This window comes from Bos mutus, chromosome 3 (genome assembly GCF_027580195.1).
Source record: "Bos mutus isolate GX-2022 chromosome 3, NWIPB_WYAK_1.1, whole genome shotgun sequence".
Taxonomy (NCBI): Eukaryota; Metazoa; Chordata; class Mammalia; order Artiodactyla; family Bovidae; genus Bos; species Bos mutus.
In genome coordinates, this window is record NC_091619.1 from 45,146,453 (window position 1) to 45,290,631 (window position 144,179).

Below are 144,179 nucleotides of genomic sequence, written 5' to 3' on the forward strand. Positions count from 1 at the left end.
CCAACATCTGTTGGATCATACAAAAAGCAAGAGAATTCCAGAAGAACATCTACTTCTGCTTTATTGACTACCTTAAAGCCTTTGACTGTGTGGATCACAGCAAACTGTGGAAAATTCTTAGACATGGGAATACCAGACCATCTTACCTCCTCCTGAGAAATCTGTATGCAGGTCAAGAAGCAACAGTTAGAACTGGACATGGAAAAACAGACTGGTTCCAAATTGGGAAAGGAGTATGTCAAGGCTGTATCTTGTCACCCTGCTTATTTAATTTATATGTAGAGTACATCATGCAAAATGCTGGGCTGGATGAAGCACAAGCTGGAATCAAGAATGCAGGGAGAAATATCAATAACCTCAGATATGCAGATGACACCACCCTTATGGCAGAAAGCAAAGAGCAAAGAGCCTCTTGTGAAAGTGAAAGAAGAGAGTGAAAAAGCTGGCTTAAAACTCAACATTCAAAAATCTAAGATCATGGCTTCCGGTCCTATCACTTTATGGCAAGTAGATATGAAAACAGTGACAGACTTTATTTTTCTGGGCTCCAAAATCACTGCAGATGGTGATTGCAGCCATGAAATTAAAAGATGCTTGCTCCTTGGTAGAAAAGCTATGACCAACCTAGACAGCATATGAAAAAGCAGAGACATTACTTTGCTGACAAAGGTCCAACTAGTCAAAGCTATGGTTTTTCCAGTTGTCGTGTATGGATGTGAGACTTGGACCATAAAGAAAGCTGAAGTGAAGTGAAGTGAAGTGGCTCAGTTGTGTCCGACTCTTGGCAACCCCATGGAATGTAGCCTACCAGGCTCCTCTGTCCATGGGATTTTCCAGGCAATAGTAATGGAGTGGATTGCCACTTCCCTTCTCCAGGGGATCTTCTTGACCCAGGGATCGAACCCGGGTCTCCCGCATTGTAGACAGATGCTTTACCGTCTGAACCACCAGGGAAAGAAAGCTGAACACTGAAGAATTGATGCTTTGAAAAAAGTGATGTTGGAGAAGACTCTTGAGAGTCCCTTGGTCTGCAAGGATATCAAACCAGTCAATCCTAAAGGAAATCAGTCCTGAACATTCATTGGAAGGACTGATGCTGAAGTTGAAAGTCCAGTACTTTGGCTACCTGCTGTGAAGAGCTGACTCATTGGAAAAGACCCTATGCTTGGAAAGATTGAAGGCAGGAGGAGAAGGGGAAGACAGAGGATGAGATGGTTGGATGGTATCACCAACTTGATTGACATGAGTTTGAGCAAGCTCCAGGAGTTAGTGATGGACAGGGAAGCCTTGAGTGCTGCAGTCCGTGGAGTCACAAAGAGTGGGACATGACTGAGTGACTGAGCTGACTGACTGACTGGTATAGTGCATAGGCCTATTTGTATGTTATATCCTTTCTGATTAGCATATATTTAAACTTCAGAGGAGAACAATAGAAGTAATAATACATCATTAGCATTACTTTCCAAAAAAATAATAACTTTTATATATTTTTGAAAAGTCTCTAAAGTGAAAGTGTGCCTAGAGATATATGGTAAGTTCTACCATTGAATAAGAACATTGAAATTTTTCCCTATAGTGGTATTTCATAATTTTATCTTCCTTGCCATAACTTACTTTCCAAATTACTCTCTGTGCTGAATTATACAGAGAGCATAAGCAAAGCTAAGTGTTTTAGAGATAAAAAAGCAAGGAGGGGGGAAAATGTTCTTTTAGCAAATACTCATTCCTCTTGGAAAGTATCATTTTCTTGTGCTGGGTTCTTAGAAGTATCTGAAATTTGAATCAATCCTAGCCCTCAAAGAGCACACAATTTATTTGGGCAAAGTGGATTGATAGAATACGAAATAGATAAAAATAATCTTCGGTAGTGGTTTAGTCACTAAGTCGAGTCTGACTCTTGTGACCCCAAGTCTGTAGCCTGCCAAGCTGCTCTGTCCATGGGATTTCCCAGGCAAGAATACTGGAATGGGTTGCCATTTCCTTTTCCAGGGGATCTTCCCAGCCGATGGGTAGAACTTGGTCTCCTGTATCACAGATATCTCTACCCACTCTCTATAGATGATCTGACCCACTCCTACTGCTTAAACTATGATCTATATGTTATGGCCAAAATACTCCCTAGATATTATCTCCACTCCCATCTCTCTTACAACCTGATCAAGTGCTCTGACAGTCCTTTAAACTGATGCTCTAAAAACTAAATTGCAAGAACTACTTTTTTTTTTCCTACCTTAAGAAGTTCATACAACTCAATATCAGAAAAACAAACAGCCCAATCAAAAAATGGGCAGAAGACCTAAACAGTCATTTCTCCAAAGACATACAGATGGCCAATAAACACATGAAAAGATGCTCAACATCACTAATTATCAGAGAAATGCAAATCAAAACTACAATGAGGTACTACTTCACATCAGTCAGAATGGCCATCATCAAAAAATCTACAAACAATAAACGCTGGAGAGGATGTGGAGAAAAGGGAACCCTCCTGAACTGTTGGTGAGAATGTAAACTGATAGAGCCATTATGGAAAACAGTATGGAGATTCCTTTAAAAACTAGGAATAAAAAAATAAATAAATAAAAATAAAAACTAGGAATAAAGCTACCATATGACCCAGTAAGCCCACTATTGGGCATATATACTGAGAAAAACACAATTCTAAAAGACACATACCCCAGTGTTTATTGCAGCAATATTTACAATAGCCAGGACATGGAAGCAACCTAGATGTCCTTCAGTGGATGAACTTTGGATAAAGAAGATGTGGTGCATACATACAGTAGAATATTACACAGCCATAAAAGGAACGAATGAGTCAGTTGTAGTGAGGTGGATGCACCTAGATACAGAGTAAAATAAATCAGAAAGAGAAAGACAAGTATTATATATTAATGCATATATATGGAATCTAGAAAAATAGTACTGATGAACCTAGTAGAGAATGAATGGACTTGTGGACACAGCGAGGGAAGGTGAGGATGGGATGAACTGAGGAAGTAACATTAACATAAATACTCAATCCTGTACAAAATAGTTAGTGGAAAGTTGCTATATAACACAGGGAGCCCAGCCTGGTGCTCTGTGATGACCTAGAGGAGTGGGATGGGAATAAGTAAGAAACAGCAGGGAGGGGAGGGAAGCTCACAAGGGAGGAGATATATATATATATACTTACACATCGGAGAAGGCAATGGCACCCCACTCCAGTACTCTTGCCTGGAAAATCCCATGGATGGAGGAGCCTGGAAGGCTGTAGTCCATGGGGCCACTAAGAGTTGGACACTACTGAGCGACTTCACTTTCACTTTTCACTTTCATGCATTGGAGAAGGAAATGGCAACCCACTCCAGTGTTCTTGCCTGGAGAATCCCAGGGACGGGGGAGCCTGGTAGGCCGCCGTCTATGGGGTCGCACAGAGTCGGACACGACTGAAACGACTTAGCAGCAGCAGCAGCAGTGTACATACACATAACTATGACTGATTCACATTGTTGTATGGCAGAAACCAATACAACATTGTAAAGCAATTTTCCACCAATTAAAAAATTGAAATAATAGTGTAACCTTCTGGTCATTAATTCTTCCTTTTCCTTCACATCCTCTCATTGAATTAATTCCCCAGTCTGTCTCTGAAAAAGTCATTAAATTCTCTTTCTTTCTATTGCCTGAGTTCATATCATTATTTTTGGCTTGCACCGTTTCCAAGAGTTATTTCAGGGTCTCTTCACACAATCCATCCTCATCTTTCCTACTAGTTATCTAATATAAATCTGATTATATAGAGCCCTTATTTAAATACTCACAATTTCTATCTATAAGAAGACTAAACTCCTCAGCATAACAGACAAGACTTACCTTGTCTAGTCTTACCTCTCCCCACTCCCATACTATATTCCATCAATATTGAACTATTCATATGAGTGGAAAATAAAGGAAAGTCTTTTCCATTACTCTGTGCCTCTGCACACATATCTTTTATTGCATTAAGATGCCTTCCTTATCCCATTATTCCTTCTGGCAAATGCTTACTTACTTTTAGTACTCTAGTCAAATGTCACTTCCTTTGTAGCATTAAGTTTATCCTTCCCACATGCTCTCACAGCACAGTTATAGATACATCTCAATTAGAACCATGGCAATATGGTTGGTCTATGTTTTCTTTGCTAGACTGTGGGTCCTATTTGCAATTTTTGTTTGAGTTGAACAGATTTGGCAAATGCAGTGACTCAGATAAACAGTTTGTTAGGAGACAATTTACCAAGTCTAGGCTGAGAAATCAGGGAAGGATTCCAGTAACACAGTTCAGTCTCAAGAATAAGTAAAAACCAGCAGGCCAGGAAAGAGAAGTAAGAACATTATAGGCAGAAGGACAAACATGCACAAAAAGCAATGTTACGTACATTGATCCCTAAGTACTATTTGCTAGTGGTAAAGTTGGAAATATGTATATATAGGCTAAGGGAAATACAAAAAAGGATTTCTTTAAAAATACAAAAAGGGATTTAAAAAAAATTATTTTAAAATGTTGCAAAGTACTTGGATGAGCTGAGCTATCTGTGAGGATGTATTAAGATTTTGTTCAACTGTGCTTAGTAATTATAGCAAAAAAAATACTGATCTGAGTTGGAATTTGCTGGTCAGATATGGCATAAGTAGACAGGTAAAAGGGAGGTGAATCTGAGTGAGAGTGGTTCAGATGACAGTTCTTAGTTCCAGACTATGTAGAAGAACTAGCAAGAATCAAGGATCATAGGCTCTGTTTTCAGAAAACCACATAAACTGAGATTGAAAAATTGAAAGTAGTAATTTGTGGAATGACTAATCTTCATTAAGCACTTCAATTCTGTTCACTCACTCAGTTGTATCCGACTCTTTGCAGCCCCATGGACTGCAGCACGCCAGGCTTCCCCACCTGTCCATCACCAACTCTCAGAGCTTACTTAAACTCATGTCCATTGAATTGGTGATGTTATCCAACCATCTCATCCTCTGTTGTCCCCTTCTCCTCCTTCCCCCAATCCCTCCAAGCATCAGGGTTTTTCCCCCAATGAATCAGTTCTTCACATCAGGTGGCCAAAGTAATGGAGCTTCAGCTTCAGCATCAGCCTTTCCAATGAATATTCAGGAATGATTTCCTTCAGAATGGACTGATTTGATTTCCTTGCAGTCCAAGGGACTCTCAAGAGTCTTCTCCAACACCACAGTTTTCAAAGCATCAATTCTTCCGTGTTCAGCTTTCTTTATGGTCCAAGTCTCACATCCATACACGACAACTGGAAAAACCATAGCTTTGACTAGTTGGACCTTTGTCAGCAAAGTAATGTCTCTGCTTTTTCATATGCTGTCTAGGTTGGTCATAGCTTTTCTACCAAGGAGCAAGCATCTTTTAATTTCATGGCTGCAATCACCATCTGCAGTGATTTTGGAGCCCAGAAAAATAAAGTCTGACACTGTTTTCACTCTACTTGCCATAAACTGATGGGACCAGAAGCCATGATCTTAGATTTTTGAATGTTGAGTTTTAAGCCAGCTTTTTCACTCTCTTCTTTCATTTTCACAAAAGGCTCTTTGCTCTTTGCTTTCTGCCATAAGGGTGGTGTCGTCTGCATATCTGAGGTTATTGATATTCTCCCTGCATTCTTGATTCCAGCTTGTGCTTCATCCAGCCCAGCATTTTGCATGATGTACTCTACATATAAATTAGATAAGCAGGGTGACAAGATACAGCCTTGACATACTCCTTTCCCAATTTGGAACCAGTCTGTTTTTCCATGTCCAGTTCTAACTGTTGCTTCTTGACCTGCATACAGATTTCTCAGGAGGAGGTAAGATGGTCTGGTATTCCCATGTCTAAGAATTTTCCACAGTTTGCTGTGATCCACACCGTCAAAGGCTTTAAGGTAGTCAATAAAGCAGAAGTAGATGTTCTTCTGGAATTCTCTTGCTTTTTGTATGATCCAACAGATGTTGGCAATTTGATCTCTGGTTCCTCTGCCTTTTCTAAATCCAGCTTGAACATCTGGAAGTTCACGGTTCAGGTACTGTTGAAGCCTAGCCTGGAGAATTTTGAACATTACTTTGCTTGCATGTGAAATGAGTACAGTTGTACAGTAGTTTGAACATTCTTTGGCATTGCCTCTCTTTGGGATTGGAATGAAAACTGACCTTTTCCAGTCCTGTGGCCACTGCCAAGTTTTCCATATTTGCTGGCTATTGAGTGCAGCACTTCAACAGCATCATCTTTTAGGATTTGAAATAGCTCAACTGAAATTCCATCACCTCCACTAGCTTTGTTCGTGGTGAGGCTTCGTAAGGCCCACTTGACTTCACATTCCAGGATGTCTGGCTCTAGGTGAGTGATCACACCATCATGGTTATCTGGGTCTTGAAGATCTTTTTTGTATGGTTCTTCTGTGTATTCTTGGCACCTCTTAATATCTTCTGCTTCTGTTAGATCCATACCATTTGTGTCCTTTATTGTGCCCATCTTTGCATGAAATGTTCCCTTGGTATCTCTGATTTTCTTGACGAGATCTCTAGTCTTTTCTATTCTATTGTTTTCCTCTATTTCTTTGTATTGATCACTAATGAAGCCTTTCTTATCTCTCCTTGTTATTCTTTGGAGCTCTGCGTTCAGATGGGTATATCTTTCCTTTTCTCCTTTGCCTTTAACTTCTCTTCTTTTGGAACTTCTCTTCATTAAGCACTTGCTATGTGCCAGATACTGTCTTAAGCACTCAGGATACAGCAGAAAAAGAAAAAAAAAAAAAGACAAAAAATCCCCATGATGTTTGTTGAAGTTCAAATTTTCAGAGGTAAAAGAAAGCGCGTATGTTGCCATGGGTATGGGTGACTAAAGTATTGTGAAGGTATGGGAGTTTAGGATACCATGAAACTGTAAGGAGAATGTATTCCTCAAGTCATAAACATGGGTAGGCAATTAGTCAAGGCATTTGTTAGTGCTTGGGTGGTAAGACAAAAAGCCAGGTGCAAGTCTTCAATCAATGTGAAGGAGTAAACAGGAGGTTGCTATGTTGTAGAGATGAAAATGGGCAAAGGAAGGTGGGGTCAGATGCAAACGTTTCACTAGAGTAGGAATGTTTAACTTAAAAGGAGGTGGAGAGAAGCTGTAGCTGAGAGGGAAAAAAAAAGCATGCCCTACCTTCTACCCCAGTGGTATATACATAAAATGAGAAGCATTAGGTTTTAGTTAAGGTAGTGGGAAAGGTGTTATATGAACGCATTAAGGACTGTGTTTATCATGGAGTGAGTGTTCCACAATCCTGGTAAAAAGGGCAAACAGAAAGATTATCAGTTGGAAGTTGGTTCAGAAAAGAAAAAGCACAGAAAATTATGAGGATGAATATATGGTAGATGATAAATGATTTGAGGAAATTACATTTTGGGCAGCAATCAAGAAATGGAGTTGGCTGACTCGAATGTTACAAAAAAGTATACGTGCATCATGTTGAGTCCAGATTCTAGAGAGGACTCCTAAGTTAGAGGCTCTACGACTTTGGAATTTATATAAATTACTTCATGTAGAGCTTGCACGTACCAGTTCTTAGTTATAAGCTGAGAGTCCCTTGGACTGCAAGGAGATCAAACCAGTCCATCCTAAAGGAACTCAGTCCTGAATATTCTTGGAAAGACTGATGCTGAAGCTGAAACTCCAATACTTTGGCCACCTGATGTGGAGCTGACTCATTTGAAAAGACCCTGATGCTGGGGAAGATTGAGGGCAGGAGGAGAAGGGATGACAGAGGATGAGATGGTTGGATGGCATCACCAACTCAATGGACATGGGTTTGGGTGGACTCCGGGAGTTGGTGATGGACAGAGAGGCCTGGCGTGCTGCGGTTCATGGGGTCGCAAAGGCTTGGACATGACTGAGTGACTGAACTGAACTGAAAGTCCAGGGGAGTGCTGCCAAGTTGAATGGAGCCAGTTACCAATTATAGGCTGATATCCTGGGAGGTCTAATCTGTGGATATTGAAGCCAGGGCAAGAGTAGGTCCCTGGTGGAAATGGAGGCCAGTGTACTGAGAAAGTCAGAGTAGATTGAGGTCTCAGTGCATTAATGTCAATAAAAACAGAAATGCCCAACTTAAAAGACTCAATAGCAAAGAATACCCTCACCTGCTGTCTGATAACACACCCCCACCAGAAAGTGAGGCTGGTTTTGTTTGTCTCATCACTTGGCTCTAAAGCCTAGAGGTTGGGGTAGGCAGGAAGAACAGATAAAGAACATTCCAGTCAAAAGAAAACTATGCATTTTTATGGAGGTATCTGATAAAATGTTATCTCTAAAGGTCTGTAGGCTGAAATGATAGTGGGATTAGTTTTTAAAGCATGGACTCAGGCTTTGCTGTGTACCATGCAACTTTGGTAGTAACACCTCCTGAGCCTCGTTCTCTAGTATGGAAATAATGTGTGCCTCACAAATAAAATGCCTAGCACATTTTGTTGCTAGGCTTCCCGGGCAGTGCTAGTGATGAACAACCCGCCTACCAACTCAGGAGACATAAAAGACACGGTTTGATCCCTGGTTCAGGAAGGTCCCCTGGAGGAGAGCATGGCAATCTACTCCAGTATTCTTGCCTGGAGAATTCCATGGACAGAGGAGCCTGGCAGGCTGTGGTCCATAAGGTCACAAAGAGTTGGACACAACTGAAGTGACCGAGTCTGCACATACTCTGTTGCCACAGGAATTAAGTATGTAACTGTATACAAGATTCAGCATTGTGTTACTATCAAATGCTCTTCAAGTTCTAGCTATTATAATACATAATACAGGACCACAACTGTAAATCCAGACCCATAGGACATGAGATTTGTGTTTCCTGTTGTCACTGCTCCAACATGTGTCATTTCCTAAAGCTTTATTAAACCCACACACCCCCACCCCACCCCCACTATATGAAAAAGGAGACAAGATGTTTTCATGATCATCCTTCCTGTAGGAGAAAGATGGAATACAGCAGAAAGCTCTGGCTTTCCTGTGCAGAAATGCACTAAAAAGATATGATCAAAATGTACAAGATTTACATCGAAAGGACAGAAGAAATGTTACATATGTAAAATTTTCAGGGATAAAAGGTATATAGAGAAGCAACCAGGACCAAGAATAAAAAAAAGAATTATATTCATCTTCCTTTGACTGAAGGGCATGGATAGTTTGCTTTTAGTACTGGTTGCATAGACAAATTAAAGTGTCTCCTTCAAGCATTACAAATCTAACAAAGCTAGATTAGGTCCCTGATTGATTTTGATCATGTCTTTATCTGTCAAAAAGCATTTAACAGGAGGCTTCCTGTGTGCTGTTTTGGATCTGTCAGGAATCCTCTGTTCCTTACTAATTCCTGAATATTCAGGAATTAAGAGGAGAGGCAAGCCTCTCCCAGGGCTGAGGAATCCAGGCATTTCCTTCCTTAGTTTTTCAATACCATAAGTACCCTCTTCCTTCTTGTGAACCATACAGTAAAAGTGATTGTTTACAACTCTCTCTCTCTTTAATATGGCTCACCTATGTTTTTTAAGTCTGGAATTTTAATCTTTATTTTTGCTGAGAATAACTACCTTGTAATGGTCAACATGGGAAATAGATGGGGAAACAGTGGAAACAGTGTCAGACTTTATTTTTGGGGGCTCCAAAATCACTGCAGATGGTGACTGCAGCCATGAAATTAAAAGACACTTACTCCTTGGAAACAAAGTTATGACCAACCTAGATAGCATATTCAAAAGCAGAGACATTACTTTGCCAACAAAGGTCCATCTAGTCAAGGCTGTGGTTTTTCCAGTGGTCATGTATGGATGTGAGATACACGCTTTTGAAGAATTGATGCTTTTGAACTGTGGTGTTGGAAAAGACTCTTGAGAGTCCCTTGGACTGCAAGGACATCCAACCAGTCCATCCTAAAGGAAATCAGCCCTGGGTGTTCTTTAGAAGGACTGATGCTAAAGCTGAAACTCCAATACTTTGGCCACCTCATGCAAAGAGTTGACTCATTGGAAAAGACTCTGATGCTGGGAGGGACTGGGGACAGGAGGAGAAGGGGACAACAGAGGATGAGATGGCTGGATGGCATCCCCAACTCGATGGATGTGAATTTGAGTGAACTCCGGGAGTTGGTGATGGACAGGGAGGCCTGGCGTGTTGCAATTCATGGGGTCACAGAGTTGGACACGACTGAGCGACTGAACTGACCTGAAGACAGTATATATGCCCATAGCATGTTGATTAAAACACCTTTGCTCCATCAGAGCTTTGGTCCCCGTGTCTTGTCTCTCCCACTCTTTCTTTCTCTCTCTCTCAGGCTATTTCTTTGGAGTGCAGAGGCCCTCTGGGTTCACTTTCCTGCCTGGGCTTCTAAGACCCTCTTGAGAAGGTGCTCTATGCCTTCACCCCATCGAGAGGGCACCTGAGGCCTTCATGAACAGAGCAAGCTCCGTGTCAAGTTTATTGGTTTTCTGCGTAAACCAAGGAATATCAGCCTCTTTCTCTCTTCTTTACTTTCTTATTGTCCACTCCGGACCACCAGGTTCTGGTCCATTAAAGGACCTCAACATTTATTATAGCAAATAAAACTATAAATTTAGGTTCTTAGAGAACACATAATACTTTCCCCCTGCTCAGACAGGGAAAGAAAGGGTACACTGTGACTCCAGACCTCTATATTCAAAAATGGTGTAGAGTATAAATACAAAGAAGAAAAGGACGCATCTAACCTCGCGTTCTTTCAAAAATCCTGTTACAATATTGTATGACTGCTGCTTTCTGTGTCTTGTTCAAATCTTCTGAATTGTCTCTTATCTCTTGCTTCAACAAATCTACAAAGAACCACATACTTAAGCTCTCCTTCCCTAACAGAAAAAAAACTCTTTTTTACTGGTATACCAGTACCTGTGTATACATGTTCAGATTAAGAATTCATTAAAAATAGACAGCAAATGAAAACAAAATTTGGATTAACTTTGCCAAGTATTTTGCATTTATTACACTATGAGTTAGACCAAGATGGTATGGAATTTATGAAATAAATATATTAAATATAGACCAATGAATCCTTTGATCTCCTTAGGCCAAACACTATTAAACTAATTAAAACTTGTCAAAAAATTGACAGCCTTTAGAATTTTTAAAGTGGGTTTTGACCTAAAAACAAATACAAGACACAGAAAATATAGAGGGAGACAATATATTGGTAAGGAATTTCTAGAGTTCTAGTGATTTAGTGATCAGACAGAAAGCAAATGCCCATAAATATTGTTGGCAATTCTATTTATTATAAAAACTCAATATTCCCAAAGCCATCTTATTTGACTTCAAGTGTAATTCTCATTAAACTCAAATATATTTGGCTTTTGTGTACAGAATGATAAGCTGAGGTAAAGAGCAAATTTAGAATCTCAGATGGTGAAGAAAACTATGTTGAATTTTCAGTCAAGCTGGTTATGAGTGTGATTGTAAACTCAAGAATACATTGCATGTGTGATTCTGCTTGAATCAAACTAAAAATATGGTTGATATATTTATTTGGCAAGTAATATTTAAACTTATGGTGGGACTTGAAACTATTTTTAAAGGTTAAAACATTTTTATGGAGGGGGTCTTTCCTCTTTTACATTAATCCTTTTGACTCAACAAAATAATTATTTCAGATTTAAAATTTCCGTGTTATGTAAAAACAGTGATTCTATTGTAGAATTCTCAAGCCAAAAGAGTACCATGAACAGCTTAGGAGGGTGAACCAATATTCCTAGGGAAATCTGAGGCAGTCCAAAATGGTCCTAAAAGTACAGTGACTAAAATGGGTCTGAAATTTCATTTTAAATTGTTTGTTGTAATCGCTTTGTTTCCCATTCTTCCCATGTCTATGTTTTAGTGGGAAATATTCTTAAATTACTATATAAAAAGACAATCCAAAATCATGTATCATGTTTGTTTCATGAATTTCTCTAATCCTTTTCATATAATTAGAATAGGATGACCATGGCATTTAAATCATCCAAGGATAATGCAGCCTTAGAGTAAGGGTCTTCCTTTTAATGGCACCCAACAGGGTATTTTTAGAAGTCTTAATTTTATGTTTGTTAAAATAATTTAAAATCAAGTTTTATTTGAGTTTCTTGTAACAACAGGTTTAAATAAATTTAATACTTGATATTTTACAACTAGGAACAAAGAGCTTTACATTTAAGAGAGAGATTTTAATAAGCAGGATAAGTTGATCGTTTTGTCACTCCAACTCATACCCTTCTCTTAAAGGGTCATTTTACTCATAATTGTTTGAGAACACTGATCTTGAGTCCAGATGCTTTAGCAGGGCCCATAATTTGAACTTTTCATACCAAAATACATTTCTCTGCCACTTCCTTGTCATCTCTGTATGACCTAGCAATGCTGAACTTTTAGTTTCTCCAGGGTGCCATAATCTTGACTCAGTACTATTTTTTTTTTTTTTTTTAAACAAACTATTCAGTCTTCAACACTTCCCTTCCTCACCCCTCCCTCTAACCCAGCTTTCAACTATAACTAGTTTACCTTTGGACAACACAGGTTTGGTCTACACGGGTCCACTTAAACATGGGTTTTTTTAATAAATTCATATTATAGTACTACAGGATCCTCAGTTGAATCCCCACATGCAGAACCAAGGGTACAGAGGAAGGACTATAAAACTTTATAAGCACCTGACTCCCACGTTGTTCAAGTTTCAAATGTACCTGCAGGAATCCTAACAGATAAAAGTTGCATATATTCTAATAGCACCCTACTGTTGTTTAACTGTTGTATCCAACTCCTTTGCAATCCCATAGACTGTAGCCCACCAGGCTCCTCTGGCCACGATGTCCCAGGCCAAGAATACTGGAGTAGGTTGCCATCTCTCAGGGGATCTTCCCTACCCAGGGATCGAACCCAGGTCTCCTGCAGTGGCTGTCAGATTCTTTATCACAGAGCCACCTGGGAAGCCAATAGCACCCAGTCATTTCTCCATAAAACTTATTCAACTGTACAACTGCTATTATTTCACACCAGACTGAAAGCCCCTTGATAAGAAGGAACTGTGTTTCATGCTTATTCACAGCATCTAGTTAGCATGTAATAGTAATAGTATTTGTTCAAGCAGATATTAACGGGTCAGTATGCTTTATGTTTCTGGTTAGAAATTCAGGTTTAGAAGTTAGTGGTTCATCCATAATACTGGATGTTTTATACTGACAATCTTTTAAAACTGAAATCTACTTCTTCAGGTGCTCTCCTGTAATTTTATAAATGTGGACAAATAATTAAACTCAATTACTATCTAACAAAAAAAGAAAAGGAAAAAACTAGCAATAAATAATCTATATCACTGTGGTGGACAGAGAAAACAGCCATGGACTTTGAGGTAAAAAAAACCTCCATTTGTTCAGAAAAATATTACAACCATCTCACCCTAAAATTGATTCAAAAGGTGATTTTTAAAAATATTATTAGATATTTCCAAAGCTGTGTTTCTACAGAAGTTGATATTTTAAAAAGTGCTTGTATGAATTATTGTTTAAAACTAAAAATAATCCTTTTTATTTTGAAAATATTTTAACATTGGCCATGTTTTATTGCTGGTGCTGTTAATCTATATATTGATTTAGCAATAAATACACCACTGTTACATAGAGTGTAATATTTTTAGTATTCATGACTGGTTGAAATTAATGCTGCTATTATTTCAAGAAAGATAAATACCATGCCAAAATTCGAAACTAATGCTCAAAAGAGTAAGATTAACAAAAACTATAAACTATTGGGCATTATCTTTTTAAGCATGATTCCTTTGAAACTCCATGGACGGTAGTCTGCCAAGGCTCCACTGCCCCTGGGATTTCCCAGATAAGAATACTGGAGTGGGTTGCCATTTCCTTTTCCAGGGGATCTTTCTATAATGAGGTAGATATTATCTCTATTTTACAGATGAGAAAATCAAGGCTTCGAAAGGTCTCATAACTACTGGGTAGCAAAGTAAGGTCTTTGAATAGTCTAATGTCAACGCCTATGCTTTTTCCAGAAAAAAAAAGTTGTAATTTAATGCGTTTATAATTATAAAACGCCAAACTTAGGCAAGAGACAACTACTGCAATGTAACTATGCTCTTCATGGGGCCGTTTTACTCATATCTTTGAGAAACAACAGTAATTATTCCTTTGAACATATGCATTTTTAACTTCTATGAATTGTGATTGAATGAATTGGAACCACCATTTAGAACTTTACAAGTGTACTTATAGGGAGCTCTTTAACCCCAATTCTTTGACAAATTCTCCTCCACTAGAACTGAACACACTAGTGATAAATACATTAATATTTGAGATTTCCAGATATTTTGGTGGTTTCTACCACCTGGAATTGTTATAATACCACAAGTTAAAAAACAAAATTTTTAAAAAGGATTTTAAGCTGAACTAGACAAAAACAGAACATTTGAATATTACATGCAATGCATTATCATTTATCAGTTCATTAACCAGTTGAAAAGACTTTAATTGGTTATGGTTATAAAAATATAAGTCACAGGAGCAAGAAATTAGCTGCAAGGAAGGAAGAAACAGATGAAAGTTGAAGAGAAAGATAAATATAAGTGACAGCTAAAGTGGTAGCAAGGTTTAGAGAGCAATGGGAGTGGTTAAGCAGGAAATACTCAGCAAGACAATAGAGAAAACTGTTCATCACAAGAACATGAAAAATTATGTTAAGGGTGTGGGTAATAGCCCCTGAAGGCATAGTATGGCACAGCTGAATCTATATATCACAGCTCTAACTCAGAGTTATCAGCAGCATCACTCAATAAAGCTTAGGTATTTCAACTATAGAACTGTGCTATTCATTGGAGTGGAGAAAGGAACTGAAGCAGTACTCAATGAATCCAGGGAAGCCCAATGAATAGGCAAGCTGTCAATTTACCAAAATGACTCGAGTCATTTTATTATACCATATGATGTAACAGATAGAATCAAGATAGCTGGGAGAATTATCAATGACCTCAGATATGCAGATGACACCACCCTTATGGCAGAAAGTAAAGAACTAAAGAGTCTCTTGATGAGTGAGTAAAAAAGTTGGCTTAAAGCTCAACATTCAGAAAATTAAGATCATGGCATCCAGTCCCATCACTTCATATCAAAGATGGGGAAACAATGGCTGACTTTATTTTTCTGGGCTCCAAAATCACTGCAGATGGAGACTGCAGCCATGAAATTAAAAGACGCTTACTCGTTCAAAGGAAACTTATGACCTAGACAGCATATTCAAAAGCAGAGACATTACTTTGCCAACAAAGGTCCGTCTAGTCAAGGCTATGGTTTTTCCAGTGGTCATGTATGGATGTGAGATACATGCTTTTGAAGAATTGATGCTTTTGAACTTGTGGTATTGGAGAAGACTCTTGAGTCCCTTGGACTCCAATGAGATCCAACCAGTCCACCCCAAAGGAGATCAGTCCTGGGTGTTCATTGGAAGGACTGATGTTGAAGTTGAAACTCCAATACTTTGGTTACCTGCTGCGAAGAACTGACTCATTTGAAAAGACCCTGATGCTGGGAAAGATTGATGGCAGGAGGAGAAGGGGACAACAGAGAATGAGATGGTTGGATGGCATCACTGACTCAATGGACATGGGTTTAGTTAGACTCCAGCAGTTGGTGATGGACAGGGAGGCCTGGCGTGCTGCAATTCATGGGGTCGCAAAAAGTTGGACATGACTGAGTGACTGAACTGAACTGAATGATGTAATAGGGGCTTTCAATGTGGCTCAGTGGTAAAGAATCCACTGGCCCATGCAGGAGAGAGAGAAGACTCAGCTTCGATCCCTGGGTCAGGAAGATCCCCTGGAGAAGGAAATGGCAACCAACTCCAGTATTTTTGCCTGGGAAATCCCATGGACAGAGAAGCCTGGCAGGCTGCAGTCCACGGGGTCACACAGAGTCGGACACGACTGAGGGAGCACACACATATGCAAGCATGATGTAATACAGACAGGGCTGAAGAGTGTTAATTTCAAATCATTCAACAAAATCAATTCATGTGGAAGATCTTTCATGAACTTGGTATTTATTACTAAATAAAATTGATTACTATTAGCTATTTACCTATTAACTTGCACACTGAATTCCAGTAGTTTTAATTTATGAATAACAGCAGGTCTCTATTTGCTTTACACATTATAGGTCTGAACTGGAAACCCAGGGACCTGTATTCTAATTACAGATAAGTCAATACAAACGTGTTGCTAAACTATTCCTTTGACCTACCTCAACTACAGGTTAAAACCATATACCTAGGGTCCTTTTCAGCTCTAGTTATTCCTTAGTGTTATTAACAGTACAGATCTTTCAAATAACTTGTTACATTTTCTTGGTAATTTTTTCACAAGAAGGAAAAAAGCTGGTTTTCACTGAACTGAAAAGAATGTTCTACTAGCATAGAACTTTAATGTCCAGATGGGTCACACCTGCCAATCTTGTAAAAATGAAGATTCAGTAAGTCACAGACAAGGCTGGAGCATTTGAGGTTCTAATAAGCTCCCAGGTGATACTAATTGCCCTCAGTACAGGGACAACATTTTGAGTAGCAAAGTTCTAAGATCTGAAGAAATTGTAATGCGGACAAGCTTGGCTAGCCCTGATATTCTTATACAATTGCAACTATGAGCAGGAGTAAAACATGACATGGAAAATATCCCAGAAAGTCTGATGATGTAATATGTCTGGGATTTGTGCTAATATGGGCAGTAAGTAGACAGAAGAACAAGTTGGTAACCGAAGCTGAATGATGGAGCACTAACTAAGCACTAACACCAATTAAGGGGAATATTCTTTCTGTTCATTGAAATGAGAGGGAGGCATTAAGTTGCACCAAGGGTGGCTATAATCTAAAGCTAGAAAGGGTTATGTCTGTATTTGAGGATCTCACACACAAAAATTTCTCATTTACAAATTTTTCACAACTTTGCCTTAGAAGAAACTTGAGACTCAAAAAACAATATTCACTGAAAAGGAATTGATTTAAAAACCTTAAAACTGGTTAAATGTCATGAGATTTAGTAAGAAGCCATTAATGTTCAGACACCCTAATCTTCAAACAATTATAAAGTGTGTTGAACAAAATATTCTACCATTTAAACATAAATTTTGCAGTATTTTTTTAAAGCCATAGACTATAGCACAAATTCCCTTTGAAAAACCACTGAGTTTAAAACATACTAAATTCAAGGCAATGATTACCTGTAGAAGGGGTATACAGGGGTTCAGATCAGGGCGAGTACAAAAATGTCAGTTCAATCTGTTTTAAGTCATACATTAAAATTACACAAAGTATGGAAAGTATTAGGCAGTGAGAGTAAATGTGTACAGGTGTTTATTATATGCTCTTCAAATTTTTCTGCATATTTGAATACTTCATTTTGTCTTTAATGTGGGGCAATCTCTTTTTGTCTTTAACATTTATACTTCATTTGTAAAATAAAAAAAAAAGATGAAGGGAATAAGTGTATTTAGGAAAATAAAGAATAACTCCAAAATTAAAGGTTTTGATAACTGGTACACATACTCTTATCCTGTGGCTTAAAATTGAAATTTTTCTCCTGAATATGTCTTGAAACAGATATTTAGCCAAAATAGAAACCCATGTATGTTCAATTTCCCTAACAGTTCCATATCCTTTTCTCCTGAATGAAAAACATGTTTTCAGATTTATGCTATTTAAAAATATTAAGGCAGTGAGGAAATCTTGACGTCCCAGGCTGTTCATGAGACAATCTTTTCTTTTCATAGCATTCCAGGACTTTAAATGTTAGAATTATCTCCAAGTTGCACAGCAACCTTTAAAGGTATGTACATATAAAATTAATTTTTAATGAAGTTCATAATTATGTATCTATGTTTTATTACTGGGCTATCAAATAATTCAAACAGAAAATCTAAGGCTAAATCCAGTCTTTCATTTGGCTTTGGGATGCATTATAGACTTGCTTTCTACATCTTTTTGCTTTACCAGATGCAACACTTTTTAAAAACATGAAAAGAAAATATTCCTCTGTAGCAAAAAGACATGAGGGTGTTATTTATTGCTGATAACTAAGATCTGGCAGACATGAAACTGGCATTGCAACTTTTCCTCCTACACAGCAATTTATCAATTGCATAGCATTTCTTCATTCGTACTATTTGAGCTTCACAGTACCTTGTGAGGTGGAAGAGCAGAATTTATTGCTTACATTTTGTATACATACATAAGGGATACTGAGGCTTAGAAAAGTTAACGTGTCCTTTCCCTTCAAACTGTACGGTGAACCAAAATAGAACTAATGAACCAATTAACCACCACATAATTAATAAAGTAAGGTTAATATTAAAATTATATTTTGAAGTTAAAATACCTCTAAAGTATTAACATATCTCTAATGTTAACTAAATATAGTGATTCCTTATTATCCCTTGTTAAGCTAGGGTGTTCTTAGCTGCTTTCAAATACTGAATTAGATTTCTAACATTAAGTATACATGAATCCATTTCTTAGGTAGGTACTTTAAAAAATCTTGATGTCAAAAAAATCAGTTTTTCTCTGTTGAAGAAAAAAAAATCAAGTTATCTCTTAATATTCAAGGTAAGGCCTCTACAAACAAGCAACTAGTTCACTCCTCTTATCTTAGAGATATCTAAGAGATAAGACAGAGGCATCTAAGTGGTAATAATGACAAGGACAAAGCTGTTTTCACATTAACACTTAAAACAATTTACTATATGCTGAAGGACTGAGTAAATGTATGAAAATATTCTAGAATGTCAAAACTCCCACTTCATGGGCTTGAACTTTGGAAGGAAGGTTGCACTGGAGTGCACTGTAGAAAAGTGAAGAATCTGTTACTCCTAGGCAGGAAAAACTTGGGTTTCTGGTCACTCCCCCAACAGAGACACTGGGAACTCTTCCCAGCTCAGTAACGAAGCAACCTCAGTTCCCACACATATTTCAGGACCTCTGTTTTCTTCTTACAAGCCAATCCCCGCTGTAAGGGACTATCTGAAAAGGGATAGCACCTACTTGATTCCTGGTGGTTCAGATGCTAAAGAATCTGTCTGCAATGCAAGAGACCAGGGTTCGATCCCTAGGTTGGGAGGATTCCCTAGAGAAGGGAATGGCAGCCCACTCCAGTATTTTTGCCTGGAAAATTCCATGGACAGAGGAGTCTGGAGGGGTACAGTCCAGGGGGTTGCAAAGAGTCGGACACAACAGATCGACTTTCGCTTCACTTCAGATATTTCAACTACCCCCCAATCATCCTGAGAAAAACTTCACTTGAAGAAACTGCTCAATTACTAGTCATTCATGGTACAGTTTTTTTTTTTTTTTTTAACAGATATTAGGCACATCTGCTGTTGCTGGAGTTCTTCTGTACTACAGTGATACTTGAAAAAAAAATTGAGATTACTTACCTTTAAAATCACCCTCATGTTAACTCAAACGTACAGAATTATTTTTATTTACTAGACTCTTTCTTTTCTGGAGATTACTAATTATTGCATTAATACAGCACACTGAAAGGTACTGCATACTCCTTCGTTTGTTTTTAATTTCCCTAATGTTTGAGTTCTGCAGACTTGTCAGTTATAACAGAACTTCAGGAACAGGAGTAACTGCAAAGTTATCTGACACCAATATGCCTAACTGCTGACAAAAGTGAACCCCCTCCAAAAAAATGTTTTAATACAAACAGTACTCGAACTGAAACCATTTAAAAAGTGAAAACTGTAATCACCCGTAAGTTTTTAAATACCCTAATGTGCATCTGCCCTCCCACCCAAAGCAAAAGCAGATGGTGTGATTCTGTTTCTTCCCAGTAACATCAAGTACCCTTTGTTAAAATTCACAAAGTAGGAAATCTTTAGCAGACACAAAAGATGAAAGATGAAACTGCAGCAAGAGAGCATGGCAAATCCAAAAGATCTATTAGTGCAGAAGTCTACTGGAAAAAAAACAACAACAACAAAAGAGATAGAAAGAATTAACAAGATACAATAAAAGTTATGTCTTTAAAGCAGTAGATTGTAACAGGGTGGGAAATGTTTAATATGTGTCCTCCTGAAAAGCAGTTACCATCTTTCAAATTAAAAAAAAAAAAAAAAAAAAAAACAGCTGGTGTATTTTCACAGCATCTAGATTTATTTATGGTATAAAGTCATAGAATTGTATTATTATTATTCCTTTCCCACCCTGGCAGAGAATAAACATGAATTCAGAAGCACAGTGGAGTGAAAACAAAGGAGAGAGAGAAAAGGCAGCAGAGAAAGACAGAAAAGGTGAATACAGAGCTACAGAAGTGTTTATTGAGCATGCTACAGAGGTAAGCAGAGTACACACAAAAGGAAATTAAACAACCATCAAACCTCCCAACTTTGTTAGAAAATTAATTTTTAATTGTGCCGCTTTCAAACTATACTGAATTTTACATTTCTAAAGATGTAAAAACTCAACTAATAGAAAATATACATGACCATTCTGTCTACATAGATAACAGAATCTATGAATCTTGAAACTAAGTACATCAATTTCAAAAAAGTATTGGTCATTTAAACAGAATCAACAATTCAGATTGACAAGAACTGTTCAAATTAATTTGACCTGTAGATTCTGAGCCATGTTTTTATTAAAGTCAGATCTATTCCTAAATACAAAATATTTTGAAGATTTATTAAAACTGAATATTACAATGCAAGGTAAATTAAGACTAAAGGCACATAAACTTTGGTCCCACCTGGTTGTCAGTTTTAGAAAACTGCCACAAAATTAATCTTCCTGCAAATTTTCGCAGTACACTTTCTTTTATCTTTGAAAAATACATGCACCAGTTCCTGAACTAGCTAGACCGGTCTGCACATGCTCAGAAATCCACAACCATATTCCAAATCTTAATTACAAACTAAGGATGGCAATATATATTTAAATGCACATAAGTCATGTCAACTTCAAAACATCTACGAAAAATATTCAGCCACAAACAAGACATTACTTAGTGCTGACATTTATATGATACGTCCCACAAGAGTGTGTACAAAAAGGTTAAGATTCCACAATGCTTTTCCACATAGGGCTCAAACTTACAGAAATCACTTTGTTGTCTTAAGAAAGTAATACTCTGCATCTTGTTAATTTTAACTAATGCCTACATTCATAACTGAATCTAGACCAGAATTGTGAGATACAAAAGGCCAATGTTTTTTTTAAAGCAATAAAGCCTAAGGTAGTAAAAACTGAAAAGAAAAAAAAAAAAGCTGCTTTATTCTTTCCGTATCATGTATCTTATTTGATTAAATAAAAAAATATGACAAGCCGATAATTCAAAATAAGTTCCAAGCAGGAGGAAAAAAAAACTTAACCTTTTTACACACCCCTGCCTAAACATATTGTTAATTCCCATTTAACAATGTGCCCTAGACAACCAATTCCTTTTTTCTAGTAAATGCACAATAGCAACACTAGTTTCCTTTTTAAGGCACGTATGTCAACTAAGTTGAAAAAGGAAAGTAAAATTCAACTAAAATTTCAAACAGACAAAAATGGCTTTCCTACAGAACAGATGAAAGAGAGCAGTTAATAACTCTGCCTTTACATACGCCATTTCATTTTATAACCAAGGAATGATAACAGCATGGAAAAAAAAAAAACAAAAACAAAAAATCAAACTCTGGTCCCCACTTTTCTGAACAGTCAATAGGTGATGACACCAAACAATGTGATTCACCCTCAATCTTCATCTCCCCCCTTTTTTAAATTGTTGACTTGGAGAAAGACACTCTCAGATGATGGTTTTCACCAAGGTTATAATTATGAAGATCAATCAAGGCCTGAATAGCTTCTTCCACTGTCGCCATCTGAAGAAGGGCCATTTTGTGATCTCTTCTGAAACAAAATTATGAAATTAGATACTTCATAAAAATCAGAATGGCTTAAATACTTTTGCTCATTTCAGGATCAAAAGATATCTAGAAACGAAAACAACTACTTGGAGAAAACTTTTACTTCTATCAAGTCACTAATTTAAAGACAAGAAAGCTTGCTTACTGAAAAAACTTAAATGCTTTCACAGTGCCCCCAGTGTTAGCAAACAGTGTTCGGAGATCTTCTTCTGCTACTGAAGGACTGGGAAATTAGATGGAAAAAAAAGAGTAAAAACATTATTAAAATTTTTTTTATTTTATTCCTAAAATGTATATCCTTAATAAACTACTCCATCTTTAATACTTACGGGATATTGGATAGGTGAAGGGTTGCAGAAGGAGGGAAAATATTCTGAAAATTTTTGGATCCAGGTTTCTTAAAACGATGCAATGGGGAATTACCAAAATCTTTTGTTAGCCCTTGATCATCAAGTCCCTCTCGAGGTAGTTGTACAGTCTGATGTTTAGACAGAGTAACACGAATAATTTTTCCATACATCTTCTGTCCATTAAGATGATTCATGGCTATAAAGAGGAAGAATGCCTGTTAATAAACAATATCAACATCCAAAGCAAAAATATTACAATAATTCTTAGAATAGTTGAAATACCTAATTTTGCTATGGTTTTAAAATAAATCACGAATTTACAATAGCCACTGGTGACAAAACAAATTCATTTGCACTCAACAAGGCACTGAGGCAAAGAAGCCAGCTTCTTTCATAGAATGAAAACCCAGAATGAGTTTCTTGACAGTCCTGCTGATAATGCCCAAGGAACTTTAACTTTTTCTCCCTTCTGCTCCATATCCTAATTACCAAGTCCTATGTAACCCTTTCTAATTATCCCTCAAATTCATCTATTTCTACACTTTTCACTGCCATTACTTTTTATCTGTATAACTCAAATCAGTTTCCCAATTCATCTTGCTAGATTTTTCTCTATGTTCCTCCATTCTATACAAATCTATGTCACTACCTGCTTAAAATCCTTAAGGATGAAGCCTCAACTTATTCAACATGTCTTCTACATTTCTCAGTCTGACCCTAACATCTTTCTCAAGCCTCCCTGAATAAATATTTTATTGATGATTTATAATACTAGTAACTTTGTTAGTGTTGAGAATCAAATGGTAATATAAAAACCATCCTGACCCTCATGGAACTTACAGTATCTTAGTACTATCCTCCTTGTACTTAAGTTTTCAGGTGTACAAAACATTTTTTTTTTAAACAAATGCTAGTATTTCACCTTTAGCCTGGTGCATGCTTTTCTATTTATAATAATTTCCTATCTCCTTCACAATCTTTCCTAAGCTATTTGTCAGTGTTATTTCCTAAAGAGGACCCTTTCTGCACTCTTCAGAAAAGGTTCAGAACCTTAGTAGATAGTCCCCATACAGTTCTATTTCTTTTTATAAATTCATCACATTTTAATTATCATCCTCCTTCAGACTGTAAAATACATGAAAGCAGGAACCAGTGTCTCTACCCCAGCACACAGCACAGTGCTTAAACACAGAACATCACATGCCTACTTCTTGAGGCAGCAGTTGGGTTACTTTTGAACTAAATGAACTGGTCTGAGATTAGAGAACAGTTATACGTTTTATGTTTTATTCAAGTAGTCACAACTGAAGAAAACCATGTCATAAGTCATATAGTTTAGCTAAACTGAACGTCTATTTGACTACTCAAATCAAAGTATTAGAGTATTAACAACAGAGAGGTAAAGACAATATGGAAGAGCAGGGAACTGAGAACAAAATCCCTACTCTCAAATGTTTTTAATTTGATTAGTACACTACAGTACACAGTCTGACACAGGAGATACCCAGAACTTGTTAAATCCATGCATCTTGTCATACTTACTTGTATAGAACAAACCAGTTAAATATAAAACAGGTCTGAAAAGGAAAATGCTATAAAAGTATAAGGTACCATTCTGAAAAATCTTTTTCATTTATACTTCCCTAATTTGTAAAATCAAATTTACTCTTCCAGTTATAAGATAAAGAGGTACTAAGGATGTAATGTACAACATGACAAATATATTTAACACTGCTGCATTTTATAAATACTCCCTCTACAGCACATTTTGCTAGAGAGTAGGTAAAGATCTATTATGAAAAACTATACTTTTAAGATGGCAGCTACATATGAACTAAAAACAGTTGAGGCTCTTTTGTAAGTAGTTCTTGAAAATACGAATTGGAGAAATAAGATAATTACTTTAACAAAGAACTACTTTTTGGTACTTCCTGAGAATTCATTTAATCGCTGAAGATCAGTACACTATTTCAAACATAATTTACAAATTCTGTTATTCCTAAACTACCTAATTTAAGAAAATTCTAGTATATTAATTAAATAGGCTATAGTAGAAATGGAAACATCTTTAATGTCTGCAAATTTAAAAATTCTGGTCTAAAATGATTTAACATGGCCTCTAAGATTTGCAATAATTCCATTCACACTTGACTACTACTGACTATACCTTGCCATTTATTTCTCCCATACTACTTTTTGAACATAAAAATATTTGCTTATAAAACAACTATTTCCCAAATAGAGTCCCATGAAAACCAAAAAGAACAGAGTCCATAAACAAAGTATATTAAAAAAAGTTTCACTTATTTTTTTCAATAGCACATCCTAGTTTTGCATAGGATTTGTGTGTGTTTTAAAGGCATTAATGGTGTGAGTCCACATTTTTATGGAAATATACTTCAAGAAAGCAAAATCTAACCTATCAGCAATGAGAAATTTGCCACTACATATAGTCCAAAAACTACGTCATGGTACGTAAGCAAAGCTTTAGTGAAAAGATAAAAATTTTATCTTTTTAATTTATAAAAATTAGGGATAAAACATTTTAAAATGTAAATAAATACTGTTAGGCAGTGAATTGCATTATCCCAAACTTCATATACTGAAGCTTTAACCCCTCAATGTGACTATTTGGAGGCAGGGCCTTTACGGACGGAATATAGGTTAAAAGAGGTCATAAGGGTGAGGCCCTAATCCAGTAAGACTGATGTCCTTGTAAGTACACGAAAAGATATCAGCACCTTAGAGGCTGAGGAAGGCTCCCAGGAAAGGCAGTGTGAGGACATATGGAGAAGGGAGCTGGTCTGCAAGCTAGGAAGAAAGTCCTCTCTAGAAACCAAATCTGTTGTCACCTAATTACTAGTCTCCAGAACTTAAGAAAATAAATTTTTGTTGTTTTAGTCACTCAGTTTGTTGTATTTTGCTATGGCAGCCCAAGCAGACTAAAACAAGTATAGTAAAAATTAAAGCATCATTTATTTAAACAGTCCATATATAAGAAACCAAAGAGCATCCAGAAGAATTTGATTGAACAGGTACTTTCAACCATAATGACTGTGTATCCCTTATTTATAAGGGTAATGTGGAGAGACTGAAAGCAAAAGGAGAAGGGGGTGACAGAGGATGAGATCATTAGCATCACTGATTTAAAGGACGTGAATTTGAGCAAACTCTGGTAGATAGTGGAAGACAGAGGAGCCTGGCATGCAGAGAATTGAACACGACTTAGCGACTGAACAACAGACACCACCCACAGTTCACACAATGAGAAAAAAGAAATCAAACATTTGAGAATGCTTTGTCAACTATGAAACACTGTAAAAGGCTTCTTATAAAGTACATAAAAATAATGACAATGACTATCCCTAACCAGAGTACAGAAGTGTACATAAGCAGAAAAAGAAGAAAAGAATAATGAGCATCTATGACATAATCAAGGAGCTTCCCTGGTGGCTCAGATGGTAAAAAATCTGCCTGCAATGCAGGAGGAGACCTGCCTTTGATCCCCGGGTCAGAAATATCCCTGGAGAAGGGAATGGCAACCCACTCTAGTATTCTTGCCTGGAACATTTCAGGGACAGAGGAGCCTGGTATAGTCCATGGAGTTGCAAAGAGTCATATAGGACTGAATGACTAACACACACACACACACACAATGACACAATCAGCACTTTTATAGAACTTCCACTAAAGATAGACATCTCCATTTTTTAAAATGGAAAGCCAGATATATAAAATTTTATACATTGCCTGATGCTGCTAAGTCCCTTCAGTTGTGTCTGACTCTGTGTGACCCCACAGACGGCAGCCCACCAGGCTCCTCCATCCCTGGGTTTCTCCAGGCAAGAACACTGGAGTAGGTTGCCATTTCCTTCTACAATGCATGAAAGTGAAAAGTGAAAGGGAAGTCGCTCAGTCGTGTCTGACTCTTAGCAACACCATGGACCAGAGCCTACCAGGTTCCTCCTTCCATGGGATTTCCCAGGCAAGAGTACTGGTGTGGGTTGCCGACAATTCATTGCCTGGGCTACCCTAATAGCTGGTAAGAAACTGAATTTCAAACTTCTATCTGATGCCAAAGGCTAAAAGGTCTGGTTTATCATATTGTTAGTCTGTGAATCTCACTGGATATAATAGCACAAATACACTAGTTTTTACACCAAAAATGGCAAATTTCAAAATTAATGATGTGAGTACACACAGTCTGAGGTACCATCATCCCCAAATCTTAATGAACAGAATTATAAGCTAACATTATACTGACATTTACAGTCAATCACACTGTGAATATGCAACTACCTTCTGGATTTATGTGATTTGACTTTATGCATGAAGTTGAATGAGATGCTAATTAAGTGATCAATTATTTATCTAATAATGTAAGTGCAACTTGTTGAAGTACATTTTAAGGTTCCAAAAAGGATTAAAGTGAGGAATTTAGTTTTTCATTTTATAGTAACCTGCTATCTCTAAAATACATTCATGTAACTCTTTACTAAGTTCAAATACTTTCAAATGACTTTAGAAGAATTAAATTAACATGGCGTTAATCAGGATCCCATGGACTATATGAACAGTTAACTTCAATTATAGGGAGTAACCAGAAATGAAAAATGCTAAGAATCTTTTAATATATATATCATAATTCTTAGGTGAAACTGTTATTTCAATCTTGAAGCCAAAACCTTTTTCCATTAAACTCCGAGCAAGAAATGGTAAGAGAATAGCACAAAAATACAAGTATGTTCATCATGTACAACTATACATATTAAAATATGAAAATTAACAAGACACTGTGAACCCTGGCTATTAATAAACAGCTTCTTACTGATATAAAGGAGTTTGTTTTTATTCACAGGTTTACATTATACATTTGAAATCAGATTGAAGCCGTATAGATGACACATAGTTTATTCTTACCCAGTTGTGATTGGTTTCCATCAGCCATCTGTATTAGAGCACTGTCTTTCTTATTGTACAAAATCTTCACACGCTGCACATCTCCATAAACACCTTTTTTGGAGCCACAGAGAGGTAATCCAAAAATGGAATTAATTTTTATGTGCAAGTCAGCTAAAGATTATCTTTCTGACATATTAATGAAACATTCAGACATCAACATGATCACTCATTCAAACTCATCATTCTCACAAATGAATAAAGAAGATCAAGATTTTGAACAGTGAATTTTGAAAAGAATAATTTCTGATAAACCCTCAAAGCTATGTGAATGATATTAAATTAAAGACCATGCAAAATAAATCAGCATGCATTAAAACAAATTTTGTGTCTATGGAAAGTTTTAAATAGCAAAGAAAAATAGCAAAAGATTTACTATTCAACTTTAAGCCAAAGTGCTAGCTACAAATAAGAATTAAGGTGAAACAAAAATCAAATCAATAATAAAAGTATAGTGCTAACAATAACATACCGAAGAGGGTAAACAGACTTTGGGGCGTAACCATCTTTAGAAGGAGAGAAGAGCAAGCAGCGTAAGACAAGAAGAGAGAAGAGTCGAGGAAGAGCGGAGATGAACAGATCATCCATAACGAAGGGTGGTTCCCGCAGAATGGTGAGGTGGTCATGGATCATGGTTCAAGGCGGTTAATTGGGGCAAGTTGGTCCGAGGAACATTTGTTCAAGCACAGAAGCATGAACATAGGGAATGGAGACAGGGAATGAAGACAAGGACAAGGAAAATAAAGGATAAGACAGGGAAGGGAATGGGCATTTGGGAAAAGACAAGGAAAGGGAAGGTGAACACACAGGGAAAAGGATGAAATGGGGAAGGGAAACAGCAATGCAGAAGAAAAAAATAAGGAATCGGGGAACAAAAAAAAAAATAAAATATAGGTCAGTACATAGGAAATGCAGGATTTGGTCAGAAAATGGTTGGTTTATGTACTGTACAAGAAAAACTGAGTAAAATGTAGTCATCCAAGACAAATATGGGTAAAGTACATCTATATCAAAGAGTAAATTACAGCATTTCATCTCAACATAGGGAAGGAAAGCATGCATAGGAATTTTAAACTTTGAACTTTTAACTGCATAAGCATGGCTGGTTATGAAATGCAGGCAAAATTCTTAAAAGAAAAACAAAGGCACTCTGATTCAAACATTTTAGCATGCACAACTGTGAATGACTATAGTATTAAATGATAAAATAACTTAATGTTCGTATTAACAGAGGCCAATTAAAAATGAAATATTCAAATTAGACATCATAAACTGATACATTGAGCTTCCCACATTTCATACCAGCTTCCATAGCAATCAAAATAAAATATACCAGACATAAAATGTACAACTAAAGAAAATAACTCAGCAATAAATTTTATTTAACAGGGTGGGAGGGGTTTGGGGAGAGGTAAAGTTGAAAAATATTTTTAGAAGACAATGACTAATAACTGCAAAGAAAAAATTACTAAGAAAGACTGGAAGAGTGCCTCGTCAAGATCTTTGGAAGAACCTTCAAAGAAAAATGTATTAGAGTAGTTCACATAAAATAAGATTTAAAAAAATGCAATGACACATAAGCATGAAATGAACAAGCAAATAATTAGAAAAGGCAAAGAGCAAAATTGTTTTACAGTTACATCTGCAAATTAGATATTTGCCTTTGAGAACAACAAAAAGATAAAAAGCCAAACTATAGTACTTCACCATATTTTTCTTAGGAAAAATAGGTAGTTAGGTTAAAAATATATATATATATATTAAAAGAGATATGACTAGCTACAGAAATAAAGTATTACCTAAACAAGTACATAGATTTTATTTGGAAGTAGAAACACACAGAAAATACTTTGACTAATGAATGTACATAAAAAGAAAGGCAAGTGCAAAATGAAATAAACATGAAAAACTTTCACAAATGAAATGGAGTTAAAAAATAGACATTAGAAAATTATTTTACTAACCTCTTCATTTAAATTGCTAACCAACAGGACTGTATTGCCACCAGCTGAGACTCCAGGCATACCCACTCGGCCAGCAGCAGCTGCAGCAGCTGCTGCAGCAGCATTTGGAATAGCCAAAGGACTCAGAGCTCCTGGAACAGCTGCAACAGGAAGCCCTAATTTTAAAATAAAGCATATTTTACGAAACACACACAAGTCGTTTACAAAACCAATTTAAGCACGATGGCTGATGGCTTGGGGCTGACCGTTCCAAATGGTTCCTGAAAGTTAATTTTTGTAACATTTAGAAAAATTGTTTAAGTAGCAGAGAAAATTCACTGGTTTCAATGAAATCATTAAGTATTAGAACCAAGGTACATACCTGTATTATGTCACAAATTAAATATATAACATTCCATTTCCTATGGAAAAGCAAACAAAGCAAAAAGAATGTACTTCCAAGTCAGAGACTTATAAAATTCACTTCCATGGTTCACATAGTGAGGAGTCAAATCTAAAAAAAATAACAAGTGCTATCTTCTTCATAAACTTACTTGAAATCAGACAATTATAGCTCACAAAACATATATAGCAAATTCTTCATTCTTAGAAACAAATCACCTTGAACATACATTATATAATGTATTCAACTGACCTAAAGAAAATCTTACCAAAATTTGTTTTCCTTAATTCCATACTCAGGTAGGTGTAATATAAGTCTTTCAAACACAACATTTGCCCCACAGAAAGAATAAGAGAAAGTCAATATAGCACACCAGTATTTTCCTATCCTTTACCTACCAGTTTGAACATTTCCTTCTTATTTCTACTGTTCTACTTTCCAGTCTTACTATTGCTCTGTCATCTTCAGGATTCTTCATTTATTCCACAGAATTCCCTTTGTCTCAGCATCTTTAATCTACTTTTCAACAATTAATAAACTTTGATTCCTTTCATTCCTTATATTCTTACATACTAACTTATTTCTTAATAAATATTAGTTCACTAAAAAAAAACAAATTACATGTTTTTTTTTTTCTTTCCATGATAAAGGAGATAAACATTCAACCTACATAAAATTAATTCATGACATACCTGGGTAGAACTGGCCCTTAGTACTGTTGTCCCATAAATTCATGTTTTATTTCTTCTTTTCAGCTTTCTTGTACATGTCATAAGGATGTACTGTTAACTCTGGTGTCAGATCTTACTCTTTTAGCCACGTTTATGTTTTTACTTTACAGAAACTACTATGACCTTTTATTGGCAGGCTGAAGCTTCTTCAGGATTGACAATTCTTAACCTCTTTAGTTTTCGACTTGTAAAAATTTTCCCTCAGATTTCCTTTGATCTTTACTGAGTACCTTTCATCAGTGGAATGGTGTTTCTCATATATGTTCAAGCTCTGGGTGAGTTTACAGGTTTTTCTCCCCCAATACAATATTTTGGGAGTCCCCCCTTTTTATTATTTCTTCACTTTTATTTTTTAGATTTTTCACTCTTTGTTTTGGAAAATTTCCAACATATACACAAGTACAGAGACTAGAATAATGAGCCCCATGTATCCATCATAACTGTTTAACAATTACTAACTCAAGGCCAATCTTGTTTCATCTATTCATCAATTTCATTTTTAAAGTAAATGCAGAAATAAGGATCTAATTTTAACACAGAAACTCCTCATGTCTAATCATTATTATACATACTAAGTAATCTTTAGCACCTTTTAGGATCTACCACTTTATTCTATGGTATTACTAACTTCCCCATGTTAAATACCATAGATCCCGTTATACTTCATAGGTTGTTTCCATTTAACATTCAATGGCTATCTTAAAATGCTGCCAATGTAAAGATACATTCCTAATTCCTAGGTATGTACTCACAGTCATTTTGTTCCTGCATATTCTGAGATATGTAGGTTCCCAAATTATAGTTCTAAGTAGTTTATCATTTTTCTTTGTTGCTAATTCAAGAAAAACTAGTAATTCATGAAACACGTATAAAACATCAATACATTTGCTATATCAGTCTACACACAACAGCCTAGGTAAACAAACGCTTCATTTCTATAGAAAATGGTTTCTTCTAAAATACATCTCTACCATGCCAATACACAATTAAACAATCATAAAACTTCACCAAAATATTCAAAGATGATGGAAATTTTGTTCAAAGAAACTTTAAGTCTAGGATTTATAATGGAGATACCTTGGTAGTACAATATTACTTAAATCATCAAGCCTTATCATGGAAAAACAATCAGAGAATTAAAAGTAAAATTAATTTAAAATAGTAATTAAGAATTAAAGTCTAGGCTAAAGCCCCCTTTTAAGTGTGAAAAAACCTGACTTAAGGCCAGATTTTAATAAACATTACACTTTAGTAAAAACGAGACTAATAATTTTCTCATGAAATTTTGTGACTCAAAGCAAATACAATTTACCTCCTCCTAGTAAAGCAGCAATGGAAAGCTTAGCAAAAAGTGGAATGTAAGCTGTGACGTCCCCAATGTAGTTGCTACTGCCCAAATGCTACTTCACGGTCTCCATATTTCTCCATTTATTCTTACCATGCTGGATCACTTGGTACTAAGACAAATGATCTATCATCTTGCCAAATGATCTTCCTTCATTTTAGGCAGTCCAGAGCATGGTGAAAAATACTGTCAGAGATGGAGTCACTGTCCTTAGTGCCACTAGCGTGTACTTCTCCTTCACTATTCCTTCTCCCAAGCTGGTAACTTAGAAAAACTATTTCAGTCATCTTTTGCAGTTCTCAGTCACTAGAATAGTCTTGCAGTTTTTACTGGACCTTTAAAAGCCTCTGAAGATAGATCCCACAATTTCTTTCAGTATATTCTTCTCTAAAAATTCTGTCAACCAGGTAAATCTCAACGTCTGCTACATAAAAACAAAAACCTACGAAGTATTTCATGATGCACTATTTATACTGTAATAATAAACTCTGGAAAGAAATTCTGTATTGTATTTTTCATAGTAATGTTAACTTTTAGCCATGAGAGAAAACAATACATTCACTATCTTCTCTTTGTAAAAAAACATATAGAACATGGTATACACATTGCCTCTAATGAACTACTTTTAGCTGTGAAAACAATTTGAATGATTAACATCTTTAAGGTAGCAAATATGCTGTAAAAAACACTATCTATGCATACTGATGACGGGGGATAAAAACACCTGTTTTACTTCTAGAACCGCTATTGTTGTAAGAATCAAGTAACATCAAAGAGCTTCATATACTACCAGATGCTAAAGAAAAGGAAGATGTGACAGGGATCCTTTCTATGTGAAATGATCTTCATTAGCTGGGCCACCCAGCATTTTGAGTGATTCAGCCATTTTATAAATTTCCTGTAATAGTTCTGACACATTACTAGCCACTCCCCCACTGAAACTGATGGCAACACTGCCACATATCTATCTGATAGAGACTCAAAGTCCATGGGGATAAAGTGATTTTAAGTTATACATCTATCCCTCTATCCCCTCAGGTCACATTCTGCTGAGGCACACAGACATTCCTTGTCCATCACAACAGAACAAAGAATTAAACTGTTTTTGATAACTTCTCTTAAACCACTTGCCAATTTTATCTGTAATTTTTAATAAGCTTATTTTAGAACAGTTTTAGATTTGTAGAAAAATTAAACATTCTCCAAAGTTCCCATAACCTGGGCACCCCTGTCCCCCCATTATTAACATCTTGCAGTAGTATGATATACTTGCTATAATTCATCAGCCAGTATTAATATGTTATTATTAAAGTCCATAAAGTATTCAGACTTCCTTAATTTGCATCTAATGTCCTCTTTTCTTGGCTTCCCAGGTAGCGCAGTGGTAAAGAATCTGCCTGCCAAAGCAGGAGACACGGGTTCGATCTCTGGGTTGGGAAGATCCCCTGGAGAAGGAAATGGCAAACCCTCTCCAGTATTCTTGCCTGGAAAATTCCATGGAGAGAGGAGCCTGGTGGGCTACAGTCCATGGGGTTGCAAAGAGTCGGACATGACTGAGCACAGAATGTATTCATGTTTTTTATTTCAGGATGCTATTATTAAATTTAGTCATGTCTCCTTAAGGCTCCTCTTGACTATGGCAGTTTTGTCTATGCTTTTTAAAGATGCATAACTTGTTTTATCCTTTCATTTCCTATTCTAAAACTTCCATCCAATGTCAATTATACCATTATCTTTTCATCTTATACTTCTTTTCCCTGTTCAAGACATCTATCTATTGACTGTTATTCTCACATATGACTCAACAGAGGATTTGGTGGTGGGACTTTTGAGGTTTATCCTAATTCATGTAGTATAGGGTCCTGGGTGGGGAGGGCAGTTTTTACAATATATTTCCTGATTTGAAAATAAAAATTTTACTTTTGACAAGAATGACAACTGCTATTCTTTCCTGAAACAACCCATTCCTCCTCTCCCACCAACTTTCCCTTCAATTTCTATTTTAGCCTCTAGAACCCATTTTTCTTTTGTCATTAACAATTTCACTTTTATTCAATGTGTTCCTTAGAGAAAACGTTTAACTAAAAGCTTGCTTGATCCTAATGAAACTTCTCTTATAACCCTCATTTTTATCTCCCTAAACTCTTCCCCAAAGGGAAATAAGGGATGCATTATTCATCCTACTATCCCACCATCCAATGTTACTTTCCAACTGCTGTTCTTCTATCACCAGTTAGAATGCCTTTGAGGTTAATATCATGTAAACATCTCTCATCAAAACAGTCAGTCACTGGGACATTGTCTCTCACGACATAAAGACTTTCACACCTTATTTCCTTTTCCTTGCTCAGCTCTTGTCATCCTGCAATCTGTCCGACATGGTGGTCTCATGATTCCTTAACTTCTACCTTGATTTTACTATATCAATCTATTTTATCAACTTCTTCTGCTACATCTTTGACTTTCTTCTTTCACCATTCATTGCTAATATTTAAATCCTCTTTCCTGACTCCATTCTTCCATCTTCTTGATTCTACTTCTATACCAACCACTTAAGCCATTTTTAGACTATATGACAAATCCACTTCCCTTTCTATTCTCCCTTGATTAGACTTTACTATGTAGCTGGAGCATTTTGGCTTGCTCGCTACTCATCTGTTAATGCTCTACTGTGCCAGGCTTGGATAAATTAAATCTTATATTGTGGACATGTCTTCATCTGGGTTTGTAAAATATTAAAGTGAAAACACACACACACACTCAAAAAGCATATGAGTCCACATTTTGTTATTCAACATTAGCTGATTTACTAGTTTGTTTTCAAGAATTCCCTAAAAATCTACTAGACTCCTATACCCGACCCTCATTCTTATGTTCAGCAAATATCTTGGAAGACTGAGATGAGAATTCCCTTAAAATGTTCAACCAACTTCAAAAGTTCTCCCTTCTTTCATCTGTTCCCCTTTCTTTATGAAGATACAAATGGTGAGAAGAAAGAATACAGACTGTAAAAAACTGACAACTTCAGTTCTGGCTCCAACTCTGCTCCTAAATTTCTATGTGAGCTTGACAGAAGTTCCTTTTAGTTCTCACAATGGTCCTAAAAATTTTCTATATATTTTGCCTCAACACTTCCATTATTCTCAATCCAATTCACTACAATCAATTCTAGGATTTAAGCTAGCCTTCAAAACAAATACTAGCTAATATGAAATTTCCACTCATTATATGTCAGGCATTGTGAAAAGTTCTCTGTGTGCATTAACATATTCAATCCTCACAACACTAGCTTTAGAACATGGGGATTACTATCATATCCATGACAAATGTGAAATCTAAGACAGCAAAGCTGAGCCAGATTTTGAATTGAGGATGTCTGGATTTTGAGCCTACACTCAAAATGATTATGCATACTTCCTTGCTTTTCAACTACCATCCCATTTTTCCTTCCTTCCAAGAGTGCATTACTTCAAAGAGGAGTAAATATTTTATCATATTTATATTCCTAATTCTTTATAATTTGATTTATACCCATTCTTATGAATAAGAATAAACTTTATGGTCACTACTAAACTGAAAAAGCACTTCTAATTTTAATCTTATTTTATCCCTTGATCTCTTGCTTCTTTTCCCACAACATAAATGTACACTGCTTAAAGTTTCAAGACTTTAGCCCTCCTGCTCTTTTACAGTTGGGAATCTTAAAGTTTTTTTTCTTTCAGTTTTATTGAGAGATAATGTACATACAGCACTGTATAAATTTAAGGTGTACAGACAGCATAATGATTTGACTCATACACCATGAGATGATCACCACAGTTAAGTATAGTGAACATCCATCACCTCACAGATAACAAGAAGAAACAGGAAAAAAATTTTTCTCCTGTAATGAGAACTCTTAGAATTTACTCTTTCATATATAACATACAGCAGTATAAATCATATTTATCACATAATACTTTATAACCCTAGTACTATTTATTCTATAACCGGACGTTTGTATTTTTTTGTCCACCTTTATCCCATTTCTCCCCATCCACAAGCCCTCTGTCTGATCTGATCTCTTTAAACCAAAGTTTTAGGTATCAATCCTCTGGTCTTTCAAATTCTCAACCCCAAAGAACTCTTTCCTAAGTCCTAGGAATGAATATCCTACTGTCTAGGTCGACTTCTCAAGTTTAATTCCTCATGAGTCATCATATCATCAATTCCAAGTCTTACTACTTTTATGTTTAATTTTCCTCATGTTTCTTTCTTTCCACTCTCATTTCTATCCCTAGTGTAGATTCACAATTTTATCTTACTTAGACTAATAGTCTCCAGTATACTCCTTAGGATAGCATCCATTCTAAGATCCTGACCCAAACTTAATTCTTTTTCTCCTCACTGCCTTTCATGTTTTCCTATGCCCCTATGCCTCATTCACAACTGAATACTTGTCAACTTCCTAAATATGCAAGATACATTTTCCTTCACATCTGCTCATGCAATGTTTTCAAAATCCTTTCTTCTGGACTTCCCTGGTGGTCCAGTGGTTACAAATCTGCCTGTCAATACAGGGGACATGGGTTCAATCTCTGGTCCAGGAAGATCCCACACGCTGCAGAGCAACTAAGTCCGTGAACCCCAACTATTGAGCCTGAACTCTAGAGCCCATGCTCCACAACAGAGAAGCCACCACAAGGAGAAGTCGCACACTCCGATGAAGAGTAGCCCTCGCTCACTGCAAACTGGAGAAAGCCCTCACACAGCAATGAAGACTCGACATAGCTAAAAACAAAACAAAAAGTAAGTAAAAATAAATAAATCCTGTCTTTTTATCCCAATCAAATGGCTTTTGGCCTACAATGCCCTTCAACTTTCTCTTTTGGATGATAAAGTGCCCGTTTAATTATGCTCTAATACTATAATAACTATTACATATTTCAGTTTGCCTCATAATAGATATATACTCAGATGCTTGCTGCCAGATTATAAGCACAGAAATTGTGTAATTTCTCTGAGACCCTACAGTACCCAGCACAGTGCTAAAACCATCAAAAAATGCAATGAATGAATAAAGCAGGACGCCACTGAGTTGAGGCAGAGTCCTTCAAGGAATGTGAAAAGCTCAGTGCAATTACTTAAGGGTAAGAAAAATTCACAAGGGTGCAAAAAAGGAAAGGAAGACTCAGAGATAAAATACCATTTTAAAATTAAGATTAACAGGAAAAAGAAATATTGACAAATGAAGAGAGAAATATGAAGCTAGGAAGAACTCACACAAAAAAAATCTATATGAAATTTCCTATATGTATCTATTGCTTTCTTGGTACATCTTTAGAGACTCAAAACCTGTATAATATTTACCTCCTTCAGATAAGAGGAGCATTTCATATTTGGTCACAAATACATACTTTTTATTCTACTAATTGCAGAGACAGTAGTAACATACTTTAGAAGGCTTTTCTTTGTTTTAGTTGCACCACATATACATAAGTGTCAACTCTTAAAAGCAAAATTTTTTTAAGATTAAATTTACCATCTGATTTGATTTAGAATTATCTTCTATACCCAAAGGCAGAAGTTGATTACCACTGAACTCAGGCTGTTTAGCTTTAAAAATACGAAGCCAGAATAAATAGGAAAAATGTTTTCAAATATGTGACAGGCTATCATGGAAAAGGAGAAGGTAAATACGGGATTAGTAAAAGAAATTCCTTAAAGCTACAGCTGAGAACAATATAATCAATGACCATAACAAAATCAGTTAAGCAAAGACTATATTATCACCCATTAGGAACTTGGGAATGAAAAATTGCATCCAAGATAGTTAAAAAGCGGCCTATGAATTTACATTTTAGTACTACAGTTACAAGTTTATTCCATTTGAGAATGCTGGTGCATGAGTAAATGCAAACTGATGCATTAATGTTTTTCTCCCAATGTTTTCGCCCATTGTATCTTCAAAGTATGCTATTACCATTTCATTTGCTCAGAAGACAAAAAAAAATTTTCCAGGTTTAAAATGTTAATTCAAATATTATTTAAAATATACTAACAGAATTAAATAAACTCTTTAAAAGGTCACTGCTTCAAGTTAGTTTGTGATTCACAAGTGAAAATTTTATCCAAATTTAAAAATGAACAATTCAACCTCAGCTCTTGCAACTTCCTTTTTAGAAGGGATATTTTAAAAACTGGAAAAACACAGTATTTTTAAAATTCAGCCATAGAAAAATAGAGGATAGTTTAATAATCCAAAGAACTCAACGTTTTCTAAAAATGCACACATGGAAAAGTAGGCAAGCTCAACTACAGTTTCTAAACTCTTAGATGTTAAAACAGAAACAAAATGAGAAAATCAAATTTATTGGACAGGTATTTTCATGAACTTTGGATGAAAAAAATTCTGATTTATGTTGAAAATGATAAAATACTGGCTTTTAAATTATGTAGTTTTTAAAAACTTTTGTTAGTTTTGAGACTCAGTGATATACTTTAAAATGGGTGTGGTTCAGTACTTCCAGGAAATATTTCTAGGATGTTTTCATATTTGTGAGTAATTATTTTGGTCTCTTGGAGCTTTCAAATGTGACTGCAATAGATGAATTATTTGGTGTGATTTTCTGGCCATAACTGTCTTTGCTATAATTAGTCTTAGAATATTATAGATTAGGATTTTGCTAGTTTAAGACTTTGGTATGTAAGTTTTAATGTATATTTTGTGAAAAAATAAAAATATAAATTCAGTTTACTATCATATAATATACACATGTATATGAATGACCATATATAATTGGTTTACATATATCATATATATATGAATGCTCATATATACATATAAATACACAGGCACACAGCTCCTATTCTGGATCCAATTATAGAGTAGGTATACTCATATTTGGTTTTGTCATCATGAAATAACCAGGTTAAACACTGGATGGACTTGGCAACAAAAAAATCTGTCATAGCAACAGAAAACATCTCACTATATAAAAAAAGAAGGAAATTAAAACTACAGGCTTACCAATTTACTATATGCATGACATTATTCTACATGAACTCCATAGGGGGAAAAAAGGTAGGCTAAAAGGCTTAGCTAATCTGTAGCACATTTCATTTTAATGTTTATTAGAAGGACAGATTGTTGGAGCCACACTGCCTGGCTGGCTCAGGCCCTCACTAATGATGGGAATTTGAGCAAACTGCTAATCAGTTTGTGTTCCAGGCTTTAAATCTGTAAAATGGGGGCAATAAGGATAAATTCATTTAAGAATGGTGAGGATTAACTCACAAGAGGGTTAAGAATGATGCACTGGCATATACTCAATAAATGATAGACTATTATCAATACCCATATGCATCTACCTTTTGGTTTCTGGGATTGGGACAATTCCATTCTAAAGCACAATATTTTAAATGTTTTTGCCTCAAAATGTATGAAATGAAGAACTGTAAGCAACAAAGGTGGAATCTAAATAATTACTTTTAAACTACTTTTCTGAAAAGATATTCCTGTGGTAGGAACTATCCCAAAAAGGATCTCCCTAAGGCACTTTGATAGTGGAGCCAAACTTTTATAGGGAGAGAAAACAGTGGTAGAAAAAAAGCTAACCCCCTTCTATCAATACCAATTATCCAAAAAATCTCACTCCTTAGAAACTGGTCTATGTGTATTTTTAAGACTCCTTTTTCACCACCATTTCTTTCTAGAAAGCGTGAGTCCTTCAGTTGTGTCAGACTCTTTGCAACCCTGTGGACTGTAGCCCGCCAGGCTTCTCTGTCCATGGAATTCTCCAGGCAAGAATACTGGAGTGGAATGCCATTTCCTTCTCAAAAGTATTTATTTACCTATATCATAAAGATGAACTTTAAGTGGCCTTACAATATACCAAGTGGCCATTTTATTCTTTCTAAGCTCTGGTGCTACTGAATGGTTCAGCAAAAACACTGAAACAAGAATTTCCAAATAACATTCATCTTTGGAGGATACAGAAACCATGAATAGCTTAAATTTATTACAAAGTATCTACAAACAACACTAAATATATTTTATTTTCTAAAACATATACAAAAGGAAAATCACAGGCAGCACTTAAATATATTTGTTAAGACAATATTCGATTACTGCTCTATTAGCTCAATACTAATTTTCAACTTTGTAGTTCCCTGCCCCCATTGCTCTATTGTAATGGGATACATGAGACATGTTTCACAGAAGATGTTTTTTACTGCACACCTACAGAATCATATTTAAAAAATAAAAAGACACAGAACAAACATACATATGGATACAAGGAAAAAGATGCTAACTTTTTGACTGAATTAATAACACACTGGTGGAGGGGGCCCCCCACCCCCGCCACAGTTAGTTTTAATAGAGAAGTGATTTTAGTCCACTAGGTTTTACGAAAAAAGTTTTTATGCTTCCTGGTTATTTCATGGGATGAATTCTTGTTTGAGATAAATATACCTAAATTTGATTAGCTCTCTTTAGTCCTTTAACCACTCCCCTCTTCCTTTTTGGGATCATTAAGACTGGGTGTTCTTTGGAAGGAATGATGCTAAAACTGAAACTCCAGTACTTTGGCCACCTCATGCAAAGAGCTGACTCATTGGAAACGACTCTGATGCTGGGAGGGATTGGGGGCAGGAGGAGAAGGGGACGACAGAGGATGAGATGGCTGGATGGCATCACTGACTCGATGGACATGAGTTTGAGTGAACTCCGGGAGGTGGTGATGGACAGGGAGGCCTGGCGTGCTGTGATTCATGGGGTGGCCAAGAGTTGGACACGACTGAGAGACTGAACTGAACTGAAGATCAAATAATAATAACAACATAAATAAATTAAAAAACACTCACTTCTAGGGTAAGGTCACCATCTCAAACCACTCTAGGGCTATCAAAACCTGGAAGTAACTAAGAGTTTCAAGTTTAAAGCAGAAGTAGGGAAGAATCTAGTCTGTACCCACTCACACATAATAAACTAAAAGCAAAATCTGGACATAACTTCTTCCACTAAAAATTAGCAAATAAATTCAAGAACTTAACTAACTGTCCTGCACAAACTGTAAATAGCCCTAGTTGACAAAGGAACACTGAACACTTTCAACCAATTATTGTAGAAGAAATGTTTAAATCAGAAGAAAAATCCAAAATTTGCAACCTCCAAATGAAATAAAGGCAGCAGCCATTAGTTGATACTAAAACCATTAATAGAAAAATAAAATGGAAGGATCAGAATGTCACCACCTGAAACCACAATCTTAAAGTATCACTAAAATCACTAAAAGTGACCCAACCATATATTTTACGCTTCCAACTGAGATCACAAGGAACATCATATTCCATATTCTTGCTTTAAAAATGTAAATAACAGAATCTGAATCTAATCTAGCTTTTGGAGCTAATTTCTTATTTATATAAAAGATGCAGTGGATTGAAGAACAAGTTAATGCTACTATAGCCAGACCAATCCAGACTGTGGCATTTTCTAAAAGGATATAACTAGGTTTCTATAATAAATAAGTCAATGAAACTGAGGGTTGGGTGGAAGAAGATGACTTTAATAATCTCTATATAAAAATAACCTCTGTATCACTAATCTTCAGAATAATAGACACTCAGGAGACACAGTTACCAAATGCAGTATGTGGCTCTTGAAAAGATCCTATTCTGAACAAATCAACCCTTAAAAAACATTTTTTGAGACAATTGGGGAAATTCAAGATGAACTGGGTATTCAACATTAAGAGACCATTCTCAATTTTGGTAAGTTTTATGATCAGGTTTTAATCAACTTCCATCAGGTATGGTTGGTAAGAAAATGTCATTATTTTAGAGAAATTATGAAAATGTTTGAGATGACATAATGTTGAGGATTTGCTTTAAAATGTAACAGAAAAAATGAACAGATATAACAAGTGTGGAAACTAGTGAATGGAGATGATGAATATATAGGGTTTATTACATCAGTATATGATAAAAAAAAAAAACTTTAATAAAAGCTTTTAAAAAATCACCATGTAAATAACCCATTCAAAAAAAAAAGAGTTCACAAGTCATTTAAGTTTTAAAATATTAAGTTTTCAAAAATATTTAAAAAACTAGTTTGCTTGTTAATTTTATACATCATAAACACATAAAAAGAAAACCAAAGTCAATATAACAGTTAAACTTAACATCTATCAGTGGAACTGTATCAAGGCAGAGTTACAAGGCATGAATAAAAGAAAAGTATTAAAATACTGGGTCAACAGGTATGAAGAATATTTTTATGAGAACACTAATAACTGTGCTAAAAAGCTAAAATAAAGCATCTAAAATATTACATACTTTCTCTATAGCAGTAATGCTCAACTCCCACTACATAGTAAAACCATCTTGGAAACTTAAACAATTACAAATGCACGGAACCCCACTTGTAGTGATTTTCAGTCTAGGGTAGGGCCTGGTGACTTTGATGTGCAGGAAAACTGAGAAGCACAGATATATAAGGATTACAGATTTATCTAGATGGTTGTTACATCTATTCTCAATCATCAATTATTTTAACATCAAAAAATCTTATACAAAGTTTGCTTTTCTTTTAAAACTATATGATGAGAAAGGCTGCCACACAGAAGGCTCTATTCTTGGAATGTATTAACTGCATTAATTTAAAAAATGTAGATAGCGTGATCATGAAAAATTACTTTTAGCAATTTTCTAAAAGTGATCCACCCCTTAATAAATTAACTACACTTCTTAAACATGATAAAATGATCATTATAACGACATCTCAATTTATAATCTCAAGGATTTTTGATCACCTTGTTCTTTGATGTAGAATATGAATAACTAATAGTCTGCCAGGTTTGTGATTATGTATTTAAACATCAGATTTCTAACTAATTACAAAGCACTCATCTCCATTCTTAAATAAACTGCATTTTTGAAGACACAGTGATTCCTAACTCTGCAAGAAAGCAGCAGAGAAGCCACATAAAAACTTACTGTGTAAAATAAACCAATTAAAATTTATAATATTGATTCCAAAATGACTAAACTCAGTCAACTGCTTAGATACAAAAATGATACAAAATAAAGTGAATCCCCTTAAATATTTGGCAGAAAAGAATTATCACCTAGTTATCTGTTTCCCTGGTGGCTCAGATGGTGAAGTGGCTGCCTACAATGTGGGAGACCCGGGTTCGATCCCTGGGTCGGGAAGATTCCCCTGGAAAAGGAAATGGCAACCCACTACAGTACTCTAGCCTGGAAAATCCAACGGATAGAGGAGCCTGGTGGGCTACAGTCCATGGGGTCGCAAAGAGTTGGATACTACTGAGCGACTTCACTTACTTTCTTTTCTATCTGTGTTCTTACAGAATTTTTGAAACACAGGGATACCTATAAATTATTTCACTTTGAACAAGTACAGCTTAAGAAAGACTCAAGCTGAAAATGGATCTTATCAATATTAGTTTGTTGTAATCTGAAGTCACCTGATTAGATATCAATGGAAGCAAATAAACAGAGAAAAAAATTTAGTCACCATTCCAGAAGGTATGACCTTACTAAAACAATACTGCATGTCACTAGTCACTACAAACAGCGTCTGATCACTACTTTAAAAAGTAAAATAGTAAGTGATTCTTCATAAAGATTATACTATCCACCAAAGGCGAGTGAAGGGGGCGAGGGTGCAAAGTTACCTTAATGTCCTATAAATGGAAATGTTTGGATTATGATGAATTATTTTAAAACATTTTTTTCCATAACTGGCCAATCTACAGTAACAGTATAAAGCTGAATGCTCAGCTCATAAAATAGGAGCAAAATATCCTTAATATACATTTAACATGTCTTGTACACTCCAAAAGAAAGAATCCACACAACCAATTCAGATTTGTAAATATCTGATGAGCATTTAGAAATTATAAACTAGTTCATAAAATGATAAAAATTAAAATAATCTGACATCCTTATTAATACCCTAGCAAATAAAAATACTAATACTCAATGCTGAACAGGAAAAAGTAGAATAGCCAGCCTCACATACCATGTATGTTAAATTAATTATCACCATTCTGGAAAGAAATTTCAAACAAGAATCACAAGGCTTTAACATTTCTCTGACACAATGATTCTAGTTCTATAGTCTAAGTAAATAAAGGACAAAAACATTACATACAGGTACTGGTGGTCACAATGCCATTTATATTAATGAAAAGTATGAAGGGAAACTAAACGTTCAACATAAATACAAAAGTATTATATATCCATTATAGCAGTCTATCTTGCTATTACAATTACCATTTTTTGGAAAAAAAAAAAAAAAAAAAAACCCTCAATAAAATGACAAACACAAAACTGCAGTGTGATTTTAATTTTTTACAAATATGTATTTACATAGAAAATAAGAAAAAAAATATATCAAAATATAGGTAGTTATCTTATGAATTATAAATATATTCCTTTATTTGATTTTTAAAATTTATAACTCACCTTTAAAAAACTATTTGAGGATATTTAAAAATTTAAAAATCCCCGTTAAAACATGTAAACAATGAAGTCATTTAGTAAAGGAAGATGAATTCACATATTTTCACCCCAAAATATTTTTCTATGTTGACACTATATGGTAGTTTAAGTGTGCAAATAGTATTATGTTTTAAATAAGTATATACCGTTATTACACAATACTTTATTGCTAAAAAATGCTAACTATCATGACAATGCTGGGCTGCCACAAACCTTCAATCTGTAAAAGAACACAGTTATCTGTGAAGCACACTGAAACAAGGTATGCCAGAATATTATACTGAAATCTTCAAGACAGAGCAGTGACACCAAATTAATTTACTAAAAACTGAGCAACTTTACTCACATTCTTTTAATGCAAAAATGCAGAACACTTGAGAAATGATAAAAGCACTGAATAAGACAAAAGTTAAGTTATGCCAGGATTGTATAATCTTTTATGAGAAAGATTTCTTATTTATTATTACTCTAAAAAAGAATTCCACCAAGGCCATTACAAGAAAAATGATAAACTCCATAGACAAATCCATGACTCCAACCAGAATCCAAAAAACATACACAAATTCATCAACTACCCCCCCAATAGGCAAATACACATAGCTCTTAGGGTCCCAGGAAGTGATTACTGGTCTAAGGAAGTACTATGTTTGAAATTAGCTGAAATTTCTCGGTCTTTTACCATTGTTTATTTAATAAGTTCAAAGTAAAATTTTAAACTCCTTAGAAATGACTATAAAATCTTCGTATCATCTTCTACTTTGGTTACTTTAAGAATTAAATAATGTATCTGCCAAGTACCTTGCAGAACCCCTAGGATCTAGAAGCTATTCAATAAATGTTGATTTTTGTCTTTTCTATAAGTTCTATCAGTAAAAAATTAAGAATTCATAGTAACAATTACAAGCAAAGGCCATGATTCATTCATTACTGTCTCATTCTTGACTTTAAAAAAACGGTACACCATAAAATTGTTAATATTATTTACTTACAAGCCAAGTTGAGGAAATAAAGCTTTAAACTAAGCCCACAGAGTGATGGAGATTCTCTCAGGAAAGAATGTTATCAACCTAAAGAATTCATTATGATAAATTTATCATGATAAATTTATTATGACAAACTGCTATAATTTCTGCAAGTTGTTATTAGACAATCAGAATAAGGTTAAGTTTTGTCTAAAATTATCAGAATTAATTTCAAATATCAAATGCTTCTCTTGTGCATTAGTGTCTCTCTGTTCATAGATGATGTATCACTTATATAACATATTTATAAATGGATAACACATGTTACATATCCACACTAAATAAGTGATGCTTTTTCTTTTTAAATTGATGAATGTAAGCTCAACTTATGTTCATCAAACTCCGGGAGACAGTGGAGGACAGAGGAGCCTGGCATGCTACAGTCCATGGGGACACAAAGAGTTGGATAATACTTAGCAACTGAATAATAGCAATAAGCTAAACTCTAAGAACAAGTTTGCGATTCATCAATCTTGGGTTCCATACGTCCAGAAACATTCATTTAATGATAATCTTACAAACTTCAGAAACCAAGAATTCCCTGAATTCATCAAAAGGAAACTAAAATGTCATCTGAAGTTATAAATCACTTATTTTACTTACAAAATAACATTTTCTGTTATTTTTTCTTCATCTTGACTCTGTCAACTATTAGTTGCAAATATTTGTGTTTTTTTTATTAGGTGGGTCAAACCCATTGCTGAATGAGGTGAAATATAATAACTAAGACAAAATGCAAATAAACACCAAAATAAATTTTATATAAAATTCTTCCTAGTTAAACCTGTGTTTTAAGACTACGATATGTTTTGAAAAATCCATATACCTACTCCCATTATATGCTGCCTCTGTTAACTTTCTGGGTTTTTTTTGTGCAGGGCTAAACTGAAACAATCAGATTGGTTTTCCAATCTAACTGAAACAATTAAGACTGAATATGCACAATGGCTTCTAGATAGCATGACTTTAAAGTGTAAATGTTTTATTAAGAACTCAACAGTATTTTTTCATTAGAGCTTTTCCTCTTCTATTTTGGGAGAGAAGATGAGATAGGTAAAAGGAATGTGACACAACTTTAATTATACTTATGAATTTAGGTTTTTCTTCCAACAGTATTCATATACATTCTTACCTGAGGGGGGGGGCGGATCTAACATAATTTCTTAAAATTCAAAATGGGAGATTCATTATACTTACTGGAGTTTAACAGGCACTTGCCCATTTGGCAGAAGTGGTACAGACAATAAAAATCATACCTAAGAGAGATGTTTCCTTGGCAAATGCTGCAGCTATAGCTGGATCCAATGCAGGTTGTCCATCCCCAGATGGAAGATCAGGTCGAGTATAATCCCTACTTTTATCATTGTTGTATTTTACATTCAAATTCACAAGCTTGGAAAAATCAATCCTTAGGGTACAGCAAGCATTATAAATATTCTGACCATCTAGGGCCTGTAAAAGTGAATAAAGTATATCAGCAATTTTAAGAGATAAAAATTAGAAAAAGTACGACTCTGACAGAAAACTCAACAATGAAAAGCTGTACATAATAAAAGTTGCCAGGAAAGGGATCAAATTCCATACTCTTTTCTTTGCTACACTAGCTGTGTGTATATTGTTTTCCACAAATACTACTGTCTTTAAATAGAAAGTGCTACTTAAATATAAAATATAACCAGTTAAATATATGTGCTAATATACTTTCAATTTCAAAAACCTGCAAATATTTTAATTAAAAAAAACAAAGGTCACAAATATAGTTCATCCTGCCAAAATAGTACTGTAATATCAATAGTTTGCACAATAGTTAAAAGTTAATTTTATTACACATATATTTTTTGCTGGATGGTAATACTTATGCTCTAGAGTTGAAAGACCACTCAATTAGGTCACCTTGAACAAGTTATTTAATATTTTCTAATCTCAGAATCTGGAAGACAGATGACAATGGCTGCCATGCTTCCTTGCAGGATTATTGTAAGGATTAGATAAAAGACCACATGTGTGCAAGTATCATGAATTATAAAGCACAGAAAAAGGCATATAAAGCATATAAAAAAATATGCTGCTGTTATGTTTTTTTCTCTTCCTATATAATCGCCATTTATACTCCAGCTAGACAGAAGCTTGGAACAAACTAGACAACAGGAGAATATATTGTTGATTTTTTATTAGAAGAACAAACATTTTCTTTATAAAGTTCAGAAATGAAGAACATGTTTAGCTCTAATTCACTTCAAAAATAAAACAACAATTCTTCTGGTAACAATACATAAATAGATCAAGCCTGATATCTATGTAGATCAAGATCTACTAGGTGTGTAAATATAGAACTATATTAATAGTAGACAAACATATTTTTCACACTTGATGTTTGAAAGAGAATTTTTATATTACTTCAGTATGACTATTTTAATGGCTGTATTATTGGAGAAGGAACGTAACTGAAACAGACTTAAAAATAGTCAAGAGTGTTCTGTTATGGAAAAAGGAAACCTCAATAGCTGCTTTGTATATAAAGTTTATAGTTAAAATATTATATTTAAAATACTCCCACTCTGTGAAAAGAGGAAAACCCTTTCCTTTAACATACAAAATTAAGATTTAAGTGAATATATTTACCAAGCTAAAAGCTAACTTAAAAACACAATTCAACACAAGTTTCCCCATTTCTATATTCACATAAAGGGACTACATGCACATCAGGATTTGAATTCTATTTGAATTAGGGAAAGCACCTATCATCACATGAGAATGGGAAGTATCAACTCTCTCAGGCAGAGTAATATAAATATTAATTCAATACTTCATAAGTAATTAATTCTTATTCAATACCTAATAAGTAATTAATTCAATACTCTGCTGTAAAAGCAAACAAAGCACTGAAAATAGGTCTTCATTTACTCATTCCTATAGGGGAAATGGCGAGTCATGTAATAGAATCTATGTCTCTACCTTATACATGAATGTCAAAATTCACTCTTAGGCGACTATTTCAATAATATATAAAAAATCTGATATAAGAAAAGACCTGACTTTGGATCATAGTACCTCGATTAATGCAAGAAGTAACGTACTGATACAAAATGACTAACTTCAAAACAAGCAGTTTCTTTGGGGCCAGGTTCTATCAAAGAGGTTGACTGCCAAATATCTTAATGATTATGCTAACTGCTTGAAAGCTATCTAGAAACCTTTAACCAAAAAAAAAAAAAAAAACCTTTATGTAGGTATTATACACAGGTATACCTAAGATACACACAAGGTATACACACAAGGCACACACAAAACTGTACCTTAGATACAAGAGCTAGAGAAATCAGGAAACAATATGTATATAAGCAACAGGGGAGAGGAAAAGAGCTAAGGATACATGATAACAGAAATCCAGGCATTTTCAATAGCTGGCTGAGGTAAAATGACAAGTGAAGTAAGAAGAAAAATTAAAATAAACTATATATGCAAGCTCACTTTAAGTTCATTGTTATTTGCCAACTTCCAGGAAATAACAGTAGCACACAAGTCAGTCAGTGTTCAGCAATCAAGATTGTAGTGATCTTGCTGGAGTAAAGATTTCTGACAGTAAAAGCCCAAGTTAATTTGCAAAAAAGCCTCTCAAATGTATCTATGCAAAGGGAAAGTTTGGAGAGTACATGAAAACCATCAGGAAAAAATATCTTCATAGTAAATATAAGATTTATGTCAAAAACATGATAAACTCAGTAAAGATGTTAAATATAGAATGAATAATTAACACCACAATGAAACACTGCATATGGATAAAAAATAGGAAAAGCCACTAATGAAACTTAATGAAATATATTCTCCTGGAAGGAAATCATTAATGATAGGATTTCCAAAAGACACAGTGTCACTGTGCAGTGTCAACTGCACATATTCCTAATAAAAGTGGATAATACCCCTAAAAGCTGTGTTACAATTTTCTACCAAGTGTGTTACAATTTCAGGGTTGTATAAATTAAATAATTTTAAAAGATCCTGGTGAAAAGGAGTCTACTTCTATACCTTGAGGGCTTCCCTGGTGATTCAGAGGTTAAAGCATCTGCCTGAAATGCGGTAGACCTGGGTTCGATCCCTGGGTCGGGAAGATCCCCTGGAGGAGGAAATGGCAACTCACTCCAGTATTCTTGCCTGGAGAATCCCATGGACGGAGGAGCCTGGTAGGCTACAGTCCACGGGGTCACAAAGAGTCGGACATGACTAAGCGACTTCACTTTCTATACCTTGAAAATACAGAAACTGAACTAGAAAGCCACAGTAAGTGAATGATATTTTTGTTTGCCAATACACTGAAAAAGATTTCTGAAAAAGGCATTAGGGCCTTTTCATTAATAAATGTGAGGATCATTTAAAATAATTTACTTTTTATTTGATAATCATTATTTTTACAATGATTGGTGATTACTGGTGGTGACTACCACCCTAAATGCCAACCTCAATATACGTAACATTACCTTGTTGGTTGACTTAAGAGGGTTTTTATTTTTAATTAACTAATTAAAAGATCATGACTTTACAATATTGTAATGTTTTTTGCCATACATAGACATGAATTATCCATGGGTGTACATGTGTCCCCTGACTTCAGAGGTTTTAAGAGAGACTGGACTGCAATATACACGAACCTCAGAACAAATTCAGGAGATGGTTAAATTTTTCCCCTCCAACCCTCACTAATACAACTCCATTTTTAAGATTTTTTTTCCTGAGTTACTATTCTCTTATAAAATAAAATGCTAGGGGGAAATAATTCCAATTAACTGAAAGTAATTGCCAAAGATCGTAACTAATACATGGCAAGAGTCTGGTTGGCAATGTCACTCAAGCTGCCTTTACATGGCAGCAATTCCCAGGGCTTGAAAAACTAAACAGAGCAGTGGGCTCCCAATCCCAAAGATTATAACTGTTAGCTCAGAGGAGCCTAAGAGTCCCATTTTTTATAAGCAATCTATATGAAAAGAAGGTTCTGAACCATACTTTAAAAGAACACTCTAAGTTCTCTTCCCCTCCAAACCTAAAGATACACTATGCCTGCTAAATGAATTCCCAAGGCATAGGTGATATTTTTTCATTCTCTCAATCATCTGAACAACTATCACTATAGAAGTAGAGAAGCAGGCTTGAAATTCTCTTCCCAAACTATTATTCCTTACCTGTAAATTTTACATGATTTCTACTGTTTTAACAAGCATAAAAATGTAGCACCTGAATTACAAAGTTTAGATCTAACTCATTTTATTACACACTGAGATGTACATGGATGGTTGAAAGGTAGGAAGAGATCTACAGCACACCAGCTGTCGGCTAAGTTGTGTCACGTTGAAAAAAATGCCCTCATATCTATAATGTGTTAGGTTCTAAGAACACAGCAGAGAACAAAGCAGACATGACAACCACTCTTATACAGCTTATAGTCCAACAGATAACACAGACACTTTTTTGTTTAGTTGCTCAGTCATGCCCAACTCTTTTGCAACCCTATGGACTACAGCCCAGCAGGTCTTCTGTCCATGGGATTTCCCAGGCAAGAATACTGGAGTGGGCTGCCATTTCTTCCTCCAGAATTCAGACACTTAATAAGTAATCATAAATTTGATCCGTGGTGGTGAGAACTAAGAAAAGAAGGGATCAAATCTAGTTGAAAGGTTATAGAAGACCTCTCTGGAGAAGAGATTCCTAAACTGAAACTTGAAAGACAGAAATGAGTTGGTCATAAAGAGATGAAGAGGAAAGTATTTTATTTTATTTATTTATTTTTTCCACTCAGATTACGTTCTTTCCCTCTTCATCTCCTAAAAGGAAAAGAAGAACGATCATCAATGGCTAACGGCAGCTGCAGAAGCAACACCAAAAGCCGACTTCACACTCAGAAGAGAACGCTTTATCTCTTCCTCGTGGTTTCGGGTGCTCTACACGTTCAGAGAAACTTCTCCAGTAATGAACTATAGAAATGATCCCTGAAAGTATAGTCTTGAGAAAAGTATTTTAGCACATAGAATATAGCAAGTTGTAAGCCCATGAGATCAGAGAATACACAGCATACACAAGAATTTAAAGAAGTTCAATACACATTAGATGCAGACAAATACTGTTTGATTCCATTTATGAGATACCTAGAATACTCCAATTCATAGTCAGAAAGTACACTGGTAGATGCCAGGGGACTTGGAGTGAAGTTGGGGAGGGGAACTGGGGAGTTAGTGTTTAATAGAGACAGAGTTTCAGTTTAGGAAGGTGGAAAATTCAGACATGGATGATGGTGAAAGTTGCACAACAAAAATATGGTTAAAATAGTATTTTTTATGTGACTTTTACCACAATAAAAATCATAAAAAAAAAAAAAAAAAAGCCCAATATGGTTACAGAGGTGTAAGATGAGACTGGAGAGGCAAGATTTAAGAGTTTTATGTAAGTATGTTAAAGAAAGAGCATTTTTATACCAAGGACACAAATCAGTCATTGAAGGGTACAGAGAAAGGAAGAAATATGACTTTAAGTTGAGATCATTCTTAAAACTCACAGCGGTGGATTTAGACTAGAAGGCCAATGAGGCACAGATTTAAGAGATGGCTTGATGGTTTAGATTAGTGCTACTCAAACTGTGGTTCATGGACTAGCAGCCCAGTTCACCTTGCATGAAAAGAAGTTTGTATCAGAATTTATGATCAATATTGACACTAAACAAACTATAGCTTAAAGTAAGCTAATTTGAATGTTGGCACAAGCTTCTTATAGCATTGGAGACTAGCACTTTGAAAAACACTAGCTTAGGCTACGGTGACGACAATTAAGAGTTGGAGGCAAAAGGATAGACTGAACAAAAATTTAGGATCTAAAATCAGTAAGATTTGGTGATAGGCTGAAAGGAGGAAGAAGAAAGATTCAATGTTTTCTGTCTTGTTTCTTAGATTGATGGTACTTTGTCCTGATCAATACCTAGAGAATGGTATATGAAATACAGATTTTAGTATTTTTGGTGGTGGTGGGGCGGGGGGTGACAGGAGTTTAATTGAACACACTAAGTCTGAAGGTGCTCCACCGTCCTAGCCTGGGTCTCTCAGAAGATGTGTGACCTAGAAATAAAGTTATATGAGTACTGTCAGAATCACAAAGTGTAACTAAGCTGTGTATAACAGGTGAGGTCCCCCTAGAAGAAGGGGAGGGATACAACAAATAATGAACAGAGAGGTGGGATGTATCTAGGTGAGAAGTGTTAAAGACCAGGAGAAAAAAGGATTTTAAGAAAGGGAAAGACAGATTCAGTGTCAAAGGTTACCTAGAGGTTAGGTAAGATAAGGACTGAACAACTCTGATGAGATTTAGCTACTCCAGTGATCCCTTGTTGAGTAAATGGGTGCTGAAACCAAATTACAATAAGTAGAGAAATAAGAAGGGAATAAGTATAATAAGCAAAGACAACTTATTTAAGAAGTGTGGTTATAAATGAAAAGAAAGGGAGATGAGGTGTTAGATGGATAAATATACGAATTATGGAGTTAAGGGTAATAAATTCATTAAAAAAAAAAGAGAGAGACATTTAGGCACACTTGAAAAACTGGTGAGAAGTAACTAACATGGAGAAAAATACAAGAGAAAGGGGAGATAAAAGTACAAAGACTCCTAAGAGGCAGAAGAGGGTGGTGTCTGGTGTTTACTGGTCTTAGAAATATCTATGCCTTATATCTAGAAGAAAGAAATGTGTGGGTATAAGTATATTTTGTGAGAAAGGCTGATAAGAGTTTCCATCTGATAGTTTCTTTTTTTTTCTGAGAAGCAGTAGGCAAGGTCATAAGAGTGAAAAGCGACTTGGTAGAAAGACAAATTTCCATCTGATACAGACAATTGTGGAAAATGGGAGAACATGCTGACTGAAGAAACGTGGTAAGATTTTGCAGGCAGAGTAGAGGGCCTATTTGTAGTTAATGCTGATGAGTTTAAACTGCTATCAACTGGTTAGATTATGTGATATTCTCTGGCTACACTCAATAGTCCAGATAAGGTATGAAGAAAAAATACTGGAGTCATCAAAAGTATAGGTTTTAAAAGGAGTCTGGATTACAAGATAATGGGACAAGCAAGATTAGAAAATAGATTCCTTTTTTCCTTCACCAGTAAGTGCAATACAGTAAGCTCAGATACCAGAATAAAAGCTTAATAAAGTAATTATCTCTGTAGGTTTTTGTAGAGAAGACCTGAGTGTATGTAAACATTCACAAACACCAGTAGTTTAATGCTTATTTTCTGTGCAGAAGATCGGTTAAATGAAAACCTATTAAATACTGAAAAATATATATAAACTACTTTCCCCATTGAATCACATAGCCCAAATGAGGTACAATTCTGAAACAAATTCCATTTCACTGGTCCTTTACTAAACTGTGTTCCTCTGGATCAGAAGGGAATGACAAAAAGAAAATATTCCACATTAAGAAAAATGTGCACTATATTTAAATTTGTTTGAAGTTGTGAAAAATGCCATCAAGAACATGGCTTCTAGATTGTCTGCTATTGATCAAACCTCATACCACAATTATTTTGGTATCTATTTTTATCTCCAAAGTTGGAGGGCTGAAACATGTTAGGAAAGTTGATTATTTTTGAAAAAACAACTTTATAATTGCTAATTTATTCCTGAAAAGGGAAGTATGATTAGATCATGCAATTGGGAACCACTGAGTAGAAACATACTGGAGAAGAGTAGACTGAAAAAATGTCTACTTTACAGATGTGTACATTATAAATCATTTACCTCTTTGAATCTTAGTATCTGCTAACAGGAAAAATTCCTGTTCAGTTTACAATACAGAGTAGTCAGAAAAAGAATGAGATAATAGCACTTGGTAAATCATTTCAATTATGCTATTATTACTAGTAAAGTCTTTCTGCTACCTGAAGCTACTTCTGCTCCCCAAATGAGATTCTAAGAATGGAAATGAAACAGTAGTTAAAAATGGCCTGGTTTCAAACAAGTTGTTTTAATCTGGAGGTAGCACTGAAGTAATATATCATAATCAGTCTGAAAGTAAAAGAGTGAAAGAGAGAAAAAAGAGGTAAGACCATTTTAAGTGGAAGATGGCTGATTTAATGGTTTAACCACTCCGATACTCTTGCCGGGAGAATTCCATGGACAGAGAAGCCTGGGGCAGGCTATTATAGTCCACAGGGTTGCAAACAGTCAGACACGACTAAGTGACTAACACTTTACACACACTTAATAAATATTTAATTTTTTAATAGTGGAATAAAAATAACAATATTATACTACAGCATAAGAAGTTAAAGAGACAAAGGAAGATTTAAATAAGACAAAGACTGGTATGCAGTTTTCAATGCTAGCTGTAACATGAGCAAATTTTGCTGCTTTGAATAGTTTCTTACCCTCCATATACAACAACAACAACAAAAAGGTAAGTGATTGGAATAAAAAGGAGACCAAGAGCATATCGAAAAAACCTATTTTTAAAAAATACTTAAAAAGAATATCGGAAATCAACTGAGAGCTTATTACAGCATTTGAGCCACATGAGTACTGATATATTTCAGCCAAAGTACCTTACAGCTAATTAAGTACTTTGAAACTCCCACTGGAAAATGTAAAATCTTAAACAGGTATGCATGCATAATATAATCCTGCTATATCCTCAAGAGCACAAAATATTTGGACCTAGATAAAACAAAAATGCAGAATATAAGCCTATATTATAGATAACTACAAATATGACAATTGTTAAAAATAAATATTTCTTTTTATCACAAATACTAAGCTTTCTAATACTATCTCTATGACATTAATCTGTGTCATCTAAAATGCTATATGGTACTGCTAAGTTATGTCAATATTAGTTACTGACATAATATTAATATTAATATGTAAAATAATAATATTAACGATATTAGTTACATATATATGTGTGTGTATATATATCTGCCACTAAAAATTATTGCTCTCAAAAAAACCTAGACTTACTAGTTTTGCTTGCTGAGCGTTTACTGGATCGCCATACTGGAGAAGAGCTTGAAACTGGTTATTTTTTGTAAATGTGATTATCTTCAATACAGCACCAAACTTAGAAAATATCTGTTAAAATATTAAAAATCAAAACAAATTATATCTACTGTATTATTATTTCTTCATTTTATAGATAAAATGCAAATGAAATTAAACTTACTTGGTGAAGAACATCAAGTGTTACAGGATAATACATATTGTCAATAATTATTCTAAGCACTGGACTCTGGGCTGGAGTCACTGCACTCTCACTAACTGTGGTGCCACTAAGAGGAGTATTTGCTGTCTGGACAGCAGTCACAGCTTGAAGAACTGCTTGAGCACGCTAAAAATCAAAACATAAGCACTTTAGAAACATTCCTGGTATATTCACTTATACTTTGCTACATGCTACAGTATTAAATTCTTTTCTAGAACACATACGGATTAAATAAAATTTAACACTCACTCAGTAAATACACTTTTAAGCACCTGCCATAAGCCACATATTGCCTGTTTACAGTTCAAGTATCATACTAGTATTTACCTCAAAACAGTTATTGAGGGTTTGGGACCAATGCTGAACAAGATAGATAAGTCATGTAATTTATTCTCAAAACAGCATGATGTAGTCTGACAGATTCAGAAAATGTTTTAAACAGAAACTTTTAGAGAACAATGAAACTTTAACATTATTCATTCCATAAAAAAGGCAAATGGCAAACCTTAAGAAGAAATTACTAGATTATCCAAAAGAACACCTATAAAGCTTATTATTTCTAATAAATCCTAAAAGAGAAACATTCAGATACAAATTTTTTTTTGATACTAGTGTAACTTTTGAAACCAAAATTTTTACAACAGAAACTGATGTATACCACAGTACACAGCCATAAAATTTTCAGGAAAACTTCAAGATAAAATATAAAGAATCTTTCCCATCCATGTTATTGTTTCTAATATATCATTAATGGTAAAATGCACTATCCTTTTATGTAGGACTAATAAGATATTGCTAATTGAACCATGACAGATCAACTTATAAGACATATCTTGATTTCTGAGATTTTAAAAAGTGAAAAAAATATATACAGAATTGAGAAAATACAGTATTTTTAGGAAATATGTCAACTAAATCTATGTTAAATGCTCCAAAAACACTGCCTTTATTACCATTATGTCTTTTCTATTATTTCTCTGACAGATTCACTGATAAGGAAATAATTGTTTTCTACCTTATTTGGGGGTCAAAAAACCTATATAAAGGCAAATAACTGTTAAATATAATAGTAACTAACACCTCTATGCTGCTTTACAGTTTGAAGAAGTTGTACTGGCAGACGAACAGGCATATATATAAACAAAGCACAGCGATAAATGAAAAGGAAGACAAACACAAAAGAATAAGAACACTTATGTATAAGGAAGGATCCGTGCTCCCTTTAGCAGCACACATACCAATATTGAAACAATACAGAGTTTAACATGGTCCTATGCAAATATGACCCCCAAATTCATGAAGTGTCACATTTTTTTCTGGACCTGTTAGCTAAAGTGGTGTTGGTAATCATTTTGCAAAACATAAATAAATCATTTTGCAAAACATAAATAAATCATTTTGCAAAACATAAATAAATCAAATAAATAAGTTGTATATCTTAAAATTTACACAATGTATATGTCTATTATCTCAACAAAGGTGAGGGGATGCTCATTTCACTGAGATCAGCCTTGGGATTTCTTTGGAAGGAATGATGCTAAAGCTGAAACTCCAGTACTTTGGCCACCTCATGCAAAGAGTTGATTCATTGGAAAAGACCCTGATGCTGGGAGGGATTGGGGGCAGGAGGAGAAGGGGACGACAGAGGATGAGATGGCTGGATGGCATCACTAACTCGATGGACGTGAGTCTGGGTGAACTCCGGGAGTTGGTTATGGACAGGGAGGCCTGGCGTGTTGCGATTCATGGGGTCGCAAAGAGTCGGACATGACTGAGCGACTGATCTGATCACATCTGATAACTAGGAAATCACAGAGCATAATCTCAAAGAGACCACACACTCATCTAGTCAAACTTCGTCATCTACATGATAATTAAATAAAACATGACCTATAAATTTATGTTAGCTAAAGTGACTAAAATCCAACATTTTGAAATATATGATAAATATTTAATACAATGGACATATTTACACGACTTATAGATATTATAAAAGAAGGATGAAAGTATTTCTAGAACAATGTTTGTTAAATATTTGAACATATTTAGTCCAATACAAATTTAAATAAAGTATTTTAAGTAGCTCATTGCAATATCACTTTCTTCATTAATGAACATGTCTACATACATTTATTATAATAAGCATGGAAATATCACAACTTAGAACAACCCTTCTGCTACTATTTCAAATAACTGAATCAAATAATCAAATACCTTTCTAAACAGGAATCACATGATCATGGCATACTATCCAAACAGTATAAAAGTTAACTTTCCTCTGCAACTCACTCACCTGTATGCTTTCCCCTACGAACCCTCACAATAATCTTGGGTATTCTTCCAGAGACATCACCTACATATTCAAGCATGTATGTACATATATACTCCATACAAGCATATAAGCACTTATCTACTGCATATCTTTCTTTCCAATACTATACTCACTCTCTACATCTTCCTTTTTTTACCTTAACAATTATGTTCTCTATTAACAAAGAACTTCATTCATGTTTCATACATGTTTTAAAAATATTCATGGAGCAGAGGTGACCTGCCAATCTAGATTTTAATTAAACTTTGTATTGAAACAATCATACACATAAAAGGACACAAATCATGAGTATACACAGCTCAATAAAATATCAAATAAACCATATCATGAAAGTACTATCGAGATAAAAAACAGAACATTACCAACACTCCAAAAGCCACACACACGTTTTCTCCCAGTTATGTAAATGGAATGTACTACTCTGGTCTGGCTTCTTCCAATAAACATAATTTTTATGATGTCCATTCAAGTTTTGGATGCACCAGTAGCTTGTTCATTCTTTTTGCCAGGGAGTATTCCAACAAATAAATATACCACAACACATTCTACTGCTGCTCAACATTTAGATCATTTCCAGCCTTGGGTAATTACATATAGTGTGCGATGAACTTTCACATACATATCTTTTGATGCACATACATATAAATTTTCTCAGATATATGACTAGTAAAATTACTATGTCAAAGAACAGGAATTTGCTCAGCTTTAGCTGATAAATGAAGATTTAAAAAACTATTCTACCAACTTACATTCCCATCACTTATTTGTAAGAGTTCAAGCTTTTCTACATTGTTCCAACACTTGGAATTACCTCATTGTATCCAATATGGTAGCACATAGCAGTATCTCACAGTGATTTTAAATTGCATTAAAGGTTCTTAATCCAAACCTAATCCACTTTGTAGATCAGAGGATGGCTTTCAAGGAAACTGGCTTATGGAAACTTGAAGATGTCTAACAACTGGTCATATGAAGTGTGGGATAGAAACTTGGCACAAACATAGGCAGGTCACAATATTTCAGGCAAAAGTTACATCACAGAAACAGTGGCCTCCAAAGACAAAATAAGAGAAGGTATGCCAAGTTATAGGATCTATCATTACTACTGAGATAGAAGCACAGGAAAATGGAGGGGGGAGCAGCCACAGAAAGAAACAGTAGTCATCTCAGAAAGGACCTTTATCCTGAGCATGAAAACAAACTGCTGCAGGGGAGCAAGTTAGATCTGTGCATTTTAGAAAGAGATACACACACATTTGTACTAGGGAGAAAGTATTCAAGACAAAAATTAAAGATCAGTAAGAGAGTTACTAACTTTCCTAGTGGCTCAGACGGTAAAGCATCTGCCTACAATGCAGGAGACCTGGGTTTGATCCCTGGGTTGGGAAGATCCCCTGGAGAAGGAAATGGCAACCACTCCAGTAATCTTGCTTGGAAAATCCCATGGACGGAGGAGCCTGGTAGGTTAAAATCCATGGGTTGCCAAAGAGTCAGACACGATTGAGCGGCTTCACTTCAAGAGAGTTATTAGGTAAGATTATTACATAGCTAAGAAATGGCTATGTCTGAGCAACTGAAGTAGAAAAAAAGAAATGAAAACTGGGCAGATATTGAGAAGAGTGAATTCATACGACTTGTGACTTGATAAAAGGTTGTGGAAGAATTCATGGTTGATGTACATATTCGTCTCTCTTTTGTTATAAAACACTATTAAAATGCCTATAAATAAATAAAAAATGGAATAAATGCAGACACTGAAGAGAGGTCATCACTGGCCAAGAATAATTTTATCAGAAATTGCATGGACTGAAGACACAGTGAACACATAGCAAACAGCGTTTGCATTGGTAGCAGCCATAGGAATCAAATTAGAAACTGTCAAGTACACAGAAGGCGGTGAAATGGAATGTGAAAATAAAAGGATTAACAGAAAGCCTAGCTAACAAACAGCTAAACTCTTCTTCCTCCTCACCATCAACCAACTTAATAAAAACAAAATCAACAACTAAACACCCCCTTAGAAGAACAGAAACTCTAAAGAGGGTTTTAAAGGCCTAAGTAAAGACCTCTTTGGCATTTGGGGGGATCCCAGCTTAGTATCCAACTCATTACTTTACTCTAGAGGAAAGCATGTAAAGTCCAATAAAACCTAACTGCCCATTCTGAAATATAAAACAAGCAATGAGAGCGGGTGGGATGAAGGAGGAGAGCAAGATAAACAGCTAATACTAAGGAAAGTAAAAGCGGAGTGTTTAAAAATACCATTAATTAGTATCCATAAACAATGACCAGGTATAATATAAAAAGGCTATCAAAGAAGAACTTTTTTAAGTCAAAAATATGGCTGTAACCTTTTTTTCAACAGAAGGAACGTTGCACTGATTATTCCCTATGTCAAAAATAACCAAAACTGTAATAAGTGTTTTACTCTTTAATTTCTGAGGTTTGTTACTCAAATGTCACTTGTCAATCAGGCTTCCACTGGTTATCCTATTTGAAATTACAAGGCCCCCTCCACACCCCACCACAGACATCTATCTACAGATGTTTTATCTTTGTCCTTTCAACATCCTTTTAATTTCAATCTTTTAAAATGAGAATGTATTCACTAATTACTTTACTGAAAATATTAATATGTTAAACCCAACTGGGATATTAAATGCCACTTTAAGTAAAAAGAATAGAGAATAGGCATTTTCCTTTGATAAAATTTTAAGAAGTACAACTTCTGGTTCAAAAGTAACGAAAATTACCAAACTTAAAAAAAAAAAAAAAAACTGAAATGTTAGCCTTATCTTTTAGGCAAAAAGTTTTACAAGCTTATTGTTCATATACTATCAAAATGATCTTAAGTTATTTTTTACAAAGGTTAAATTTTGTGAGGATTATTTTCCATTTGCTAAGGCAAAAGCCAGACACAGCTTTATATTTTACTAAAACAGATAAAATTAGCTAAAAGCTACATTAAAAGAGCTAAAGTTTCTATATCACTGTTTACTGCAATCCTAAGTGTTTATATCTAAAACCACTCTTCTATGATACTTTTCTAAAGAAACATTAATTTTAAATAACTAGAAACTTCTACCTTGCATTTTTAAAAGATAACACATTCATATATTCTCAATTCTTTTATTTCCCTCCAAGAAAATCATTAATTCATCTTTAATAGGAATTTATCCATAAGAAATTAAAACCTATAAAAAGTCAAATAACCAAAGGTACTGAATTTCACACAGTAAATCTAATCAAAGTTGTATAACAGTTTATAGTTAAGTCCTACCTCAGACAGTTTCTGTACAAGTTTTAATTTGTACAAAGAAAAAGAACTTTGACCAGAACCTTAAAAAAACTGAAAAGATACTATTTAATTTATCCAGTACTAATTTAAAATATGAAAATAAAAGACTGCACATATGTTCTGTAAAGTAATATACTATTTAATACTTAGGGACATACTGTAAGAAAATATAGCAACAACAACAAAAAATTAAAAAGATCATACAAAAATCTTCTCAATGGTTAAAAATTTTCTCCTAATATGAGTCTTAATACGCTCTAGGACATTTTGTTTATGAACCTACACATACTCACTTGGTTTAATGTATTATCTGTTTTTAGTTCCTTGTGATTGGAATACTGGATATAAATCGGTTGGTTACGAAGGTGAGGTGTCACAGCAGAATAGTAATTAACCATGGTAATAGCTGCTTCCTCTGTTGCTAGTTCCAAAAATGCCTGAAAATTTAAATAGCAAAAATTATAATACTATGAATTAAATTCAAATAAACTTCCATATCTGTGTAATCTATTTGGCTCATTAAAAAATCACTATCGAGAATTGCCCTAATAGGTAGAATCAGAAATCCTTATTGAAGCTTAGAAATACAATTAAAGCTAACCTTAGTAGAAAGCTCTTAGCGTACACAGTATTTCTGCCTTCCATCTCTGATTTCCATACATTACAAATGTAACTCCTCAAAAAAAGGCTAGAGAAAATAAAATCCAAACATTTTCTAGAAACAGAATTTTACCATGCCTAACCTAGAAAACATGAGCTCTCCAAGTCATTTTTAAAGCATTTATAATCTACTAGAAAAAAAATTAAATGCCATCTTATTAGTGATATTAACTATATTTAAGAGAGCATTAAATTTCTCTAAATTCTTCTAAATGCTATTAGGAACTTTAAAACAAAATTTGATTTTTAATACACCTGGACCCTACTGCTACAGATATATCTATTCAGTATAGAATATCTGGGACTAACACTAATTTTTTCTAATGCTATCAGATAAATATTTCCCTGGGATAAGCTTAAAAGGTAAGATGATACTAACGTCCCTACTGATTTCTGATATTACAAAGAGCAAAGCCACAACAACAAAAAATATTTCATCTGTATTTCCCACAATCTCCTTGAACAATAGTTCAACTACAGTCCTAAAGTGAATTTACGAAGCAAAATTTGAAAACTATGGTGACTTACTCATTTTAATTCCCTAGCATTAATTTCTTATACACAGCTACCAGGAAAAGTCAGAGTAAAACTTCTGTCATGTTCCTTAAGAAAAGTAACCTTATGTATAATTATATAAACTATCATTTCATCAGGCCACAGCTAAATCCACTTGCTGGATAGTTTGGAGCTTAACATGGTAAAAGTCCAGAAATAAGTATACCTGATTTTTTCCTTTCAGCATAAGGATGTTGGTCACCTTACCAAAAGGTAAGCCTAAAGCAATAACTTCAGTTTCTGTCACTTCACCAGGCAATTTTCGAATATGAAGTACACGAGAAGGAGCACCATCCATTTTATCTTCTCCTTTGAATTTTTTACTATCATTACCATTGGCTGAAAGAAAGTAAAGAAACAGTTGTGTTTATCTTATGTGCGTAAAAAAAAAAAAAAAAATCACAAAACAAACTTCAACAGAGAACTTAAAAACATAGCTAACCATACCTGTGATACTAAAAATTTACAAACACGGTTTTCAGAGTAATGGAAAAAACTCTTATCCACCAATTACTACTAAATGATCTCATCAATTAAGATTATTATTGGGTAGAGACATCTCTGGATAGCATATGTAGAGTAACAACTGACAATCAAAAACATTAAAATGAAATTTCATAAAGAAATGGTCAGTGGCTATACAAAACAATTATCTTACAATTCAATCATCTGAACAGACTAAGGAATATACAAAAACAGTGAAAATTTTGACTTAGCAAAAATTAGGGACACTATATTTTACCTGAAAAATTCTAAATTGCTCAAATTGGAAAATGTACTAAAAAAATGGAATCAGATAATGCTTTAAAAATTATTATGCAGTCAATCCACAGTATGGCTTATATTCCTCTACCTAAATATTTTATCACTATCAACATCTACCTATTATATTATCACTCATGGACTTGATTATCTTTTCTGTTACTCTGCGCTTTAGAGTGATATATTCTGAACAACAAATTAATTGCCTACCTTTATCCAAAACTATACCAAAACACAAAAAACAAAAACAAAACTTATGAAAGATGCAATAAACAGAATATCATCTAAGACTCAAGGATAGTTCTAAGAATCTATTAAAATGAAAAACTCTTACACACAGAGAAATATACATGTATACTCCATTTTTGTATACAAATTTTGGTACTTCACAGTATATACCCCCAAACACTCAATACAATAAAACTAAGACCATCTTGATCTTCTAAAAGTGTCCTTAAAATTTATTCAAACATCAACTCTTTAAGCAGTTACTTTCTTGAGTATCAAGAAAATGTCTGGCCTTTTAGATTCTGGAGTACATCAATGACAGCAAGCAATAAGAGCCCTGATGTTCTCTCGTTGTCTACTGAGACAGATGGCCTACCTAGTACATGAACAAGATAACTTCTAGAAGTAGTAGTGCTATGGAGAAAGTAAAGCACAGTAATGAGATTAAAAGTAACATAACAGAGGACTGGAAGAGGGTGATATTATAGTGATTTTACTGGATGATCAGAGATATGTGATCTCATCTGATAAATCATACAACTTGAAGTGTCAATTAAGTCACAGTTTAAGAGTTGCATTCAAGTTTATACAGACAACGCATTTAAAAATTGCGTAGGTTGACTTTCAACATAAAACTAGTAAGTTCTACTTCAGTCAGTTCAGTTCAGTCGCTCAGTCGTGTCCGACTCTTTGCGACCCCATGAATCGCAGCACGCCAGGCCTCCCTGTCCATCAACAACTCCTGGAGTTCACTCAAATTCATGTCCATTGAGTCAGTGATGCCATCCAGCCATCTCATCCTCTGTCGTTCCCTTCTCCTCCTGCCCCCAATCCCTCCCAGCATCAGGGTCTTTTCCAATGAGTCAACTCTTCACACGAGGTGGCCAAAGTACTGGAGTTTCAGCTTTAGCATCATTCCTTCCAAAGAACACCCAGGACTGATCTCCTTTAGAATGGACTGGTTGGATCTCCTTGCAGTCCAAGGGACTCTCAAGAGTCTTCTCCAACACCACAGTTCAAAAGCATCAATTCTTCAGCATTCAGCTTTCTTCACAGTCCAACTCTAACATACATACGTGACTACTGGAAAAACCATAGCCTTGACTAGACAAGTCATTTTGTTGGCAAAGTAATGTCTCTGCTTTTGAATATGCTATCTAGGTTAGTCATAACCCTTCTTCCAAGGAGTAAGCGTCTTTTAATTTCATGGCTGCAATCACCATCTGCAGTGTTTTTGGAGCCCAAGAAAATAAAGTCTGACACTATTTCCACTGTTTCCCCATCTATTTCCCATGAAGTGATGGGACCAGATGCCATGATCTTCGTTTTCTTAATGTTGAGAACTTTTTCACTCTCCTCTCTCACTTTCATCAAGAGGCTTTTTATAGTTCCTCTTCACTTTCTGCCATAGGGGTGGTGTCATCTGCATATCTGAGGTTATTGATATTTCTCCCGGCAATCTTGATTCCAGCTTGTGCTTCCTACAGCCCAGTGTTTCTCATGATGTACTCTGCATATAAGTTATATAAGCAGGGTGACAATATACAGCCTTGATGTATTCCTTTTCCTATTTGGAATCAGTCTGTTGTTCCATGTCCAGTTCTAACTGTTGCTTCCTGACCTTCATATAGGTTTCTCAAGAGGCAGGTCAGATGGTCTGGTATTCCCATCTCTTTCAGAATTTTCCAGTTTATTGTGATCCACACAGTCAAAGGCCTTGGCATAGTCAATAAAATTCACTCAAACTCATGTCCATTGACTTGGTGATGCCATCCAACCATCTCATCCTCTGTCATCCCCTTCTCGTCCTGCCTTCACTCTTTGCCAGCATCAGGGTCTTTTCCAATGAGTCAGTTCTTCCCATCATGTGGCCAAAGTATTAGAGTTTCAGCCTTAACATCAGTCCTTCCAATGAATATTCAGGACTGATTTCCTTCAGGATGGACTGGTTGGATCTCCTTGCAGTCCAAGGGACTCTTAAAGAGTCTTCTCCAACGCCACAGTTCAAAAGATTCAATTCTTCTGTGCTCAGCTTTCTTTATGGTCCAACTCTCACATCCATACGTGACTAATGGAAAAACCAAATCTTTGACTAGACAGACCTTTGCTGGCAAAGTAATGTCTCTGCTTTTTAATATGTTGTCTAGGTTGGTCATAACTTGTCTTCCAAGGGGCCATCATCTTTTAATTTCATGGCTGCAGTCACCATCTGCAGTGATTTTGGAGCTCAGAAAAATAAAGTCAGCCACTGTTTGCCCATCTATTTCCCATGAAGTGATGGGACTGGATGACATGATCTTAGTTTTCTGAATGTTGAGATTTAACTTTTTCACTCTCCTCTTTCACTTTCATCAAGAGGCTCTTTAGTTCTTTTTCGCTTTCTGCCATAAGCGTGGTGTCATCTGCATATCTGAGGTTATTGATATTTCTCCCAGCAATCTTTATTCCAGCTTGTGCTTCATCCAGTCCAGCATTTCTCATGATGTACTCTGCATATAAATTAAATAAGCAGGATGACAATATACAGCCTTGACGTACTCCTTTTCCTATTTGGAACCAGTCTGTTGTTCCATGTCCAGTTCTAACTGTTGCTTCTTGACCTGCATACAGATTTCTCAAGAGGCAGGTCAGGTGGTCTGGTATTCCCAACTCTCTCAGAATTTTCCACAGTTTATTTTCTAGTGGCTTATATTGTAGTTTTAACACAAAAAAGTCTCACCAAGATTCTGGGTTATTTGTTAAATCCATATGGGTCAAAGAGCCATGGGCCCTCTCATCTTACCAAATCTCTTTTCTTACAGCACCCCAATACTCATTTCCAGTTTCTTTAATTCCTAATTCATTTGATACCTGTTTGGACCCCTCTGCTACTTCCCAGGTGGTGCAGTGGTAAAGAATTTGCCTGCCAATACAGGAGGTGCAAGAGACCGGGTTTGATCCCAGGGTCAGGATGATCCCCTCGAGTAGGAAATGGCAACGCATTCCAGTATTCTTGCCTGGAAAATTCAGTGGATAGAGGAGCTTGGCGGGCTACAGCCCATGGGGTCACAAAAGTTGGACCTGACTGAGTGCACACAACAAGCAGGCATACACACACACACTGACCCCTCTGCTAACTCATTTACGTCTCAAAATGGTTACAGTGACACCCGCCCACACACACCCCCCCACATACCTCCACCTGCTAACTCATTTACCTCTCAAAATGGTTAGAGTGCCCCAAGTTGTTCTGGTCTCCATGTCCTTCCTATCCTTATTTGCTCATATAAACACTCCAGAAAAAGGTTTTTTATATGCCCATTATTTTAATCTCACTCATTGACCAATATTCTAATTGTATACTTCCAACTGTGTATACCAACTTGAAGTGCAAAATCTCAAAAACTACTTCCATCTATTCAGTGAAAATTATTTAACAAAACTTAAGTATACTCTCCTTATTTTCGTTTTCCAAGTCTTTCAGATACAAGCACTTATAAAAAAGCACTAGTAACTTCATTTATCAAATATGGTAACTGAAAGGCAATGCAGTTTTAATCCTAAAAATGTTTGAAATTTATTTTCCCAAATAGTTTTATTTTTTAAATTAATTTAATTTTTATTGAAGGATAATTGCTTTACAGAATCTTGCTGTTTCCTGTCAAATCTCAACATGAATCAGCTATAGGTGTATACATATATATCCCCTCCCTTTGTAACCTCCTTCCATCTCCCTCTGCATCCCACCCTTCAAGGTTGGTGCAGAGCCCATTTGAGTTTCCTAAGCCATACAGCAAATTCCCATTGGCTATCTATTTTACAATTGGTAGTGTAAGTTTCCATGTTAACTCTTTCCATACATCTCACCCTCCACTCCCCTCTCCCCATGTCTGTAGGTTTATTCTCTATGTCTACTTCTCCACTTTTGCCCTGTACATAAATTCTTCACTATCACTTTTCTAGATTCTGTATATATGCGTTAAAATAAGATATTTCTCTCTCTCTGACTTACTTTGTGCTGTATAATAGTTTCTAGGTTCATCCCACCTCATTAGAACTGACTCAAATGTGTTCCTTTTCATGGCCGAGTAATATTCCATCGTATACACGTACCATAACTTCTTTATCCATCCCTCTGTTGATGAACATCTAGGTTGCTTCCATGTTCTAGCTATTGTAAATAGTGCTGCAATCAACAATGGGATACATGTGTCTCTTTCAATTTTGGTTTCCTCATGATATATGCCTAGGAGTGGGATTGCTGGGTCATATGGTGCTTTTATTCCTAGTGTTCTAAGGAATCTCCATACCATATTCCATAGTGGCTGTATCAATTTACATTCCCACAAACAGTGCAGGAGCATTCCCTTTTCTCCACACCCTCTCCAGCATTTATTTTTTTGTAGATTTTTTGATTATGGCCATTCTTACTGGTGTGAGGTGATATCTCACTGTAGTTTTGATCTGCATTTCTCTAATAATGAGCGATGTTGAGCATCTTTTCAAGTGTTTGTTAGCTATCTGTATGTCTTCTTTGGAGAAATGTCTGTTTAGGTCTTTTTCCCACTTTCATTGAGTTGTTTGTTTCTCTGGTATTGAGTTGTATGACTAAAAGTTTTAGTTAGACTTCAAGGCAAAGCATAGTGTTACACAAGCTGCTAGCTTTAAAAAAAAAAACAAAGAATCTGAGCTAAGGAAAATGAATGATCATACTTATCTTTCTTATCTTTCCATCCCTACATGGGAAAATAAATTTCAAAGAACAGTTAACCAGAAATGTAGGTATATACTGATAGAGAATACTTTTTAGCTGTTAGTTAATTCCAACAGATGTCAAACAAAAAAAAATCTTACTAGGTTTACTGTAAAACCTGCCTGTAACTCTATTTCTGAGTAGCTGCACAGCCTAGCTGCCAAATGTAACTTATGCATGACTTGGAAAATAATAGAAGGCTAGGGGCTTCCCCAAGAAAAAGAAATGCAAAACGGCAAAATGTTTATCTGAGGAGGCCTTACAAATAGCTGAGAAAAGAAGAGAAGTGAAAGGCAAAAGAGAAAAGGGAAGATTTACCTATGTAAATGCAAAGTACCAAAGAATAGCAAGGAGAAATAAGAAAGCCTTTTTAAGTGAACAATGCAAAGAAATAGAGGAAAACAGGAGAAAGACTAGAGATCTCTGCAAGAAAATTAGAGATACCAAGGGAACATTTCATGGAAAGACGGGCACAATAAAGGACCTAACAAAGGCAGAAGACATTAAGAGGAGATGGCAAGAATACACAGAAGAACTATACAAAAAAGATTTTCATGACCCAGATAACCACGATGGTGGGATCACTCACCTAGAGCCAGACATCCTGGAGTGCGAAGTCAAATGGGCCTTAGGAAGCATTACTACGAACAAAGCTAGTGGAGGTGATGGAATTCCAGCTGAGCTATTTCACATCCTAAAAGATGATGCTGTTCAAGTGCTGCACTCAATGTGCCAACAAATTTAGAAAACTCAGCAGTGGCCACAAGACTAGAAAAGGTCAGTTTTCATTTCAATCCCAAAGAAAGGTAATGCCAAACAATGTTCAAACTACTGCACAATTGCACTCATTTCACATGCAAGCTAAGTAATGCTCAAAATTCTCCGAGCTAGGCTTCAACAGTACGTTGAATGTTCAAGTTGGATTTAGAAAACACAAGAGGAACCAGGGATCAAACCGCCAACATTCTTTGGATCACAGAAAAAGCAAGAGAATTCTAGAAGAACATCTGCTTCACTGACTACACTAAAGGCTTTGGCTATGTGGATCACAACAAACTGTGGAAAATTCTTAAAGAGAATGGAATACCAGACTACCTTACCTGCCTCTGCAAACCCTGTATGCAGGTCAAGAAGCAACAGTTAGAACCAGACATGGAACAACGGAATGGTTCAAAATTGAGCCAAGGAGTATGTCAATGCTGTATACTGTCACCCTGTTTATTTAACTTATATGCAGAATACATCATGAGAAATGCTGGAATGGATGGAGCACAAGCTGGAATCAAGACTGCAGGAAGAAATACCAATAACCTCAGATATGCAGATGACACCAACCATATGGTAGAAAATGAGGAGGAACAAAAGAGCCTCTTGATGGAGAGTGAAAAAGCTGGCTTAAAACTCAACATTCAAAATCAAAGATCATGGCATCCGGTCCTATCACTTCATGGCAAATAAATGGGGAAACAATGAAAACAGTGACAGACTTTATCTTTTTGGGCTCCAACATCAATGCAGATGGTGCCTGGAGCAATGAAATTAAAAGATGCTTGCTCCTTCGAAGAAAAGCAATGACAAGCTTAGTGTATTAAAAAGTAGAGACGTTACTTTGCTGACAAAGGTTGGTATCGTTAAGGCTGTGCATGTTTTTCCAAGAGTCATGTACGGATATGAGAGTTGGACCATAAAGAAGGCTGAGCACCAAAGAATTCATGCTTTTGAATTGTGATGTTGGAAAAGGCTCCTGAGAGTCCCTTGGACTGCAAGGAGATAAAACCAGTCAATGCTAAAGGAAATCAATTCTGAATATTCACTGGAAGGACTGATTTGGAAGCTCCAGTACTGTGGCTTCAGAATCAGTCCTTCCAATGAATATTCCTGATGCAAGGAGCCAACTTATTAGAAAAGACCCTAATGCTGGGAAAAGAGGAGAAAGGGATGACAGAGGATGAGATGCTTGGATGATATCACCAACTCAACGGGCATGAGTTTGAGCAAACTCTGCAAGTCGGTGAAGGACAGGGAAACCTGGCGTGCTGCAAAGAGTTGGACGTGACTGAGTGACTGGCCAACAAAGGGGATTCCCAGGTGGCTCAGTTGTAAAGAATCCACCTGCCAATACAAGAGAAAATGTGGGTTCAACCCTGGGTCGGGAAGATACCCTGGAGGAGCAAATAGCAACCCACTCCAGTATTCTTGCCTGTAGAATTCCAAGGACAGAAGAGCCTGGCAAGGCTACATTCCATAGGGTCACAAATAGTCAGACATAACTGACGACTGACCGACTAAGCATGCAGACTATATTAGAGGAAGGCTCTCATCACCTCTATGCAGGAGGACATGTTGTTAGGACCCTTATAGAGATTCAAACTGAAACAACGTGCTGGAATATTTTCAAAACGTTACAATAAAATAAAATGACATCATATCAAAAATGTCTGTATATAAAAGTTAAAACAGACATACCTCAAACAGTTCTGAGTAACATGTAACAGAATCTGTAAAATGATTCACATAATGAAATAAAAAGTCATACTTTCAGCAATAATAAATCCTGATGCTACAGATTAACAGCAGCACTGGCAGAAATATACCTAACTTAAAGAGGTATCTCATTTCTGTACCTATATAAAATGGACTCAAGAAAGACCCTATCTTACCACTGTCAAGCCTCCTCCCCACTTTCAAATAATTACACATTCCTTCCAATAAAATCCAATTCCAATCCATTAGAGCTGTGTCTTTGAAATGTTTAACTTCTAAAGAAACTAGTTTAATACAAAATAGTTTTGAGTAAGATTATTTCCCCAAGACTAAGTTTCTAATAACATTAACTTCCCCCACTTACAAAATTCTTTTTTTCTTTGACAGAAATACAGCTGTAGAGGAAGACAGTCTAGACAGGGAAAGGCTGCTGAGACATGCTATTGGAAATAAGAATTCTATATAGTAAAGTCAATTACAACAGACATGGAAAAAGCTGGAACATAAAAATGAAATACTATTTTGCATCTGACAATCATAAAAATGTCCTAGTAATATATGTCTGTAAAGTCTGTTTTTGAGACATTTGGATGACAACTGTATATTTTTCTAGCTAAGTACAGCTACTGGTTTTCAAAGGTCTTAATGATTCAAATTGGCATCTGTCTGCATATACACAGACCCTACCCTCATCTATGTTAGAAAAAACACAGAAATTTTAAAACTCAATGTTTCCTCTGTTCAGAAAAGGTAAAATAAACTGCATGCATATAAATTTCTTATGTTAAAAACAGGCTTTAAGAAACTTTATTCCATCATGACAAAAAGACTTGATTCATTCTTTAGTCATAAAGTATTGTTATTCTAAACATACTTTAAAAAAAGGAAGACAATTAACAGATTGTTCTTTCTTTTCAACAAAATCAAATCACTTTCTCGACTTTGTTCCTTTTGTTAATGGAACTACTGTACTATCCATTACCCAGTGATTCCAGGCTAAAACTCTTAATACTTCTATCAAAGTCTACTTCCCAACTCAGAAATTCTTCTAATTTCTTGATACATCATTTTCTCCATATTCTACTTCTCAGACTCTAAAATTAAGGACCCTGATATCTCCAATTTGCCTCTGCCTTCTAAAAAAAAAAAAAAACACCAAACAGAACAAAAATCCTTTCTAAAGTGTAAATCTTTTCTAAAAAAGTTCAGTCTCCTTAGTATAACACATGCAACTTTTTGTTAAATTTCTTGATATTTTTTCTTTCTAAAGTTTCCATAAATGGATTTTTAAAAAGTTCATTGTCCAAAAATTTGCTAAGACTATCAGAAAAAACTATCTTTGTATGTTGAACTGTATCCTGTATCTGTTCTAAAAAATCACCTGGATTCCTTTGAGTTTTCTATTTTAAAAATCATGTTGACTGTGAATAAGACAGTTTTACTTCTTCCTTTCTAAACTTTATGCTTTTTATTTATTTTACTTGCCTTAAAGAAAGTAAAAGCTAGAAATATTCAGGGAAGACACATCCTTACTTCATTCCTAATTTTAAGAAGAAAATATTCAGTGTTCCATTATCACGAATGAAATTTGTTGTAGGCTCTTAGTAGATCCCTCTGTGTATCCTGCAGAAGGTCCCTTTTCTTGTTAGCTTTCTGAGAACTTTTTATCATGAGTAGATGCTGTATTTTTTGTCAAATGCTTTTTCTGCTTCTATTAACTGGATGATTTTTTCCCCTCTGTTATTCTATTACTGTGATTATGTAGAGTTCATTTGCCACCGATAAACCCTACAACAAGGGGTAAATCTCAATTAGTCATCATGAATTATCTTTTACATACTAATGAATGTGTTTGCTAATATCTTGTGAAGAATGTCCACATTTTTGTAAATGAAAAGTATTAGTGTGAAATCTGTATTTCTTATATTATCTTTGTTAGATTTTTATTTCAGTAGCTTCATAAAGTGAATTAAAGAGCATTCTTCTCTTTGTCTAAAAAGTTAAAAGATGGCTATTATTTCTTTCTTTGACATTTCATACAATTCAACAGTGAAACCACCTATACCCGAGTGAAACCACCTTCAAGAGAAAACCACTGACCAGTGAAATCACCTATGCCTGAGTAATCTTTGTGGAAAAATAACTTAGGGCTTTCCTGGTGGCTCAGACAGTAAAGAATCTGCCTTCAATGCAGGAAACCCAGGTTTGATCCCTGGGCTGGGAAGATCCCACGGAGAAGGGAACAGCTACCCACTCCAGTATTCTTGCCTGTAGAATTCCAAGGACAGCGGGGCCTGGCAGGCTATAGTCCACAGGGTCACAAAGCAAAGACTCAGAGACAACTGAGAGACTAACACTTTAATTAAAAATTCAATTTTGATAATAGATATAAAGATAACCTATATCTATAATAACATATAAGAGGTAATCTACTATTATCAGTTTTTTAAACTAGATTTGTAAGGGAATTTGTCTAGTTCACTTGTTGAATTTATTGGCATTACTGATGCCTACAATACTATCTATTGACATATAGAGAGGTAATCTAAAATATCGGTTTTTTAAACTAGATTTATAAAGGAAACTCTCTATTTCATTTGTTGAATTTATTGGCATTACTGATGCCTGTAATACTGTCTTATTTTCCTATAACAAGGATCTATAGATCACGGTACAGGATCTATAGTAATACCGCCACTTCCACTACTGCTACCAGTAATTTATGTTTTCTTTTTCTTAAATGGCACCCCACTCCAGTACTCTTGCCTGGAGAATCCCACGGACGTAGGAGGCTGGTAGGCTGCAGTCCATGGTGTCACTAAGGGTCAGACACGACTGAGCGACTTCACTTTCACTTTTCACTTTCATGCATTGGAGAAGGAAATGGCACCCCACTCCATTACTCTTGCCTGGAGAATCCCATGGACACAGGAGCCTGGTAGGCTGCAGTCCATGGGGTCGCTAAGGGTCGGACATGACTGAGTGACTTCACTCTCACTTTTCTTTCTCGAAAGGAATTTCAAACCATTATTTTTTTTAATATTTTTAAGCTCATAGAGCCAACAAAGGTAGATAAGAGATAAGTATCTAATATAGGTACAAAACTATTTCCCCCCACGCACTTCTTGGAGGTGATGTGGGGAATATTTCTATATTTTCTTCTATATTCCAAGGAAATACAATTTTGTTATGTTTTCATTTTCACTCAGTCAGAAATATCCTATGAATCATGTGCTGTACAGAATTATGGAAATTTCTAAATATTTGGTAATTTACTAGATTTCTTACTGTTTTTTATTTCTAGTTAAATCCCAGGATAATGAGACACAGCTTTCTATCATTTGAAATTTACTGTAAGTTATTTTAAAATCATGTTGAATATCCTATATTGGCTTAAAAAGTTATTCTTCAGTTACTGCATGTTTTATAAATGTAAGTTAAGCCGAGCCAACAGCACTGTTCAAATCTTCTATGTATATTTTAAGATTGATTTGTCTTCTTGATTACTATGAACAATATTAAAATGCCCAGTTTTAAATTTAAAATTGTAGATTTCTCTTTTTGTCATTTTTAAAATGTTCTTGAACTGTTATTACTAATATACAGATTAAGGAACGTTATGTTTTCCAATATATTGACCCTTTTGACACTAAGAAATATGTCTTTTTATATCAATACAACTGATACTCCTTGTCTTGAATTCCAATTCATCTGATGTCAATACAATTACACAAACTTTCCTGTGCTTACTATCTGCATGAAATATTTTCCAATCTGTATCTCTGTACTTTAACATGACTTCAGCAGTAGACAGTGTAGTTAGGTAGTACTTTTTAATCCACTATGACTTTGTCTTTTAATTGAACTTCTTAGACCACTAATATCCAAAAAATATATATAAGTCACATACTTTTAAGTTTCTAGTAACCGTACGGAGAAGTTAAAGAAAGTGAAATTAACTTTGATATATATTTTAACTCAATATATCTGAAATATTCCTGTGAAAGTGAAGTGTTAGTCACTCAGTCATGTTTGACTCTTTGCAACCCCATGGACTATAGCCCACCAGGCTTCTCTCCTCTGTCCATGGAATTCTCCAGGCAAGAACACTGGATTGATTCGCCATTTCCTTCTCCAGGGGATCTTGCCGACCCAGGGATCGAACCTGGGTCTCTTGCATTGCAGGCAGATTCTTTACAATCTGAGCCACCATATCAACATATAATCAGTAGTTTTAAAATTTTTTGAGATGTTTTACATCCTTATTTTTTCAGTACTACGTCTTTGAAGCACACACCCATTCACTTATCAATTAAGAGTAGTCACATTTTGCATGCTCTACAGCCTTATATAACCAATGGTTACTATGAGACTATGTTAGTTCAGCCAATTTACATTTAGAGATTTATGACTGGGTTTAACATCTACCCATTAATTTTCTAACTGTCCAGTGTTTTGTTGTTCTGCTCTTGCAATATTTGACAGTATTCCATTTTAATTCCTCTATGGGTTTTTCATTTTAAACAGTGTCTCTGAGGTATGATTCACGTAAAATAAGCTTCATATAAAGCTACAATCGTCTGACAAGTTTTGACATATGCTTACATCTATGAAACCTTCAGCATAAAAGAATATACATATCCATCATCTCCAAATTCCTTATGTCCTTTACAATCCCCTCCTCCCCTTCCCTGCCCCCGCCCCATGCCCTTTGCTTTGTTGTTGTTTAGTTGCTAAGTTGGGTCTTACTCTGTTGCAACACCACAGACCGTAGCCCATCAGACTCCTCTGTCCTTGGGATTTCCCAAGCAAGAATACTGGAGTAGGTTGCCACTTCATTCTCCAGGGGATCTTCTCAACCCAGGAATGGAACCCACACCTCCTGTATTGGCAGGCGGGTTCTTTACCACTGAGCCACTAGGGAAGCTCATAGAACAATAGGTCACTCTATATGGCTGAGCAGCATTTCACTGTATTCATGAAATTCAATGCCAAAAGAGTCATTCATTTATCCATTCATCACTGATGGACCCTTGGGTTGTTCTAGGCTTTAGATATTACAAATAAAACTACTATAAACATTTACATGTGTGATGAGTATATGCTATCATTTTTCTTGGGTTAAGTACCTAGGAAACAAAGTTGGATCATACTGTAAATGTTTAACGTTTTTAAGAAACTGCCAACCTGTTTTCCAAAATAGTTCTAAATTTTACATTCCCATCAACAGTATATGAGTGTTACAGTACCCTCACATCTTTTTCAACACTTAGTATGGTCATTCTTTAAAATATTAGCTGTTGTAGAGACAGGCAATGTTGTCTCACTTTAATTTTTATTCTGGATAAAAATCCTTTATCAACTGCATGCTTTGTAAAGATGTCTGCCACTCTATGGCTTGTCTTTTCATTCTCTTAACTGTATTTTGAATAATGTTAAGTTTTTAAAACTGATCAAATCCCATTTGTTCTCTCATAGACCATGCTTTTGGGGTCAAATTAACAACTAAACAAAACATAGATCCAACAAGTTTGCTGCTGCTGTTGCTGTTGGCAGCATATGGATATCCTACTGTTATACAACTCTGCTGAAAAATCTATTTTTTCCCTCTACTGAACTGCCTTTGTACCTTTGTCAAAAACCGGTTGTCCATAATTGTGTGGCTTTTTTCTTGGACTCTCTATTCTGTTCTACTCATCTATGTACCTTTACGTTAATATAATATTGTTTTGATTACTTTAGGGTTTACAATAACTTCAAAACAGGAGTCAGTCCTCCGAATTTGTACTAGCTTTTAACTATGCATCTTTGTTGAAGCTTCAATACGCTGGTCACCTGATGTCTAGAACCTACTGATTAGAAAAGATTCTGATGCTGGCAAGGACTGAGGGCAGAAGAAGGGAGCGACAAGAGGATGAGACAGTTGGATGGCATCACCGACTCAATGGACATGAGTTTGAGCAAACTCTGGGAGCTGGTGAAGGACAGGGATGCCTGGAGTAATGCAGTCCACGGGGTCGCAAAGAGGCTGACATGACTTAGTGACTGAACAACAAAATGTTTCTTTTTTCTTATCCTACCTGGCATTTTTCTTCAGATTTTAGACATTTTCAGTTATTAATGCTTCAATTATAGACATATTTGGCAACATTCTCTTCATTCCCTCTCTGAAAACTCCAAGGACACATACGTTAGACTGCCTGATCATCCAAAGACATACTTTTATTCTCTCTGGAAACTGAATACTTTCTGTCAATCTGTACTCAAGTTCACTAACCTTTCTTCAGTTGTCTCCAAACTTCTGTTAGTCTCAATCAGTGAATTTTCCATTCCAAATATGGTGTGAATATTGTATTTTTCAGTTACAGCATTTCTATATACTTTCTTTATAGCTTTCTCAACACATTCTTCCATGTTTATTCTTTCAATATTTTCTTTTACAGCTTTAAAAATACTTATAGTCTCTGTCTGCAAATTCCAGTATTTAGGTCATTTTGAGGTCTATTCTTATTGAATGGTTCTTTACATGATTTTAACATTTGATGTAGGTAGGATATTGTGGATAATTGTGGGAAGACTGAATCATGTTGTCTCCCTTAGGGGATACTGTTTTATTTAGGCAGGCAATTAAATTACTGGTGAATTCTTCACGTCTTGTCAGACTGGACTATCACAGTCCCTTAGTCTTATGATTGTCACTTACTATTAGTATTAGTGTATGATCCTTTCTCTGAAAGCCTGAGCATTCTGCAGCCTAAACAGAATGTGTGAGGTAATCCACAAGATGTATACATTCTAACTTCCCAGAACTCCAATGTCTCAGAGCACTGTACAATCTATGGAATCACCATTCTAACTCTCAGCCCCACAGTAGGTCATTCCTGACAGACCATGAGTGTGTTAACCTGCACATATGCAGTCCAGTCATTATTCAAAATTCTGATTTTGAATCCCTACACTGAATTCTGCCCTCTGACCTATGCCCAAACCCTTGGACGAATTCCTTTTTCAGGATCCTCCTCCATAAATTCCAAATAGCTCAGAAGCTCTGAATACCAATCTTATTCTCTTCAGCACAGTGAAACCTTCATGCTCTGCTTGGGTTCTACCTCCATGTGCTACAACAGTAGGGTACCTCAAAGGAGAAAAGCCAAACTATGAGGTTCATTTCACATGTTTCCTTTATCTCAAGGATCACCATCCTATACTATTTACTCATCAATTCCAGACAACAGCTGTCCTACATATTTTACTCTATTTTATAGTTTTCCATTTTGAGGAAAGAAGGAAAGGCTGCTACCAGTAGTCTGTCACAGCCCTACAAATCAGTTTTTAAAACATTTCCATTATCCATCATTAAATGTAGTTTCAAAAAAATGAAACTGGCAGAGATACAGACATCTGAGCTTGTTTGTTCAATTATTTGCACATGGTACCCTGACTTTCAAAATCATGGCCTAGTAATTTTGTTTTGTAATTGTGACATGGAAAACTCAGTAATGACAATGTGAAGAAAATTCATCGTATCATTATTATAACTATATTTGGAGAATACTTCATTGTAATTTGTATTTAACTTGCAGGGTCCGTGTGTGTGCACTGAGGTGTACATATACATGGGTGTGGTTATCTAAAGAAAATCAAAATGCTTTCATTCCTTTACAATCTTTACATTGCCCAATTTGATTCCTCAAACAAGTAATTTAGGAAAGGGTTTAGTAAAAAGAAACCTTGGTTAAGGTAAATAACATAAAATGTACAGTTATAAAGCAAACTAATTCATTCATCATCAGATTCAAATTTGGTCCAGTGGCCAAAAATCTAAGATCTAAATATTGGTCCACATATTTACAGACAGACAATACAATCAACCAATTATTTCAAACATATAAAGTTTAAATACCCCGTGAAGATTAAACAAATCTTACATTTTCAAGTAAATAAAGGAAGTCAATCCAAAGAATTAAAATACTGTTACAGCAAAGAAACATATTGAAACCACATAAAAAAGACAACTATGCAACTGAATCTTGTCCTTGGGGCTGTAGGATTTGTGGGACTGAGAAGAAACACTTACAGTAAAAATATTTTATGACAAAGAAACATGAAAGCTAAACACGAAAGTACAAAAGTGAGAGTGAGGAAACTTGTAAATGAAAGAAAAAAAAGGTTACATTTGTCATTAAAAAAAAAAAAGCTATAAGATTTAATTACTTGACCACAAGACACCCACTTCAGTTTTTTTTTCCACTTGATACATATCTACTGTAGCAAAATTTCCTCTAAAATGTTTCAACACAAAGCATTTAAAAACAAAGGCTACTCTGGTAAAGCACACCAAACTTGTAACATTCTGCCCTGCAAAATGGCAAATAATGAGACTGTTAGGAGAGTAACACTTACCTGTAACCACCATGCTGGTCATGTTAGAGTTTGGACTACTGAGAACACTGCCTGAGAGTAGTTCGTCAGATCCTCTCTATAAAAACAAGAACAAATTAGTGTAAGACCCCTTTAAATTTAAAAATGTTAATCTGAAAGTCACTTCTCTGTAACTTTTCAAATAGTGTCACTGAAAAATGTCAGGTGTTACACTACTGGGAATAAAAAAAAATTTAATTCCTGAAACAATAAGTTAACTCCACTCTCCTATCCGTAACTTCCTTTCTCACAAAGCCAACAGTAGGTCCTTCCTTCCATTAACCCAAGTCCAAAAGGCAATAAATAGGAAAAATGACCAGGTTTCATAATTAAAAGCTTTGGAAAACTACATCAATTTTTTAATAAGCAAATACCAAAGCAGTTGAACTTTCTCACAGACACTCCGAATCCTTCAACCTCATATCCTTTACTCATCCAGATAACTCAGGTCTTCAGAAAATGAGAACTTCACACTAATGATCTGGACAACTCATCTTCATAATCATTGAAATTAAACAGGTGTATGTTTCAATGGCTAGAACACTGTAAGCAAAGGCAAAATCTATGGAATGAGAAATTTCTTTCTGCCAATGTAAGAAGAGACAATCATGTTTTCAAATCCTTTAAAGAAAAATCACATGAATCGTATGTTCATATGTTCTTAGAACTACACAATTTGTTCAAACCAAGCAATGTTGTTTCAGCTGTTTTTAAGTGTACATACGTAATGTGCGTACTTACAAAAGTACATATGAGCACACTAATATTTAAAACAGCTAAATCAACTGTTTTGCCTATTTGAAGTATGTGTATACTTACATACATTGGTAAGCAATATTTAAAGTAACTAAATCAATACTAGCTGATTTAGACAAACAGTACGAAGTTGAATGCAACTACCAAAATGGAAAAAAAATATACAAAGGAGATAATTTATCAGAGCATTTCAGAAAGTCCAAAACAATTCTAATTAACCATAAACTTCATGCTAATCAGTGTTAAACTCATTCTTTAATAAGCTGTATTACAATATAAAAATGATAAATATTCGTATGTCATTGTCCTCATTGTTTTAAAATCGAACTATTTATTAACATCAAGCTCAGAGAAATACAAGAAGAAAAATAAAAACACAGTATCAAGTCACATTTACATCATCTTAAATTTTTTAATCAAGATATGGAAGATACAGCATGGCACTGTTTTATAAGGACATGACATACAGAATTAGATACTTAAGAGATCCTTAAATTGTGGTCCCTAGAGCAATATAAAAAACCTGGAAATTTCCTTAGCGAAATATGTTCTCAGATCCATCCTAGACCTACTGAAGAAAACAATGGAGACAGGATCCAACAACCTAAGTTCCTTAACAAGCCCTCCAGGTGCTTCTAATGAATGCTAAAGTTTAAGAACTGCTAATAAACATTACTGGTTAACTATCAACAACAAAAATGTTTCCTAGTTTGTTTTCTTTTTAATTTTTTTAGAACACTTGTTAAATTTAAAATAAAATTGAGAAGGAACAGATTTCTCATATACTCCCTGCCACCACACATGCACAGCCTCCTCCATTATCAGCATCCTCCACCAGACTGGTGCATTTATTACCAAAGATTATTAATGTATCATAATCACCCAAAGTCCAGTTTAATACTTTAATTAAGGTTTAATACTGTACATTCAGTGGGTCTGGACAAATGTGTAGTAACATATATCCATCTTTTAACATTATTTTTACTACCCCCAAAATCCTCTGTGCTCTGGCTATTCTCATCCAAACTCCTTCCAACCTCCTGAATTTTGTTGTCTCCATAGTTTTGCCTTTTTCAGAATACAGGTGGAATCTTACAGTATGCAGCATTCTCAATTGGCTTCTTCCATTTAGTAATCTGCATTTATGCTACCAGGTACCCCCATGCCTTTTCATCGCTTGAAAATTCATTTTGTTTTACTGCTGATAAATACCACATTGTTATGTACCACAGTTTACTAATCCATTCACCTACTGAAGTAGGACATCTTGATTGATTTCATGTCTTGGCAATTATGAATAAAGCTGCTGTTAAGATCCATGTGCAGGTTTCTGTGTATACGTAAGTTTTCAACACCTTTGAATAAATATCAAGAAGTTATGGGATCACATAGTACAAGTATGTTCAGCTTTGTAAAAACAACTAATTTGTTTTCCAAAGTGGCTATATAATTCTGCATTCCCACCAGGAATCTATGAGATTTCCTGACACTCAATATCATCCCCGGCCTTTACGGGTGCCAGTGTTTTAACTATTCTGAAACAGTATTTTGGCTATTCTGATAGTGTAGCAGTATTTCACTGTTGTTTCCATTTGCATTTACTTTATGACATATGATGTGGAGCATCTTTTCATATGTGTATCTGCCATCTGTATATCTTCTTTGGTGAGGTGTCAAATTTTTTGGTCCACTTTCTAATCAGGTTGCTTTCTTACTGCTGAGTTTGAAAGTTCTGGGTATTTTAGATAATAGCCCTTTGCCCCGTGTATTATTTGCAAGTATTTTCTCCAAGTCTGTGGCCTGTCTTCTAGATACATTTCACAGACAAAAAAATTACTGATTTTAATCAAGTCCAGCTAATCAATTATTTCTTTCTTGGGTTATGTCTTTGGTGTTGTACCTGAAAAGATACCTTTGTACCTAATTATCGAGATTTTTCTCCCACATTATTTTCTAAAAGTTTTATAGTTTAGCATTTTATATTTAGGTCTATGATCCACCTTGAGTTAATTTTTGTGAAAAGTTTAACGTCTGTCTCAATTCATTCTTTTGCACATGGATTTCAGTTGTTCCACTAGCACCTGTCAGAAAGACTATCTTTGCTCCACTGTTTTGCCTTTGCCTCTTTGTCAAAAATAGGTTTGACTATATTTATAGGGGGCTCTATGCTGGGCTCTCTATTCTGTTTCACGAAAACCAGGCTGCCTTGATTACTGTAGCTTCATATTAAATCTTGAAGTTGAGTAGTATCAGTCCTCCAACTTTGTTATTCTCCTTCAATACTGTGTTGGCTATTCTGGAGTTTTTGCTTCTCCATATAAACTTCATAATCAATATGTTGATACCCATATAATACCTTGCTGGAATTTTGACTGGGATTGCACTGACTCTATAGATCATTTTGGGAAGAAGCGACACCTGACAATATTGAGTATTTCTATACATGAATATGGACTTCCCAGGTGATGCAAGTGGTAAAGAATCCACCTGCCAATACAGGAGATGTAAGAGATGCAGGTTCAATCCCTGGATTGGGAAGATCCCCTGGAGGAGGAAATGGCAACCCACTCCAGTATTTCTTACTTGGAAGATTCCACGAAGAGAGGAATCTACCTGCTGAACACCATGAGAGCACAAACTCACACAATCAATAAAAATACAAAATAAATTTAACAATGACACACAAAAGAGGATCAATAAAATCAAGCTTTTGATTTTTCAAAAAGACAACAAAAGAGACAAAACAAAAAAAGATAGCTACTTATACCTCATTAATCCATGCACATAAGAATAAAAGCTCAGGGAAAAAACTGAAAGCAACCAGATGAAAAAAACTTAGCTCAGTGAATAATCTCATGGAGCATAATGATACCATTTTCTTACAGTTGCAGGACTTTTATGAAAAATAAACTTCTAGGCTATTTATGCCACTATGTTCTTCATTTGCATTTTGTTACAGTGGCTTAGACTTTACACTAACATATACATATCCCTACCGCACAATTGCACTCATCTCACACGCTAGTAAAGTAATGCTCAAAATTCTCTAAGCCAGGCTTCAGCAATACGTGAACCATGAACTTCCAGATGTTCAAGCTGGTTTTAGAAAAGGCAGAGGAACAAGAGACCAAATTGCCAACATCCGCTGGATCATGGAAAAAGCAAGAGAGTTCCAGAAAAACATCTATTTCTGCTTTATTGACTATGCCAAAACCTTTGACTGTGTGGATCACAAGAAACTGTGGAAAGTTCTGAAAGGGATGGGAATACCAGACCACCTGACCTGCCTCTTGAGAAACCTATATGCAGGTCAGGAAGCAACAGTTAGACCTGGACATGGAACAACAGACTGGTTCCAAATAGGAAAAGGAGTACATCAAGGCTGTATACTGTCACCCTGCTTCTTTAACTTCTATGCAGAGTACATCATGAGAAACGTTGGGCTAGAAGAAGCACAAGCTGGAATCAAGATTGCAGGGAGAAATATCAATAACCTCAGATATGCAGATGACACCACCCTTATGGCAGAAAGTGAAGAAGAACTAAAAAGCCTCTTGATGAAGGTTAAAGAGGAGAGTGAAAAAGTTGGCTTAAAACTCAACTTTCAAAAAATGAAGATCTGGTCCCATCACTTCATGGGAAATAGATGGGGAAACAGTGGAAACAGTGTCAGACTTTATTTTTGGGGGCTCCAAAATCACTGCAGATGGTGACTGCAGCCCTGAAATTAAAAAACGCTTACTCCTTGGAAGAAAAGTTATGACCAACCTAGATAGCATATTGAAAAGCAGAGACATTACTTTGCCAACAAAGGTCCGTCTAGTCAAGGGTATGGTTTTTCCTGTGGTCGTGTATGGATGTGAGAGTTGGACTGTGAAGAAAGCTGAGTGCCGAAGAATTGCTGCTTTTGAACTGTGATGTTGGAGAAGACTCTTGAGAGTCCCATGGACTGCAAGGAGATCCAACCAGTCCATTCTGAAGGAGATCAGCCCTGGGTGTTCTTTGGAAGGAATGATGCTAAAGCTGGAACTCCAGTACTTTGGCCACCTCATGCGAAGAGCTGACTCACTGAAAAGACTCTGATGCTGGGAGGGATTGGTGGCAGGAGGAGAAGGGGACGACAGAGGATGAGATGGCTGGATGGCATCACGGACTCGATAGACGTGAGTCTGAGTGAACTCCGGGAGTTGGTGATGGACAGGGAGGCCTGGCGCGCTGCGATTCATGGGGTCACAAAGATTCGGACACGACTGAGCGACTAAACTGAACTGAACTGATACATACCCCTGTAATACGGGTAATAGAAAAAAAAGACACTGCATATTTCAACTGACTAGCTCTATATAAGCAAAAAGAAATAAAATTGGATCCCCACCTAATACAGTGTAGTAACTAAAATATTTTTTGATGAATTAGAGACAAACAGAATAGATAAGACTTTAAAATTTTTCAGCAGAAAATATCTTTTTATCTATGAGTGTAAGTCACAAAAGTGGATCACATACTATGTAATGAATACCTCAATAAGTTTCAAAAATAAGAAATTGTACAGATCGTAATATTTGATCAAACGTGATATTTTAATGAAAGTAAGAGAAGAGAAAAACAGAACAAAATCTAATTGTTATTTATTCAGATAAGATTTTGGAACAGTTTTTAAAAATTTGAGCCAAAAAATGACTCTCCACCTCACAGAGTAATAACAAACTTTGAAAGACAAGTTACTTATAAAATAAGCAGCAAGAGATTAGTTTTCAGTACATGAAATGAAAATTACCCTTAATCTTGATCACAGTTTAAAAAAAAAAAGAAAAGAAAAAAAATTAATACTAGACATATATGCCATCTCACTTCTCAGACTAGCAAAATTCCAAGCATTTCAATATGCTGGGCAGGCTATGGGGAACTGAGGAATCTGCATTCTAACCAGCAGTATAAAGAAATGAGAAGATTTTCCATATATAGCAATGAAGTGATTTCCAGGGTATATTTACCTTCTAGGATATGTTTAACATTATGTTAAAAAGTCAAGATATTAAACCCTGTGTATTCTGTGCTATCTTTTCTCTAAGATGCTAGGAGGGAGCATGCAGAAAAAACTCACATTTGCTCCTATTAAATAAAAGAATAAACCAAAAATTAATGAAAGTAGAAACCCTTTGTAAGGGAATACAATAAGCAAAGTAGAATGAACAGGAGTAGAAGACATGTATGAATGTAGCTTGTTTTGCAACTCTGGAAAATTTATTCAAAGTGAAAAACTATTCCCTAAAAATGAAAATCAAAATGTAACAAACAAATCTAACTATTAGGGTGATGGCAGAACCACACACAAAATTATTTCAATAAACTTTAAAAAAACCCTGTAATTGTATTGGTCTAACCAAAAAATTCGTTTTTAAGTAAAAATAAAAGACACATTTTTCATTTTACCAAGAACTTTACTGAACACATTCACTGTTTTGTTCCACTATTTTCTGCCATTTTTCAGGCATAACTTCATAATTCTATAACTAAAAACTTGTTTTGAGTAAAGAACTGTTCCAGGTGCTTTTTACAGTCTTCTAGGGAATTGAAATCTTTTCCATTAGGTGAATTTTGTAAAGACCAAAATAAATGGAAATCCAAAGGTGCAATATCTGGTGAATACAGCTGATGAATCAGAACTTTGCAGATAAGTTGTAATAGTTTTTTTTTTTTTTTGGGGGGGGGGGCCTGGTCATCAAATAAACATGCGGTACTGCATTATCCTGATAGAAGATTATGCATTTTCTGTTGAATAAATCCACACACTTTTTATTGGGTGCTCCTTTCAGTTGGTCTAATTGGTAGCAATATTTATTGAAATTAATCATTTGGTTCCCCAGAGGGAGCTCTTATTAGATAACTGCTTTCCAATCCCACCATATATACAACATCACTTTCTTTGGATGAAGACTGGTGTTTGGCTGGTGGTACTTCAACTCTCTTGTCCCACAATCTCTTCCATTCCACCTGATTGTACAGTATCCACTTTTCACTGCTTGTCACAGTTTGTTTTAAAAACAGAAACGTTTTCGCTATGTCCAAGTAGAGAACAGCATCAAGAAGGTTTTTTTCATTTATGTAGAACCCAGACATCAAAACAATTAACATAACCAAGCTGGTGCCACCCATTTTCAAGGCTTGATCTGACTATTTTGAGTATGTCAGCTATCTCCCACATGGTGTAATATCAACTGTTCTCAATGAATGTCTCAATTTGATCACTATGGACTTCAACTGGTCTACCCAACCTACTCATCCAGCAAAAAATCCCCAGCATGAAAACTTCGATTAACCACTTTTGACACATTTGACCAGGCACAGCACCTTCTCCATATACTACACAAGTCCTTTTTTGTGTTTCAGTTGCATTTTACCTTCCTTGAAATAATAAAGCATAATATGCCGAAAATGTTGCTTTCCCTTCCATCCTCAACTGTAAAATGGCTGCACAAAAATTCACCAATTTTAATAAGTTTTTTTAAAAATGCATGCTGATATGACAGCTGTCACAATACAATCTAACAAAATTGTTTCAAGTGAACAAAGTTAAAAAAAAACAACTACCAAAATTGTTTCAACTGAAGTTAATACAAAGATAACTAAGCAATACTAGAGTCATCTTATGGAAAAAAACAAATGAACCTGTTGGCAAACCCAATACTATACATTTTTCATGAAATACACTTTGAGGACAAAAATAATTGCAAAACAAATCTTAAAATTGTATTATATTACAAAAAATATACTACAATGTTAGCACTGATGTTGCTTTTTAAAGAAATATATATGCAATTATGTTAACATTAGCAAGAATTTTCAACCTACAAGAGATACCAACAAAAAAATTGGAAAAGGAAACACAGTAAAATTATGTACGAATTGGAAATGAACACAGATATATATGTCTTATTTTATTAGCTTTCTCAAGTGAAAAAATTTGGAAACAGTAACAAACCTAAAAGACATTGGCACCTTTGCACCCACATTATTATTGTCTCTAAATACCAGGTCCCACTAAAGGACCCATGATTTCCAGCTAACTAAAATTTTGGAGAAAAAAATAATACTTTAGGTAAATAGCAAAACTAGTGATATTATGAGCTGCTGATGGCGCAAGATGAGAAAATTCAAACATTTTTAAAGAAATGATCACTGCAATAAGACTAAATGTAAAAATCTTTGCCTTCAAAATAACACTTTCATCAACAATAAAGAATTCACGTTGTACTGGAGTTTAGGCTAGAGTTAGCAGCTCATAAGGAAAATTTTTAGCAAAAATCTCTCCTGTTTTTCTTTTAATAAGGGTGTTTTGGTAAAACCAAATATTTGAGAGGAAAAGTTCTTCTGAATAGAAAAATACTAAGTAACATATGCAGGAGAAGAGTATCACCACTTTTGCAATACCCAGTGGAATTATGCAATTATTAGCTACTAAAACCCACTAGTACAGACAGATGATGGAGCACTCTATACTGGATGCATCAAGCAGAGAACACCTGAACCTACTAATAAATGTCAACATCACAAAAAGATAACTAGGCATGTTCCTTCTAGGGTGATACATTAGAAATTACACCGTACATTTACAAAGTATTCTTGCTGAAAATTAAACTTGAATCTGATCAAGTCTTATTACCTAACTACAAGTACACAAGAGATAAAGGATATGAGGAATAGAAAAAAATGACAACATAGAGGTAAAATCAGCAAAAGCATAATTTTCAAAAAATTGTACAGAATAGATGACCCAGTTTCTCTAACAGAAAATCAATAAAGGGGGAGAGGAAAAAAAAAAACAAAAACTGTCCTATTAATAGACTTGCTTGTATGCATGCTATGTCGCTTCAGTTGTGTCTGACTCTTTTCCACCCTATGAACTGTAGCCCGCCAGGCTCCTCTGTCCATGAGGATTCTCCAAGCAAGAATACTGGAGTGGGTTGTCATGCCCCTCCAGCAGGGATACAGACCTTAAAGTACCAAATCAGTAAGCTGACTTTCCTTGATCCCTGATTTAAAAAGAAAATACACAAGATTTCTTTAAAGTGATCAGGAAATTGATTGCTACTGTTGGAGATTACATGGCATTGGGAAATTATTTTAGGGACTTCCATAGTTCTAACAGTGGATAAGACCCCACCTGCTAATGTAGGGCACACCGGTTTGATCCCTGGTCCGGGAAGATTCCACATGCAGAAGAGGAACTGAGTGTATGCGCCAGAACAACTGAGCCCATTATAGAGTCCCTGCTCCACAACAAGAGAGGCCACCACAATGAGAAGCCCGCGCACCGCAACTAGAGAAAGCCTAAGGCAGCAACGAAAACCCAGAGTAACCAGAAAGAAGTAACTTGAAAAAATTATTTTAGTGGTGGGGTGGGTTGGGCAAAGTAAGTGAAAGTAATTAAGTGATACAAACTTCCAGTTATAAGTTACTGGGATGTAATGCACAGCATGGGGAATGTAATAATAATATTGTAATAATTTTATATGGTCACAAATGACTACTAGATTTACAGTGACCAATTTGTAATATGTATAAATGTTGAATCATTATGTTGTACTCCTAAATCATAATATAGTATGTCAACTACACTTAAACAACAACAAAAAATTCTTTAAAATTTTATTATGTATAAAAATATCTTCAAGAGACTGTATCTGTTAGAGATACACATTGAAATATTTAGGAATGATATAAAATCATCGCTAAGATTTGCTTTAATATTCTTCCAAAGGAAGGCAAAGAAGTGTACTATTATACCATTCACCCCACTTTTGTACATTTTGAAGCTTTCACAAAGCTTAAAAAAGTGAAAAAGGTAAAAGACACTGATGGAAGAAATTGAAGAAGATGCAAATGGAAAGATATTCTTTCCCTTTATGATCATGGATGCTCATGGATTGGAAGTATACTGTTAAAATGCCCATACAACTCAGAGCAATCTACAGATTCAATGCAATCATCAAAATTCCAATCACATTTTTCATAAAATAGAAAAAAAAATCCTAAAGTCTATACGAAACAACAAAAAATCCTTAAGAACCAAAGCAATCTTGAGAAAGAACAAAAGTGGAGGCAGCACACCTCTTGGTCTTAAACTGTAACATAAAGAGTAACTCAAAACAGTACAATATGGGCATAAAAGCAGACTATTATAGATTAATTGTACTGAGTTCAGAAATAATCCATGGTCAATCAGTTTACACAGAAGGAGCCAACATACACAGTGGAGAAAAAACAGTCTCTTCAAAATGATGCTGAGAAACCTGGACAGTCTCATGCAGAAGAAAGAAACTGGACCACCATCTTTCATCACACATAAAAATTAACTCAAAATATATTAAAAATTTGAACATAAGGGCTGAAACTATAAAACTCCCAGAAAAAACGTAAGTAGTAAGCTCCTTGAAATCAATCTTAGCAGTGACTTTTTGGATTTGACACCAAAAGCAAAGGCAACAAAAGCAAAAGTAATTAGGACTATGTCAAACTTTAGCTTCTGTAGGGTGAAGAAAACCATCAACAAGATGGATAGAAGGAAAAATCTGCACATCATACGTGAAATGTCAATATCAAAAATATACAAGAAACTCATAGAACTCAGAAAAAATAAACATTAAAGATTAAAAATAAACATTAAAGATTAAAGAATGGGCAGAGGACATAAATTGACATACAAATGACCAATAGGTACACGAAAAGGTACTCAATCATGAATCAGTGAAATGCCAATCAAAATCACAATGAAGTATCACCTCACACCTGTTAGGTGGATGGATGCTATCAAAAAGAAATAACAAGCACTGGCAGGGATTTGAAGAAATGGGAACACTTGCGCAATGACGATGGAAATGTAAACTGATGTACCCACTAAGGAAAACACTATGCAAGTTTCTCAAAAAATTTTACAAAGTAAAACTGCATGATCCAGTAATGCCATTTCTGGATATTTATCTAAAGGAAATAAAATCACTATCTAGACATTTGCACCCCCATGTTCACTGTAGCACCAGAGAAACAACTTAGGTCTCCATCAATGGATGAAGAAAATGTGGTTAATCTACACATTCATAACAGCTATAAACAGAAGAATTTACCACTTGCAACAACATGCAAATGAGGTCATAGGGCTAAGTGAAATAAGTCAGAGACAGAGAGAGACAAACACTGTATGATCTCATTTACCTGTAAACTCTTAAAAAACGCAAAACACTGAATTCCGGAAGCACAGTCTGGGGCAGTAAATAAAGATGGTGGTCAAAAGGTACAAACTTGGAATTCTGACATAAAGTGAAAAAGTGAAAGTGGAAGTTGCTCAGTCGTGTCCAACTCTTTGCGACCCCATGGACTGTAGCCTGCCAGACCCCTCTGTCCATTTTCCAGGCCAGAATACTGGAGTGGGTAGCCGTTCCCTCATCTGGGGGATCTTGCCAACCGAGGGAACAAACTCAGATCTCCCACACTGCAGGCGGATTGTTTACCAGCTGAGCTACCAAGGAAGCCCATAAATTAGCCCTGACCATGTAACACATGCTGATATAGTTAACAATATTTGAAAGTTGCCTAACACTACGCTATGCTACACTACGCTACGCTAAGTCACTTCAGTCGTGTCCGACTGTGTGTGACCCCATAGACGGTAGCCTACCAGGCTCCCCCATCCCTGGGATTCTCCAGGCAAGAACACTGGAGTGGGTTGCCATTTCCTTCTCTAATGCATGAAAGTGAAAAGTGAAAGTGAAGTCGCTCAGTCGTGTCCGACTCTCAGCGACCCCATGGACTGTAGCCTACCAGGCTCCTCCGTCCATGGGATTTTCCAGGCAAGAAGAGTACTGGAGAGGGGTGCCATTGCCTTCTCCAAAAGTTTCCTAAAGTAAATCTTAAAAGTTCTCAGCACAAGGAAAAAAATTTAACTATGTGTGGCAATGGATGTTTACTATACTTATTCTGGTAATTGTTTCACAATTTTTATACGTACATCAAATCATGCTGTATACCTGAAAATAATACAATGTTATATGTCAATTATATCACAATCTCAAAAAAAAAAGGAAAAAGAGAACTCTACAAATCAAAGCTTACTGCCAAACGTTATCAACTGATTTTTCTTAATCTTAAATGCATTTTTAAATAAGAAAATAAACATGTTCAGCATGTAAAGTGACAAAAAATAATAAAACAAATCTAGCTGGGTAGAAAGAGATAAAAACAGAAATTAGTGAAATATGAAAAAAATTACAGAAGGTGGTACTTTGAAAAAACCAGTAAAATAAGGCCTCTGACAAGAAAAATTAAGGATAAAATATGAATATGTGCTTTTAGCAAAAATAAAAAAGGGGAGAATTAAAAAATGCTATAAAATTCTGAAAATAGCAAAGTACTGAATAACCGAATAAATCAGTAAACTTTGATGAGAGGTGGGAGCATGGATCAAGAGGGAGGGGACATCTATACCTATGGCTGATTCATGTTGTTGTATTGCAGAAGCCAATACTATATTGAGAGGCAATTACCCTCCAATTAAAAAGAAATAAATCTGAAAAATAACTTTGGAAGAAATCAAACTATTTGTCAAAAAAAAGGGTCTCTCTTTCCTCATGCCTTACACACAAGCTGTTTAAAATCCTTGCAACATGTAGGACAAATGATGGGAAGTACAATGCATTAGCTTTGGTAAAACTGCCAGTGACTTATTTTCCTTTTTGCCTAAAGCATCAAGTTTCTGCATTGAGCATGTCTTTTACAAATAAAGAAAATATCATGGAGAAGAAATATGCTCTCCAATTAATTTATAAATGTAGTACAACTACAATCAAAAATCAAAAGTCTTCATGGAACCCAGCCACCTTATCTTGTATATACACACACACATATATATATTTGTATATATAAATAAATGAAAAAAAATGCCAAGGACAGTTTTTAAGAAAAGTTGTGAAATTTACTCACCAAAATTCCAGGATTTATCATGATGCTACATTAAATTAAGACATGTATTGATAGCAATAGGATAGTCACAAACAATGAAACAGAAGAGATAGCCCAGGGAAGTTTCTCACATATATGGCAACACGACAACTAATACTGCAGATCAGTAGGAAAAACATGAAATCAATCAAGTTTGTAGCAAATTTGTTAGCCATAAGGGGAAAAAAACCATGTAACCTTTATAACACACTAAAATTAAATTTCAAGTAGACTGAGGCCCTAAATGTGAAAATCAAAATTTTAAAATGTTCAAAATAAAATCTGGAAGACTATATAAAAGATCAATTTAATACAAATTTCCTAAAGCTAAAACAAATTTAATGTTAGTATTTCCAAATCTAACCATCAATTTAAAAAAAAATAGCCACAGACAGGAAGTTTATCTGTACCTTGTACAACAAAGCTTTAGTACCCACAATTCATAAAAACTCCTAAGAATCAATAAAAGGAAAAGTTCCATAAATCAATATATAAAAACTCCAAGAAAATAAATGAAAACTTTGAAGCTGACTTCTAATAAAGTGCTCCTTCTTAGGATTTACAGATTTACAGGACTTCCCTGGTGGCTCAGACGGTAAAGCGTCTGCCTACAATGCAGGAGACCTCGGTTCGATCCCTGGGTTGGGAAGATCTTTTGGAGAAAGAAATGGCAACCACTCCAGTATTCTTGCCTGGAAAATTCCATGGAAGGAGGAGCCTGGTAGGCTACAGTCCATGGGATCACAGAGAGTTGGACACGACTGAGCGACTTCACTTACTCACTCACTTACAGATTAAAGAACTATAATAAAAAGCATCACCATCATTTGAGTAGTTATGTACCATGTTGTGTTAATTCTTTTACATATTGTTCAATCAAGACAACTTTTGAAATAGGTCCCGTTAAACCCATTTTAAGTTGTAAAACTGAAACTCAGAGGCTACCTTGTTCAATGTTAACTCATCTGTTAATTCTAAATCATGTGTTTTTAATTTGACAAGACCTACACTGACAAAACATTTCTTTTTCATCATCAATAACTCCAATCTATATTATATTTTAATACTGCTGCTGCTGCTTCTGCTAAGTCGCTTCAGTCGTGTCTGACTCTGCTTTATTATAAAAATTTTATTTGGACTTTCCATCTTTGCATATATCCTTTAAGAATACTGATGAACAGATACTTATCGAGAAGACTATGCTGAGCATAAACAGGTTTAACAAAGCTATTTAAACGAATGTTCTTGAAAAAACACAGACGTATGCAAAAAAAAAAATCAGCTATCATGTATCTTTTAACAGAAAAACATTCCACCACTTACAAAATATTACTAAAAATCAAGAGAACGTGATGGCCTTAGATCCATCCACCAACTGACACATATGGAGAACATAATAATTGTAACATCAGAATACAATCAGTAGATGCAGACTACGGATAACTCTGTACCACCAACAACCAGTTTTCTTCAAAAATAAAATGTAATTATAAAAGCCTCACAAGGATAAAAGGATAATTTGCAGATTGAAAGAAATTTATTTACTGAATGTGTTGATCTTTGATCCTGAACTTTCCATACCACTAAAAATAAAGACAGTAAACGTACTACAACTTTTACAAGACAAATAGAAATCTTAACACAAATTTGGCACTTGAGAACATTAAGCAATTGCTGCTTTTTTCTTTTGGAGGGAGTGCACTGTGGTTGTATTTCTTTAAATCAGAGAGGGAGGAGGGTAGACAGAGAGAACTGACTCTATCTTTAAAAGAGACACAATAAAGTACTTTCGAATGAATACAAATACCCGGAATTTTTCTCAAAATAACAGAGGAGGAGAAAAGTAGAGTGTGGATAGCCTAAATTTTAGCAATGGGTTGTTTGTTGATGATTGTTTGGGCTGAGTGACAAATAACAGTTTATAATACTACTATGTCTTTTTTCTAGGTTCAAAATTCACAATAGCTATAACAAGAATCATTTCTCAAAAACACATTTCTTCCATAACTTTTTGATTATATTTTATTACTTTTCAAGTAAAAAAATTTACCTAACCACCTTAGTCCTTCATGAATAGCTAAAACTAAATTAGGAAACTTATTTAACTTTCAATTTAGCAACACAAATGAACCAAATAAGATATCTAAACAGTTAACTACAGAGGCTCATGATTCTAAATCATAGTGCTCCATATAATACCAAAGCTAAGGACTTTGCAGCTCAGTTGAGACATTCTAAAGATTTGGGAGAATGGCATTGAAACATGTGAAATGTCATGTATGAAACGAGATGCCAGTCCAGGTTCAATGCACGATGCTGGATGCTTGGGGCTGGTGCACTGGGATGACCCAGAGGGATGGTATGGGGAGGGAGGAGGGAGGAGGGTTCAGGATGGGGAACACATGTTTTAAAATTATTAAATTAAAAATTAAAAAAAAAAAAAAGAATTCAAATTCAAAAAATAAATAAATAAATAAAAATAAAAATAGAATAATGAGCTACTTTCATATATGGAAGCTTACAGGTATATGGTTTTCCAGTAGTCATGTATGGATGTGAAGAGTTGGACTACAAACAAAGATGAGCACAGAAGAATTGATGCTTTTGAACTGTGGTGTTGGAGAAGACTCTTGAGAGTCCCTTGGACTGCAAGGAGATTCAACCAGTCCATCCTAAAGGAAATCAGTCCAGAATGTTCACTGGAAGGACTGATGCTGAAGCTGTAACTCCAATACTTTGGCCACCTGATGAGAAGAGCTGACTCATTTGAAAAGACCCTGATGCTGGGAAAGATTGAAGGTAGGAGAAGGGGACAACAGAGGATGAGATGGTTGGACAGCATCACCGACTCAACGGACATGAGTTTGAGTAAACTCTAGGAGTTGGCGATGGACAGGGAAGCCTGGCGTGCTGCAGTCCATGGGGTTGCAAAGAGCCAGACACAACTGAGCAACCGAACTGAACTGAACAGGTATATGGAATACTGCCTACCACATGAAGTACAATCTTTCTGCCTACCTATCTGACATCCTATATTTTCTCTCCCTCCCACATACAAACTCTGCAGTAAAATTCAAACGATTCAGCTGATTGTTCAATGGTTATGAATCTGTGCCAGCCTATTGACACAACTTTAGACATGTCTTTCCCTCAACATATATTGCTCAGTTCTGCACCCAAACATTTACATGTACTGGTCACAATCCACTAATTTCATGAAATCTACTCTGATTCTACCAATTAATGTTCCCTACTGTAGCCTTAGGGCATTTTTGTAAACCTTGAATTAGTATATTTATGTCTTTAACTAGATAAGGTCCTAGAAGATATAGCTCTTTTGGATCTCCAGGGAAAAGGAAGAAGGTTAAGCAATAAAATTGGCATTGACCTTTTTACTGATAAGTAGCTCATGAGATTATGAGCATATTGAAGCCAGAGACCTTCCAAGAGTCATTAAGTATACTATGTACTATGTAATATGTACTACCAATGATGGAAAATCAACAAAATAAGTAAGGTCTCTGCTCTCAAGACACATATATTCTTAATGTCTTTGAATCACCAGTTTTTAACATAGTGCTGTCATTTAGTAGACACACTGTGCTGCTGCTGCTAAGTCACTTCAGTCGTGTCCGACTCCGTGTGACCCCAATAGAAGGCAGCCCACCAGGCTCCCCCGTCCCTCAGATTCTCCAAGCAAGAACACTGGAGTGGGTTGCCATTTCCTTCGCCAATGCATAAAAGTAAAAAGTGAAAAGTGAAGTCCCTCAGTCGTGTCCAATTCTTAGCAACCCCATGGACTGCAGCCTACCAGGCTCCCCTGTCCATGGGATTCTCCAGGCAAGAGTACAAATGTCTTTAATTTGAAATTCTAACATAAATACCCTAGCAAGAATTATGTAACATTTTAAGAAAACTCAAAACCTAAAAACCCGAATAACACAGTTTTTGGTTAAAATACTGGTCATCAATCAGTTATATTCAACTACTATTAAAAAGGTTATGTTTAGTACTATTTTATTGCAATTACCTAGGAAAGCCAATGCTGCTGAATAAAGTACCCATATTACAACTTAAACTGTCTTTGCATTCAACAGTTTACAACTGGTGCTTTCAAAATTCTAGTGAAATTTAACCCAAAAAAAGCTAACTATTTGGGCCCATTATTCTGCAAGAATTTCAGAGGCAAAATGGTTAAGAGTATAGAAATAAACCTCTGAAACAAATTACAAAGAATTAAAAAAAAATTTTTTTTAAGAAATGCAACAAACTTTGTATTAAAATCTACCAATTTCCTTTCTGTTTCACAGTCTCACTGACCTAACCAAATAAAAAGGGGTCTATAAAGAAGGCTAAGTGCCGAAGAATTTATACTTTTGAACTGTGGTGTTGGAGAAGACTCTTGAGAGTCCCTTGGACTGCAAGGAGATTCAACCAGTCCATCCTAAAGGAAATCAGGCCTGAATACTCATTGGAAGGACTGATGCTGAAGGTGAAACTCCCAATACTTTGGCCACCTGATGAGAAGAGCTGACTCATTTGAAAAGACCCTGATGCTGGGAAAGATTGAAAGTGGGAGGAGAAGGGCTCGGCAGAAGATGAGATGGTTGGTTGGCATCACCGACTCAATGGACATGAGTTTGAGTAAACTCCAGGAGTTGGTGATGGACAGGGAGGCCTGATGTGCTGCAGTCCGTGGGGGTCACAAAGAGTTGAACACAACTGAGGTACTGAACTAACTGAACTAAAATTAATGAAAACATTCATATGGATAATGAAAAATGAGATTTCAACATAGCCCAGAGCTACAAAAACTGGATATTCTATATGTAGTATAAATTGGTTAACATTAATAAAGGACTTAGTTCATGGAAAATACTTTATATGTACAATCACACTTAATATTCAAAGTTTGTCATCTCAATTCTAAAGAAACTTAAGTTTAAAATGTTTTAAAATGTTTAAGTATCAAACAGGAAAAAAAGCTGAATTATACTACTTAATAATTCAAATGGGCTTCCCTGGTGGCTCAGATGGTAAAGTATCTTCCTGCAATGCAGGAGACACAGGTTCGATTCCTGGGTTGGGAGAATCCCCCAGAGAAGAGAATGACTACCCACTCCATTATTCTTGCCTGGAGAACCCCATGGACCAGCGAGCCTGGTGGGCAACAACATCTAAATGCCCAAAACTGTATCAAAAAAGTAATAAAACTGTAGGAAAAAGTACCTATAATGCATATGAATCAATTATCTTTATATATAGAGTTGGACAAACATGATAATCATTAAAATAGATCCCATATTCAAAGAGGCAGTTCACAGAAACAGAAAGCCAAAGTTTTAAAATCTCACCTATTTCAAAATATAAATTACAAAGCTTTTTTTACCCTAAAATTAGCTAATATTCTAAATTTTCATTAAAACTCAGAATTGGTAAGGGTACAGAAAAACAAGCACTCCCATACACAATTGTGGAAAACAAATGAGGAAGAATCCTCTTGGCATTGTGGCTTTAATAAACTCTTTAGCTGTAATTTAATTTGACACCGTATTTTTACTTTTATTTTTAATATTCTCACTTGTTAACTGCAAAAATAATTAAACCAAAATATTAGTCGATGTGGAACTCAACTGTGATGTGTAAAGCAACTACAGTGTGAGGCACCAATGTAACAAGACAAAACCATAATTGCAGAGACCATATTAAGTAAAATTTTTAAGTGAACTTCTACTTCTGGCCAAGAAGGTGTAACAATGGACCAATCTGCCCTACTTAGGAAAACAAAAAAGTCATACATAATATATACAACACTGTTTTTCAAGACCACTGGACACTTGACAACGATGCACCATGGGATAAGCCATGACTGTCCCAGCTTACTGGCTTGAGAAAGTCCAGGTCAAGGCCCAGCTCCAATAAGGAAACTGGGTTGAACTTCAGAAATTCCCTGACAGTTAAAAGTCAAAAATCCAAGATCAAAGCAGCTCGTTTGTTTGGCAGAGTTCAACAGAGAGCTGCACAAAGAGAACTCTGGAAGGTCAGCAGAGAATCCTCCCTGAGTATTCAATGCAGGTGCATAACTATGTAAAGTAGAAGGTTATTTCTCTTGTTGTTTAAGTCTTTTAAAAAGATAAATGGCTACTTAAAGAATGCGCTATAGAATTTACAACATGTAGAAGTACAATGTTATAATAACAATAGTACACAGGCCAAAAGGGGAGAAGTATTCTAATACTTTAATGGCAAAGAGCCACTGCTACTGCTACTGCTAAGTCACTTCAGTCGTGTCCGACTCTGTGCGACCCCATAGACGGCAGCCCACCAGACTCCGCCGACCCTGGGATTCTCCAGGCAAAAACACTGGAGTGGGTTGCCATTTCCTTCTCCAATGCATGAAAGTGAAAAGTGAAAGTGAAGTCGCTCAGTTGTGTCCGACTCTAGAGACCCCATGGGCTGCAGCCTTCCAGGCTCCTCCGTCCATGGGATTTTCCAGGCAAGAGCAGTGGAGTGGAGTGCCACTGCCTTCTCCTGATGAGGGTGAAAAATGGAGAGTGAAAAAGTTGGCTTGAAACTCAAAATCAAAAAAACTAAGATCATATCATCCAGTCCCATCACTTAATGGCAAATAGAAGGGGAAAAAGTGCAAACAAGTGACAGATTTTATTTTCCTGGGCTCCAAAATAACTGCAGACAAAGACTGCAGCCATGAAATTAAAAGACACTAGCTCCTTGGAAGAAAAGCTATGACAAAACTAGACAGCACACTAAAAAGCAGAGACATCACTTGGTCAACAAAGGTTCATATAGTCAAAGCTATGGTTTTTCCAGTAATCATGGACAGATGTGAGAGTTGGACTGTGAAGAAGGCTGAGCACTCAAAAAATGGTATTTTTGAACTGTGGTGCTGGAGAAAACTGTTCAGAGTTCCCTGAACAGCAAGGAGATCAAACCAGTCAATCCTAAAGAAAATGAACCCTGAATATTCATTGGAAGGATTGATGCTGAAGCTGAAGCTCCAATACTCTGACCACCTGTAGTCTACAAGAACTACACTTTAAACTGAAGGATACAAATAGTCTGAAAGTAACACAATGGAAAAAGATATACCATGTGAACTCTACTCAAAACAAAGCCAAGATGAGTATAATTAGAAAAAGTATACCTTAAAGCAAAGAAGATTACCATGAATAAAAATGGTCACTGTATAATAATAAAGAGGTGAATATATCAAGAGGACATAGTTATCTTAAACATTTATGTACTAATTGTAATTTCAAAAATATAAAGTGAAAATGATAGAAACACAAGGCAAAACAAACGAACGCACAATATAGATTACAATGTCATTTTTTCAGTAAGTGACAGCAATAGAAAGACATCACTTGAACAACATTACCAATAAGCACGACCTAATTAACATATACAGAACACATCGCCCAACAACAGAATACACCTCTCTATAAAGCACTTAAAACTAACAGGATATATAATATCTAAACCATAAAATAAGAAAAAATTACAAAGATTCAAGTCTTCCAAAATATGTTCTCCAGGCACAATGAATTAAATTAGAAACAAACAAAAAGTATATGGAAAATTCCAAATACCTGGAAATTAAATGACATACCTCTCAATAACCCATGGGTCAAAGAAATAAACATGGTAGATGTACTCTGAACTGAATGAGAAGAAGCTTACATGTCAAAACTTGAGGGATGCCATGAAAGCAGTATTTGTATGAAAATACATAACATTAATCCTCTGTATTAGAAAAGATACCATGTCAACTACATCAACTTTAATATTAAATAGGAAAAAAGCAAACTAAATACAAAGCAGAACATTCAAACAGCAGAAATCAGTAAGATGGGAAATGGAAAACATAGAAAATTCAATGAAGCCAAAAGCTGATTATTTAAATTAATAAAATCAATGTATTTGTAGACAGACTGATAAGGGAAAAGACACTAATTATCAGTATCAGAAATGAGAGAGATGACATCACTATAGATTCTAGTTATTAAAAATATAAAAATCCAATACAACAAACAACCCTACAAATAAGTTTAGCAACTGTGATGAAAAAGTTTAGCAACTTTGATGAAAAGTTTAGAAACTTTGATGAAACAGACTAATTCTATGAAAACAAAATTGCCAAAGCTCACTCAAAAGGATAATCTGAATAATCCTATATCTATTCAATAAATTGAATGTGTAGTTTAAAACCTTCCCACAAAAACAGCAAACCCATACAGCTTCACTGGTGAACTGTACCAAACATTTAGGAAAAAAATAACGTCATTTAAGGTATTTAATTCAGGAACAAAGAATGCTTGCTCTCCCTATTTAAACACTGCACTAGATGCTTTTTCATACTTAGTGACTGAACAACTAAATGCCATAGGTAAGAAAAAGAAAAGACATTCAGATAGAACAGTGTACACAGAAAATCTGATGGCATCTACCAAAAAGCTGTATACTGTAATAAAAATGTCTGGCAAATGTGCTAAATACAAAAGCAATGGGCAAAAATAATCTTTATTTCTATATATTAATAACAAATGGACATTTGTTTTAAATATTACTTAGAATAGCACCAAAAAAAAAACCCAAAATAAGGATAAATCTGAGTAAAAAGACAAAAAATCTGTATAGTGAAAATATAACTGCTCCAAAAAGTAAAAGATTGAATTAAATGTTAAGATAATTTGTGTTCATGGGTGGAAAAACTCAACATTAAGATGTTAATTTTCCCCAAATTGCTCTATTGATTCAAGTTAATTTCAATTAAATTCCAGCAGGCCTTTCTGTAGAAACTGACTCATAGGAAAATGTAAAGGACCCAGAAGAGCCAAAACAACTTTGAAAACAAACACAGTTCTACTTTATTTCAAGATTTGATATAAAACTAAGTAGGATAGTACATTTTTGGCTACTAAATAGACAAAAACGGGTCAATGAAAAAGAATACAGTACAAAGAATCATATGTAGATAATAATTGTTTCTGACCAAGATGCACAGCCAATTCAATTAGAAAAAAAAGTCTTTTCAACAAATCATGCTAAAAAAAGTGAATTTCCATATTCAAATCCAAAAAATCTTGATTCATACATTGCATCATATTAAAAAAAGTTAAAAAGAACTTAAATGTAAAACTAAAAACTATAAAATCAGAAAACAAAGGAGAAATCTTTGTGACCCTGGGTTTCACAATGACCTGTTTTTATTACTTAGTCACTAAGTCACTTCAGACTCTCTTGTGACTCCATGGACTGCAACCCACCAGGCTCCTCTGTCCATGGTATTTACCAAGGAAAAATACTAGAGTGGGTTGCCATTTCCTTCTCCAGGGAATCTTCCTAACCCAGGGATCAAACCTGTATCTTCTGCATTGCAGGTGGTTTCTTTACCCCTGATCCACTGAGAAGCCCTCACTGAGCCACCAGGGAAGCCGTAAAGACAATGAGTGAGTGAGTGAGTGAAGTCGCTCAGTCGTGTCCGACTCTTTGCGACCTCATGGACTGTAGCCTACCAGGTGCCACCATCCATGGGATCTTCCAGGCAAGAATACTGGAGTGGGTTGCCATTTCCTTCTGCAGGAGATCTTCCCGACGGAGGGATTGAACCCGGGTCTCCCACATGGTAGGTACTGTAGGCAGACGCTTTACCGTCTGAGCCACCAGGGAAGATCCTAAAGACGACTTAGATATGACCAAAAGCATGAGCCACACTAGCAAACACCTGGTAAACTTAAATTCATCAGAATTAAAAAATGCTATTTTTCAAAACACCATTGAGAGAATCAAAACAAAAAAGGCAGAAAATACTGCAAACCATATATCTGATAAAGAACCTGTAACCAGAATGTAGACTTCTCAAAACTTAAAGAAATAAATCAATTTGAAAAGCAGACATTCAAATAGACTTAACCAATGACATATAGCTTGCAAAAAAGTCCATGAAAAGATGTTCAACACCAAAGACACTAGAAAAATGAAAAATAAAACCACAAAGAGATTACCAGTTCACATCCATGAGACTGTCTATAATTAAGAAAAAACAGTAACAAGCACTAGAGAGGATGTAGATGGGGGATGCCACGGGCAGTAAACTGGAAATGAAAGCATTTGTTTACAAAAAGACCTGCACAGAAACTTTATTTATAATAGACCCAAATTGGAAACAATCCAAATGTCCATCAAGAGCTGTGTGGATAAACAAACTGCTGTATGTCTGTACAATGTAGTACTACTAAGCAATAAAAAGGAATGAACTACTGATACACAACATGGCTGAAATTCCAATAATGCTGAGTGGAATGATCCAGGGAAAAAGAGGATACATACTGTATGACTCTTTGCTTAAAATTCTAAAAACTGCAAACTAATCTACAGTGACACAAAGCAGATCAGTGGTTGGTTGGGGAAAGAAAGACAGAAGGGAGGAATTACAAAGGAGCAAAATGATACTCCTGGGGTTCATTACCCTGATAGTAGTGGTTCATAGGTGTATATATGTAAAAACACTGTATACCTTAAATATAGGTGGTTTATCTCAAATTATATCTCAATAAAGCTTCTTTTTAAGGCACAATATGGGCCAGTACACATGGCATGAATACATTTGTGTAACTAAACAAGGATGTTTATGTGTGGTAATATGTAAACTAGTAATTTCAGGAAAAAAAATGCACAAAAAAAATTTTAACATAATCACCTACACCTAAGACAAAGGACTGGAAATCAGGGAGAAATATTTTTCACTTGAATTTTTTTTAACTACACACATGTATTACTTTTTTAAATTTCATGAAAGCTTAATTACTTGGCACATAAATCCGACGCCAAAGGAAAAATTCTTAACTATTATCCTAGCAAATTATAGGCACCCCACTCCAGTACTCTTGCCTGGAAAATCCCATGGACAGAGGAGCCTGGTAGGCTGTAGTCCATGGGGGTCGAGAAGAGTTGGACACGACTGAGTGACTTCACTTTCACTTTTTACTTTCATGCATTGGAGAAGGAAATGGCAGCCCACTCCAGTGTTCTTGCCTGGAGAATCCCAGGGACGGGGGAGCCTGGTGGACTGCCATTTACAGGGTTGCACAGAGTCGGACACGACTGAAGCGACTTAGCAGCAGCAGCAGATTATAAAAATACAACTTCAGTTACCAAAACTTTTATATTAAACAACAGACAAAAAAAAAGGCTAGCAACCACTTTAACATAATTTTCTAACAACATTCCCTCTTCAAACTACTAATGTAGAAAACTGCCAATAAACCACATCTGAACACCCTCTTCCAAGCACCTTCATTTCTTTCTGCTTGTTCTAGGTTTTGTGAATTCCTTTTCTCCTTATCCAGTAATTGACAACTCAGACTTGCATCATTTATATTCTTTTTAAAAATTCACTTCCAGAAGATATGCTTGGATGGTTAACTACATCTGACCCTCTTAGAAAATACCATTGCTGAATAAAAATAAATACACCTTCCCACAAAAAGCTCATTACTTCTCCCTCAATCTACATAATATGAACTTAACAGGTAAGGCAAAATAGTACAGTGTGGACAAGTGCTTAATTTACTAGAAAGAGAGGACAGAAAATAAGCAAGAAAACACAAAATATCTCCAAGTGTTCTAAAGAATATCACATTGTTATTGATGAAATTTTAAGAATTCCAAAAATTATTTAGAATGGTCAGGAATAACTGGACTCTCAAGAGCAAACTGCCTCTCGTGACCACTCATACTTGAAGGAGGTAAATGTCTTGCCTCCAACAAGTATTTGAGATCTAGGCTTGAAAGACATTTTGCCAGGCTTGGAAAACTAAAGATTTAAGAATCGTGCCCTAACAGGGCAGAAAGGTTTACAAACAGAAATTTGTAATACATCCCAATGTTAAAATGTACAAGGATTCAAGGAAATGAAAGGCCTAAGCACTAGATCTAAGGTTTAAAGTATGAATAGTTTTTCTGGCCAAAGTGAGTGACGAAAGATTCTAAACAATCTCTATGTAAGGACTAACTTTCTTTAGTAGACGCACAAACCAACTCTATAACTTCTGACTCAAATTTGAAGCTAACTGCCTGAACAAGTTTCTTTATTCTCTTTAAAAATCAGGGTAAACTGATTTCTAATGAAGCTTATTACTAGTGAAAATATCTCAGACTTCATAACAGAAAAGCAGAGTGAAAAAAATCTTATATTACTATAATTATATCATTTAGGTCAAATCACTTTATCTGTCCATTTAGAACCATAAGTTCCCCTCAGAAAATTGGGTTATCGTTTTATATTTACAAGAAGCCATGTCTGAAAGCTTTTTCAATTCCTTGAACACCATTCATACTTTAAAATGTTATTCTCAGAGACTGCTTTTCTAGAAAAATTTATGGTTGTCTATTTAGGTTAAAACTATTTATATAAACCAATGTTAAAAATTCAACAAGTACTTTCCACTGGAATTTTTGTAAGCTATATTATAGTTTTCAAAAGTCAACAGAAAGTTCCCTTTAATGATAATACACTCAGTAGATCGAGGAACCCAGCTTTCCTTAGTTTTAAACACTGTTTTCCTACCTTTACGCCAACTGCAACATCAGTGACAATTCTGTAAAACAAACAAACAAAAAGCTTCAACCTCTAGTTATTCAAATGGTCACTGTTAGAAACTTTTTAGGGTAGTTCATCATTCATAAATCTTCCACTCAAAATGCAGATGGAAAACACACACAAAGATGGTCGGTGGAACATTATCAACTTGGCTTTCTAGAAATGACTTTCAAACATGTGAGGAAACTCACAGTTTCGGTGGTGTTTTTTTTTTTTTTTTTTTAATTTCAAATAGCAAAAAGAACAAAACCCCAAAGCCTACATAATGTCCCGCTACACTTAGGTTAATAATTTAAGACTTAATTCAACTCTTTAGTAATCTTAATAGGATGAGGAAACATGAAATTCAATACAAATTTTGCCATCTATTTCCATGCTGATCTGGGGAAAACAGTGAAATCTGGATTTGTTTCATCTAGAAAATAATCTTTAGAGAACATCTAGGATGAGTCAAATTTCGTTAGTCTGTTAACTTTTACTAGATCTGCACGTGATATCCTTAAAAAACATCGAAATCCAGATGCTTAAAAAAACCTCGTAATTTACTTCTGACCCTTCAGTCACTGATTCCAATAAAAGATACTGTTTTCCTATGCTCCCAAACGGGCTGAATACGGCTATATTTCGCCCTAAAGGGTGCCTCCTTTAACAATGAGTTAAATTATTAGAGTCTTTTCAGGTGTGGAGCGTTAAGTGCAGGGAAACCCTGGTCCCGTATCATTTCCCGAAGCCTTTGCCTCACCTCACTTAGCATTCTATCGCCAGCCTCAAAGGTGCAGATGGTTCTGGCTTTTTAAGAGTTGTTTTTGTTTTTCCAGAAACTGGTCAAAGTAGCTGAAAAGATGGCCCTGTGTTGACTATCTGCTCTTCTTTCTGCCACAGCTCTTAGCCTTTGCCCATGTGACTGATGTCCACCACAAACACTTCGTTTTTTGAGATGATTTAATTTCTGGGCCCTTCTGCCAAGCCTTCAACGTTCTTAGGCCGCACAGAAAGGCATTTTTCAGCCTCCCGCCCCCACTAGCAGACTCCAGTGAAAACAAAGGAGTGTGACATCTGCCCTCCCCCTTCCTCCCGCCGCCGCACGCCTCCCCGCCCCCCTTCCCCCGCGGCTCCCACTTAGCTTTCCCCGGAGCTCCCGCCACCGGCATCTCCCCCAGCCAGGGCGGGCCAGGCGGGGCCAAGAAGGCCTGGGACTTCTAGGGAGGGGGTCCGGGGAGGGGGGGGGCCTCTGTTCTCTCAGCGGGGAGCCGCCCCCCTCCCCCCAACGTAGGCCTCGCTCTCCGGCCGCTACACTCGCTCCCACTGGAACCGCTCGTCCAGGGTCCGGGTCCCCGGTTACGGATCGAAATGGCTCCTAGAGGGGGGAAGGGCCGGGCGAGACATTCTGGGGCCCCCACCGCATCCCTCGCCGCCCCTCCAAGACCCGCTGCTTCTCCGGGGTCGTCGCCCCAATGCCGGCCAAGCCTACGAGTCCGCTTTCTTCCCGTTTTCTCGACCAGAGCCCGCCGGGGGAAGCCCAGGGAGGGGTGTGTGCGATGGGGCGGGGGTTGGGTAACGGCAGCCCAGCCCTGGGAGGGGCCGCCAGAGGGTTTCTGCCCGACCCCGGACGGGGCCACAGGCGGGCCCCACTCCCCTCTCACACACCACCTCGCCAAACCCGTTACCTACCCGTCCATTGCCGAACCGAACAAAGCTTCGCTCACAAGAACCGAGCCACGCAGCCGGCGAGACACACAAGCGGAGAGAAAATGGCGGCTAGAGCCCGACGGAAATTGCCGAAGGTGCCGGAGCGCACGGGGCAGCGCGTGGCAGCGGCGGCGGCGGAAAGAGCCGAGCGCGCCGGCGCCCGGCTGCGGGCGGCGAGCGGCGGGGCGCGGGGACGGCGGGGAGGGGGCGCCGCCGCAGTGGCCTCCTACGCGGCGCCGCGCGCCTGGGGCCCTCCGCCCTTTGCGCTCTGGGCCTCGGCCTGTTGCTGAGCAGAGTGGCTTGCTTGGTTTCTATTGTACGTTCCTCCTCGAAGTCCCTGTTGCCCTCTCAGGGCGGTGTGGGTGGACTAGCACCCAGCCCTCCACACCCACTGCCCTGGACCTCGGGAGGGTGTCCCCTGGACCGCAGGACTGCCCAAAGACCTCCACTTTTCCCTCCAAAGCAGGTCCCAACTTGGCTACCGTCGACTTAGATGGGCCAAGAAAAAAACTATTTCATAGCTTTTTTCTTTTTTTACTATGCCATCTTTTATTAACAGACCCCTCCATCCTCTCAAAACCAAAAACCAAAAGAAACTTTATCCCATTAACCAAGACCACTGCTTAGTGAAAACTGTGCTTCTGAAGCAAGTAGACATCAGATTGAAACATACGGCTTTTGCTTCCCGACGCTTGAAGTTCCAAGTGGAGGAAGATAACGATTCTCACCTCACTCAGCTGATTAGTCTGCACCTGTAGGAAATACTCACAATACCTGGATGGAAAAGAACACAGGTTGAGAGATGTATTAAAAAGTTGGTAAGAAATCTGCTACCAACAGTAAGATCTACCATTTGGAGGCTTGAAAGAGCAAGTGGGGATGGAAGTACTAGCTCCATCTTTACCGTTGGTTAAAGATGGAGGAAACACTACGATGGGCTACTCAAATCGACTCCCTTTTCTATATCTCTCACTGGTTTCCTTTTCAATTTTAAAAGCATATTGGACAATTCCTTTAAAGTGTTTTTATCAGAGGCTCAACGTTTGAAAAGGCATCCGTTTTTGAAAAATTTGCTCAGTGGGCGACTTTTCTCTATCCTCCATCCTTCCCCCGCAGCCACAACACACACATACGCACACCTCTAATCCCGGAAATGAAAAATATTCTCTTTGTCTCTCCAATTACTCTCAATGACCACTCTGGGTTTTCTGATATCTCCTTCATACAAATCTCTTATCCATTTACTATTTGGAATTTCACTGTACTAAATATACTTTATGATTCATAAAATTACATTGTTTTTAACTTGAACAAAACTTATAGAACTTCTGGTCCAAATAGAACTCTTCAGAGCACTCAAGTGTTAAGAATTCTTGATTTGCTTCAGGGATTAGAATTTCTTAAAAAACAAACAAAAACAAAAAAACACACATTACTTCCTACATTGTCTTCCCTTTGCCGTTAACATTAACTTGTGATACATAGAGGACCCATAATCAGTGCCATCAATAATCACTCTTCAAACGTTTGTGGTTTTGAACAGGTATTTTCACTCAACAATTAAATATGTAAGCTCCAAAGGCCAGGAACTCTACCATAATTCTCTGTATTCCCCCACAGTGACTCAATCAATGTTGATTCATTAGCTCTTGTTTTATCTTGCAAAGACAAACTGCTCCACCGAAGGAAACCTGTCCTTAGGTGTCAAAACAAACAAAAAAAATTTATCCTGTTAACCAAGACCAAACTATAATATTCACAAAAACGTGTTTTTCTTTTTTTTTCTCCTAATAAAATACAAGACTACGGACAGACAATAGTCAGTGTGCTTGCTTATTTAGACCCATCACTTTCTAGAAAAAATTTAAGTTTCTTTATAAGTCAAGACACAAAAAGTAGTAGGTAAAATATATAAAGTGAAATAAAGAAAGAAAAGGGTGATACAACATAGAACCAGAAGTGAGACTAATGCAACAACTATATCACAAAAGCATGGTGATTAAAGATTGGATTCAAATCAGAGCTCTTTTCATTTAGTAGATGTGTGACACTAGACATGTTCATTAACCTCTCCAGGAAAAAGTTTCATTAACTGATGTTAATGGGATTTCCTCTACTGTAAGTAAAAATGGGATTAAAAATAAGACCTTCATCCCAGATGACTGACCTTAAAAGTCCTAATGTATGTAAAGCAGAACTCTAAGTCACTGATGGGATACAGTAAATGCTCAATAAAGGAATAAAGGGTGCTATCATCATCCTATTTTTTTGTTGTTGTTGTTCCTAAGTATTATTAGTCACTTGAGAAGGAACAGGTTGCAATTTTTTGGCCCTTGGATTTTTTAGCACCAGTAATATTCATATAAATAAACCTATATAGAGACTTTCACAAAGGTTAAACACATCACTAACATAATTAGATTGGCTGATATCTAGTGGAATAAATCTGGGGAAATGTCATAGATAAATTTCTAAAACCTCATCCAAATCAAGATTTGTGTGATTTTATGAGTTAACCATGGTGGAGATTATTAATCTCAACATTAGCAGATGATCAACCTTTGTAATATATGACAAGACTATATTAGTGTTTATGACTTCCTAACAAAATAAGGCAATAAAAATTAAAGTGCCTGTACAGTATTATTTTCATTTCAATATCTTTTTTCAGTATAATGATTTGTTCTTTCTCCTCTGAGTGGTAAATGTTTTGACCTTGTACAGAGATTTACACTTATGTGAACAATGATTAAATCTAAATTTCAGTGTATGTTAAGTCAAAATGACGTCTAATATTGATGCAATAAAAATAGGAGATAGGATCTTTTCATAATATTCTGATTTTATTCCTAGCTTTACATCTTTCCTGCCTATATTACTAAAGACTTCCTTTAACTTTTTTATGCTGCTTTTCTTCTTATGAAAAGAGGAAATAATCATAGGATCAATTAGATAATTCCAGGGGAGTATGTATTTTTATACTAATGGAAATATTCTAAAAGTAAATTGTGGTGATAGCTATACAATATACTGCTACTGCTACTGCTAAGTCACTTCAGTCGTGTCCGACTCTGTGAGACCCCATAGACGGCAGCCCACCAGGCTCCCCAGCCCCTAGGATTCTCCAGGCAAGAACACTGGAGTGGGTTGCCATTTCCTTCTCCAATGCATGAAAGTGAAAAGTGAAAGTGAAGTCACTCAGTCGTGTCCGACTCTTAGCGACCCCATGAACTACAGCCTACCAGGCTCCTCCATCCATGGGATTTTCCAGGCAAGAGTACTGGAGTGGGGTGCCATTGCCTTCTCCGATACAATATACTAAATATAAAAAAATTCATTGAATTATACACTTAATACTGATGATTTTCATAATATGTAAATTGTATATCAATAAATCTGTCAACCAGAAAAAGCACATATCTTTAGCTACTGAGGAAACCCATCCTACCAGTTTACTGGTATATTCTCCACATATATAATGTATAAATTGATTACATACAGAGTTACATAGGTTTTATTACAAAGTAGTAACCACAGTACACATTGTCCTGTAACCTATTTTTTAATTTAAAAATATATCTTAGAGATCTGTCCCTATCAGTAACCACATTAAGAACTATCTTATTCTTTATATATGTCAATGTGCAGGCTCAGTCACTCAGTGGTGTCTGATTCTTTGCAGCCCTATGGACTATAGCCCACCAGGTTCCTCTGGCCATGGGATTTCCCAGGCAAGAATACTGGGGTAGGTTGCCATTTCCTTCTCCAGGGAACCTTCCCAACCCAGGGATCAAACACATGTCTCCTGCCTTGGCAGGCAGCTTTTCTTTACCACTGAGCCACCAGGAAAGCCCCCATTCTTTATATATAGCTGCATAATATTCCATCAAATAAGAATCATGATTTATTTAACTAGAACTCATAGATAATATTTATGTTGCCTCCAATCTTGCTATTTACAAACAATTTTGTGATGAATATTCCTATTTCTAGGTCATTTTTCACATGTATGAATATATCTTCTGGATAGATATTACAAATTTCTGCATAGAATTCACTTTTTATTTTAAAAGATGCTATCAAATTACCTTTCAGGTGCTTGAGTCCTTGCAGGAAAATATTACCAATTCTCATCATTAAAAAGGGCTGATATCTCTAATATATAAGGAGTTCCTAAAAATAAAAAAATCAAAGTCCAACAACCAAATTTTAAAAATGGGAAAGCATATGAATGAAATATTAACAAACATCATAGGAAAGTAAAAGCAAAAATTATAAATCCTTAGCCTCACTTATAATAAGAAACATCCAAAGTAAAACTGTATTAATGTACTAATTTCACCTGTCAATGCCCACCTCCCTCCTCCACCTCAGGCAAATATCACACAAAGCTCAGTACTGAAAGGATTCCTTTCCAAAGTATCAATTGTGAAAGTAGAATAAAGATACCTCTAGATATCAGTTCAGTTCAGTCGCTCAGTCCAACTCTGAAACCCATGGACTACAGCATGTCAGGCTTCCCTGTTCATCACCAACTCCCAGAGCTTGCTCAAACTCATGTCCGTCAAGTCACTGATGCCATCCAACCATCTCATCCTCTGTTGTCCCCTTTTCTTCCTGCCTTCAATCTTTCCCAGCATCAGGGTCTTTCCAATGAGTCATTTCTTTGCATCAGGTGGCCAAAGTATTGGAGTTTCAGCTTCAGCATCAGTCCTTCCAATAAATGCTCAGGACTGATTTCCTTTAGGATTGATTGGTTGGATCTCCTTTCAGTCCAAGGGACTCTCAAGAGTCTTCTCCAACACCACAGTTCAAAAGCATCAATTCTTAAGGGCTCAGCTTTCTTTATAGTCCAACTCTCACATCCATACATGACTACTGGAAAAACCATAGCTTTGACTAGATGCACCTCTGTTGGCAAAGTAATGTCTTTGCTTTTTAATATGCTTTCTAGGTTGGTCATAACTTCTTTTTCAAGGAGCAAGCATCTTTTAATTTCATGGCTACAGTCACCATCTGCAGTGATTTTGGAGCTCAAGAAAATAAAGTCTGACACTGTTTCCATTGTTTCCCCTTCTGTTTGCCATGAAATGATGAGACTGGATACCATGATCTTCATTTTTTGAATGTTGAGTTTTAAGCCAGCTTTTCATTCTCCTCTTTCACTTTCATCAAGAGCCTTTTTAGTTCTTCTTCATTTTCTGCCATAAGGGTGGTGTCATCTTTGTATCTGAGGTTATTGATATTTTTTCTGGCAATCTTTATTCCAGCTTATGCTTCATCCAGCCTGGCATTTCTCATGATGTACTCTGCATGTAGGTTAAAAGGCAGTGTGACAATATACAGCCTTGACGTACTCCTTTCCCAATTTGGAACCAGTCTGGTGTTCCATGTCCGGTTCTAACTCTTTCTTCTTGACCTGCAGCCTTTCCCTTCTCCAGGGGATCTTCCCAACCCAGGGGTCAAACCCAGGTCTCCAAAATTGCAGGTGGATTCTTTACCAGCTGAGCCACCAGGGAAACCCACCTCTGGATATACTAAATGTCAAAATGTCTATTCCCTACACATTTTTTATTTGGCAGTTTTCTGGAAGATATATTTCGCAATAAAGCAATGTATCAGTAAAGAAGACTTGGTACCCAGGAAACCAGAGAGCCAACAAGTAAGAGAAGAAAATTAGATATCAATGAAAGAAGGCCTAGGCCAATAGCTATACAGTCATATAGCAGTCGTAAGATTCCAATACAGTATGAGACCAGAGAGCTCCAGAAAACATGTCTCCAAGGAAAAACATGGAACTTATAGACTGAAAATGTCTGAATATATTGAGCAGAGTTTTATAGCACTGTTGGCAAGCTTAGGGGTAAAATTAATAAAAGATACCTGGAAATTTTTTAAAAGTTAGCTTCAGGATAAACAAAAAGTTGTAAGGAGATATGATCACATACACTGTGAATCAGTTATAAAAATAGTTACATCTCCATAAAAATGTAAGCATTGAATATTAATAAAATTAAGAGTGTGAAGCAATTTCATGGGAGGATGGAAGAGAAGCATAGATGTATGCATATGTATATGTGATGGGAATGCAAATTCTCATATTTCAAAGTAGGAAGCCAATAGATAATGTCTAGCCTTGATAGGTGAGAAAATGGCAGATGAACATACTGTTCAGAAGCATAGAGGTAAATACCAGGAAAATCAGGAACAAGAGTTGAATGCAGTTGTTTCTGGGGTATAATACTTGGGGATAAGAAAAGGGTGAGACAAAAGAGTATAATTTGGATTTTGTTTATTTCATGATAACTCTTCCAAAACTATTTACTTTTTATGTTTTGTGCATGTGTTACTTTGGTAAAAATAAATTTTACATTAAAAAAAGAAAGGATTAGATGGCAGCGAGCAAAGGACTGTCTTAGCACAACCATTACCTCTTTTGTATTCTGCAAAAGTGACTGCTTATCTACATGTTCACTGAAAAAAGCTCAGCATAGCTGGCTGTCCTTCCTATATTGTGCATATAATAAAGATTATTCTTGGAAGAGAACACAATAGTTTAAGCGGATCAGCAGTTTTTAGAATGTTCATGCATAAAGAACTAAACTAGGGGAGCGAATGTGAAAAATAAAGAAAAATGCGCAGAAAAGTAAAAGATGAAAAATATGCTAAATACAAAAGAAACAACATCATTTTTGCTTTATAATATTATAACTATGAAATAGTATAAATTTATTATAAAATCCACATTATAATTTACTTTCTTTTATGCAATAACCACACAAATGATGAGTGACAAGTGGTCTGCAAATAAAACTACAGCTTTGAAGCTCATTCCTGGAATGAGTAACTCTTCCAAACTAACTTTCTTTGTTAACTTCACACAGAAAGGAACCAAATAACAAATGGAAACCTTCGGCCTTTTCAAAATCTATTTTAATAGTCTAGAGTGTTCAAAGTCATTTAAATACATTTGCTCCTTAACACCGGCGATGAAAAGCTGAGAAATGAGAGCTGAAAATTGTTCAGATTTGGTTAAATCTCTTAATTATCTTGCAACAGATATTTCTGTTGGAGCATTGTTACTTCAAGTCTGATCTCTTACCCTCTACACCCATTTTCTATTAGAGAAAATAAGGTATGTTTTAAAGGAAGAAGAAACGAATATGATTTTGTCCTTATTTAATATATTTATGGTGAAGTATTTTTTCCAAATTTGCAAGTGACAGGTACTTTATATTAGGAAGATAGAATCAGTATTCAAAATGATATTGGAAGGAATTCAATAGGAGTATAAATGTAAATTCTCCTATTTAGGTTTTAAAAAATCAACTGTAAAAGGTTCTGCATATTAAGGGGTATGTGGTTTGATGATACATTCTATACAGAAAATATGAAGCATTGACCCAAAGCAATTAGGATTCTTAATAAAATAAAAGTATTCAATTAAGAAGGTAATAGTTCCATTATATTCGACTCAAATTTTTCCCATGAACTTTGTTTAGTTGGAATGTGTTTAAAAAAAAATGATAGTTGTACCAGGATAATTGTAGAGAACAATATTATTGGCAGCCCTATTCTCTTTATGGATAGCCGTGCAATTTGGTGAGGGGTAAGCCAATTGAAAAGCAGAGACATTACTTTGCCAACAAAGGTCCGTCTAGTCAAGGCTATGGTTTTTCCTGTGGTCATGTATGGATGTGAGAGTTGGACTGTGAAGAAGGCTGAGTGCCGAAGAATTGATGCTTTTGAACTGTGGTGTTGGAGAAGACTCTTGAGAGTCCCTTGGACTGCAAGGAGATCCAACCAGTCCATTCTGAAGGAGATCAGCCCTGGGATTTCTTTGGAAGGAATGATGCTAAACTTAAACTCCAGTACTTTGGCCACCTCATGAGAAGAGTTGACTCATTGGAAAAGAGTCTGATGCTGGGAGGGATTGGTGGCAGGAGGAGAAGGGGACGACAGAGGATGAGATGGCTGGATGGCATCACCAACTCAATGGGCGTGAGTCTGAGTGAACTCCGGGAGTTGGTGATGGACAGGGAGGCCTGGCGTGCTGCAATTCATGGGGTCTCAAAGAGTCGAACACGACAGAGGGACTGAACTGAACTGAACTGAAACCAATCAAAGTAATCATCCCCCTCCTTCCATAGTGATAATTTCAGGTCATCCAGACCTAAGGCTAATCAGAGCATGGCATTCTATTGAAAACAGAGGTTGGGTCAAGGATGGGTCAGTCAACATGAAATCTCATAGACACCAACATGGAAGCATGTAGTTCTGATCAGTGCTGGTAACCACACTAGAATCACAACGGGAGACTGCCTAAACATAAACCTTACAGAAAGACAGAAAGAAACTCTTGCCTTCCAATAATCTATTTTCAATAGGAGCCAGGGAGTTTCTTTTGTAAGCAAAATCTTGTCACTACTCCGCCCAGAAGCTGGAAATGGAGCTTGGTTTCACTTTGAGTAAAAGGCAAGGTCCTTACAAAGGTTTATAAATCTGACATGATCTGGTCCCCCGTCCTCTCTCTGTCCTCATCTGTAGTAACTCTCCTTTTTTATACTCATTCCTTACGGATGTACTGGCCTTTGCTGTTAGAATATTCCAGGCACTGTCTCACCTTAATATCTTCTCTAAATCTGTTTCTCTGCTCTTCCTTCAAATATCCCCTGCCCACCTCCTATGTACACCCCCAATAAAGTCTTCATCTTTAAGTCTTCATTCAAATCTCAAAGAAAATTACCCTGATATAGCCTTTGTACCCCACTCTCAACAATCTCAGCCCCCTTTCCTTGTTCTACTTTTCATTTTACTAAAAGCACCTGCCACATTCTAACTTACTATTCAACTTGTTTATATTCTTACATTTATTGTTTACCATCAGTCTTTCTCCACTAGAATATAAGCTCTAGAATGGTGGTTTATTTGGGGCCTGACATACCTCGAGCGCCTAGTACAAATGCCTGGCACACAGTAGGTGCTCCTCAATCCTTTGTTAAAGGATGAATGAGCAACCTAGCTACTGGATCACCCACTTGCAGAAAACTGACTCTGGACTTGCCAATGATGTGAGCCAAGGTGAGTCCTTCAGGGCTTTATACACTTGAAACAAAAATATCTTTTTTAGGCAACTGAAAGCAAACTAATTATTAAACTACTGAAGGATAGGAGATTCATACCAGAGAAAAACATGAAGGACTTGGAGATGTTTTTACCCTGGGGAACATCAGTGAAGAACGTGTTAGTTTAAATAAAGGGCTGCCAGGAAGAATTTAGGCATATATTGTCCCACAAAGCAGAATGGATTGAAGTTATAGAGATCTCAGCTCTGTGTACAAATGGACCTTCTAACAATGAAACTGCCTCAGTCTGGAATGAGCTGCCTCAGGCTTTAGCCAGCTTTCTGCTATCCAAGCAGATACTGAATACATCCATGGGTCAGAGAGAGGATAGCAGAGGTCACTGCATTTGGCAGTAGATTGAACTCTGATTTTTAGAGTCATTTGCTACTCTAGAATCAGATCTGAAGTATTTTGATGTGAGCACTTATAAGATATTTGCTTTACGCATAAAAACATCTACCCCCTTCTTCATTCCTTGACTCTTTTTACTTGGATGGGCTTCCAGCAGTCAGATTTGTATTGTGAGAGCCCAGCTCCTTTGGACATAGGTAATTAGACTAGGGATGGGCATCTTAGGAAACTGAATCAGTCAGATTCTTCCACTTAGAAATTTAGAGATAGGAGAAAAATCTTTCAATTCGTCTTCTTATATGATTAGAAAGGTAACATCTGAATCCAGAAGTAATAAACAATCGTATTCTAGCATATGAATTCTACCATATGAGCTAATGAGTGAAGATAAGTGGTCTGTAGAAGGATTAAAAGAATGTAGCTGATGCAAAGAAATAAAACTGAATGAATGTTTATGCTGTTTGACTGTCAGGCTTTCCAGTTCCTATTTCAGTCCTTCCTACGGCCCAATGGTTTTCCTGTTCTTGAGTCTCTGTTTCTCATTTTCGTTCTTGCTCTATTTGTCCCCTTAAGCTAGTAAGCTAGTCAATTTCTTTGTATTACTTGCATTTAATAAATATTTTATTTCACTTTTAACCCCTGGTTATCTGCATTTTTAGGTTCTGGATTAATAAATGAAATCTATCATTTATATATAAAGGGTAAAGGTAATATTCTCTCTACACATTAATTGGGATGCTGCTGCTAAGTCACTTCAGTCGTGTCCGACTCTGTGTGACCCCATAGATGGCAGCCCACCAGGCTCCCCCATCCCTGGGATTCTCCAGGCAAGAACACTGGAGTGGGTTGCCATTTCCTTCTCCAATGCATGAAGGTGAAAAGTGAAAGTGAAGTCACTCAAGTAGTGTCCAACCCTCAGTGACCCCATGGACTGCAGCCTAACAGGCTCCTCCGTCCGTGGGATTTTCCAGGCAAGAGTACTAGAGTGGGGTGCCATTGCTCTGCCAATTGAAAAAAGTAAATGTAGTGCGGGGAAATTGTAGGGATACATAAGAAAACAAGCATAAGCTCTTGGCCAGATCTCCACCATGTGAACCTATCTCATGGAAGTCAGATCTGCCCCCTGAGATAATCTCACCACCGCTACTATCCTCTCCCTCAGTGCACGGGAACAGAGGCAGAACACTGGAAAATGTTTCACAACTGGGAGAAAAGCTCTGTTTGATCATGTTTGCTGATTTGCATGCGGTTCAGATGGTAAAGCATCTGCCTACAATGCGGGAGACCCGGGTTCAATCCCTGGGTCAAGAAGATCTCCTGGAGAGGGAAATGCCAACCCACTCCAGTCTTCATGCCTGGAAAATTCCATGGACGGAGGAGCCTGGTGGGCTACAGTCCATGGGGTCGCAAAGAGTCGGACACAACTGAGCAACTTCACTTTCTTTCACTTTCACTTTCAAATACTTCCTCCCTGGTTGATTTCAAGCCACAAACATCAATTTGGGAAGATGTGAGCCTAGTTGGTTCTCAAGCCTGTGTACAAGCCAGTTCCAGCATACCACTGAAACAGGCCACCTTACTGAATCCAGAATCTACTTCCAAGGACGTCAGCCTCAGGCTGGGCTCTTCTGTCTTGAATGCTTTTCTCCCTTTGCATGTTTTTCTGCCTTCCTTCTAGTCTTCTTCAGAAGTGACCCCACCTCAGAGAGGCCTTCCCAAACAGTTCTGCTTAAAATAACAACTCTTCCATTATTCTCTGCCTTACTTCTTTTTTTCTCCTTAAGAATCAACAGCCTAAGAGTATACTGTGTGTCTAAATGTTTAATTGATTATTATTTGTCTCATCGCCCAAAATGCAAACTACAGGAGAGTAATACATTTGCATTTTTTGTCCTTTGTTGCTCTTCAAACACTTAGAACAATGCCTGGCACAAAGCAAATAGTCAATAAATCATTATGGAATGAATTAATGAATAGACTTCGCTAAATCAAGTGGTAATCATCTCTCTATTGTACGTGCTTAGCACAATGCCTGGACCAGAATTGACACTCAATAAAAATGTTTGAATATATGAATAAGTGATTAGATATATAAGACAAATGAGCTAAAGTGGAAAGTTAGAAGAAAGTTTACTTAGAAATTATTTCTAGTGATCTGCCTGGACAATAGATGGCATATCTTTTCCTCCTTATCCTGTTTCATAGTTTGGAAGATTGAAATACAGAAAAACAAATGACTTTACCTGTTGATGTAAAGTGTATTGCATTTATATAAGGCTAGTAATTTGATTCAGAAAAGACTGTCTGAATTAGAAATGGAAAGAGCAAAGGATAAGTAGTTCAGGAGAGCTGGCTCTTGTGTCAGTTGCCTAAACTGGGTGGAACTAAATGATTTTTTGGTAAAAGAAATATTGTGAAATGGCATGATTAGAGGTTTCCTTCCAACTCAAAGAGTCTATGATCAGGTTATTTTACTTGAGAATATACATTTTTCAATTCCTTTTTATGTGAGGCGAAATATCCAGTTCAAACAAAAATAAGTTTCCGTTCTAGAAGTTACCATTCATGTTGTTGTTGGTGAGCCAAAGTTATTTAACTAATGCAAGTTTAAATATGTATAAAATAGTTGACCACATGCAATAAGAGATATTCATTCATTCATTGGACAAGTATATATTCACACAATACATATATTTGTATAATCAATAAATGTTTATTTATTCATAAATATTTATTTGACTGTCCTATTTAATAGTATAAATTGTCCCTGTAGCAAATCTGATCCTCTTCACCCTACTTTCACTTCTTCATAACGTCTTTCAATATAGTAAACAATTTCCTTTTGTATTAAATTTAATTTTTGTTTCCTTTCTTTCCTTCAACAATCTTTCACCATGGACACCCACAAGGGAAAGCTCTTTGCTCATCAATGTACCCCAAGCCTTTAGAACGGTGCCTGGATCTATAAAATACTAATCTTATTAACAATAAATATTTGTTAAATGAAAGAATTTACACTTTCTATGTTTCAGACTCTATTTTAGGGACTAGGAATATGATCACACTATATGTGTGTGTATATATATATATTCATGTATGCATACACACATATATGTCCATATATATGTCAGGAGATGATAACTGCTAGATAGAAAAATAGCAAGGCAGGGTAGAAAAAGGCAATAAATGAGAACTGAGTGATGTGTTTTAATAGGGAGATTAGGGAAACCAATTCTGATAAAGTAATATTTAAGCAGAAACCTAAAAGAAGGTAAAACAGTATGAGACTGCACTTTAACACTCTCTGTGTAAGTATGGAAATATATTGATTGTGGCTGTTCAAAATTTTTGAAAATTAAGTTATTTAAGACATAATTTATTGGAAATGTACCATATTTTAAATCTCTGTGTAAGGTACTGAAGCCATAAGGATGAAAACAAGCAAAGAAACAAAACAGTCCAACAGTCCTCAGCCTCATGTAATTTGACTTCTGCTAGAAGGAGGAGCCATTCCCTTCTCCAGTGGACCACATTTTGTCAAAACTCTCCACCATGACCCATCCATCTTGGGTGGCCCTACACAGCATGGCTCATAGGTTCATTGAGTTAGACAAGGCTGTGGTCCATGTGACAGGATTAGTTTTTTTGTGATTGTGGTTTTCAGTCCATCTGCCCTCTGATGGAAACAGATAAAAGGCTTATGGAAGCTTCTTGACAGGAGAGACTGACTGAGGGGGAAACTGGGTTTTGTTCTGATGGGCAGGACTTTGCTCAGTAAAACTTTAATCCAATTTTCTGTTGATGGGTGGGGCTGTGTACCCTCCCTGTTATTTACCTGGGGCCAAACTATGGTGGAGGTTATAAAGATAATGGTGACCTCCTTCAAAAGGTCCCATGCACTGCTACACACAGTGCCTCCAACCCTGCAGCAGGCCATCGTCAACACACGCCTCCGCTGGAGACTCCTGGACATTCACGGGCAATTCTGGATCAGTCTCTTGTGGGGACACTGCCCCTTTCTCCTGGGTCCTGGTGCACAAAAGGTTCTGTCTGTGCCCTCCAAGAGGCACAAACATGGTCCACTGGAGAAGGGAATGGCAAACCACTTCAGTAATCTTGCCTGGAGAACACTATGAACAGTATGAAAAGGAAAAAAGACAGGACACTGAAAGATGAACTCCCCAGCTCAGTAGATGCGCAATATGCTCCTGGAGATCAGTAGAGAAATTACTCCAGAAAGAATGAAGAGATGGAGCCAAAAGAAAAAACAACAACCAGCTGTGGATGTGATGGGTAATAGAAGTAAAGTGCAATGCTATAAAAAGCAATATTGCATAGGAACTTGGAATGGTATGTTTATGAATTAAGGCAAATTGGAAGTGGTCAAACAGGAGATGGCAAGAGTGAACATCAAAATTTTAGCAATCAGTGGACTAAAATGGATGGTGATGGGTGAATTAACTCAGATGACCATTATATCTACTACTGTGGGCAGGAATCCCTTAGAAGAAATGGAGTAGCCATCATAATCAACAAAAGAATCCAAAATGCAGTACTCTGATGCATTCTCAAAAATGACAGAATGATCTCTGTTTGTTTCCAAGGCAAAGCATTCAATATCATGGTAATCCAAGTCTATGCCCCAATCAAAAATGCTGAAGAAGCTGAAGTTAAATGGTTCTATGAAGACCTACAAGAGCTTCTAGAACTAACACCAAAAAAAAAAGATGTCCTTTACATTATAGGGGACTATAAGGCAAAAGTAGGAAGTCAACAGATACCTGGAGTAACAGGCAAATTTGGCCTTGGAGTACAGAATGAAGTAGGGAAAAGGCTAATAGAGTTTTGCCAAGAGAACTCACTGGTCATAGCAAACACCCTCTTCCAACAACACAAGAGAAGACTCTACACATGGACATCATGAGATAGTCAACACTGAAATCAGATTGATTATATTCTTTGTAGCCAAAGATGGAGAAGCTCTATACAGTCAGCAAAAACAAGACTGGGAGCTGACTGTGGCTCAGATCATGAACACTTTATTACCAAATTCAGACTTAAATTTAAGAAAGTAGGGAAAATGAAATCCCTTATGATTATACAGTGGAAGTGACAAATAGATTTGAGTGATTAGATCTGATAGACAGAGAGCCTGAAGAACTATGGACAGAGTTTGTGACATTGTACAGGAGGCAGGGATCAAGACCATCCCCAAGAAAAAGAAATGCAAAAAGGCAAAATGTTTGTCTGAGGAAGCCTTACAAATAGCTGTGAAAAGAAGAAAAATGAAACTTAAAGGAGAAAAGGAAAGATATACTCATTTGAATGCAGAGTTCCAAAGAATAACAAGGAGAGATAAGAAAGACTTCCTCAGTGATCAGTGCAAAGAAATGGAGGAAAACAATAGAATGGGAAAGACTAGGAATCTCTTCAAGAAAGTTAAAGATACCAATGGATCATTTAACACAAAGATGGGCACAGTAAAGGACAGAAATGGGATGGACCTAACAGAAGCAGAAGATAGTAAGAAGAGGTGGCAAGAATACACAGAACTATACAAAAAAGATCTTCATGACCCAGATAATCATGATGGTGTGATCACTCACCTAGAGCCAGACATCCTGGAATGTGAAGTCAAGTGGGCCTTAGGAAGCATCACTATGAACAAAGCTAGTGGAGGTGATGGAATTCCAGTAGAGCTATTTTAAATCCTAAAAGATGATGCTATGAAAGTGCTGTTGCACTCAACATGTCAGCAAACTTGGAAAACTCAGCAGTGGCCACAGGACTAGAAAAGGTCAGTTTTCATTCCAATCCCAAAGAAAGGCAATGCCAAAGAATGCTCAAACTACCGCACAATTGCACTCATCTCACATGCTAGCAAAGTAATGCTCAAAATTCTCCAAGCCAGGCTTCAACAGTATGTAAACCAAGAATTTCCAAATGTTCAAGCCAGATTTAGAAAAGGCAGAGGAACCAGAGATTCAACTGCCAATATCCATTGGATCATCAAAAAAGCAAGAGAGTTCCAGAAAAACATCTACATCTGCTTTATTGACTATGCCAAAGCCTTTGAGTGAGTGGATCACAACAAACTGGAAAATTCTTGAAGAGATGGTAATACCAGACTACCTGATCTGCCTCCTGAGAAATCTGTTTGCAGGTCAGGAAGCAACAATTAGAACTGGACATGGAACAACAGACTGGTTCCAAATGGGAAAGGAGTACATCAAAGCTGTGTATTGTCACCCTGCTTATTTAACTTATATGCAGAGTACATTAGGTGAAATGTATTTCATTGGGCTGGATGAAGCACAAGGTGGAATTAAGTTTGCCAGGAGAAATATCAATAATCTCAGATGCACAGATGAAATCACCCTTATGGCAGAAAGTGAAGAACAACTAAAAAGCCTCTTGATGAAAATGAAAGAGGAGAGTGAAAAAGCTGGTGTAAAATTCAACATTTAGAGAACTAAGATCATGGCATCTGGTCCCATCACTTCATGGTAAACAGATGGGGAAACAATGGAAACAGTGTCAGACTTTATTTTTGGGGGGCTCCAAAATCACTGTAGATGGTTACTACAACCATGAAATCAAAAGATGCTTGCTCCTTTGAAGAAATGTTATGACCAACCTAGACAGCATATTGAAAAGCAGAGAGACATTACTTTGCCAACAAAGGTCCTTCTAGTCAAAGCTATGGTTTTCCAGTAGTCATGTATGGATGTGAGAGTTGGACTACAAAGAAAGGTGAGTGCCGAAGAATTAATGCTTTTAAACTGTGGTGTTGGAGAAGACTCTTGAGAGATGCAAGGAGATCCAACCAGTCCATCCTAAAAGAAATCAGTCCTGAGTATTCATTGGAAGGACTAATGCTGAAGCTGAAACTCCAGTACTTTGGGCCCCTGATGCAAAGAGCTGCTTCTTTGGAAAAGACCCTGATGCTGGGAACAATTGAAGGTGGGAGGAGAAGGGGACAACAGAGGATGAGATGGTGGATGGCATCACCAACTCAATGGACATGAGTTTGAGTAAACTCCTGGAGTTGGTGATGGAAAGGGAGGCTTGGCATGCTGTAGTCCATGGGATCACAAAGAGTCGGACATGACTGAGTGACTGACCTGAACTGCACTGTTAAGAAGGAGCTAGGAAAATCAATTATTAAAATTCAGTTAAAAAAAAAAATTCAATACAGCTCTAGTAAAACCAGAAGCATAAAGAAGGGCCCGCTGTATTGGGGAATATGTGAATTGGAGAGAGTTTTCTGGATGGTTGAAGCTTCAGGTCTCAGGTTGCCAATAAATGAGACAGGCAAGAGCATTTCAGATAAGAGGAAACAGCACATGCAAAAAAGGGCATCAGGAGAAAGAATGAAGTGCTTAGAACCTGTGTTGGTGGTGGTTTAGTCACTAAGTCATGTCTGACTCTTGAGATCACATGGACTGTAGCCTGCCAGGCTCCTCTGTCCATGGGATTCTCCTGGCAAGAATACTGGAGTGGGTTGCCATTTCCTTTTCCATGGAAGATGTACAGAGAGGTAATAATGGTGTTGAAGATTTTGTTGCAAGGAATGGAGTGAGAAGAGAGAACCTGGTAATGAAATGTCTGTATATGCCTACCTATGGAGTTTGACTCTTGAGTCCCTTGTGCAGCAAGGAGATCAAACCAGTCAATCCTAAGGGAAATCTACCCTGAATTTTCACTGGAAGGACTGATGCTGAAGCTGAACCTTCAATACTTTGGTCACCTGATGCAAATAGCCGACTCTTTGGAAAAGACCCTGATGCTGGGAACGATTGAGGGCTGGAGGAGAAGTGGAGCGACAGAGGATGATGTGGTTGGATGGCATCACCGACTCAATGGACATAAGTTTGAGCTAACTCTGGGAAATAGTGAAGAACAGGGAATCCTGGCATGCTGCAGTTCATGGAGTCACAAAGAGTCAGACAACTTAGCAACTGAACAACAAGAAGTAAGGATTTGAACATTATCCTAAAGGCAATGCAACAAGAAGCTGTTGGAAGATTTTAAGCAGCAGAATATGTGAGGTTCCTATAAGATGTTTTGGTAGGAACTCAGGGTAGATATTTCCACTTTAAAATTTTTGAAAGTTACAAGACTGTTTCGTAAAACTGTTACCCATTGGAGACTCTTGATATCTCAGAAGAGGGGGAAAGGCCAGATAAAGAGTTCATAGTTTCTCTATAATACTGAAATACATAAAGCACCAAGATATTTATGTCACTAACTTTTTCATGACACTTAGTATAGCCTGGAGATTGTCTTTGATTTGAAGCTTCTATAAAGGAGAATTGGATATTTTCCCACTGATATTGAAAGCAGCTTTTTTGCCCCTTTCCTGTTTGCCAATTTCTATTCTCCTCTAACCTTAAAAGAATCTAATTATAGGAAAGAGATCACTAAGCTGTCAAAACTAACACCTGACTTATGCCCTCCTGAATGCACACCAGCCTTGTCTAACTTGTTGGTTTTTTTCCTATCTATAAAGAAGAATGAAGAATTAAGTAAAGAATAATTTGCTCTCTACTCCTAACAGTTCCCAGAGGATTCCTCCAGGCAGATCACTCTGGAAATAACATCTGAAGAGAGAGTCAGCCAGTCAGCACTCAATGGAGAGTGACTAGAACCCATCCTCCTGACCTGATGACTTACTGATATTCTTCCCCCTTTTAAAACTTTAAAAACTGTCATGACTCAGCAGAATCTTTGGAGTTGGTCTCTGGGCACACATCCACCATCTCCTCAGATTGCCTGCCTTTCTGAATAAAGCACCTTTCCTTTCTACTGACACTTGTGTCTCAAATTATTGGCTTTTGAGTACTGAAAGCTGAACTTGAGATCAGTAACAATGTTAATGCTAGTAATCTGATGATATTATTTAGATTTTACCTTAATTAAGGTCAGGAGGGGCGGCCATGAGGAGATACCCCTCGTCCAAGGTAAGGAACAGCGGCTGCACTTTGCTGGAGCAGCCATGAAGAGATACCTCATGTCCAAGGTAAGAGAAACCCAAGTAAGACGGTAGGTGTTGCGAGAGGGCATCAGAGGGCAGGCACAATGAAACCATAATCACAGAAAACTAGCCAATCTGATCACATGGACCACAGCCTTGTCTAACTCAATGAAACTAAGCCATGCCCTCTGGGGCCACCTAAGAAGAATGGGTCATGATGGAGAGGTCTGACAGAATGTGGTCCACTGGAGAAGGGAATGGCAAACCACTTTAATATTCTTGCCTTAAGAACCCCATGAACAGTATGAAAAGGCAAAATTACAGGATACTGAAAGAGGAACTCCCCAGGTTAGTAGGTGCCCAAAATGCTCCTGGAGATCAGTGGAGAAATAACTCCAGAAAGAATGAAGGGATGGAACCAAAGCAAAAACAATACCCAGTTGTGGATGTGACTGGTGATAGAAGCAAGGTCCAATGCTGTAAAGAGCAATACTGCATAGGAACCTGGAATGTTAGGTCCATGAATCAAGGAAAATTGGAAGTGGTCAAACAGGAGATGACAAGACTGAATGTCGACATTCTAGGAATCAGCGAACTAAAATGGACTGGAATGGGTGAATTTAACTCAGATGACCATTATATCTACTACTGTGGGCAGGAATCCCTTAGAAGAAATGGAGTAGCCATCATAGTCAAAAAAAAGAGTCCAAAATGCAGTACTTGGATGCAATCTCAAAAACGACAGAAAGATCTCTGTTCATTTCCAAGGCAAACCATTCAATATCATGGTAAGCCAAGCCTATGCCCCAGCCAATAATGCTGAAGAAGCTGAAGTTGAACGGTTCTATGAAGACCTACAAGACCTTTTAGAACTAACACCCAAAAAAAGATGTCCTTTTCATTATGGGGGACTGGAATGCAAAAGTAGGAAGTCAAGAAACACCTGGAGTAACAGGCAAATTTGGCCTTGGAGTATGGAATGAAGCAGGGCAAAGGCTAATAGAGTTTTGCCAAGAGAACGCACTGGTCATACCAAACACCCTCTTCCAACAATACAAGAGAAGACTCTACTCATGGACATCACCAGATGGTCAACACTGAAAACTGATTATATTCTTTGCAGCCAAAGATGGAGAAGCTCTACACAGTCAGCAAAAACAAGACCGGGAGCTGACTGTGGCTTAGATAATGAACTCCTTATTGCCAAATTCAGACATAAATTGAAGAAAGTAGGGAAAACCACTAGACCATTCAGGTATGACCTAAATCAAATCCTTTATGATTATCCAGTGGAAGTGACAAATAGATTTAAGGGACTAGATCTGATAGATAGAGTGCCTGATGAACTATGGATGGAGGTTCGTGACATTGTACAAGAGACAGGGATCAAGACCATCCCCATGGAAAAGAAATGCAAAAAGCAAAATGGCTGTCTGAGGAGGCCTTACAAATAGTTGTGAAAAGAAGAGAAGTGAAAAGCAAAGGAGAAAAGGAAAGATACACTCATTTGAATGCAGAGTTCCAAAGAATAGCGAGGAGAGATAAGAAAGCCTTCCTCAGTGATCAATGCAAAGAAATAGAGGAAAATAACAGAATGGGAAAGACTAGAGATCTCTTCAAGAAAATTAGGTATACCAAGGGATCATTTCATGCAAAGATGGGCACAATAAAGGACAGAAATGGGATTGACCTATTAGAAGCAGAAGATATTAAGAAGAGGTGGCAAGAATACACAGACGAACTGTACAAAAAAGAGCTTCATGATCCAGATAATCACAATGGTGTGATCATTCACCTAGAGCCAGACATCCTGGAATGCGAAGTCAAGTGGGCCTTAGAAAGCATCACTATGAACAAAGCTAGTGGAGGTGATGGAATTCCAGTTGAGCTATTTCAAATCCTGGAAGATGATGCTGTGAAAGTGCTGCACTCAATATGCCAGCAAATTTGGAAAGCTCAGCAGTGGCCACAGGACTGGAAAAGGTCAGTTTTCATTTCAGTCCCAAAGAAAGGCAATGCCAAAGAATGCTCAAACTACAGCACAATTGCACTCATCTCACATGCTAGTAAAGTAATGCTCAAAATTCTCCAAGCCAGGCTTCAGCAATACATGAACCATGAACTTCCAGATGTTCAAGCTGGTTTTAGAAAAGGCAGAGGAACCAGAGGCCAAATTGCCAACATCTGCTGGATCATCGAAAAAGCAAGAGAGTTCCAGAAAAACATCTATTTCTGCTTAACTGACTATGCCAAAGCATATGACTGTGTGGATCACAATAAACTGTGGAAAATTCTGAAAGAGATGGGAATACCAGACCACCTGACCTGCCTCTTGAGAAATCTGTATGCAGGTCAGGAAGCAACAGTTAGAACTGGACATGGAACAACAGACTGGTTCCAAATAGGAAAAGGAGTACTTCAAGGCTGTATATTGTCACCCTGCTTATTTAATTTATATGCAGAGTACATCATGAAAAATGCTGGGCTGGAGGAAGCACAAGCTGGAATCAAGATTGGCGGGAGAAATATCAATCACCTCAGATATGCAGAGGACACCACCCTTATGGCAGAAAATGAAGAGGAACTAAAAAGCCTCTTGATGAAAGTGAAAGAGGAGAGTGAAAAAAGTTGGCTTAAAGCTCAACATTCAGAAAACGAAGATCATGGCATCTGGTCCCATCACTTTATGGGAAATAGATGGGGAAACAGTGGAAAGAGTGTCAGACATATTTTTGGGGGACTCCAAAATCACTGCAGATGGTGACTGCAGCCATGAAATTAAAAAACACTTACTCCTTGGAAGGAAAGTTATGACCAACCTAGATAGCATATTCAAAAGCAGAGACATTACTTTGCCAATAAAGGTCCGTCTAGTCAAGGCTGTTGTTTTTCCGGTGGTTGTGAATGGATGTGAGAGTTGGACTGTTAAAAAAGCTGAGTGCTGAAGAATTGATGCTTTTGATGTGTTGGAGATGACTCTTGAGAGTCCTTTGGACTGCAAGGAGATCTAACCAGTCCATCCTAAAGGAGATCAGTCCTGGGTGTTCATTGGAAGGCCTGATGCTAAAGCTGAAACTCAAATACTTTGGCCACCTCATGGGAAGAATTGAGTCCTTAGAAAAGATCCTGTTGCTGGGAGGGATTGGGGGCAGAAGGAGAAGGGGACGACAGAAGATGAGATGGCTGGATGGCATCACCGAACGATGGACATGAGTTTGAGTGACCTCTGGGAGTTGGTGATGGACATGGAGTCCTTGCGTGCTACAATTCATGGGGTCGCAAAGACTGGGACATGACTGAGCGACTGAACTAAACTGAACTGAATGCAGTGGACAAATATTTTCTTTTGTTATTAACATGCAGCGTAGCTTATTTATATCTCATCAAAAGCTATCCCTTTTTCATATTGTCTACCAATATAGGGGTTTTCTGAGTTTTAACAGCAGCAAACAAATCTTGTCCCTGAGAGTAGAATTTGCCACCCCAAATATGCCGCTGTGGCATAAGAATGATTTCGAGCTGAAGGCAATTGAGAAGAAGCAGATGAAAGAAAAGTCCTCTGTTCTCCTCCTAATTTGTTTAAAAGGAGGACAAACATTTACAAAGATGTCCCCCATTGGAGACAAATTTAGAAATTTAGATCCTTATCAGCTTGGAGACAGCACCAGAGGAATCAGCATAATAAAGTTTACTAACTAGCCTTTACTAACCATTGGATATGCAGATATTTATCTTCTAACAATTTGAGACCTAGAGGCTCCTCTTCCTTTGTCTTGCTACTTCTTTAAAAATTTTTTATTCCTTTGTTTAAATACTGTATGAACAGAAGGTCTAGCCATCCCTTTGAGTTACTAATCCCTGAGTCTCTCCTTTCATACATTGGATATACATGTTAATAAACTTCTGTTTGCTTTTCTCTTGTTAATCTGTCTTTTGTCAGTCTAATTTACAGGCCCAAGTTGGAGAACCTAAAATAAGCAGAGGAAGAGATTATTCCCTCCCTACATTCCATCGGACACATGAATATAGTAGAATAGAAGATGGCAGCCTGGCTACTCTGATGTTATATGTGCTTTGGAATGCAAAGTGACCAATTAGGGTATATTTTAAGCCAAGGTTTTAATAATTTATGAAATATATCTTTGGACCTTTTTTAATACTTGTCAAGTGTAGGCATATCTTCTGGATCTCCTTCCCAAAATCTCTTTAAAAAAAAGAAAAAAGAGAAGATTTAGACGCTACAATAAAACCTTTAAAAGAAAACTCCACAATATTCAGATTTTTGTGGCTTTTATAACTTCAAAGATTGAATCAGATTTATATAAAGTTCATCTTCCCCAAAAGAATTCCTTACTTATAAACAACACGACTTAATTGTCTGAATGTAAGCAGAATGAATGTTAAAATAACATTAACTATAAACTATTTCTAAGCACCTTCAACACCCTTAAGTACTTCAGAACTAATTAATTTACATACAATTGATATGATAACTTTAACTTTAATTTATGAATAATTCTTATCTATTTGTTCAATCAGTCCCCTAGGATTTTTATTAGTCAGCACATTGTTAGCTGGAAGAGTTTTTGTTACTTCAGACTTGACAGCAAATGAATAAGATGAAATGGTGAAATAGTTGCTGCCTTTCATCTTTGTCAAGTGAACTTGGACATTTATTTCCCCTTTCCTCAGTGACTATCTCATCTTGTTTGGTACTTTTTTGCTTAGGACCCAACGCCATTATGTCTGTTGAAATGTGAAAGTGTTTGTCACTCAGTCGTGACTGACTCTTGCAACCCCAAGGACTGTAGCCCTCCAGGCTCCTCTGTTCACAGAATTCTCCAGGCAAGAATACTGGAGTGGGTATCCACTCCCTTCTACAGGGGATCTTCCTGACTTAGGAATCAAAACCGGGTCTCCTGTATTCCAGGTGGATTCTTTACCATCTGAGCCACCAAGTTGGATATGTCTGCTGAAAATATCCACCAGATATTTTATCAGCCAGAGTGGTTTTTTGAAGACATAATTAGGTACAAAATTAAAGTTTCCATCATATGGGGTCTGGACTCACTAAAATAGGTAACCTTAGTACAGTTAATATCTTATTTTTCGAAAAGGGCAGAAGCAGGAAGGTCACTCTGACCTCCCATCACCCCCCACACCCTTCTTCTCTGAAGAAGAAGAAAAATATGTAAAAGATTCACTCCCTGTACCAGAACGAAAGACAACATTCTTATTACCAGAGCTGGGGAAATCTGCACAAACAAACCTTGTTAAACACACCCTTACCTTCCTAGTTATTTCTTCACCACCCATACCTCAAACTGCTTTGGTCAATTCTTCACAAACTTACTACTTCTTTTTCTAAGAGGAGTAAAATAACAGCTTCCTGTTCTAGTCACTTCTTCAGGTCTTTGTTCTCTTGTGAAGGCTCCCCGTACATGTAAAAATTCAATAAAATTTGTATGCTTTTCTCTTGTTAATCTTTGTCAATATGACTATCAGACCCATCCAGGGACTCTAAAGAGGCCTAAGAACACTCCCCCTTCCCCCAAATCTCTCCAGCTCACAATTTAATCCAAAATTTAGGGCAGAGAAAAATCCCTAAACCTTGCCCAATACATTTTCCTCTAGTGACTATTTGGAAGCTTTTCACTGAAAACAAAACAAAACAAAACACGTGGTGCTCCTATCTTGCTAGAATCCTAAGCATGAATTTAGCTTGATTATCGGTTAAACTGGTATTAGGCACTTTAGTGGCCAACATGATAAGTTTTTGGCAGATAATGTCCTGAACCAGCCAGAGGAGAAGAGAGAGCCAGCATTTAAACTTTAGAAACAGATACCTATGGCTTTGGGTATGGATTGCTATAAGGGTGGCTTTACCTACAGCCCAGCCACATAAATTTACAGTAGATACTGAATGCAAGCATGTTTCTGTTAATCCAGTCTCTCTTAGAAAACTTACCTGTGCTTTCCTAGTACTTCAGTGTTTGAACATGTTGTGCCCTTGTTATATGAAAATGACAGTGCTGAACTGTGCTTTGAGTTGTTTATTTGAAGGCAGTGAAAGGTTACAGATCCAGTCACTCTTTTCCTTTCCTGTTCTTCTTATTAAAGGTAGCATGCATCCTTGAGACAGATGACTCAGAATGGAGTTTATCAATTGAATGCTCCCCATATGTAAGGCATATGCCAGGCAGTCAGGAGATATGGAGGGACTGGTTTGAATTCAGCCCCCTGTGTAAGGCATATGCCAGGCAGTCAGGAGATATGGAGGGACTGGTTTGAATTCAGCCCCCTGAGAAGCTATTGTGGAGGCTTTCCTGCCACTAAAGATAAAGTTGGTGTGAATCACCATTGTCCACTCCTGGGAGCTTTGATTCTCATGATCTACTTTGCCTCCAGCTCCTGTGTCTATATTTCCTACATCCTTACACCTTGCACTAACATATATGTGAAATTCAATCCCTTGTTTAGTTTACATAATAAATCAGCTTCCACCAAGTGTCCATGAGATTCATCCTGAATATTTGGAGGTGAAAATGAAAGTTATATTGTGCTGAGGTTAGACTTCTACAACAACTTTCTTTTTCTTCTCTCTTCCTGATTTTGTACTCTCCTCTCTGTTGAAGCAAAACAAAATGTCCTTCCTCTCTCATGGGTACAGTTTTAGTGACCATCATCTATTGCTTCAACTTGTCTTTGAGAGTCTCATTCAAAACATCAGGAAATAATTCTTCCTTGTAATACTGTTCTTCCCTAGAGGAATTCTGATGACTACATTTCTCTCCCCTCCATTATAGGAGTATGAGAGAGAAATCTTAAAAGGATTTAAAATTTAGAAATTTTAAAAGGATTTAAAATTTAGATTTGATTATTTAGAGAAAGCTTTTAACTACTGCTCAAAAAACAAAAACAAAACTCCCAAGTGCTATACTCCCAACTCCTCCTAATAGCATTCCAATCAAGCCTCTAATTTATCACCTTCTCTTTCCTCCACCTGAACAGTTAAGTGCCACTTGTGAAACATCTCCCAATCTTACAGATGTTGCCTCCATAAAATCACATTTTCAAAACTCAATTGGATCCTCAGCTTCTCCTATTAATCCCTTGAGTTGTACTCAGCCTCCTCTCCCTCAACTATGAATCCAAATTGGCACAAATCTTATCAAACTCTCCATTCAGTTTCAGGCCACTTCCACTAAGAAAACTGAGGCCATGATATATAATTTCTCTTAACTGGACGTCCATCTCTCATCTATGAGGTAATTTAGATAAACCATTCACACTTGCTCTTTTTCTCTAATTTTGAGGATGAAGGGTACCTCTTGTAGTTCCTGGATATTATACCATCCAGGTCTTTAATCTTTCAATGACTCCCACCATCACTTAATTTTGTTCGGGACAAGCATCTTCTCTTAACTCAATTACTATAATAACTTCTGACTCTTCTAACCACTATTCTTATTCATATTAACTCTACACTCCACAGGATCTCTGTAAAACCAGATCTGAATATGGAATCATCCTTCTCAAAAATGTTTAATGACTCCCTTTCACTGTAGATAAAGTCCAAGCTTATTTACATGGTATGCAAACTCTTCATGGTGTTGAATCTCACTTTTGGACACTCCCAGTCTCCCACTTTATGCCCCAGACAAATAGGACACCAATAGTTCCTGCACCTAGCATGTCATTCTTGTCTCAATGCCCTTGTTTACACCTGTTTATGACCTTGCCAACTTTCGCACAGTACGCTACACTGAATAACACATTTCCTTTGCCTAATTAATTTCTGCTTACTTTACTGAAGTCATTTAATATGTCACACTAAAACTTTTTCTTTTTTTGCTCTGATAATATCCCGTGGCTCTCCATCACCTATTTTTATCTGTTATTTTCTAATTCCCTCTTTAAGTCTGAGCCACACATACCTTATAGGTTCTTGAGGGTAGAAACTAGATTATTTTTCAACCTTGATCTACCAAATCCTTTATTGTATTGCAATGTGAAACTCTGAATTTTTACTGTGAAATATTTCATCCATACCAGACACAAGTGCTCATAAACAAAGAATACTAATGGAATTAATACCACCTGGGTTAAGAAATAGTGGCCAAGACTTGAGTGAATCCCTGGTAGTAATAAAGTTCACCAATCTGGGCATCTGGCCCAGCTGCTATGTGGAAAAGGTCCTTGCCCTAAAGCAGAAATTATGTCCACAGGGAGTAGGCCACTCTATATACTTTTTCTTCTAAGATTGCTATGTTCTATCTCTAGCTCTCAGGAGTAATCAACCTGAACATATTTCTATATAGTGAGATCAGAGTTCTTGGATATGACAGCAGGGAAAAATGGAAACTTCGCTTGTAAATAGCCAAGACAAGTCAATCACAGATAAGAATCTGGGCTAGGCTCATTAGTATCCTTGGTCATAAAAAGTAATTGGGACCTGACATGCCCTCCTACCATTAAAATGATAAGAAACACTATAAAACTTGAAAAATGTAAACAAATGTTTTCATACACTGGACAACAAACAGTGCAAAACTGAGAAAAGGAAAAAAATGAAGTGAGCCCTATGATCTCTCCAACTTGTCCCTGAAGGCACTTTCTGAAATACGGTGAGGAGAGAATTAAACAAAGCACAATATGACAGTCTCACTAAGTTGAGGTGACAGATATCAGATTTAGAAGAGGCTAAATCACTTGAAATCTGAACTGATGAGAAACTGAAACAGAAGGAAAGCAGAGGAATTGCTCCAGAAATCTGTAAGAGTTACCCTAGAGTCTATTGGCGAATACTGAGCTACACATGCATAGAATAAACCCTCTGTAAAGCTGGTCAAAGAATGACTGATGATCTGTAAGCTGAATAATGATCATTGTTCTCACAGGGCCGGGAGATACTTGAGCTCCAGTATCTTTGTCTGGGTATAGCCTTGGTGGCTCAGATGGTAAAGAACCTGCCTGCAATGCAAGAGAACCAGGTTCGATCCCTGGGTTGGGAAAATTCCCCAGCGAAGGAAATGGCACCCCATTCCGGTATTTTTGCCTGGAGAATCCCATGGACAGAGTAGCCTGGAGAGCTACCATCCATGGAGTCACACAGAATCAGACACAACTGAGCGACTAAACACACACACAAACCATGGTAGAGAGTCTTCACTGAATGTCCGTGTATTCAATGGAGACCCCAGAAATGTCATCCTTTAATAGTGGAGCTAAACAACCCTTAGCAGTGTTAAGATTACTCTCCACCTTCCCTGACCAAGCACCTCCCCCTCAAAAAGAACTGAGTTAAATTGATCTGAAAGTAGCTAAATTGATCTGAAAGTCAGTATTAGTCACTCAGTCTTGTCCAACTCTTTGCAACCCCATGGATTGTACCCCACTGGGCTCCTCTGTCCATGGAATTCTCCAGGCAAGAACTGAAGTGGGTTGTCATTTCTTTGTCCAGGGATTTTCCTGATCCAGGGCTCGAACCAGGGTCTCCTGCATTGCGGTCAGATTCTCTATCACCATCCGAGTTGTCAGGGAAGCCCAAAACTAACTTAAATGTCTACCAAAATAATTCAACTCTCTTTAAAAGACAGCGAAACATGACACAGAACAAAGTAAACTTTGCTATGTCCAGAACTCAATACAAGTTTAAAAGACATATAAGTGAAAGTGAAGTTGCTCAGTCGTGTCCAACTCTTAGCGACTCCATGGACTGCAGCCTTCCAGGCTCCTCCGTCCATGGGATTTTCCAGGCAGGAGTACTGGAGTGGGGTGCCAGCAGAAAAAGAGACTCATGCAAGAAAAATGTCAATTAATAGAAATATACCTTATAGGGATGATGGGTTTTAGCAGAAGTTTTAAAAGTGATTATACATATGCTTATAAATATAATGACAAATATAAATATGACAGAAATAAAAGATATAAAAATATATATAAATATATATATAAATATATATATAAAAATATATAAAAATCATTTTTATATAACATATATAACTAAGAAATTAAAAAATCACATGGAACTTCTACAGCTGAAAAAGATAACAGTTGAAATAAAATATTTTGTGGATAGGTTTAATGGAGCTCTTAAACACTGCTGAAGAAAAGATCAATGAACTTGAAGACATAAAAATCAATATCTATATATATCCAAACTGATATATAAGAAGGAAGAAAAGACTGAAAAAAATGAACAGAATTTCAATGTCCCATGGTACAATAGTAAATAGCCTAAAACATGGATAATTGAAGTTCTGAATAGGGAAGGGAAGACTGGAAATACTTGACAAATTAATGAATGAAAAATTTCCAAATTTGATAAAACTATTAACTCACAGATTCAAGAATTCAAGAAAAACCAAGCATGATAAGCACACAAAAAACTCCTAAATATGCCACATCATAATCAAATTGTTGAAAATCAGTGACGAAGAGAAAGTCTTAAAACCAGACAGAAGAAATAAAATATGATTGCAGATCTCTTTCCAGAAAAAATTGCAATACAGATGATGTGCAATGACATCTTTAAAGTGTTGAAAAATTTTCCTTTCAAACTAGAATTCTATGTTCAGAGGAAATATCTTTCTGAAGTTAAGGAAAATGAAATCCTATTCTAGACAGACAAAGTTGAGAAAATTATCAGCATATTGGTACTATAGTTTCCTCAGATAAAAGGAAAATTATACTAGAGAGGGAATTGAATCCTAATGAAGGAATGAAAATGCTGGAAAAGGTGAATATGTGGTATATTTGAAGTTTTTTTTTTTCATTTTACATAATTGATTTCTTAAAGCAAAAATAAATGCAATTTATTAGACCCAGGGAACTGAGGAGGGTACCCAAGACAGTTTTCACACAGCATAATTCTTAGTTCAAAGGAGGGTGTTAATCACCTTAAGACGGGATGAGGGTCATGATAGACAAGCACGGGCGTCGTGGTTGATCCATCTAGCACAGAAACAAAAGGAGACTTCAGAATATCTCTCTGCATTTTCAAGGTGGGGACAAAAAGAAAAAGAAAACCACTATTATCTTCCAATGATCTCTAAAATTTAGCCCTTTGCCCTTTAAAGCTCAAACATGAATTATTTGATATTTACATTGAATAGCTCCTTAGCAACCATCTCATATATATGGAGAACGGTACAAAACTGCTTTAATAGAGCTGAAAATTAAACAAATCTCAGCTATATCAAAATATTAGTATATAAACATATCTCAAAGATGTTTAAAAATTAAATTTATAGTCACCACACATCATTTCAAAATGGCCAGTGATGTATTAGTGATTGCAAATTTTTCAAAATAATAACAAAGAATACAACTTACACTAACAAATATTTGTTATGGTTGCTAACTGAACATATTGTTACAGGTTATTGTGCCAGTACAGAGTAGCAGTTGGGAAGAAGGCTTTGTTAGGGATCCATGGTCAGACAATGTGTCAGGGGTTCAGGGTTCCAGTTATGCTGTTGCTGTTGTTAAGTCACTAAGTAATGTTGAACTCCTTTGCAACCCCATGGACTGTAGCCCTCTAGGCTCCTCTGTCCAGGGAATTTCCCAGGCAAGAATAATGCTGTGGGTTGCCATTTCGTTCTCTAGGGGATCTTCCTGACCCAGGGATTGAATCCGTGTCTCCTATATTGTAGGCGGATTCTATACACTGAGCCACCCGGGAAGCCCACTCCTGTTATATGAGAGACTTTAAATAGACAAATTCATAGAGACAAAAGGTAGAATAGTGTGTGCATGGGTACAGAGTTTCAGTCTGGGATGGTGAAAAATCTGGAGGCTGATCATGGTGATGGTAGCACAACAACATGAATGTACTAAATGCCCCTGAATTGTGCGCTTAAAGTGGTTAAAATGATACGTTTTATATTATGTCTATTTTGCCACGGTAAAAAAAAAAAAACATATAAGCATTCATTTTTTAATTTAATATTAATGAATATTAGAGTCAGCCAATAAAAATATGAGACTGAAATTTGAATGTCAGAAAAACAAATTTTTTTTAGTGTAAATGTGTAACTTGAACATTTGGGACTTACTTATAGTAAAAAAAGTATTTGTTTTCTGAAATGGAGCATATTTATACCAAAAATATCATTCTTTATATGAAATTCAAATTTCATTGGGAATCCTGTAGTTCTACATGCTAAGCATAGGAAAATTCAGTTCAGTTCAGTCAAACAGTCATGTCCAACTCTTTGTGACCCCATGGACTGCAGAGCACCAGGCTTCCCTGTCCATTCACCAACTCCCAGAGCTTCCTTAAACTCATGTCCATGAAGTCGGTGATGTCATCCATACTGTGAACTCATCCTCTGATATCAATTCACACTCTGTCATCCCCTTCTCCTCCTGCCTTCAATCTTTCCCAGCATCAGGGTCTTTTCAAATGAGTCAGTTCTTCACATTAGGTATTGGAACTTCAGGTTCGACATCAGTCCTTCCAATGAATATTCAGGACTGATTTCCTTTAGGATGGACTGGTTGGATCTCCTTGCAGTCCAAGACTTGCAAGAGTCTTCTCCAACACTGCAGTTCAAAAGCATCAATTATTTAATGCTCAGCTTTCCTTATGGTCCAACTGTCACATCTATACATGACTACTGGAAACACCATGGCTTTGACTATATGGACCTTTGTGGGTAAAATAATGTCTCTGCTTTTTAATATGCTGTTTAAGTTGGTCATAGCTTTTCTTCCAAAGAGCAAGCATCTTTTAATTTCATGGCTTCAGTCACTGTCTGCAGTGATTTTGGAGCCCAAGAAAATCAAGTCTAAGACTGTTTCCAATGTTTCCCCTTCTATTTGCCATGAAGTAATGGGACCAGATGCCATGATCTTCATTTTTTGAATGTTTAGTGTTAAACCAGCTTTTTCACTCTCCTCTCTCACTTTCATCAAGAGGCTCTTTAGGTCCTCTTCACTTTCTGCCATAAGGGTGGTGTCATCTGCATATCTAAGGTTATTGATATTTCTCCCTGAAACTTTGATTCCAGCTTGTGCTTCATCCAGCCTGGCATTTCTCATGATGTACTCTGCATATAAGTTAAATAAGCAAGGTGACAATATACAGCCTTGACATATTCCTTTCTCAATATGGAACCAGTCTGTTCTTCCATGTCCAATTCTAACTGCTTCTTCTTGACTTGCATACGGATTTCCCAGGAGTCAAGTAAGGTAGTCTGATATTTCCATCTCTTTAAGACTTTTCCATGGTTTGTTGTGATCTATACAGTCCCTGACAGCTCAGCTGGTAAAGAATCCACCTGCAATGTGGGAGACCTGGGTTTGATCCCTGGGTTGGTAAGATCCCCTGGAGAAGGGAAAGGCTACCCACTCTAGTATTCTGGCCTGGGAAGTTCCATGGACTGTATAGTCTATGGGGTAGCAAAGAGTTGGACACAACTGAGTGACTTTCACACAGTCAAAGGCTTTAGCATAGTCAATGAAGCAGAAGTAGATGTTCTTCTGGAATTCTTTTGCTTTTTCTATGATCCAACGGATGTTGGCAATTTGATCTTTGGTTCCTCTGCCTTTTCTAAATCTAGCTTGAATATCTGAAAGTTCTCAGTTGCTGTACTGCTGAAGCCTATCTTGGAGAATTCTGAGCATTACTTTTCTAGTGTGTGAGATGAATACAATTGTGCAGTAGTTTGAACATTCTTGGGCTATGTCTTTCTTTGGGATGGGAATGAAGACTGACATTTTCCAGTCCTGTGACCACTCCTGGGTTTTCCAAATTTGCTGGCATATTGAGTGAAGCACTTTCACAGCATTATCTTTTGGGATTTTAAATAGCTCAGCTGGAATTCCATCACTTTCACTAGCTTTGTTTCTAGTGATGCTTCCTAAGGTCCACTTGACTTCACACTCCAGATGTTTTCCTCTATTTCTTTGCATTGATCACTTAGGAAGACTTTCTTATCTCTCCTTGCTATTCTTTGGAACTCTGCATTCAGATGGATATATTTTTCCTTTTCTTCCTTGCCTTTTGCTTTTCTTCTTTTCTCAGCTATTTGTAAGTCCTCCTCCTGCAACCATTTTGCCTTTTTGCATGTCTTCCTTTTGGGTATGGTTTTGATCACTGCCTTCTGTACAATGCTATGAACCTCTGTCTATAGTTCTTCAGGCACTCTGTCTATCAGACCTAATCCCTTGACACTATTTGTCACTTCTACTGTATAATCATAAGGAATTTGATTTAGGTCATACCTGAATGGTCTAGTCATTTTTCCTACTTTCTTCAATTTAAGTCTGAATTTTGCAATAAGCAGTTCATAATATGAGCCACAGTCAGCTCCTGGTCTTGTTTTTGTTGACTGTAAAGAGCTTCTCCAGCTTTGGATACAAAGAATATAATCAATCTGATTTTGATATTGAATATAATCAATCTGATTTTGATATTGACCATCAGGTGATATCCATGAACTTACTATTTATCAGATATTATGCTAGAGGCTGAAATATGTGGGGTATGAGATAGAATTCTGGCGTTTGAGTAGTTTTCTTAAGTTATGGTGATGCTTAGCCATATTAGCATATGAATTATACCTTTATATAAATGTTATTAATACAACAGTGACGTATCTTCAAAAATTCTTCAAGGTTTAATTTTTAAGTGATTAGGAAAAAGAAAGCTAATAATAATAAAAAAGCAAGAAAAGACCTATGAATTCATTCCCAGTTTTTGCAGTGTTTACTTGTAGCATTGTCACAATCTTGTGTAATTTTTTTCGTTCTTATTTAAAGAATACAATTAAAAGGAAAAGGTTTTTTTAAGCTTATTTCTTTATAAGAAACACACAATAAGTTATGCTTCTTAACCCTATTTTAGAATTTTAAAGTCTGTATTTATGATGTTATATATATATTTAGCTAAACAATGACAGACTCCACTGTTGTTCAGCCAGTATTGCAATATACCACTAACCTCTCTCCCATGTATAATTTCTACTTCCTGCAACCGATCCCTGATGGATTAATCTTCCTATTACAAACTCTGTTATTGTTACTTCCTCCCCCCGATTTTCAGTGGTTCCTCTCTATATTAGGATAATACGTGAAGTCTTTGGCTTGGATTTCAAATTTCTCCAAAATTCATTCCTTTCCTCACCTCGTTTTACTTTTCCATTCTTTTCTCACTCCTCTAGTGAACTCTATCTTTAAGACACGGAGTTATTTTATTCTCCAGTGTGTTTCTATATTTGACCTTTGCCAAAGCTATGTCTATTTTCCTAGCTCATTTTCTTCCTTGAATCCTTTCTGTTTTTAACATCGTGAATTTCAAATGGTTTTTGCTTTGTTTGCTTTGTTTTACTGAGACCTACTGAAAGAAATGTATTTTACTTGCAACCTAATGCACATATATATGTACATTAAAAAATAGAAGCAAAATTCTCCTTAAAGTATATTTTCCCTGACTTTGAGTCATAGAAAACTTCTTTTTGATTGTATTGTGTTTTGTTCTCTACCATTCCATATCACTAAAAGAAAATGCTAATCTCATCCCACTAGATTGATTTCTTGACCCAATTATGGGATACTGTTATATTCTCCAGTTGGAAACACTGCCTTAATGCTTATCTAAAATGTCCCCTCCTATATGAAGATGTTTATCCCTTCTAATCAGAAACAGCCTTTCTTTTCTCTCTACGCTGATAAGGGCTTTTACTACTGATGCACTTAATTAACACAAAATCTGACATTATAGCTATTTGTGTCCATTTTATGACTTCTTGTAAGATTGTAAACTTCTCAAGAGTAAGGCTGATATCTTATTTGTGTCCTATTTGATACAATATTGTAGAGTCTCATAGGAAGTTAGTCAAAAGAAAGAAATCAGATATTAGTCTTTATATGCCTCATCTAATCTACTCTAAAAGATTTGTTTTTTCTTGAGCTGTATCTGCTTTAGGGACATGATGATAACATTCATTAAGGTATTCTCTATTATCTGTAATCACTTAATGCTGCTCTTGAGTAATTCATGCAGACACTGCCAATTTTTACAGAGCGTCCAATGCTAGGTCATATTTCTATGTTGGTTCCTTAAATGGGGTAGTACTTTTTACAGTACTTCTGAAGCTGGTCTGATGCGGGGTGAGGCTGAGAAACCCAATCCTAGTTTTATAGCAGTTAGGAGGAGTGCTGGTATATTAATATCTTCAATCTCTCTTATTAGAACAAAATAATTAAAGGTATGTTAATAATAGGGAAAAATGAAAAGAAAAGCAAACCACTTGAACACAGAATAACATTTTTCAGAAAAGCAGTACTCAATAACATGAAAACATTCAAAGGGGGAACTCCTTTAAATATTGTTTAAAAAAAACTTCAAAGAGGATACCCAAGTCATGCAACTGTTTTTTAACATGAAAATCTTCTAATACATTTCCCATGCAATGCTTAAAATTCTCAAAGGGGGCTCCCTCTGGAGTAAAACTCTTTGAAGGTGAAATCTCTTCAATCATATGAGTTTTTTCAAAGAGAAAACCTTTTCCAAATTTTCTTTAAGCCAGGGACATTCTTTAAGGAGGAATTATTTCTGAAATAGCAAAACTGCCTTTTCAGTGATATGTGCATTTTTAGATTCCTCCAGGTGAAGCCCTTAAAAATAATGAAAATAAAATATGACCAATAATATATTCTGCATTAAGTTTGGCAAGAGAAAATAAGTTCTTGTCAGCAATGTATGTAATATACTTCATTTTAATGTTATTAAAAATGTAAGTGCCTTGAGATTGTTAGATATATTGATTTAATTAAAATAAGGGAAACAAAAAGATTTTCCCTAGGATCTTCCTTTTGGCTCAAAAAGGCAGCAAGAAGCTTATTATGTGTGGTTAGACTTAATTTCTAACTTTTATACTTAATGTAACCTTTGATGTGATCTTACCATCAGTTTCTCTTTAACTACCTATTGTAAAGCTAATTTTGCAGGTTACTATGACATCTGAAGAGGAAACCTGCCAGACATCTTGGGTCAGATCCATTGCCCAGAGAGCTCAGTATTTTGTTAGTCATACAGATGACATGGTTTTGTTGTCTGGCCATTTATTTGGTTATTCATCAACAAATACTTATTGCATTTACAGTATACCACTTATTATACTGTCATTACTCATGATAGCAATATAAGAAACTTGGATATTTGCCCACCAAATAGTCTCTCTCATTTTCTTTTCTCTAGAAGCTTCTGAGATTAGTCACTAGAAGGACCAAAACAGGGGCAGGTGTTTTCATCCTCACAATTAATTTAGGCCTTGACGTCCACTCCAGACTAGGCATGCAGCTTATCTTTGTATCTCTAGTGCATGTATTCCACTGCTTTAGTAAACAAAAGAACTACGTACCAGGATTTCTAGGCTTAGCACAACCCAATACTGGCACCAGTTTTGACAGGTGTTGCATGTGATACAAAATGTTCACTTTGTTTTGTAAAATAGCAACATCATTTGGAATACAAAAATTAATGGACTAGTATACTTCACCTCTGTGAGATTCTTCCTCCAAATCTATAAACTTAGTCTAATCATGACACAGTAGACATACTCAAATCAAGAGACAGTCTATAGAATTATTGACAACAAATCTTCGTAAGTGTCTGTTAGTCAAGATCATGAAGAAACAAGGAAAGACCAAGAAATTATAACAGTTTAGAAGGGAACTAAGGAATCATTATAAATGCAACATGGTATTCTGGGTTGCATTCTGGAACAAAAAATGATGCTAGTAGAAAAACTGGTAAAATACAAGTACAATACAATTAGTAGTGCCATATCAATGTTAATTTCCATGTGTTGACAAGTGTTTCATGGTTGTATAAGATGTTAGCATTAGGGGAAACTGGGTAAAGGGTATATGGGAACACTATGTACTATCTTTACAACTCTTCTTTAAATCAAAAATTGTTTTATAATAAATAATTGAAAAATATATCTGCAGCTGTGATGTAGGGGAAGAAGCAACTTTAAAAGTGATATTAAAATGCTTGAGGTCCAGTAAATGTCACCTTAGTTCATGCTCTCTCCTGAGAATTGAATCAGCTTCTATGTGAATTTCATAGAAAAATGAATTGCATTGTCTTACTTGTCTTTGAAGCCTACAGCTGACTAGAAAAGCTTGCAGGACACCTGATAAACAAAAGACATATATGTTTGGCCCAAAGATAGATTCCAACGCATTATCTGTGGATTGGAAAGAAATTTTTTTTTTCTACTGGTTCTACTTCCAAATAATTAATTCAACAAATATTCACTGATGCAAAGAGGTCTCAGACAGTGAACTGGATGCTGGATGTACAAAACCCAATTCAATATGGTTCTTGTTCCCAAGTGTCTTACAGTCTCCTAGGGGAGGGAGACCTATTCATTCAGTACACAGTTATTGTTTGAGTATGTACTCTATGCTAGCCACTATTCTTGGTGCTTGGGATGCAACAGTAGAACACATCTACAAAGACACCTGCCCCGAAGGAGTTTATATTCTCTTAGGAGTGGTTTTGGGGAAGACAGCCGATTTACAATCAGGGAAATATTTGAGTAAAGGATGAATCTTCAGATTTAAACCCAAGATTTGTCTTTGTCAGCGGTTTTTGGAGGCAGGTATGGCTGGCCTGTGTCATAATTTCCCCTCACTTGAAGTGGTTGTATTATAACTCATGTCCACTCATACATGGTCAAGCAGAGACACTGAGTGGGCAAATAATGATATAATTATGATTACATATCCTCCAAAGGACACTTTAAAAATTATTTATTTATTTTTGGCTGTGGTGGGTCTTTCTTGCTGTGTGGGCTTTTCTCTAGTTTCAGCAAGAGGGGGCCACTCTCTAGCTGCAGGCTTCTCATTGAAATGGCTTCTCTGATTGCAGAGCACAGTCTCTAGACTGCATGGGCTCAGTTGTGGCTACCAGGCTCTAGAGTACAGACTCAATAGTTGTAGCGCTCAGACTTAGGTGCTCCGCAGCATGTGGGATCTTCCCAGATCAGGGATTGAACCCATGTCTCCTGCTTTGGCAGGTGGATTTTTTACCTTTGAGCCACCAGGGAAGCCCCCAAAGGCATATTTGTTGGGGCAAGGAAAACTAACTTTGTACCTATGAAGTTGAAACTGTAATATGTTTGGGACCAAGGAACTTGTTACCTTAGTGGGTCTTTGTAATGATTTCCTCTATAGGCCAGTGAGTCCCACACCCATTTTAAGCAACACTATCTATCCTCTCCATTTATTCTCAGTTACATTCAATATTTTCAACACCATTTTATTCTTTTTCTAGATGTCCTTAAGGTTTCCCATAGTGTCTGTTAAATAGTTCATACTAAGATAATTTTTCTTTGATAGTTGTGTAGGTATACAATTGTAATGACTTCAGGTAATGTTTCCTCTGTTTTGTCAACCAATGCAAGTATTTATATATTATAGTTTTAATGTTATATTTTAATATTTCTACAGCTTATGCAATTTATCACTTCTTCCAGGCATTGTTTCAAAATTATCTTCATATTTATAATAAGAAAATAATATTAAAATCCAATAAAACAAACAATGTAAAATTAATGGGAAAAAAAAAAGAATTGCTACATTGAATAGGTAAAGTACATCCAAAGCATTGCTGCCAACCTAGGGAAGTTAAGTTGGAATAAACTGCTGTTTTAAAAATTAGATTACATGTAAGTATGTATTTGAGGGCTCCTTAGACAGACTTTTTTGGCCAAAAAAAAAAAAA

General features: G+C 36.4%; 1 protein-coding gene and 2 non-coding genes across 6 annotated transcripts; 1 reads left to right on the plus strand and 2 right to left on the minus strand.

Annotated features, from left to right (window-relative positions):
- Positions 1–20,342: 20,342 nt before the first annotated feature.
- On the minus strand, positions 20,343–106,087 carry PTBP2 (polypyrimidine tract binding protein 2). 4 transcript variants are annotated; one of them, XM_070367629.1, is made up of 14 exons: positions 105,962–106,087; positions 104,258–104,288; positions 78,901–78,976; positions 62,458–62,630; positions 61,370–61,513; positions 55,408–55,572; positions 55,206–55,316; positions 46,474–46,669; positions 29,228–29,367; positions 27,736–27,769; positions 27,225–27,317; positions 22,284–22,500; positions 22,100–22,177; positions 20,343–21,934 (listed from the first exon to the last, which is right to left on the minus strand). In XM_070367629.1, the coding sequence occupies exons 1-14, from the start codon at positions 105,967–105,969 to the stop codon at positions 21,805–21,807; spliced, it is 1,596 nt and encodes a 531-aa protein (XP_070223730.1). In that variant the 5' UTR covers positions 105,970–106,087; the 3' UTR covers positions 20,343–21,804. The 4 variants fall into 4 exon arrangements, with proteins under 4 accessions (XP_070223730.1, XP_070223729.1, XP_070223728.1 ...); XM_070367628.1 differs by having other exon boundaries at positions 20,343–21,937; XM_070367627.1 differs by having other exon boundaries at positions 29,228–29,382.
- Positions 50,997–51,211, minus strand: LOC138987370 (small nucleolar RNA U3). The gene has a single exon (XR_011463846.1). It is a non-coding gene; the product is annotated as a small nucleolar RNA U3 (small nucleolar RNA).
- Positions 56,660–56,762, plus strand: LOC138987319 (U6 spliceosomal RNA). Its single transcript, XR_011463808.1, has one exon. It is a non-coding gene; the product is annotated as a U6 spliceosomal RNA (small nuclear RNA).
- Positions 106,088–144,179: the final 38,092 nt, after the last annotated feature.

Excerpts from the sequence above, each read along its gene's own strand:
- PTBP2 (XM_070367626.1), bottom strand. Across the intron at positions 78,977-104,257 it reads ATGTTGCAGTTGGCGTAAAG|AGAGGATCTGACGAACTACT; the intron begins GTAGGAAAACAG and ends TTGTTTTTATAG. Across the intron at positions 27,318-27,735 it reads AAGTCTGTTTACCCTCTTCG|GTGTTTATGGAGATGTGCAG; the intron begins GTATGTTATTGT and ends GCTCCAAAAAAG.